The following is a 144179-nucleotide window of genomic DNA, read 5'->3' as shown; positions in this document are numbered from 1 at the left end:
TGAATTATCTAATAGATGGTACTTACAGATAATAAATAAATAAATAAAAAATTAATATCGATACTCCCAAGATAACAAAAAAAAATGTCTAAACACAATCCTATGTCTTACGTTAAACATGCTGTTAAAAATCTAAACATTAAAATCATTTTTGATGTTGAAATTTATTTACTCCCTCTGTTTCATAATAAGTGTCATTCTATCTTTTTTTTTTGTTACAAAAAAGTGTCACTTTACAATTCCAATGCAAATTATACTTACTTTCATCTGAAAATTAATTGCAAATTGCATTGGTTTCATAAATAATTTTATTTATCTCAAATACTATTGGTCAGAAAAATATAATTAATAACAACTTACATATATTTCTACTATTTTTTTAGTCTGTGTGAAAAGTGTCAAAGTGACACTTATTCAGAAACGGATAGAGTATCCCATATATATTATTTGAAAGCATTGCAACATTTGTTTGTAACCAAATGTCAACACTATAATGATTCTTAGAATCCTTAGAGAAATAGGTTGATCCATCTAAATATATAATAAGCTTTTTATTAAACCACAATAAATAAATTATTAAATATGCTTCATTATTTCCTTAAATAAGATTACGGAATTGCCTAATGTGGCTAAAGTATATATGACAATTAATGATTTTGAATAATAAAGATTTGATAAAAATAAGTGTGTATTATAATTATATTTGTTTAATTTTAATCTATTAAAATAAATTAAACAATCATAGTAACTATATAATAAAAATTTAAAAAATTATTTATGTATTATATTTTGAATTTTTAAAAACGAGTATAAATTATTAAAACTGTTAAAAGTTTCACATTCAAATTTTGTGATCTATGATTTAAAACTTTTGTTATGACATGATACAAATAATTAAAAAATAATATAAGTTGAAAGTCTCATTTAATAAATATCAAAAATAAAAGATATATAAATATATGTATCATTTTAAATTAAACTATATGCCATATAAAAATATATAAATATCTTAATTTTGAAATTTACTGTGAACATTTTTTTGATAAACAATCTGAAAAAAATATTGACAACTTAATTTTTTAAATATTATAAATTACTTAAACCATTAATCCCACAGTGAAAATTTTGTTATCACTAATTTAGACTTTTTGTTATAACAGATACAAATAATAAAAAAAAATATGAGTAAAAAGCATCATCTAATAAATATTTATATTAAAATATACCATATATATGTTACTATCATTTAAATTTAATTATATATCATATCAAATAGAAAAAATATTTTTTCGATTTATAAAATTTATTTATATGTTTGCACCAATTTAATTATATAAGTAGTAGATAATGACTTTTTAATTATTCAATATATATTTATTATTTCAAAATATGTTATAAACATATAATATATAAAACAATTTATATATATAATGTTTTGCGCGGGTCTTAGCCTAGTTTGATAATAAAAGTGACAGTAGCATAACTTCTAGCCAGGTCTAAAGAGATGCAAAACATCAATAAATATGTCATATATGCGGTGGCAGAACAATCGGTTATGAAGAAGTTTAATGTGCTAAAATATTTTTGGAGGTGTACTACTAAAACTTAAAGAGGTTGATCCTCAGAAATAATATCTTCTATAGATTCTACTTTTAAGAAGAAAGAAAAACACATTTGCGTATTCAAAAAGATGGAATATAGTGAGATTTATTCATTTCATTTTGTATATAATATTTTTAATTCATTAGAAAGTAGAGAAGTATTACTACTACAAATAATAATTGTCTAAAAACAAAATAAACTGCCTTTAAGAAAAAATATAAAAGAGAAAAGTAAGGGTCAAATCGAATAGCTTTTTATTGGAATCGACTCCTGGGGAACGCATTTGGCAATTGGAAATGTATAGAGTTTTGAACTTTTTTGAGTCTCGTTCACATTTCTTACTCTCTGCTTACGTACATATATATCTTCCATCCATTATGTGCTATATCTCGCCGTTTACATGTGTGCTTAAAATCGTAATGTTTGAGTTTACACTAATTACAAGTTCGATACCCCTACTTGTTTTGTTTGGTAACTGTGAGATATATTATTATCATCTAGGAAAAGCACATTTCCTAACTCTTGGTGTTAGGACTATAATAGCGAATAAACAGACCCACTAAATGGTGGACTGGGTCCTTAAAGTTAGAACGCTAACCTTATCTCTTTGGATTCTTAGTTATAAACCACCAGCATACGACATATATGAATTTCCATCACCAGAGAAGGTCCCTCCTTCAAACATCACTTTATGATAATCCACTCGCCGTAGACGTTGGAGAACTTTCGAAAAATACATTTTCCCTTCTCAAAAGTTTTGTTTTGATTAAACATTGTAGGAGATGGATGTCCCTCCACAAGGCCCATCGAATAACAGGACCTAGCCTAGAAAGCTGGCCTAATTCATCCGGCTCGGCGAGTAGAGTCGTCAGCTCGGCCCTAGAGTGCTTTTAACCGTTGGGAAAGCCGACCAAAAGCACCCGGTTCGGAGGAATTCCTCCCAGGCCCGTATACTCGGCTCCCCGAACTAAGGCCCAGAGATGACCGAAATTAGGGCATCAAGGAGAGAAAGCCTATAAAGGAGGAGAAGGGAACATAAAGAAGGGAGGACTGGACACACACATATACTGAGCGGCTAGATCTAGGGTTTTTAGTCTCTATTCATTCCTAATCGCTCTGTATCTCTTCCGGTTTGCTCCTCGAAGCTCCGGCTTGTTTCCTTGATCTCCTGTCACCCTTGTAACCCATTTAATCGGTCTAATAAAACGTCTTTAGTCATCCCATTTCGAGTTCTTTCAACCTAGTCGACTGAATTCCGTACAAACAATCCCTTGTAATAACACCAAAGTCAAAACCTTGTTCTTTGATTCAATCTCAATCGAGTAAAATGACGATCGATGAACCCCGCCCGTCGTAGGACGGTCATCGCATCAGACGATTCCCGTACCGCCAACAGGAGGTATGCAGACACTCACATTCCACTACTCAGCTATGCCCTGATCAGACACTTAGCTGAAGGACCCAACGGTCGCGAGTCATCTATGCCCCAGTAGCATTGACCGACCAAAAAGAGCGAAATCTTTACATTTTTTCGACTGTCGAGTAACGGACTAGCTACCCAAATACCCGACTGTCACTGGAAAAACAGATAAAAGAACCTTCCACTCTTAGAATCAGTCTCTTGTCTTCGAAATAGAATGGTGCACTTAGACGTTATCTCGACCGTAACGCGACAAGAACTGACCAAAGTCCCTTAGCGGCTTGTTTTGCTATCTATTTGCGAAAGTCAAAGATCAAGCACCCATCGTTTCTAAGCGAACACGCTGCGAAACTTTTAGGCGAGTTGAGATTTACTTAAAAACATCGCTGATACGGATAAAAAACAACAAACGCACGAACTTAAAGTTTGCTTAAAACAACAACTCGCCGACAAGGTAAAAATGTATTTAACCATACAACAAAAGGGTCTATCAAGACCACAAACGCGTTTCAACAGAAAACACAAAAAGTTAAATAATACAACATCAGCGGTGGAGGGTCAAGCAGCAGGGTCCTCGTCGTCCCCGTTCAGCACACTCGAAGCAGGAGGGTCCATAGGGTCTTCGCTAACGGAAGCACTCGGGCCCTCCACTTGAGAAGAAGTAGGAACGAGAAGGTCTGCATTAGAAGACGGGACGCTTGAGATGCTTCTTTTCTCGACTTTGTTGTTCGTCTCTTCCTCATTGAATTTTGGCGAGGACGTCTTCTCAGCTCGATCACCCTCTCCCTCATCATCCTCTCCTTCCTCGGAGGAAGTATCCGAGACTAGAACAGGACCTTCAGTGCCTTCTTCTCGGACTACGATACCATCTGTTTTGGGGTTGTCCTTCTCAGGCCTCCCCTCGAGGTTATCCTTCTCTGGGCACTCCACGAATGTATCCTCCCCCGGAACCTCAGCGTGTTCTGTCGGGGCCAACGCGATATCAACCATCGGCTCTTAAGACGGTTCCCCGGTGATCTCACGGGAGGCAATGAGTTGAGAAGCCATCTCCGGTCTGATCAGATCAGCGTTCGATCCGTACGGGTCAAACGGTGCTCGAAACCTGTCCTCAACGAAGCGAGAAGGAAAAAATAGCGGAGAAAGAGTAAGATCGCTGTCAGACAGCGGATCCACGCGAAGTTCTATAGCCGCGGCCATATGGAGCTTCTCCTGCTCGGCAAAGACATCGATCATCTCTTGCGGGATCTCCGTCCCGCTGTCCCTTATCATCTCGAGGCATTTCCTCGTTACCGAGGCTTGCCCGTATAAATTCTTCGCCTTTCCAAAGGCGTCTAAACGAGTAAAGTAGTCGCGCACGCGACCAAAGCAACGATCCGCCTTATCGGTCATAGCGGCCTGAACCCTTTCCCTTTCATGAGTAACCTCCAAGTTTCGCGAGTCCTTCAGGCGCTGCCTCTCTTTGATCAGCTTTGACACCGCGGCGTCCCTCTCTTCGAGAAGCTCAGCCTTTTCCTTCTCGAGAGTCGCGGCGGCCTGCTCCAGACAAGTTTCTCTCGGGCAAGCTCTTTCTTCGCTGCCCTATCAGATTTGAGCTTACCTTTGAGCTCTTCGAAATTTACTCGGAGAACCTCTTTCTCCTTAACAGTTTCCTCGTTGTCTTTCTTATGCTCATCCCTCACTCTCTCGATGGCTTTCAGCCTCGCCTGAGCAAGTTTCTTCGAAGATCCCAACTGGATCATCGTCTGCTTCAGTGTACTGTCGTACTTATCTACGAGGAAGTTCATGCTCCCGTCACTCTGCAAAACGACAAAATAAGGATTATTCGAGGTGGCTCGACCCAATCGTTCAATAAGGAGAAAAGGATAAAGGATAGCACCGTTACCCGTGCTCTGGTGAAGGCGGCATCAACGTATTCATATTTGAAGTAGAGATCTCCTATCTGTTGCATTTCCCTCGTCCCACCACGGATCTGTCGCGTCAACTCCGCGCATCGAAGGGGGTTAAAAATCAATGGATTCTTCTCGTCGTAAGAAAACTGAACGCGGTCTGGAAATTTGCCCCCCCCCCCTGTCCTCGCAAGGGAACCTTCGGACCGAGCGCCTCTTCTCGTCGCCGAGTCAGGAGCAGACCTCTCGCTCGCTGCAGACTCGCTCCTAGAACCGCCTTCTGACGCTGCGACTCTTCTTCTCTTCTCTAGGGGAGCTCCGGGAGAAAGACTCTTTCTTCCCGCAGAGTCGACGGAAGTGGTTCCGTCAGCAATTGGCCGCGGTACCGCTTCAACCGACCTCTTCTTCATTTTTTTTAGGACGATCCTCAGGAACCGCTTCAATCGGATCTGCCCCGACGAGATCTTTTGGAGTGGCTTCTTTTCCTTCTTTTGGCATATCATCGTGATCAGCGAGAAAAGTGGCCTCTTCTTGGGGCCTTTTCTTCCTTTCCTTTTTCTTCTTCGCTTTTGAGCCCTTAGAAGCCTCGCCGAGAGAAACTGTTTCTCCAAGTGGAACGTCTGGACCAGGAGCCTCATCGGTGACTCTCCTCTTCGCTTTCTTGCTCTTCTTCTTCCTTTTAGGACTTGAAGCTGAGGGCTTTGCACCGACATCCTCGTCGACTGTGACGGAGTCTCTTCCCTTGGAAGCCCCGGCTTCCTCAGAATTGGTCGATTCCGGAACAACGTCTGGGGGAGTTTTCTTTGAAAGCAGCTGCAGTTTCCCTTTCAGCAGAGCGATCAAATCCGGAACTCCCTCCATTTCTCTGGCTTTGTCGAGAAGTTTCTGCTGCTTCCAAGTAAACAAGGAGAGACATGATTTGTGAGGACCGAGAACACAAGGAAGTCTCAACTCCCAATCAACTACGACGAGAAGAACAAGACAATGACTTAGTACGGAAACTATGATATTTCGACCTAAGGTATCCGAGAGAACTAACCTTTGGCGATCCTAGCTTGTTGACGACGTATCCACTCTCAACTCAGATCCGGCCAACGAAGATGGCTGTGCGTCGCGATCGCTTGAGCACTCTCGAAGAAATTGTCTGGGTAGGCGATCGTATTCGGATGACGAACTGCGAATACAAAAAAGGGGGGAGTTAGAATCATCGAATAAAACACGACCAAACAGATAAATCTCTACCAAGTTCTTTATTTCATAAGACGCGGTCGTCGTCCCCGGGTGGCTCTTTGAAGGCGTGCTCGTCGGACTTGATGTAAAAGTACGCACGCTGCCAATCTTGCGTCTTGTTTGGGTGGCCAGTCAAGACATTGTAGTTCGCACGCATCTTTACCGAGAAGATCCCGTTTGGCTCTGCTTTCGTGAAAGTCATCTCCTCAAACATCCTCACGCTCATCGAGATATCCATCTCCGCCCCCATAACCATCAACATAACGGCTATGCGCAATGATCCATTCAGCAGTTGAGAAATAGCAATATCTCGACGAAACGTGTACGACGTTACCAACCGAGGGATCAGAAACCAGAGCTTCGTGTGTTCACCAAAGTAGGACTCGTACACGCATTGGTAGCCAACCGGAGGCGACCAAGGGCGTTGCTCGGGAGACGGGATGATGTAGGTAACGCCGGCACCACCACTCTCTCTTAACAAATTCTTTACAGTGTGGCGAGATGAGCAGGAACCGAACATATTCCCCCACGACTGAGCTCGCGGATCACGCAGTAATTTAGGCGGGAGTGGAGAAAGCTCCTCGAAGATCCCGCCACGATGATAAATCGTGGGACGGCAGTCTATCTGGTCGAAACTAACCCTCCGACGAACTTGTCTCAAAGCTCTCGAGGCTTGGATAGATGCTTCAGAACCGCTACCGTTCATGTCGCTGCTCCCGACTTTGATGCGATCCGCGCCTTCTTCACGAATTTGCCTATGGGCATCGGCAACTAAAACACGCTGGGATAGACTCATGTTCTCCGTATCTCGTAGAGCATCGCGATGAATCAGGTCGAGCTCATCCAGCGGACTACCATTTGCTGTCACGTCTCTAGTCGGACTCGGAGAAGTAGCGATACCTTTTCCCTTCTTCTCGCACGATAATCGACTTCTCGAAGACATGCTTTCTAACCCTGGGGACGACTAAACCAGCGGGCTAGACTAACAACTCTACTCGACGAAAGACGTATCTAGAGAGAGAAAGTAAAAGTAGAGAGAAGGGAGAGAAAGCGGAATACTTGAGTCTGCAGAGAAGAATGACGAAAGTGAAAGGGAAAGATTTACTTATAGTAAAAACGAGGGCACGTTTCCCAAACGCAATCATTAGGTCTAGAAGGGCCTAAATGGGCCTCAAGGGCCGCCTACACGCTCATAAACCTACTTGCGATGGTTCGGTTTCGCGCTTAAACCGGCTTCCGATTGGATAGGCAAACCGGAATCAATCTCCAATTTTGATTTAAACCGATTCCCGACCGAACAGCGAAACCGGCCCCATCATTTCACCCGAAGTAATATGTCGCCCGAGTAAAACTTGCCCCCATCGCAAAGACAAAAGAAGCAAGCAAGTCATGATAGACTCTACTCGAGCGACTAAACGCGTCAAGCAATGACCAGAGAGATGAGAAAAGACACTCTTCATCGGTTCCGAGTAAAAACAACACGCGACCAACGGGGGGAGGACTGCTTCTCACGCTAAAACCTGTTATCCGAACGAACCTGACCCACAAATTCACTGAGACCGCTACGCCGCTCACAATTGAACTGGGGGGGACTTATTGTAGGAGATGGATTACATCCCTCCACAAGGCCCATCGAATAACATGACCTAACCCAGCAAACTGGCCTAATTCATCCGGCTCGGCGAGTAGAGTCGTCAGCTCGGCCCTAAAGTGCTTTTAGCCGTTGGGAAAGCCGACCAAAAGCACCCGGCTCGGAGGAATTCCACCCAGGCCCGTATACTCGGCTCCCCGAACTAAGGCCCAGAGAGGACCGAAATTAGGGTATCAAGGAGAGGAAGCCTATAAAAGAGGAGAAGGGAACATAAAGAAGGGAAGACTGGACACACACATATACTGAGCGGCTAGATCTAGGGTTTTTAGTCTCTATTCATTCCTAATCGCTTTGTATCTCTCCCGGTTTGCTCCTCAAAGCTCCGGCTTGTTTCCTTGATCTCCAGTCACCCTTGTAACCCATTTAATCGGTCTAATAAAACGTCTTTGGTCATTCCATTTCGAGTTCTTTCAACCTAGTCGACTGAATCCCGTACAAACAAACATGAGGAGTGTCCAAACCGAAGCCCGATTAATCATACTCATGTGGACAGGTACAACAATGACATGTAAGCCCGGGTGTTTTGCGTGAGAGTTAAAGATCCATGCCGCCTGATTACAAGTGAAACTAGCAACTTCGCATAAGAAAAAAAAAAACAATCTCTTACCTGGACCAATATAACAACTTTTCTTCCAATGAAAATCACTATACCACCACAACATAGTTTCTCAAAAACTTTTAAGATTGTATTATGTATATATATAGGTCTTTCTGAGTTGAGCACTGCACCTCATCCTGTTGAGAACTGAGAAGCTCTTTCTAGACGTGTGTTTCTATTTTCTCAATGAAAGAAATTTTTAACCTCTGTTTATCCACTATTCTACCAGAATCAAAACCCATATGATCTTCTACAAAGAGACCAGATTATTACATATCTGATTTAGATCACCAAAAAACATATAGGGCAAACATTCTTTTTTTTTTTCAGACAAAGTTTAATGAGATATTCTAGCTTGGTTTCTAAATATAAAAGAATTAAGTCCTCAAATTATCATAGAAATTTTTAAAATTATAATTCAATTTAAAATATGCGTGATCTCTTAAATTAAATCTCAGATTGATTTTTTAAAAAAATTCCTACTCACATGTCTACCATTGGTACTTACTTGCATAAACTTTTAGCCTTTATAAAGCCTGAATCGTATAGGCCGTCAATTTAGTTTTAAAACGAAATTTACTAACTTGTAGTACTTACTATTTTGCTAGTTGAAAACAAAATAATTGACATAAAAGCAGCCGATGTTCCGGTGATCGATGTTTGTTTGTCCTTAACTGGTGTGAAAATATCAAAAACTATTCCCTGGTAATAATTATTGCTCGTTGAGTAAATCTCCTTTTCCAAAAGGGGAAAGACAAAAGGAGGCCTTTGCGAGGGAGAATATAAAAAGTAGAACAAAAAGGAAGTTTTATTTTCTTCTTCATTATTATTAATAAAAGACTTTTGCAATGACAACGACACAAAAGTAGCATATAAATGGTGGTGGTGGTGGTGGTGGAATTTATAAAGGGGGTTGGGGCCTAATCACTTACTCCTGTTTTTATTCTTTACCATATCACATCCATCTAATCTCTTAAAAGTAAAATTATATCACTGTCTACCACTGAATATATGCTTAATTATAATTTAAGTTGACCTGTCTAATTAATCATTCTTATTATCTTTTTAAAATGCATAATAATTCAAAATCCTTTACATAAAGTATCAAATTTCTATTCAAATCAATCAAGTTTGGAACTTTTTTGAAGCAAACATTTTTTAACCATGATCATCATGTTTTGTTTTCTCTTTTTTAAAAAAAACTAATCGATAAGTACAACATCTATTGATCTTGACTGATCCCTTTATTTGACGTGAGAATTGTAATGAGTCTGAAATACTATAATGGCTTTTGTGCTTCCCTGTAACTCAATATGATCTTATGGTTAATGCTTTGTCGAATCATTTTTAGATGAGTGTTGTTGCTTTATATATTTGTCTTAGTTTATTACCTGATTTTAGTTGGTTAGCATGAATTAAGTCATTTTAATTATTTTCTCAAATATTCAAGAATAATGGTATAACAAAACTAAAAGAAAGCTTGCAAAAAAAGGAATAAAACTTGCATCTAGATTCAAGATATTTAAACCGAAGGACCAAAACTTATATTGAGTTGGTGTGGAAGTGTAATGTGTATAAATACGGATACAAAGTTGGAAAAGTAACGAAAAGAAGAAGAAGATATGCATGGATACTTATATTTAGATATTTTTATCAGCTGAATTAGGGGTGGGCGTTCGGATACACATTCGGGTTCGGTTCGGATCTATTCGGGTTTCGGGTTTCGGGTTTTTGGGTTCAAAGATTTCAGCCCCATTCGGGTATTTCTAAATTTTGGTTCGGGTTCGGTTCGGATCTTTGCGGGTTCGGTTCGGGTTCGGATAACCCATTTAAATTATTTTAAAATTTTTAAAATTCATTATATACTTTAAATTTCTCAAAATCTATAAACAAAACAATATATTACATATAAATTTGAATAGCATATGTCAAAGTACCTAAAATTAACATATAAATTGGTTTGGTTTGAATATTTGGATTGAGAATCAATAAGTATTGTTGGTGTTTTGAGTATACTTTAGCTATTTTAGACATGTTACTTTTGACTATTTGTATATATTTATAAGTATTTTGGATAAGTTAAAAGTATCTTATATATTTTGATGTTCTTAATATATATTAAATCTAAAAATAATTAATATATATAGGTATATAAATCAATTTCGGATATAATCGGGTATCCGAAATACTTCGGTTCGGATCGGGTTCGGTTTCGGTTCTCTAAATACCAAAATTTTGAACCCATTCGGATATTTAATCAATTTCGGTTCGGGTTTGATACTACTTTTTCGGATCGGGTTCGGTTCGGTTATTCGAATCCGGGTTTTTTGTCCAGTCCTAAGCTGAATGAACAGATTCTTAAAGATAAGAATAAAAGAAGAGGATATTAAAAAAATTAGAAAGAAAATTATGAAAGAGAATAATTGTGAAAAACTGTTGGGATCGTCAAATCTAAAATTAATTGAAATTTGAAAGAGTATAAGCCAATAGAAGTAAAAGGAGATCTTTCACTTGGGCCATAGAGAATCTATGCTCACTATACATGTGCCTTTGCTCCTTCAATATACACGAGGATTGATTGGGGGCAACAGCAAAAATACAAAAATATGATTATAAATTCAAAAAAAAATATTACATATTAGTGGGACCTATTCACAGTAGACCAGTTAAACAGCGACTCTTCTTTCTTACATATCTAAGCGTAAGCCTGAGGTCTGAAACCAAAGCAAAAGAAGCAAACAAAACATAAAAACATATAAATAAATAAAATAATTCTTTTTCAAAAAAGCGACTACTCGGTTTGATATCTTTGTCGTAAAATCCATTTCGAGAAATTTCACGCGCGATTTGTTTATACATTTCTCACCATCTCCTTCTTCTTTTACGATCTTTGTTGGTGGTTGGTGTAGTCTGAATCAAAGCGGCGACGATGCCGACACCGGTTAGCACGGCGAGGCAATGTTTAACGGAAGAAACAGCACGCGCACTAGACGACGCGGTAGCCGTCGCGCGTAGGAGAAGCCACGCGCAAACGACGTCTCTCCACGCCATTTCCGGTCTCTTAACCATGCCTTCTTCGATTCTCCGCGAAGTGTGCATTTCACGCGCCGCTCACAGCACGCCTTACTCCTCCCGCCTCCAGTTCCGCGCGCTCGAGCTCTGCGTCGGCGTATCGCTCGACAGGCTCCCTTCCTCGAAACCGCCTCCGACGACGGCGGAGAACGAGGCGGAGGAGGAGCCGCCGGTGTCTAACTCCCTCATGGCGGCGATCAAACGTTCTCAGGCGACTCAGAGAAGGCACCCGGAGACTTACCATCTCCATCAGCTCCACGGTGGGGTTACTCAAACGACGTCGGTTTTGAAGGTTGAGCTTAAGTACTTTATATTGTCGATACTCGATGACCCGATCGTGAGCCGGGTGTTCGGTGAAGCCGGGTTTCGGAGCACGGAAATAAAGCTCGACGTGCTTCATCCTCCGGTGACGCGGTTCCCGCGTTCTCGCTGTCCTCCTCTGTTTCTATGTAACGTAACTGAATCTGGCTCTGGTCGGGCGAGATTCGGGTATAGCGGTGACTTCGACGAGAACTGTCGGAGAATCGGGGAAGTGTTGGGTCGGAAAGACAAGAAGAATCCTCTTCTTGTCGGAACTTGCGGCGGTAAAGCGCTCAAAACGTTTAGTGGCTCGATCAACAGAGGAAAGGTAGGGTTTCTGCCTCTGGAGATTAGTGGGTTAAGCGTAGTTAGTGTAGAGAAAGAGATCGGTGAGATGAAACTCGATCAGTTGGGAAGAATCGTGGAGCAAAGCTGCTTGAAATCTAAAACGGGGACGGTTTTGAATCTAGGAGAGCTCAAGGTCTTAACCAGTGATGCTCTCGTGTCGAGGCTCTCGGAGCTGTTGAAGCTTCATTGTGAGAAGCTCTGGTTCGTCGGGAGTGTGTCGAGCAACGAGATGTATTTGAAACTGATCGAGAGGTTTCCGACGATTGACAAAGACTGGAACCTTCATCTTCTTCCTATTACATCTTCGAATCAAGGAGTTTATCCCAAGTCAAGGTAATGTCTTTTATAGTGGCTTTATTTTCGTTTTATTTAGTTTTTTCGAAACTAGAAATATCTAATACTGTTTTTGAAAAATTCTCCGATTTAATTTCGTTTGGTTAGATTTATATTTCTATATAATTATAGTCAATTCAGTAAAAAGTTTGGATAATTAAGATTTTTGGATTTATCGGATGATTTGAATTTTCCGGATAAATGCTTTTGCTTTTAGCAATGCTTAAAATATAGTTAAGATATAATTATGCATTTTACAAGAAACTGATGTTTAGAGGGGCGTCTAGACCAATTTTTTTACTGAGTTCTCCGGATGAATGTTTTTGTTTTTAGCAATGTTAAAAAATAGTTAAGCTATAATTATGCATTTTACAGGAAACTAAATGTTTAGACGGGCGTGTAGACCAATTTTTTTAACGAACGGACTGAATTTAAAAAAAAAACCGCTTTAGAGAAATAGCTTTATACATGATTTGCCGCATAGGCGCTTTCTGAGACCAACTTTGATAACACTGGTTTTTAGTGTTGGGAAAGTCTAAATATTTTTGAATGAAACGTGACGTTTTGTGGTTTCATCTACAGTTTGATGGGATCCTTTGTTCCATTTGGAGGCTTCTTCTCATCAACATCAGATTTCAGAGTGCCGTTTAGTAACTCAATGAACCAGTCTCGTCTTCCTCGGTGTCATCTCTGTAACGAGAAGTGTGAGCAAGAAGTCACAGCCTTAGGTAAGTCCGGTGAACAGTGTTCAGAGAAGTTGCCTTGTTGGTTACGTAATGTGGAATCTGAACAAGACAAAGGGATTCCGAGACAGGTGCTGCTTTTATGAACCAAATTCTTCTCTGAATTCAAATCTCTCAGTTACTATCTTGAGAGTGTTTAGTTCTCCTTCAGTGCAGGCTAAAGATGATCCAAACACATTAGCTTCTGTGCAGAAGAAATGGGACGACATTTGTCAACGAATCCACCAAACTCCGGCGTTTCCTAAACTCAGCTTCCAGCCTGTTAGACCACAGTTCCCACTTCAGCTTGTTTCAACCCTTCAAACTGAGAATCCGCCACACCAACCCGGTTTATCAGTAAAAATCTCGAAGCCAAAACATACAGAAGATCAGACAACTCGCACAACAACGAACTCGCCTTTGAGCTGTGTTACAACAGATTTAGGGCTAGGAACAATCTACCAAGAGTCAAGCCCACCGGTATCGCTTAACCGGAGAGGCTTTGAGCTGATCAAAGAGAAACCATTGTCGCGGTATTGCAAAGACTTCAAGTCTCTCAGAGAATTACTCTCTCGGAAAGTAGGGTTTCAGAACGAAGCTGTGAACGCCGTAAGCGAAATCATCTGCGGATACAGAGATGATAGAAGCCACTTAGCTTCAGCCACAAGTAATGTTTGGCTCGCTCTTCTTGGACCGGATCAAGTCGGGAAGAAGAAAGTAGCAACAGCTCTCGCTGAAGCCTTCTTCGGCGGGGGAGAAAACTGCGTTTGCGTGGATTTCAAGGCACAGGACGGGCTCGACGATAGATTCAGAGGGAAAACAGTTGTTGACTACATCGCCGGAGAAGTATCCAAGCGGGTGGAGTCTGTTGTTTTCATCGAAAACGTCGACAAAGCTGAGTTTCCTGATCAGGTAAGATTGTCTGATGCAGTGAGAACTGGGAAGCTCCGTGACTCGCACGGAAGAGAGATCAGTATGAAGAATGTTATGGTTTTAGCTACTACTTCGGGGTTTGATAATAAAGACAGTGATCGTCATGCTCTTGATAATGAGCATGTCAAATACTCCGAAGGAAGAGTTCTCAGCGCTAAAAACTGGAAAATTCAGATAAAACTTGCCGACAATGCTAACAAGAACTGTCTAAATAAGCGAAGACAGGAGTTAGGAACAGAGGCTACAGAGCTTCGAGCTGTTAAGTCTCAACGTTCGTTTCTCGATCTGAATCTTCCAGTGGATGAGACAGAAGCAAACGCAGATGAAGAAGCGCATGCAATGTCCGAGAACAGTAAATCTTGGCTTGAGGATTTTTTCGAGCAAGTTGACGGGAAAGTGACGTTCAAAACGATCGGCTTTGATGGGTTAGCGAAGAACATACAAAGAAGCATCTTGTCGCATTTTCATCGGTCGTTTGGACATGAAACACGTCTAGAGATCGAAAGCGATGCGATCCTTCAGATTCTAGCTGCCTTGAGATGGTCACCAGATGAAGAGAAAACGGTTGATCAGTGGATGCAAACCGTTCTTTCTTCAAGCTTCGCTGAAGCGAGACAAAAGTATAATTCCAATTCTTCTTTCGCTGTGAAACTTGTCGCCTCTGAAGATTCTACGGCTGAAGAGGAAACGACGGGAATACAGTTACCGGCGAGAGTTGAAGTGATCTAATCATTTCGGTTATTATTTTATCATATATATATATATATATATAGTGTGATGATAGTTATATATAGATCTCCTGAGAGTTTTTGTCATCGGCTTGGTTTGAGTTTGAACTTTGTCAACTAAATGTATATTATTATAAGCTTAAAGCTGAGCTAAACTGTGGTATATAGCTTTTGGCCAAATTGCCACATGGGCCAAATTGCCACATGTTTTGGTTTTTACCATAGTTGCTATTGATCTTTCTATCATTTTACGGTTTTCTGTATATTTTGTGTAACGATATTAGTTCTCATATGAGTATCAGTTTCATATTGGGTTTCTGCATTTTTCAGTGTGCTTAATTTGTGTATGAAGACCCATTCTGTTACTCTCTTTCAATTAATTAACAAGTAATTAAGGATTTTATTAAAGACGCAACTAATATGATATCACGAAGTCCATTCCAAAATTGTTTATTACGTTTCTACACGAAATGAATTTTTCCTTTTTAATAGTTCGAAGTTGAGTCTTGACCCTTTTTATAGTTCTAATGTGCAATGTGGATTCTGAAGAAATTTTGTTTAGATGGCGCACTAAGCTTTACATGGATGTTGACAGCATTACGAGATTATGAATTTGAATTTTCTATAGTGACTGGTTCACAATGTCAGTCCTTTGAAATTTTACTGTTATATTATAAGTGTTTTGGATTTGCATAACCACCGTTCTAGTTTTAAAGACCATGTTTCCTGTTTTGCAAAATAAATAACGGTTTATAGGAGGTACATAGCCAATTTGGGCCTAGACTCTTTATTTTCTCCTTACTAAACAAACAGACGATTTGAAAAAGGTGATGGCCAATTTGAGTCGATGCCTTGCTCCCTGTTTCATGATGGTTTGTCTTTAGGTGTTTATTGGTCATGTGTTGTCCGACTTCGCCTCATTCAGAAGTTTTATGAAGATCAATAGGTCTTGGCTTATCAGATTATGAAGCCAAGTATTCTTGGCGATGGATATGTGGTCTCTTTCGGGAGAGGTGATCCCTCATCCCTGTAAGAGAGGTTGATAAGCATTCATGTTGTTCTTGCTTTGTGAGTTTTGCTCTCTCCCCCAATCTCTTAATCCTTTCTGGATCTTTGTATTTACTTTTACCCACATTTGTATTGGTACAGATGTCTATTGGTGTTTTTTCGTTGAGTTTTTGTTGCTAACTAGTTTGGCTTAGAATTGTAAAAATGCTTTTAAGTTTTAACTGAATAACAAGTGTTAAAAAAGAAGTTATTTTTGTTATTTTGTTTGCTTCTATCTTCTTTTTGGCAAAGAAAATAGAGTGCGAGCGTTTTGGTATAAAACATCTATAAATTACACAAATTTTTATCGCTTATTTTAAACATACTCAGAATTTTTTTTTTATACAAAATATACAAACTGAACCAAAACCATACGAACTGTAACAGAATAATAAAACTAAAACTTTGTCTCTTAAATTTCTTATATGATGAGAGCTATTAGACATACATCAACTGAATTGGGCGGATAGGCCGGCCAGTGGGCAAGCCTGACCACTGGTTGATGGACGGGTGAGCTTGGCCGCCTGAGACGGACGCTGGTGGGCCGCAAAGTTGGGCGAGGCAGCTGGTCGATGTGCAGCGGGTGAGGTCAGCCGCTGGACTTGGACGCTGGGAAGCTGGCGGTCGAGGGTCGGACACTGAAACCGGACGCTGGCGAGCCGTAGTCGAGTTGGGAAGCTGTCTGGTCGCCAAGCGGGTGAGTATGGCCGCTGGGATCATGGGCGGGCGGACTCGACGTCTGGTCCCAAACACTGGGCGAGAGAGGATATATAGACGCTAGTGGTCGGATGCGCCTGTCTGACTTGGACGCTTGTTCGGTCCGGGATTCGCCAAGTACTTCATTTCTACTTCTAAACCGCTCCAAGTCTTCCAATATTTCATTGTAATCACTCCAAGTCCTATATCACACAAATGCTGGTGCAAATGCACTATAGACATCTAGATGCTACCTAAATGGACTCCAAATGAATGAAAAACAATGTAAACCATAAAAATGCAATACATCAGATTGTTAATGTATTAGAAGGTTTTATCAACTTTTCATGTGTTGATTATGTTTTATTTTTCTACACTATTAATGTTCAGAGTTTAATGTAGTTGTGCAGTGCTGACGTGTACTAAAACAAATGAAAATGAGAGGATAATATTTTTGATGTAGAATTTTCAGTTAATTTCATTTGTTGAGTTAAATTATTGTTTTAATTGATTTGAGTTATTTCCTCTTAATTTATCATTTAATCATGATAATGCTTTTCTCTTTTCATCAATTATTGATATTTCATTGTTGAACTCTTTAACCTGGAGTGATTATGACACAATGTTTTAATGTTTTGCTCTTTTCTTTTGTCGTAGAATTTGTTGACTATTAACTTATGCACATTTTCCATGGACAAGAATCTGATAAATGCTAGAGCGGAAAAGAACAAGATCTTTCAATTACAATGTGGTTGCATGTTTCAACCTAGCAACATCAATTTTTTTAGTTGAATAACAATTTAAGATGCATTTCTTAAAAATATTGCACAAGACAAACGATTATTTCAGCTTTTTCTCTCTAATGGATACGCGATTGATAAGTTCTAAATACCATCCAAAAGCATTAATTAAACAAACAGTAGGTTTAGGGCTAGACAAATAAACCGAACCCGAAAACCTGAACCGAATCCGATCCGATAAAAATAAATCTGAACCGAACCGATCCGAACTCGACGTAAATACCGAATAGATCTTGTTTTATGGTATTACGGGTTATGGGTATTATCCGATAGAACACGAAAGATTTCAAAATTCCAAAAATAACTTGTACGAAACATGTTCTCAATTCCTAATATGTATCTAAGATATATTAATATATTATTGAACATCTAAAATAATTATCTATTACATGAAGATTGATGGTTGAAGGTGGCGGTTGAAGCTTGAAGTTTTTAGATTTTGGTTTTGTTTTCATTGAATAATGTTTCTTATTTCATGAGAACTTGGTTTTCGATTTATGCTCTCATTTATTTGGTTTTCTTTTTATCAATAACTATGTTTACTTTCCGTTTGATTTTGAATGATCACGTTTGATGTTTCTTTCTTATTTTTGAATTGATTTTACTTATGTTTTGATTACAAAATAAGTATAAATCAAGTACTTTTAAACCGAAAAACTGATTGGAACCCGAATCCGAAAGTATAATGGGTTGTAGCGGTTCTTTTAAGATTTACTAACCCCGACCCGGACAGGATAGAACCCGAACCGGTTCCGAAACGAATTTTCATATAATCCGAATGGGACTGATTTTGATAAACCTAAAAAACCGAAATCCGATTGGATAAAACCGAAACTCGATTAGGACCCCGAATGCCCATGCCTAAGTAGGTTTATTGTTATAAGCTAGACTTGCCAGATTAGGGGATTACCAATAACTAGGGATGTTAACTACATGGTTAGGGTCTAATCCTCTTTTGTTTATTATAAGCTCAACCATATTTTAGCCCAGCCCTATTTTAACCTTATTATAATCAAGGGTTAGGGCTGGTACCAGGGTTACCCCATTTAACTGAAAAAAAATATTTCATTTATTTTTGTTCTTAAATTTTAAAGATAAAATTAGAAAATTAAGATATGATATGATTATTTTCTCCAATTTGTTGAGTATCAAAATCAAGTTTTCGTGCCAAAATCGCAAAATCGAGTTTTTGCCCCACAACTAAAAATAAAGTTTTTCCTCTTGCTAGTTTTACACTGTCATGAGCATACAAATGTGATGGACACGAGCATACATATATGGTGAATCTGAATTCCAGCAACAAGTGGAGGTTCTTGAATATGTTTCAATAAAATCAATCGTCCTTGGTCCTGGACCAGCTGACACGAATTCGTGGTCCTACTGTGATTGCGTGTAGTGTTTACTCGCGCTCAACATATTCAGTCATACAGTGCTAAATATGGCTAATGTTTCTTGAATGAGGAAACTACGTACAGCCTGAAGTAAAGATACCATGGAGTTCGATCCGATTGAACCAAATTTTTTGGGTTGTTTCTTCTCCTAAGATGATCAAGTTACTTTTTGAGCATTCTTACATCACCTACGGGTGAGTACAAGGATCTAATGCTTGTTCTTCTTCTCATGAGAGTGTTTCTCTCTTTTTTTACATGTTAAGTTATGGAATCTCTATGTTTTTTTTTTTTTTTTTTTTTTTTTTTTTTTTGAGAAAAGGAATCTCTATGTTTTCATTTTTTTTTTGGTTCATCGTTTTTATTTGTTTTTTCCATTCACTTGTGATACTCAGATCATTGTATTGCTACCTTGATATTAAATGAGATTGTTCAAGTGTTAAAAAAAAGACTTGCCGGATTAGTTATTTAATCTTTTCTAATGCATTTTATTATTAAAAGATTCAACTAGAAAAGAGACGTTCATTGTAAGAATTTGCTTGCATTTGAAACTCTTTATAACTTTCACGTCTTTAGTGACACATATGGCGATTAAAGTTCATCAAACTCTTTATAAAAGTATATATTTTTTATTTTAATAAAAGCGATTAAACTGTGTGATTGTTATACAAATATATATATATATATATATGTAATAGTATAATATTTAGATTTAACATTTAATCGCAACAAATATTTTGATGAACTTTAATTAATATTAAATAATCTTTGTAAGATAATATAAATTTAAATTAATTATAATGAATTAAAAAAATGTTAAGTAACATTTTATTTATTTAATTAATAATATAGAGAACCTAAAGTAAAATATTTATCTATTACTTGATCTAATTATTTAGTTGTATGGTAGTGAAGTTTGTATGATTGTATAATGCATTACAATATATCTTAATTTACTTTTTTTTATATGAAAAATATTATTTTGGTACGATAGATAATATATGTTTGTTTCGTAGTTTCCATGAATATTTTAAGATACTTTAAAAACTATTATATAATTTGATAAAAAATATTTCTAGTTGCTAAATGCTGGCAATAAGATAATGAACGTCTTAAATAGCGTACTCATTGTAATCTTGAATTTTTTTTAATTGTTATAAGTTTGTAAATTTGTATGTTTTTAGTTTGTTGATGATAAATTCATATTGATTATTTTTTCTATCATTCTTTTATGTTATCTTTCGTGCTAATTTATTGCTGGTCGTCCTTATAATTTTATTAAAAATCTTAACTAACTTATTTGACATGTTTTCTTAAATTTTTTATTTTTTTCTAACTTGTAAATAAAACTTATTAGACATGTTTTCTTCAACATAACTCGACAGGGAGCATCTTAAACTTTATATGTTATATGAGGTGAATCAGACTAATGATTATAAGAATTCATCATTTAGTTTGCTTTAATAATAATAATTTTTAAAAATCTTGTGGATCACATCATGTTAGATTTATTTCAGTATAGCTTATTGGTTTAGTTTCTATGAAAATTTTGACTGTAACTAACTAAAAAAATATTTGTACAAACATAAAATAATAGTGTTGATTAATATTTAAAATTTTAATGGATAAATTATTTCGTTAGTTTTTATTGATTAAATTAATTTGAAACTCATAAATAAATTGTGTCTTGCGTCTCTATCTCTGTTCTCTAACTTAAAATCTTTCAGAAAGAGCGAATGTAAATTTCAAATCTTTTTTTATATTGAAATTATTCTCTACTCTATCCGATTTTTTGGTATGATTTATTTTTTGTCTATTGGATTTTGTCTTCGGCTTTGTATGTATACATTCTGTCGCGAATGTTTTATATTTTTCTTTGTACTATTTCTCATTCACCGTTATTGTTCATTCACTTCAAATCCTATATTCTTGACGCGTTCCTTGTTCATGAAGATTATATTTAGTTTTTCGATTTGGATATTATTAAAGAAAACACATTTGATATTGATTTATAATTTATTTTGAAAATACACCTTTTGAAATTTTATTTTGAAGAGTATATTTTTATTTTGTGTTCTTGGAATGAAAAATATTGTATCTTTATATTTTATATTATTTTGGTTAATTTGTTTGCTAAATTTCGAAATATTTAGTATATATATATATCTATATCTATGAATCAATTGAATTTAAATGATTTATTTATTAGTTTACCTTATTTGATGTTGAATTCCATTTTGTATTATCAATTTTGGAAATTTTAACATTTTAAAAATAGTAAACTATAATTATGATTTTTCATAGTTTGATTTTTTTTTTAATCCTATGTGACTTATAGCCTCATATATAGTTTATGTTATTTTTGAATATTTTCAATATTATATAGTCTAATATTTGAAAACAATGAGTTAAATTAATTTACTTATAATTGTTTGAAAGTCTTGTATTCTTAATAATAATTTTTATTTTGTATTTTATTTTAATGTTACATTTCGAGAGACGTTATATATTAAGTAAATTTATTTATAATGTTTTACTTTTGTTAACTTACCTTGTTTGATATTGGTTTCTATTTTATTTTAAATAATTTTATGGAATTTTTTAAATCCTAATCAAAATATAATGAATTGTTTCTCATTGATTTATAGTTTTAGCTTATATGTAAAGGAAAATTGCTAAATATGACTCACAACTTGATTTCAAATGCAAAAGTAAACCCAAACTTGAATCAAATGCAAAAGTAACATAAAAGACTATTGAAATTACAACCAGCCCCTTGTGAACAAACAAAAAAACCAAAAAATTTTTACGTTTTCAACCCTTGTAAGTCGTCTGTCCACGCGACTTTACAGTAAGTCGTCCAGACGATTTACTGGAAAGTCGTCTAGTCTAGTTCTACTTAGAAATAATTTAAAATTTTTGTAAAAAATATTTTGATAAGTGAAAAATTGAAATCATTTAATTAACATATGTTTTAAGAGATATAAATTAAGATATAACAAAAGTTAATTGTTTTCAACATAGATTAGTGAAAGTAGTGAGTCATGATATTCTTAGGGTTAGCTTTTGGAATGCATAAATGTTTTTTTGAAAACTTTAAAATTTACCTAAGTGTGTTTATTTCTGTGTATAGTAAACACTATTTAAGTATAACTACAGCTTTATAACGTGGTTACTTAGTTAATTTAGTCAATTTAGTTTAGGAGTTAAATTTAGGGTCTGGGATGACTTACTAGTAAGTCGTCTGATATACAGTATTCAACAAACGACTTACTAGTAAGTCGTCCAAACCGGAGCGAACCTTTAATTTTACAATGTACTTTTAAACCTAACCGGATTATTAACCGGCCACATATAAGGCTTTTTTTATTCACTATTTTGCGAAATTCAGAAAATCCTAACGCCGTTTCTCTCAAAGGCAATTTTGAAGGCGATTTCCGTCAATTCTCTCTAATTCATCGTTCTCACTGCCGGTTATCTCTCCGCTGTTATCACCGTCGTTCTCACCACCGTTCTCACAGCCGCTTCCTCTATTTAAGATCTGAGAGGAAACCCTAGTGCGCATTCTCTCAGAGGCGTCTCGTTGAACTCCGCCGCCGGTAAGTTATATCTCTTACCGTCGAATGATTGATTGAGGAAAAGATGAACATAAAACGTTGTCTCTATCAATTTATACACTCGTTCTTTTTTTCACGTCTATTTTTGCAGATATATAACCGATGTGTCAAAGGCGACTATATCTTCTCCGAATTTTCAGGTCGGCTTTAAAATGTTCTACTGGAAGTCTTGAAAGATTTATAATTAAGTCGTCTGGAAAGTCTTCTAGCTGGAAGACTTTCCAGACGACTTAATTATAAGTCTTTCAGCTGGAAAACTTGCCAGACGACTTAATTATAAGTCTTTGATTGTTTTGAGATGGTTGTCTTTTATTGTTTTGTAGGAAAAAAAATGGATATTCCAGAACTCCCCCGTAGGATACATACATTAGGGGAAGAGCCCCCCGCAGTGCATAGCATTTCGTATCATACTTGTTGGACGTTAAATACTGCTTTAAAGAAAGCTCTTCATGATGACGAATATGAAGAGCTGAAGGAGTCGAAGTTGGGAGTTTTCATCAAGTTCCAAGAGCTGGGATTTGATTGGGCTTCAAGGCTGGTTCACTACATGCTCGGTTTCCAACTGGACATAAAGAAGAAGTATGAGTTGTGGAGTCTCGTTGGTCCACAACCTGTGAGGTTTTCACTGTTAGTATTTGAAAACCTCACTGGTCTAAACTGTGAGTACATCGAGGACCTTGAGAGACCTCACTGTGTTGTTACAAAAGAGTTGACTTCTTTCTGGGAGATGTTGGGAGTTCTTGTCGAAGTTACGCCATCTACTCAGAACATAATAGCAGCATTTGAAAGATGCGAAGGGTGGTCTCAGGATGATCGCAAGCGGCTCGCGTACCTTGCCATCTTCACTGGATACATTGAAGGGAGAAAGTATCCAACCCCTACACGGTTTAGTCTGGCAAAGCTAGTGAAGGAGCTAGAACGGTTTGAGAATTATCCATGGGGGAGAGTCGTGTTTAAGGTGCTGATGGACTCTATGAAGGGCAGAGATATTTCGGGTTGTTACACTATTAATGGGTTTGCGCAAGCTCTCCAGGTCTGGGTGTACACAGCTCTGCCGGAATTGGGTGCTAATTATGGTAATCCTCTCCCAAACAATACGTCTCCACCGATACTGACTTACAAGGGTCACAAAGGACGCAGACAGTTTAAAGAGGCTATCCTCAGTCAGGTATTTACTTCAATCTGGACGACTTCGCAGAAAACTTATAATTAAGTCGTCTGATAAGTCTTCCAACTAGACGACTTAGTAGAAGACTTATAGTTAAGTCGTCTAGAAAGTCTTCCAGCTGGATGACTTAGTAGAAGACTTATAATTAAGTCGTTTGGGAAGACTATCCAGACTACTTAATTATAAGTCTTCTACTAAGTCTTCCAGCTGGAAGACTTTCCAGATGACTTAATTATAAGTCGTCTACTAAGTCGTCCAGCTGGAAGACTTTCCAGACGACTTATAATTAAGTCGTCTGCGAAGTCTTTTCTTTCTATCTTTCTTAATCCATCAAATATCTAAGTTCATATCTTCTATTTACTGCAGACTAGGGTGATCAACTTTGTTCATAAGGACATTAGTGAAATGTTTCCTAAATGGGAGTTTGATGTTGAGGACACCCCCGCAGAGAACATAATTAAACTCATGTTTGTGAAGAGACCGTGGAAGTGGACCATGGATTGCTGGGAAGTCACCGGTACTTGGGTCAATACAAAGCCGGCGGTTGTGAGTCCAGCGAAGAAAAATGTAGTGAAGGAAGACAGTCCAAGACCTCGGAAGAAAGCTCGTAAAGAGGCACCTGCAGAGGCTAGTGAAGAGGTTCATACAGTGGCTCGTTCAGAGGTGACTACGACTGTTGGTGGGTTGACCAAAGAGGATATTAAAACCATGTTCAAGGACATTGTTGATGCCATGAGGGAAGGGTTTGGGACGTGCCTTAAAGAGATCAAGTATCTGTTGGAAAGGGTGGAAGTTGTGGAGAAAAAAGTTGGTATCACCACAAAACGGAAAGGGACATCATCTCAAAACACTACCTCTCCACCTAAACCGACGCTCGAACCCGAGGTTAGTAACGAATCCTCTCCCAACAAGAGATTGACTAGACAAAGTCTTAAGAATAAGAACTGAAAAGTTGCATTTGTTTTTTTTCTTGTATGTCAGAACATGTGTGCTTTGTTTATAGTGTATGGATTTTGTATATGTATTTTGTTTCATGTTTGAAGACACTCATTGGTTATTATTGTTTGAAATGGATCTTTGGTTATTATTGTATAAACCCATCTTGTATATTGCAGAGTGAAAGTGTTAATGGGACGAACGCAGGAAGAAAGAGCTTACCGGAGGATAAAGGTCCAGATGTGCCCGTAGATGATAGTTCCTCGAAAGATAAAGCTCCAGAACCGAGCCTTGCTCTATTGGACAAAAATCAACCCACTGTTTCGGATTTACAGAAGGAGGATGCTAGATATCAGGAAAAGAGGGATGCTGCTTTGGCATTTTGCCGTGCAAAGAGTGATCGAACAAGGAAACTTGCTGCCTCACAGCAATCACCTTATACGGCAAACAGCACGGCCAAAGTGATCATTCCAAGCAAAAAAATTTATTCAGGCTATAATCCTTTTGCACCAATTGACAAGAAGAAGTTGAAGGAGCTCGCTGATTGGTTGAAAACTTGTCCGTAAGTGTTTGATTTTCCCATAATAGCTTGCTTTAGTCTATAAAAACTTATTGCTTTTCAACATTTTGTGTTTACAGTCATTATAGAATACCTCTCGATAAAAAATCACGTACAAGTAGAACTTGGTGGTATCACATCCTCCGGACCTTCTTAGAGTGGCTGGAGGACTGTGTAAGTCTTCTGCTATGACTTAGATGACTTACTGATAAGTCTTCTTTGTAGACGACTTAATTCGTCTATAAATTACTTGTAAGTCATCTGGTAAGTCTTCTACGTAGACGACTTACCAGTAATTCATCTGATATCTTCTGACTTGTACTCTATTTTATATGCAGCATATTGATGCTTGGATTAATGTGCTGATGAAGAGGTACAACGCTAACCTACAACAATTCAGGAGCGAGAGAATGTGCTTCCTTGATCATCTCTTTGCTCAGCAATGGAGATTCAACTATAAGGATTTTAAGGACTCGGAGCCCGATCAGAACGGTTTAGGAAGAAGACTCCCTGGTGGGGCATGAAATTATTATGCATGCACTATACCATCATTTTGCCAATCGAACAAGGTTTGGGGGACGAATATTGATGATGTCTATGAGACAGTGAACTACAACGACACTCATTGGATTGCTATGTGGATATCGATCCTTAAGAGGCACATAGTCATCTGGGACATCATTTGTTCCAGTATTTCCCCAGAAGAACTCGATGTGGTAATGGAACCTTTTCTCTACATGGTCCCTTATCTGCGCCTCCTCAGACGAACAACGTGCCCAATACAGCCTGGAACCATTCACATATGAGAGACTGACCAATATACCTCAGGTGATTGTGGCGTGTACGATCTAAAGTACATTGAATGTCATGCTCTTGGGATGCAATTTAGTAAAAAAGACTGTGCTAAGCCCAACGGGAAGACTATGAGGGATAAGATGGCGGTGGATATATTTAAAGAGCTTCCTGACGCGCATGAGTTCGAAAACAAGGACAATGATGCCAACCTGGGTGCGTATGAGGGGTGATAAACATGCTACGTTAGATTATTTTGTATCATAGATTAGACTGATGTGTGTATTTGAACTTGATTATTTTGTAACATATCTTCTGCGTAGAAGACTTACAGTTAAGTCGTCTGGAATGTTGGACGACTTCACTATAAGTAGTCTGGAAAGTCTTCTGTGCGGAGACCTTTTGTAACCTTTCGGATAATATAAAGGGCAAGACCTTCTTAAATTTGTTTGGTAGTGCAATTTGACAAAGAAGTTGACACAGATAAGTTCATAACACAAATTTTTAATACATAGACTAAACATTGGACGACTAACTTGAAGGTCTTCTGGAAGAATAAACACTGGACGACTAATTGGACGACCTTCTGGACGACTTACCTGAAGGTCTTCTGGAAGACTAAACACTGGACTACTAACTTGAATGTCTTCTGGAAGAAAAAATCTTGGACGACTAACTGGACGACTTACTTGAAGGTCTTCTGGAAGACTAAACACTGGACGACTAACTTGAAGGTCTTCTGGAAGAAAAAACCCTGGACGACTAACTTTAAGGTCTTCTGGACGACTTACTTGAAGGTCTTCTGGAAGACTAAACACTGGACGACTAACTTGAAGGTCTTCTGGAAGAAAAAACCCGGGACGACTAACGGGACGACCTTCAGGACGATTTACTTGAAGGTCATCCACGTCATTTCTTACATTGTGGTTTCGTATGGCCAGTTTCCTTGCATTTTGAGCATCTATAAACCTTGTGTTGCTTCCGGGGTTTGCGTCCTCTCATCCTGGATAGCTCCAACCAAGATTGCCATCTTGATTTCTTCAGTCTTCCCGGACCACGCTTTACATCCGGAGAAAAGCATGTGCGTTCCTCAGCTTGTTGTCCAACACAAGGATATATATTCTCTGAGTATCCTGCAAACAGAAAATCCTTTGAGTACACTGGACATACAAGTGTGGAGATATGCAAACCAGCAGATGTTCCAGTAGCTATAGCATGAGATCAAGGTATTTTCTCCACTGCATAGACACCACATTCACACTTTCCATGTTCCAAATCAACCACACATTCCATTTTCCCACCTTTCACAAAGAATCGCCATCCATCAATTGGTTATACCGTCATCGTATCCGCTATCTCCGATCAAACAACAAGCAAGTATTCAACACCTCGACTATGTTGAGTTGGGAGACTCAAATCATCTTCTCTCCTTTTCCAAAACCACTTTCCTAGCTTCTCCCTTATGAACTCCAACAGGAACTGAATCGGAAATCCTCTAGCTCGCTTCAGAGCGGAATTAATAGATTCAGCGATGTTGCTTGTCTTTATGTTGTACCTGTCTTCCTGACAATAAACCCTTGACCATAGGCTGACGTCGGCATTCTCCAAATACGTTGAAAGGTCCGGGTTTGCACTCCGTATCTCAGTCATGTACCTGTCAAAATCTGAAACCGTATGAGCATAAGTAGCACCTCTCACCAAGTACAAGAGATGTTTCCCTTTATAATTTTGGACAATGTTATCTTGAAGGTGATAATAACATATTCCTCGGGTTGTCCAAGGAAACACCTTATCACACGCACTTTTAATGGTCGTGTGCCGGTCGGAGACTATCACCAGACGCTGCTCATCAGATACACAACTAGCCAATTTTCTGAAAAACCATTCCCAAGAAGGTTCATCTTCAGCATCTACGATCCTAAAAGCCAATGGAAATATCTGAAAATTCTCATCTTGTGCGGCTGCAACTAACATAACACCTCCATACTTCCCACTTAGGTGAGTCTCATCCACCACAATGACCTTTCTCTGATACTTAAAACCTTTGATAGAAGCTTCAAAAGAGAGAAATAGATACTTAAATTTATTGATAGAATCAAGTTTTATAGCCGTGATAGAATCGGGATTTGCTAAGGAGATTTGCTCAAGATATGATGGCAGACGCGAATACTCATCTTATGCTGATCCTCTCACCAATGTTTGTGCATATAAAAGTGCTCTGTATGAAGTGGTGTAATCAAGCTTCATTCCAAACATGTTCTTCATTGCATCAGTGATATGCTGCGGATTCAACCCATCAATGATTCCAACACGATCAGTGAAAAGCCTACCAATATACTTCGGAGTACAGTGTCTCCGCTTAGCGATTCGGTCTTCCACTGAGCATGTATGTTTTTCCAGATACTTTGTTACCCAAAACGTGTTTGTCCCATATTTCATACTCACTCTGATCTTCCATTCACAACCACTTACCGAACATGTTGTCACAAGGAGAGTTTTAGTTGACTTGTATATTGTGAAGGAGAACCTAAGCCTCACTGCTGTCAACCGCAGCTCTGAAAGCAGTGCATCCTTGCTAACAAAACTCTGGTTGACATAGATAATCTTACCATTCAATCTTCCTCCTTCAATCTTTTTGAAATCTTCAAAACACATATCATCATCTTCCTTATCCTCATCTTCAACCTTTCCATAAACACTGTAATCCTCATCATTCTCGTCCGCTTCAGCAACAATAGAAATATCAGCATCCTCCTCCCTATCATCCTCCTCCCCATTATGATTTTCATCTTCAACCAAATTATCATCATCATCTTCAAAACATTCACCAGCTTCATCAGCTTCATCATCTTCTTCCCTGAACTCTGAAACCGTTTCCACCTTGCTACGGCTTGATACACAAAGCCATACTCCATGCGTTTTGGTTATCTCGAGCAAGTTTTGAACTTTTCTATCACTTGTAACATGGATAGGAGGGGTGTCTGGAGCCAGCATCATTTCTGCTGGTAATGAGTAGGTTATCTCCACAGATTCTGTGCTCATTTCCAGGTTATAATCTTCTTGAGCCATTGCAAGAAGTTTAGCATGTGTCGAACCTTCACTCAAAAAAAAACATTCTCCCACCTTTGACATTATCAACCACAAAATCCCAACATCAATCTTTCAACAACCATTCTCCATACACTGCATGTAACTGACGCATCATCTGCAAAAATTCAAAATAAAACACATTAGTAAACATAGAGAAAATGAAAGTTTACTAAACATTGACGCAGACGACATACCAGTAAGTCGTTTGGACGACATAGCAGTAAGTCGTTCAAACATGTCATTTTTGCAATTGAATTTTAAATAGGACGACTTACAAGTAAGTCATCCAGCTTTGTTGTTAAAAAAAAACTCTAGACGACTTACTAGTATATCGTTTGGGATAAAACGGGTTAGTTTTGCATTTGACCGAATTGTGTCAGATATTTGACTTTTCCTGGACGACTTACTAGTAAGTCGTCTCTGGGTAAACAAAAATTTCAATATTTTATTAAAGTTAGACGACTTATTTGTAAGTCTTCTCAGGTTAGTTTGCAATTCAAAAAAAAAAACTTAAATATTTAACTTTACCCAGACGACTTACTTGAAAGTCGTCCAGGTAGGCGACTTACGAGAAAGTCGTCCGAGATAAGCAAGGTTTGACCATAATCTAGGAAATAAATCTGGACGACTTTGCTTATCCTGGACGACTTTCAAGTAAGTCGTCTTACTTGACGACTTCCGCGTAAGTCGTCTTACTTGGCGACTTCCGCGTAAGTCGTCTTACTTGACGACTTCCGCGTAAGTCGTATGGGAAAAGTTAAATATTTAAGTTTTATTTTCCAATTGCAAAAGTAACAGATAAGTCGTCTAGCTTTAATAAAATATTAAAATTTTTGTTTTTCCGGAGACGACTCAGGAAAAGTCAAATATCTGACACAATTCGGTCAAATGCAAAACTAACCCGTTTATCCTAGACGACTTAGTGGTATAAACGACTTACTGGTATCCTAGACGACTTACCCGTTTATCCTAGATGACTAAGTCGTCCGTTTGACCAGAAGACTTACCCGTAAGTCTTCTACAGCCAGACTACTTACGGGTAAGTCTTCTACGCGAACATATTTGGAAAAAAATTCAATTTTATACCTTAAACTAGTGAGATGACTTCCTTAGCACACAGAGTCTTTTCCAACCACCCAGAACCTCAAACGAAAGTAACCCACCAAGAATAGTATGCTTGAATGGCACTATCAACCATAAAAAATTTTGAATCAAAATCTTGAGTTTTTTGGATGAATATGGAGGCAAAGTGAAATAGATGTTGTTTTTAGTTCATTACAAGTGAGAAAGAGAGTGTAAATCGATTTTAGGTGCATTAAGAGCTTCAAATTGGTTGTTCATGGTGGTTGGGGTATTGATGACAATGTCAATCTTGTAATTACTTGAAAATGATGAGGGTGAGAGAATAAAAATGTCATTTTTGGAAAGAAAAAAAAAATTTGATGGCATTTTCGTGAATTATATGAACTTGTGGGGTGAATAGGGCAAAACCAATTTCCAAAACAAAAGGAAGTTAGTTTTGTGTTTGACTTTGAATTCTAGGTCAATTTTGCAAAAATCTCTATATATAATGCATGTTATTTATGAATATTTTCAAAAGCATATAGCCTAAATTTGAAAATCATAAAGTTAAATTTATAGTTATAATTGTTTGAATAATTGCATTTAAAATTTAATTATTATTTTTATTTAATTTATGTTAAATTTCTAAATTATTAATATATATATATATATTAAGTTAATATATTTATAATGTTTTTACTTTTGTTAGTTTGCCTTTATTCGATATGGATTCCTTTTTATATTATGAAATAAGCAGTTTTTTTTGGAAATTGACATATTTAAAAATAAGAAATAAAAAATTTTATTTGTCATAATATGATTGGCTGTTTAAAATCCTGCGTGGACGTTCTCAATGGCTTATAACCTCAGCTTTTATTTAATAGTTTACCTTATTTGTTGTTTAATTCTATTTTATATTATCAATTTTGGAATTTTTTATATTTTAAAAATAGTAAACTATAATAATGATTTTTCATATTTTGATTGTTTTTTTCTAATCCTATCTGTATACTCTCAATTACTTATAGCCTCATATATAATATATCTAATTTTTTAATATTTTTAATAGCATATAGCCTAAACTTTGAAAATCATGAGTTGAATTAATTTACTTATAATTGTTTGAAAGTCTTGTATTTTTAATATTAATTCTTATTTTGTAATTTATTTTAATGTTACATTTCGAAAAATATTATATATATTAAGTAAATTTATTTATAATGTTTTACATTTGTAAACTTACCTTGTTTGATATTAGTTTTTATTTTATTTTAAATGATTTTATAAATTTTCTAAATCCTAATCATAATATAATGAATTGTTTCTCACTCATTTATATTCTTAACTTATATATCATGTATGTTATTTTTGAATATTTTCAATAGCATATAATCTAAATTTTGAAAAATCATGAGTTAAATTTATAGTTCTAATGTTTGACTTATTGCATTTTAAAATTAATTATTATTTTTAGTTAATTTATGTTAATTTCGAAATTATTAATATATATATACATTAAGTTAATATATGTTTAATATTTTTACTTTTCTTAGTTTGCCTTATTTGATATTGATTTTTTTATTATGAAATAAACAGTTTTTAGAAGCATTGACATATTTAAAAATAATAAATTAAAATGTTTATTTGTCATAATATGATTGGTCGTTTAAAATCCTACGTGAATGAATTCAGTGGTTTATAGCCTCAATTTTTTATTCAGTATACTCTTTGGAACACCTTTTTACTTTTTATTACATCTGTCACTTATCGCTGGAGACATACTTTATGGTTTGACAAAGACCTTAGTGCCCTCTAACTAAAAAAATAACCAACTTCCAGCGATGAGTAACCCAAACTAGAGTTACACAGGGCCTATTTTTTTTTAACCCACATGGTGTCTATCTTTCTTCTCTATTTTCACTTTACATTTTCAAAATTAATGGGACCCATCTCTTTTCTATCTATTCGCTTTACCTTTTCAAAATCAACTTCCAAACCCTAATCCTTAATTCATCTTTTCTCTCAGCCACCAAACTCATCTCTCTCAAAAACTTTCCTAATTTCTCGTTTGCGGCGTGCCTTAGAGGAGTAGAAGATACCAACAATCTCTTTCGGAACTCTAATTACCAAATTCCCAAATTGATAAAACCTAATAAACGCTTCTTTGATTCTCTTCTTCTCTCTTAATCACAAATTCGCTTTGCTTCAGAGAGGGGATGAGCTCGGGATTCGACGTCGGTGAGCTCGGGGATCCACCGTGGATGAGCTCGGGGTAGCTGCGGTGGTGTTTCAGAGAGTGGATGAGCATGGGATTCGGTGTGGATGAGCTCGAGATATACCGTGGGTGAGCTCATGGTAGTTGTGATGGAGTTTCAGAGAGTGGATGAGCTTGGAACTCACCGTGGGTGAGATCGAGATCGGATATGGTTGAGTTCGGGATCTGCTGTGGCTGGAGTTTCAGAAAGTGGATGAGCTCCAAGGTTGTTATCTCCATTTTGATTTGTCCATGAATCTTTGTTCACACAACCTTGATGACAGCTGTGGCGACGAAGCTGTTTTCTCTGTCGTTGTCTTGTCTGTCCATGGATGATTTCAGGAGATGTAGTAATCAAAGGGTGAAGACGAGACTGTGTGGCGAAACGAAACAAAGTCTCCCCTGTCACCGCCATGGTTGTGGATCCCCTCAATGCTGCGATTCAGATTCACCAATGGTGGGAACAAAACCCGAGTTCATTACTGATAATGGCAAAGAGCCAGAGACTTGTGGTGGTTACTCGTTGGCTAGCTACTACATGTCATTGGGTTTGTTCATTTTTCAGTTCCAGATCTGTGGTCTCTTATCCAACGCCCCATTAAATCAAAGGTTTGAACTTTGGCCTCTTTCTCTAACTTCACCATCAAACTCTCTCAACCAATGTTTAGATTTTTTTTTTCCAGATAGTGAAGAAGACCTTTGTTGTTAGCGAAGGATAAGGAGTCAAGAAGGAGCCAAAACAAGTTGCTGGAGAGATTCTCTCTTCACAAGGAAGAACTTCAACATCTCTAATTGTAGAAACCCGTAAAAAAAATGGTCGAGTATCTTTGTGGTGGTCGAGTTGCGGGCGATCAGATTGTTCTTGTTTGAACCATGAGTCAAGAATGCCACTAGGCCATGGTTTGACAATTCCTTAGATTGATCAGATGGATGTTTTGGAACCAAGCACGACGGGATAGAAGCACGACGAGAAAACTCAAAATTGGACGAAAACCCTAATTTCGGTATTATGGAAGTTTATGATCAAGCCGAAGAATCAGGAAATATTTACCACCAAGGTCAGAGTTGAGATTGGATTTTATTAAAAATATTCAGCTCATCAAAATGGGAGTAGAAAAATATTTGGGATTGATCGCGGGTCAGAAATTTACCGGAAGGACCGAAATCAGGCCAATGGACCGAGAAGCTCGAGGTGGCTCGTTGCATGGGTTCAGAACGTGGTGTCAACCATCTAACAAGCTGAGTGTCAACAGAAGCTCGAGGTGTCATCGTGCATGGAATCTGTACATGCAGCCTGACATGTAGAAGCACGAGGTGGATCGACCAAGCACGAGGTGTCTCCGCGCATGCAACCGAAGCATGTTGATCGACATGTGTGTGCTGCTGTGGCGCCTTGCATGAGTTATAGTCATGCAGCCTGACATCAGGGAGGAGTGGTGGCGTCCTGCATGTGTCCTGGACATGCAGCCAGCCATGTGGATCACGAGGTGCCGCCGTGCATGCGTCCGGAGCCATGCGAAGCGACACACTGGCTGCCACCAAACTGAAGCTGATTGGTTGCTGTCTTCTATAAATAGCCCACGACCCCAGCTCATTTCATCACATCCATACCTGTCCAAACCACCTTAAAAACGTGAGAGAAAAGTAGAAAAAGAAAGCAAGAGTTTCCGATCTATTTCGAGAATTTAAAGAGATTGCGAAGTCAGTTCTCTACTGATTTCGATTCAGTGCCTAGGGACGGTTCTGTCCAACTGAATTCGTCCAGGCCACTCAGTTCCTTTGATGATCAACTAGAGATGCTGTCCGGAGTTAGTTCAGTTCTACAGGTTCAGATCAGTCGAAGTTCTGCTCGACAACCCGCCGGAAAGTCCGAAGAACTGTCCAGAAGCTAGAGAAGGTTCTGTCCGAGTCCAGATCAGCCTGTCGAGGCCTGTCAGTTTCTTCATGGTGAAGCCGAGGTTGTCTCCAAGACAAGATCAGTCCAGTCCACTCCAGTCATGTCGTCAATTGGGTTTTGGCCAAGTCTTCTCCGATCAACCAGCTGCTTATCGACGAAGAACACTGTGAGTTATGATCAATTGATTGCTGACTTGTTTTCATGCAGGTTCCCGTTACTTAGAAGTTGGATCATGGCAGGAGGCCGGCTATAACTGAGTAACGGTTTGACTAGTTAATAATTGAGGTTATGTTGATTGAGTTGATATAGCATGCTTGTTATTGCTTGAGAACCGTAGTAGCATGCTAATGGTTAGGTTGATTGGTTAGTTAGCGAATGCGGAAGGCTTAGATGATATCGCTAAGTTATGGATAGTTAGGTATTCTGGAATTAGTCTTTATGCTAGATTCTGGAATATGATTGATTGTGTTAATTTGCAATTAATACTAGGAACCTTGTGTTATTTTACTGGGTTTAGTATTAGTCATGTATTGGCTATATAACATTTGTGTAAACCACAATGCTAGGCATGTTTGAGGTGGATTAGTGTTTCCTCGACCTCGTACTCAGCGGGTTTAAGGAAACCCCTTATTCGCTGGATCGAAAGCACTTAGAGAGACCGGGTCATGGCCCATGGCTGAGTGGTTACACGGACGGGGTAGTGACCGGCAGTGACCCGACTGTACTGGGGCTGTCCCGTGGGGACCCGACCGTACTGTGGGCCGCGATCGTCATGTAACAACCGGCAGTGGCCCGACTGTACTGGGCCTGTCGCGCGGTGACCCGACTGTACTGTGGGCCGCATTCGGTTGAAAGTTCCTTCTTCAGGCCTTTGTGGTAGGGAGATAGGATATTGCCGAGGATAGAAGAGGAACCTAATGTCACCGGGGCCCGGGTTTGTTATATATATTATATCGTGTTTCGGGTTGTTAAACCCTGGTTTAATTTGAGGTTGAGTTTGGTGATAAGCTTGTAATTAACATAATGCTAGTTATCTTGCTATCGTTTACCGCTGCGTATTTCTGAGATTGTTTATATTATTGAATTGTGCTATTAGGTGAACCTCTCGCTTTAGATTGTGTGGGGTGGGATAGCGAGGGGTTGTATTTGTTAGTTGGGGATTGTAACTTGCTGAGTAACATTAGGTTACTCATCCAACTCCGTTGTCATTTTTGCAGGTCGCTTTAGGTAAGGATGATCGGATAGCTTGGTGATGGACGTTAGGACCACCAGAGTAGATTTCATGCCTTTTGTAAACGGTATTGCGTTATGTGTTTTATTGGCTCGATTTGGCATTACGCCGGGCCCAGTCTTGAATTATTTCAATGTATGGATATTTCTTGAATCAATAAAGTAAATTTTTTATATGCGCTTCATGAGTACTCTGATATTTGACTAGTCCGGTCTAACACAACGTTAGGTCGTGGTACGGGTTGAAAAGCCTTAGGCCTCGATAACGGAAAACACTAACTCTAGGTACGGGTTGCAAAGGCTTGTGCCTTGACGCAGCGGGACGAGTTAGTGGAGGAACTGGTCGAGGAGTAAATTTTGTGACTCAGGCCGGATCGTCCATAACCCGTCACGTAGCGCTTCCGGACCATGGTGTTGAGTTGGACGGTCAGTCATGTTCTTGTTTGATTGTTGGCTGGCCGGTTGGTCTTTCATCTCCAACCCTTGGTGTGGGTCATTTGTCGGTCATGTTCTTGTTTGATTGTTGGCCAGTAGATCGACCTATGCCTAGGACGGTTCGGGGGTATTACACTAATCATGTAAGCTCATTCAGAAGAAAGTTTATAGTTTTTTATATAGATTTTAGTTTTAGCAGGCAATGTTCATACATTTTCTTGCAAAACCTTGTCCACAATACGTTTTATACTTCTTATCCACAATTTATTTTATTTTATTTTAAAATATTGATTTTTATAAAATCATCTCCAGTATTTCTTAGAAGTGCTTCGGAATCATCAGATCACTTTCCGATAAACAGTTCCGACAAAATTTGTTAATGGAACTTACCACCTAATTGTAGAATATAAAATCTTGTCCACAAAGTTAAATTAAGGGGGTGTATTCAATTTAACATTTGATGTGATTTGATTTTTAATGGGATTTTAGTTGATTTCAATAAGTTGCAGAGATTTATGTGAGTTTTGTTAAACTACTCTAGAATATCATCTAAAACCATGAGATTTGAGTTTTAATTTTTTTAACTAAAAAACTCTACCCAAACATCCTAAAACCATCTGAAAACTTTAAAACTCCACAACTTAAATTATTTTCAATAACAGTGGATTTAAAAGTAATTTACGAAATGTCAAATTCAATAACAGTGTATTTTAAATGAGTTTTTAAAATTCATGTTTGAATGACAGTGGATTTGTTATTTTAATACAAATCACCTAAAACTCTTAGTGGAATACGCCCCCCCCCCCCCCTTAAATATCCTTTTGTTCCCTTAATTGTGTTCTCGTCTAGGGCTGGGCAAATAAACCGAACCCGAAAATCCGACCCGATCCCGATCCGATAAAAATGAATCCGAACCGATCCGAACCTGACATAAATACCGAATGGATCTTTTTTTTGGTATTTTAGGTTATGGGTATTATCCGAACCGAACCCGAACCTAAACAGATATCCGATAGAACCCGAAACATTTAAAATCACAAAAAGAACTTCTACCAAATATGATCTTAATTCTTAATATGTATCCAAAATACTTTAAGATATTATTGAACTTCTAAAATAATTATTTGTTACATGAAGGTTGATGGTGGAATGTGGCGGTTGAAGCCTGAAGTTTTTAGATTTTGGTTTTGTTTTCATTGAATAATGTTTCTCATTTCATGAGAACTTAATTTTTGTTCTATGATTTCATTTATCTGGTTTTCTTTCTATCACTAACTATATTTATCTTTCGCTTGATTTTGAATAATCACGTTTGATTTTTTTCTTATTTTTGAATCGATTTTACTTATGTTTTGGCTATTAAAATATGTACAAATCATATATTTTAAATCCGAAAAACCGATTTCATTTATGTTTTAGTTACAAAATAGATACAAATCAGGTTTTTTTAAATCGAAGAACCGATTGGGACCCGAATCCGAAAGTACAATGGGTTATACCGGTTCTTTGAAGATTTACTAACCCCGATCCGAACCCGATAAAACCCGAACCGGTCCCGAACCGAACTTTTATATAACCCGAATGGAATTGATTTTGATAAACCCGAAAAACCAAAACCCGAATGGATCAAACCGAAACCCGATTGGGACCCCGAATGCCCATGCCTATTCTCGTCTATAACTCATTCTTGTAACATTTGTCTGTACACTACTTACATGTCCACTATTTTTTTATCCATAATGTTCGCCTGTCCACATAATGTTTGTCTATCCACGTAATGTTTATCCAACTGAGTAACCATAACATCCTTACATGGACACGAAAGCATCCACAACCAGCGAACATGTATTTGTGGACATGATAGCATCCACATCCATGAAATATGGATGACTGTAACTTGCTAAACTGTTCATTTTAACGTAATTGTTGGATTAACAGTTTTTTTTACGATCTTGTGGTCCTTATGGAAGTCCAACTATCAAAAAACTTAATCTAATAAATGTCTAAAAGCTAACTGAAAAACAACACAAACAATATTCCAACTTTCTGTTTCGTTTCAGTAAGAGCAAAATAATAAATAAAAACTCTCTCAATTTCCGTGAATGTATGCTACAAGTGGAAGGTAGTTTTGGGTGCAAAGAAAACAGCCTATTAAGTAATCAACTCTTTAATATATTGGGACGAATGAGATGTTTGTAAAATTATTTAGGTCCAGATACTTGGCGCAATTTAAGAAGGCTTTTATATATTTGGGCCGAAAAGGATCGCCCATTACTTAAAAAAGCGGCAACTCCGTGACATATTGTTGTTGTGCTGGGACCCAAAAACGGCGTGCATTTTGTCGACTTTCAGTGGAACTGTCTTTTTCTTTGTGGAACTGTCTTTTTCTTTCTGTCCAAATCAAAAAAGTTTTAAAGATCCTTTTGATTGCAACTAGAGAAAAAGATAACAAAACTTCCACTTTTTGTAACGTAAATACATTAATAAAAAAAAGGTTTCACGAGTACATTTTAAACTTAAAGCAGAAACAAATAAGTAAAAGAGAAGGAGTGTTTATTCCTAATAGAGCTAGGAAGAAAAGTTAATTGATTTTAGATTTGTCAGAAGCATAAACGTAGAGATCTGGATCTGTCTCGTAGAAGACAATATCACCAGTGTCACTGACGTAATGATCTTTTTTAATACTTGCGACCAAACTCTCCACCAAGTGAATCGGTATTGCTCCTGACGTCTTCGGCTCTCTGTAGTATCTTCCTAACACATGTTTAGCTGCTCTCGTCTGTCCACAATTCATTAATTAAATTAGTAATTAATCACCATTTAATCAAATGAAACTAGAGAGAGAGGAAGCTAGATCACTCACGGCATCGACCAAGTGATAGTGAGGGATTTGTGGGAAAAGATGATGGATCACGTGAGTTCCAATGTCGTGATGGATGTTGTTGAAGATTCCGTAATCTCTATCAATAGTTGTTAATCCTCCACGTAAATAACTCCATTCCTATTATTGTATGCAAAACATCAAAAATTAAGATTAATCAATACTAACCATTATTGCTTTCTGTACATTTCTTTTTAAAAATTGATTTAATTACCTTGCCTCTGTACCAAGGCAACTTCTCATCGTGACCATGATGATGCAAGTACGTGACAGCGTCCAACCACATCACAAAGATCTGAAAATTTTCCAAAACTTTATGTCAAAAAACAAATTTATTATTAATAATATATAAATTTCTTGTAATAATATGTGAAACTTACAATGTAAGGAACGCCATAGACTTTGAGAACTGTGACTGGATCAACGAGGAACGATAGATAAACAAGAGTGGCCAACATTATGGACCAGCAAGTAGTTGAAGTTGCAATAAGCTTCCTCTCGCTTGGAGCAAATAAACTACTGTATGGGTTAAAATGTGACCCTTCTTTTCCAGGACTTCTGTACCACTGTAGTTAAGGTCCAATCAAAATTAATTTATATATTGGCTTAAAACTCAAAATATAAAATCATTTGTAATTTTAAGAAAAAATAGAAATTGTATTTTTTTTTTACCAGATAGATCGGGTAAGCGAGCATGGGCAGAGGGACAGTGTATCTGAGCATCCGAGTACTATGGGGCAAGTTCTTGTACAACTTTTCTGGCAACTGAAATACATAATTATAATTAATATGACTATTACTATTACTATTACTAATTACTACTCCCTCTGTTTTTTAAAGATGAATGTTCTAGGATTTTCACATTTATTAAGAAATCATATTAAAATTTAGTTATTAATGCATAGTTTTTTGTAACTTTATATTTTTTATATTTTTAAACCAATTGGATTAAAAGAAATGTAATTAATATTTTTGAAATACACAATTTTTCATTATTAGTTGACAAAATATACTTTGAAAACATGAAAAATACATCATTTGGAAACAAAATATTTCTCTAGAACATTCATCTTTAAAAAACAGAGGGAGTATTACGGAGTAGTACTTACTAGTATTAAATATTCATTGAAAATTTGTCATTCTGGTTATGTATTCGTATTAATTCATGTGTTTATAAGTTTTATACTAATAGCTTTCAAGATTGCAGAGAAAAGTATTACGAAAACGCCAAAACTGAAAAGGAAAAAATAACGAAGAAAGTAAACGGATTTCGAGGAGAATCATTTTACGCTAAGGACTCGAATATAACACCATCATTAACACAGGGTTCTTAGTACATGGTTCTTAACAGAATATAAGAACCCGACTCTTAACTTTTAACTGAAAAAGTTATTTTAACTGAAAAAGTTAAGAGTCGGCTCTTAAGAACCCCGTCCTTAAAGTTAAGAGCCGACTCTTAGCATCATTAAAGTTAAGAGCCGACTCTTAGCATTTTCAGTTAAAAATTAAGAGTCAGGTTCTTATATTCCGCTAAGAACCCCGTCCTAAGAACCCCCGTTAATGATGCTCTAAGTGGTCCATCGTTAAAGTTCGGTACTATAAAAGTATAGATTTTTCATTTTCTGAGTTACTGCGTAACCTCTAAAAAAAACTCTCTATTTTAGAGTTCACGAAACTCTAAATTTAAAGTTTCAAAGTGGTTTTCTTCAAAAACAAACTTCAAACGTAATTTCAAAATTATTTGTATTTTACACAATGATCTTTATTTGTTATAACAAATATAAATCCATAAAAAAAATTATAAATAACTAGCACATATATAAAAATATTACAGTAATATTAATTAATAAAAAATTACATTAAATATATAAAATTATAAATAGAAATATATAATTAAATATTAAATTAGAAGCAAAATAACATATTATTTCATAAAATTATTTTCGTAATGTTCCATCTTCGGTTATATAAAATTTGTTTAGACAATAATTTTGGAGGTTCCAGAGCAAATTTACCAGATTATTAGTATAGTTATAATATTTAAAATTTTCTAATAGTTATGTCTTCATGTATCTTATTTTAAAGTTTTTTTATTACTTTTATGTGTAAAATTTGAATTTATAAAAACAAACTGGAAATATTTATAATATATAAAAAATTTAAGAATTAAAACGATAAATGAAAAAATACTTCAGAATTATAAATGTAACGTGTAATTAATTATAACGATCAAAATGCAAATAAAAAAAACTTCAAATTTGAAATTTTGAAATTTATTTTTTAAGAACAAAAAACTTTATATCTGAAGTTATAAAAAAAAAATTTGAGATAGATTCCAGAACATTAATTACCGCTGAACTATTACACTGGCAAATTGTTTTTTACTACAGCTAGAAAACAGATCTGACAAGTGGCCGGTCTGACCTCAGACTGAAAACATAAACTAATAAAATAAACATAGCATGATCAATGAGGGTTCTTATGACGAGGTTTTTAGAGAAATATAATAATTCGTTTTTTAACTTTTAACTAAAAAATTTAAAAAACCAGTTTTTAAAATTCTTATTTAAAAGCTGGTTCTTAACTTTTTAGTTAAAAATTAAGAGACATGTTTTTATATTCTAAGATAGAATTTCTACCTTAGAACCCCAATAATCATAAGAACTTAGACATAAGAATGAATTCCCCAAAAAGAACAAATCAATAAAAGACAAGAGAAACTATGAGAGTAGGAAAGATTACCGGAACCCAAGACTCGTCGTTTTCAACATGGCCATGGTTCTGGTGGTGTGTCCGATGGCTTATTCTCCTGCAAACCCCAATTACAAAAGTTATGTATTTATTTATTTTTGTGAAAATGAAATTGTCTCTATAATGATTTAACAATCTCACTCATTTTATATTTATTTTGTTTTTTTAGTTGATATATTTATTGAACAACTAACAATAGAGTGCTCTAACAATCCCATTCTTTTTTTTGAGCAAAAAAACATTTGATGCTTTTTACTAATAAACATTGTGTCAGAAATAAGTAAAAAAAACTATAAATCCTCAGGAAATTGATGCATGTAAGTCTTTTTCGAAGATATTTGAAGCTGATGTAAACAAATAACAATAAGTGAAAACCTAAAAAAAAATCAAAATCTAAATATACTTAAGAAACTAAGAAAACTCAGGACCATAGATAGGCGCATATCATTTAAGAAAAGGTTTGGATTCTTTTTCATTGGCTGCTAAAGATTTGATGCTTTTGAACAGAAAAAGCAACCTCATATAGTCACATGCATTGTTTAATAGGATTCTTATTTAATTATAAAATTGCTACTCTAGCAACAAAAAAACAGTCGGTAGTTTCCAGTTAATACTGATTACAGTTTCCTAGCATTGCACCCAAGAATAACAAACGAAAATGTAAGAAATACGAAAACAAGTACTAATAATTTACATGGAAATAGTTAATAAATGACTTACCAACCATGGTAAGGAACGAGGATGAATGAATGAAGAATGTGACCAACCACACTGTTCAGCAGAGGAATGTCTGAGAAACTCCCATGTCCACTGCCATTATTCAATTTTATTTTCACATCATTATTTAACATAAAAACGTATTTATCATTTATTGCACAATTTATTTTAACTTTTCTACATTTGTTTTAACTCAAGCTCTTTAACAAGGTAACAAATCCGGTATATGACGTGTCACTTGTCTAAATCACAAAATAGATTGGAACACAAAAAGAAGAAAAAATATATATATTTTTCTTGTCAAAAAACAATATATTTGTTGCCAAAAAAATAAACAGTATATTTTCTTGATATTATACTATACTATAATTATAATTAAAAGTTCCGGGGATCTAGAGAAAGAGAAACAAAAATTGAGAACATCAAAACGTAGATCCATAAAATGCGGAAATAATATTAATTATAGAAAAGAAGATATTTTGTTACGAGTCTTACGACTGATGAGTGATGATGCTTGAACATTGATGAAGAAAAAAAATCTTAGATCCTATATTTTCTTTTATTTTTTTAATAATTAAACATGAAAAAGTAACCTCAAAAGAATTAAATCTTGAAGTCAGTGACGATACTCATCGAACGTGCATTCAAGAAATTAATAAATTGAACAAAAAGAGACAAAATAATTAAAACTGAAAATTTAATTTACCAGTCGTGGCCAAGAACGAAGATGGCCCAGAAAAGGGTTCCTTGGGCAACCCAGTAGAGTGGCCAGAGGAACCAGCTATCAAAATACACGGCGGCCATGGCCAGAGCCGCGACGGCGAAAATGTCTCTGGCGACGTAGCTCATAGATCTCAAAGGACTCTTCACCCAGCAATGCTTAGGAATCGCCGCCCTTATATCTCCGATCTTAAACGGTGGTTGTGCGCTTGGATCAAACCCTTCTTCCTTCCGGGCACCGGAATCTCCGTTAACATTGCTGCGCTGGTACATAGCAACAACCATTGCTGGAGAGAGAGATTTGGACGAAGTTTCTCTCTCTAGATGTGTGGCCTTTCAGTGAAATGTGGTGGAGAAAGGTTTGATGGATTTTTTGGGTGTGTGAGGTTGGCTTATATAAAGGGAGAAGATGTATATATGGACATTGAGAAAATATTCCAAATTTTTTTTTAATGATTAATAATTTATTTTTGTATTTATCAAAAGAATAAAAATGGTAATTTAGCTGTAACTTTTGTACAATGGGTTGGGTGCATAATGTTCCAAAAAAAAGGGTTGGGTGTATTACTTTGTTACGTCGTTCAACGCAATGAAACCAAATTGGAGAAATGTGTTTTACGCAAAAGTAAAGTAAAAAAAAATTCTAAGAACAACATTTTGCCATTTCTGGTCGTATAAATTGTTTTTTTTTTTCGAACTGTGGTCGTATAAATTGTTTACGTTTAAAATTTACACTAGTTTCATATATATGATATTCGAAGATATTTTCTATTCAATACGTTATAGGACAATCATATATATTTAAAGTAGGGTATAAATAGAAGCTACCATAATCGTTTTTTTAAAAAAATATAAGCTACCATAATCTATAACTTCACTAAGATTTCTTTTCTATTTTTAGATTTTCCTTGGACGGGAGGATTGTACCAAATAAATTTATTTGTGTTTCTTACTCTAGAATCAATTCCATATGTAGATGCAGTGAAATGGAAGACAAACATAACGATCCTCTAGCATATATATTTTGTTCCCTAAAATTTTGTTGATTATTTATTGACTAGGATAAGATCACCTTGCGCGAGATAGACATCGTGATATAAAGTGGTTAAAAAAAAAAAGACATCGTGTATATAAATTATTTTTACATATTACCATTTATTTTACATTTTACATGAAATAATAAAATAATAAATATATATTAAATAAATTGAAAAGTCTATAATTACTATTATGTATATAATTAAGTTGGTGCAAACACATAAATCAAAACAAACACTCTTTTCTATTTAAAATAATATTGAGATTAAAAAATCTAAAAAATCAATTATTTCTATGGTATATAATTAAATTTAAATGATATTAACATATAGAAGTATATTTTAAAATATCTATCCGTTAAATAATGCTTCATACTCATTTAGTTTTATGACAATTTGTATTTTTTAAACTATTGAAAATAAAATTTTCAATTTGATACTTTTAATAGTTTTAATAATTTATAACTGTTTTTAAAAATTCAATAAAAAAGTTTGAAATTAAAATATTAAGTTCTCAATATTTCTTGAATGGAAATTTCAAATTAAACTATTATGTTCTTATATGGTATATAGTTTAATTTAAACGATAGTAAAAACATATTTTTAATATGAAAATATATTAAATAAGACATTTTATTCATATGATTTTATGATCATTTATATATTGTATAACAAAAAAATTTAAGCCACTGATCACAAAATTTTCAATGTAATATTTTTAACAGTTTTAGTAATTTATAGTTGTTTACAAAAATTCAAATTATAACTTATAAGAAAAAATCTAAATTTTTATTCTATGATTATTAAGATTGTTTAATTTATTTTTTAAATATAAAACAAAAAATAATAGAGGAAAAAAAAATTTATTATTCAAAATCACTAATTGTCATATATATGTTGATCACATTAACTAATTTTGTAGCTTTTATTCAAGGAACTAAATAAGAATTTTTTTGGTACATTAATAATTAGGTTTGTAGTTACTTTAATGAGAACTACTGTGTATATTTAGATTGACCAACTTATTTCTCTAAGTAATCCGAGAACCATTCTAGTGATTAGAGATGGCAATTATGGATCTGGACCGCGGGCCCTGCCCGTAAAGGACTGTCGCAGGACGGTATTGGGACGAGGTTTTCTAGGCCCGCAAATTTGCGGGCTTCGGGGGACAGGTCTTTACGGGACTGGGCCGTTTGCGGAATGTGCCGAAATGGGTCTTGCGAGATTACATGGACCTGCATTTTTTTCTTCATTTCTTATTTTACCTGAAAAAACGAAAAAGAAAGTGAGAAAAAAGCGATTTTTGTGATTTTTCCCCCAGAAAACATAAGGAGTTCCGGCGATGATGATTCGAGCTCCGGTGATGATGATTCGAGCTCCGGCGATGACGACCCCATCTCCAGCAATGATGATTCGAGTTCTTGTGGTGTGTTGATTTGGTTTTCTCTTTTTATTATACACAACTATGAATTGCATTATTACAATGTGATATTTCTTGTTTAAGTTGATTGGTTTTGTTTTCAATACCGTGAAGTGATATTTTTCTTAAATTAAAAAAAAATTGGTTACAAAATGTTGTTTAGGAGAAAAGTTAGTTGTATATCACGTCACTTGTATAATTTGGCAAAGTGATTCACAATTTTTTTTTGCAATCTAAATAATTAAAAAGAGAGATGGTCTGATGAAGATATATAACACTTGAGCAAAATTATTACAAAGACAACAACTCAATCAGATTCAAACTTAACAAAAGATTATGCTGATAACAAAAGAAGGCTTTTAACTCCAAAACGCAAGCACAAACGGAGCTTTGTGGCATTGATTTTGATAAGGCTTTAGTGAAACTTAATGAGCTCTCTTCAACTCTCTTACATAACTCTTTTACTTGAACATTTACGAAAGAAGATGTAGCAAACGGTTTGATAAGGAGGCGTCCCGTGGAACGGCCCGTGAATGTCTATATATTCTGCGGTACGGGTTTGGGCCGGCATTTTGACGACCGCAGTCCGCGCGAAACAGGCCCGCTGTGACCCGCTCGACGACTAACCCGCCGCGGTACGAGACAGAAAGAGATGGAAAAACTTGTTTGACATCTCTACTAGTGATGATACACTACACGTTTTAAATATTGTAATTTTTTTCAAATAATATATAAGAGATTAGTTCATCATAAAAATTGATTAATAAAATTTCCCAATAAATAAGAGAATCTAAAAAATGGAGTAGTTAATGGGTAGTAGCTTAGAATTGAATTGAGTAGAAACTGCTAGCAAATTAATTGAAGAAAGTTGAGGAAAAAACAGTTGCCACATCACTATGATTTGTTTTGACTTACTAAGCATGTATCCAGCGGTTTTATTTATTTGAGATGACTTGTTTTGATAGTGATTTTTTTTGTATTTGTTCCCCCCCCCACCAAAAAAAAAGAGTTCTATTTTGGCATAATGTAGTTGGTGGAACAATTTTTTTGTTTTTCATTCATCACGTAATATAAAACTACTTACTACTTAGATGCTTAGAAACCTATCATACGTAGAAGAATCAGTTGGATGGAACTACTATATCCGGAAATAACAACACAAAAACAGAACAAATTCATTGTGTGGTCAAGTGGGTTAAATGGTTGATCAAAAATAGCATAATTTCTAATATATATATATTGGATAGTTTTTATGAACCGAATTGTCTGGATCAGTCATATACTTACATGTAACTGTTTGTATTTTATTAAGAATATATAATAAGATTATAAATGGTGAATGAACTAAAATCAATTCATTTAATGTGGCTAGTGGTGGAGACTTGGGGTGATGGATTGTGTTATAGGAGCTGTTTTTAGTTTTAATTTTTATCTATAACCTTTAAAATTATCAAACATGCTTTAGAATAGTTCTAAAAACTACAACAGGAAGATTTAAAATAGATGTAAAAAACTATATTTTCTAAAACAACATTTTTTAGCACAACAGGAAGATTAAAAATAGATGTAAAAAACTATATTTTCTAAAACAACATTTTTTAGCTGTAGAAAAAATATTGCTACAGCAATAAAATTTTAAAATACATTCCTTACAGCTAAATAAAAAAAATCATACAAACTAAATTCTACAAATTTTTTACTTTACTTCTCACCTAATCACCCCATTGAATTTTAAAATTGAGGCGTTTCCTCTACCTCTTCTTCTCTCTTTGATTGTTTTCCAACACGCCTTTGCGATTCAATCATCAACGACTTAATATAATTGTATACATATTGGACTTAGTTGCATTAAGTACGTTTCGGACTATATGCAATTACTCATTAAAATTACTTGTAACAACTTTTCCTTGTTTGGAAACACATTTTCACATGGTTGTCGACACTCTATGACCAGAGTTGGCAACTTTTTTTTTTTTTCGTCAACTACCAGAGTTGGCAACCTAAAGCGCACCGTTTACAAGTAATTAGAAACATAGGATGTACTTTGTAAGTCATAGTATCTGCCAGGTAATATCTAAGTTAGATTGCTCACATCCACAAGCGTCTAGTCGTAGGCCGGCTTACTAGACTATCCTATTTTCCTATAAACTATGGAATTAATTGAGTGCACATTACAATTTTCTCTTAATGAAGGTGTGAAACGTGGGACTGGTGCTAATTAGAGGGAATTTTCCATAGTTTTTTCACATCAAAGATTGCCAAACTTAGAAAACTATAGTTAATTTTTCCTCACGAATGAAGCTCTTCAAGAATAAGAAACTAATGTAGGCGACTTGCTACGTACCATTTCTACTATTTATATATCTGTGTTTAGATATCAGAATAATAGTTTAAGAATAAATCCTAAAATGTAAAAAGAAGTATGTGTTTGTTATTTAGCATACGCACATGGTGGAGAACATCCTTCGATTTCCTCGTGATTTCCGAAGGGCCATTTTATTTTAAGTATCAACTTTAAACAATTAACGAATAAATCGTTACATATTTCGAGCTTTATTTGAAGGAGACAATATATATACACATTAGTTGATACAGTTATAACTTATGTTGAATTGAATTGATAGCGAGATGAAAATGATATTACGATTTCTTAGGTTATAATGACATTTTTATGATGTTTTTATGACAATTTTCATTCTGTTTATTTTTTTATAAACATGAAGGTTCATGCATATGGAAAAACCTAAACTAATTTATAACGGAAGGTAAAACCTATAGATGGACTGGTTTTCTATATTAGATCATTTCTATTAAAATAACAGTGTGACCCATTGATAAAAGTATGGTCCAACTATTATTTTTTTTATCTTTATCATTATTTAAAATATTATTTATTATGCTTTATGCCATTAGACCTATATTTAAATTACCAATTGAAAAGACCTAAAAAGATGTAAAACAAAAAATATACCCGCTTTTTTAAGGGCGGATCAGAATCTAGTTGAAGTTTAAAATATAGTTTCATATCCGTTTGACCACACAAATTTAATGTTGCGAATTTATTCAAATTTATGTTTTTTCCGAAGTCCGTTTACCACTAAACCACCTCCATATGGTTACAGTTTTATTCTATTCTAATAATGTTTTTTTTTTTTTTGAAAATAATTCTATTCTAATAATGTTATGTATATATGATATGTAGTTTCATATTTTCCCTAATTAACTACGAGTAAATGTACTTATCAATTATTATACGTGTTGACCTATCTTATATTAATTGTACCAACCATTCGTATTTGATGAAAAGTCGTGTACGTAGAAAGGAATCATTTCGTAGATACTCACGATGTTACCCAAGTTAGAGAATTATTTTCGTAAAAACCATTTATCATTAAGCTAATTACCAAAAAAAAAACAAAGAGTGGGGCCGCGAGAATATGCATCCGTAAGTTTTCTAAATTTTCAAAGGACAACATATGAAGCTTGCGTATTAGACCGAAATAACTCTAACGTGTGGGGTTATAAAGAAAAAATGGATTAGTGAAAGCTATTCGTTACTAATTTCTCATCTTTAATGAATTATTTTGGATTTCCAACTAATCATAGTAAAAATCGTAAAAATACAATTCTTAACTTGATTTAAACAATACAAGTGTTGAGGGAATGGACGGGGTATAGAACACGCCGTAAATAATGATGTCTTTTCGTGTATCGAACATGCACCTCGCATTTGTTTGTAACCCAACCCCACAAGGCCACAACACTTTCTCTCTCAGTCGGATGGAATATTCGAAAATATTAGCATAAATTTGCAACATGGAAGTATTCGAATTCACCTTTAATTTTTCTTTATCATATAAGTGCTATAGAGACCATTACACTGATAAGAATTACATGTTCATCGGCGTGCATGCAGACATACATTATCATTTTTATTTAGACCACAAAACCCGTAAGAAATGGATCGTCCAGCTCGGAAAAAAAAATGAAAGGGCCATTAACCATTCACAACCTAACCCAAATATACATTTTCACATTTAATATTAGAGGCTAAATATAAAATTTTATTTTAATAATTTGGGATTATATACTTTATATAACTAAAATATTTGGAGTTTTGTTGATTAACTCGAGTATCCCAAACCTATAGAAAAACCCAAACTAGTCTCTCAAGTGGAGATACATGGTCTAAATATAAATTTTTTTTCTGAATATTCAAATGGGACTCAAATAATAGTTTCATACCTGCGTGACTACACTATTTAATGTGGTGGGGTTGATTCGAATCCAGATTGTTTAGTTTCCCAAAATCCATCTACCATTAAATCACTCATAAGAACGGCCCTTGTTGCTTGAAAAAAAAAAAAAAAGAACGGCCTATCAATATTGATGCATTCACGTGGCTCATGCATAGTAACAAAGCACAATAATATAGTCCATGACCCTTGCTTGAAAAATAAAAAGATTTATTGTACTGCATGAACCTGGCAACCACATTTTGAGTCACCAATGGGTCCACTACAAGCAAAAAAAGGGTCCTGGACCACAATCGAGTTGCGCAAGCTAGTCTTGCATGAACCGTAGAGTATACTTTACTCAGGCCTTGTAGTGGACCATAGTTAAAGAATGTTTGAATTCATAGCCTTCAATGGGCTTGGGACTTTTATCCGAGATCCGGATTCGATCCGAGATTCGATCCGGATCCGATCCGAAAATCCGGATATCCGGAGGGGCCGAATCCGGATCCGGATCCGGATACCTTAATTTTTTAGTCTGGATATCCGGATCCGTATGTTTTATTAATAACTATTTCAAAAATAGTAATATCTATATATAAAAATTAATTTATTTAATATATTTTTATTTTTATAATAGTATATATAAATTTTATGTAAATTTTGTAATATTATACATAGAAATAATTAAAAACATTATATATTTTTTTTATTTTTAAATTATTTTTAATATTTTTTATATATTAATATTATTTTTTATTTATTTTAAGGATCCAAATCCGGATCCGGATATCCGCCGGATATTACAATTTTTAGAAGGATATCCGACATCCAGATATCCGAGAACCCCGGATCCTGATAAAAATAGTAAAATTATGGATCCGCCGGATAAGAATCCGAATTCGGATACCTTAAAATTGCCCGGATATCCGATCCGTCTCAGGCCTAGCCTTATGTTATCTAATCCCATAATAAACTGATAGCTTTTTTTTTTGTGACGAACTCGTGCCAATCCGAACCGTCATAAATGATTTTTTTTTTCAAAAATAAAATAAAATTATCTTTATTTTACTATAAGACATCTTAATACTAATGATGCTCTATGTCTAGTTTACCAATTTGTTTATTGTATGTGAGAAGATTAGTACATGATCCAACACAGCTGAAAAATTAACATGTTAAAGAAGTGGACTGATAGTGATACATATCCGGAATTAACCAATGGAAATTTACTCCTCTGACCATACAAAAAAAAACACAAATACACTATCTAACCAAAAACACCCTCTTTCTCCTCAATTCTCTTCTATCTCTCTCTAACTTCTCACTACAAATCTAATTATCTTTTTATTTTGGTTATTTGGCAAATAAGCCCTAATCCACGTATCGCTGAAAGGTTTTAGTGTCTTATGCAGTTTTTTTTTGAGACAATTTGCTCAATATACCTAATTGAAGCTGAAATTAGCAATCAACCCACATTGAAGTGAAAACCTGATTCACTATAGCTTTTTGTGTCAATACTGACCATTAAGCCCCTACCCACTGCCACGATGGTCATACACAATACAAGGAAGGATCTCTATTCTAGATATGGTCAAAGATTTAATAGGGTCTGTTCAGTTGTAGGACTGCAGAGTAGGTACCTTCCTAACCACACGTTTTTTCATGCCCATTATTTTACTCAATGCTTTAATATTCATAATATACGTGTGTATAGGTGTAACCTTGTCTACACATAAAAATGTAAATGTATGGGGTATATGTTTAAAACACTATTTTCATAATATTTACACTAATCGTTGCTACATAATTGGTTAATAACACAACTACTAACTTTCATGTTAGCAGGATATGTCCAATGGTAATAGTTATTAATAATGTTAATGGTGATTTGAGAACGAACTAAGAATTAAATTATAACTATTCTCTATAAGAGAGCATTGATATAATGGTTGATAAAAATAAGATAGTGGTTAACAAATATGTTATCTAATGTGTCTTAGCATGTAAATATAAACTTAATGGCCACCCTACCTGGTTAACCGTTAATAACACAACGAGAAACTTTCATGTTAACGGGATATGTCCAATGGTAATGGTTATTAATAATGTTAATGGTGATTTAACTGTAATTTGGAAAACAAATAATTAAATCACTACTCTCTATAAGAAATCATTACTCTAATGGTCGATAAAAAATAAATTAGTGGTTAACAAACATATTATCTAATGTGTCTTAGCATGTAAATATAAACTTAGCTACTAACCCTAAAGTTAACATATATTTTCAGTTGATATATTGATAAAATACAGTAACCGAAATCTATGTAATGTTCTAAATATTATGATGAAAATCTGAAAATTAACGTATGCCTAGGCTGTGTATACATACACTTAACGATCACCTTCAATTATTAACACACACACACATATATATATATAAGATTAAAAAGACATACGCTAATGTATGTTCCAGCAGGGGAGAACACATTTAACATCTAACATTATACTAAAACATATACATGTAGACGGAAAAAATTATATAGTTAGAAATTAAGTTACATGTTAACGAGATACATTTATAGGTAACGGTCTTCTGGTTAAGTTATCTGAAAATCTGAGAATTGGACGATCTCGAAGCACTACGCTCGACCAGAAAAATTGATCTAATGTACGCTATTAGTTAATAAGCAAGGGTTTTTCGTCTCTGACTTTCCTGCTGATTCCGTCTGAGTCTCACCTTCTTCCTCAGATCTCTCAAGTTGTGAAAAAGAATCTGGTGAAGGAAGTAACCTCTTCGGGTTTGAGACTATAAGAAGACATCTGATCAACTATTTGGCAAAATAGAATGAGCTACAGACAAATCATCATTTCAAACTTTATCTTCCAGCAAGTTTTCATTTCCAAAAAAATATCGACATGATGACATACCTAGAACATCATCAGTTGTTAACCTTTGTTAAGGGTTATTAACACATATAGCATCATGATGATCAAATCCTACGAAGTTATATTCTCCCATGACTATGCATAAAACTTCAAACCTGCAAACATCCTCTCTGGTGGCAGTGAATCATCCATCTGACACAATTATGTTATAGGAAAGAATGGATCGGAACATAAAAAACAAAATAAAACCAATGAGAAAGTGAAAAACAAAGTGATGTACCTTCATGAACATTAAAAATTTCACTTTAATGATATTACTTAATGAAGATGAACATAATATCGCTCAAATCTTATTGGAAAAAAGAGGGAACGCACCGATTAAGGAAAAATAATTGGTTGGAGTGAGTAGTGGACGCTCCAGATGCATAGCTCTGCTTTAGAATATGTATAGCTGTATCGTTTCATGTATGGATTTTCACACAATCGATGAAATTAATTGTTTAAATAATCAGATAAAAATTGCATCTCTGACAAAAATCTTAGATCACTGTTTGCACCCCACACCTACTCACGTAGGGGTATGTTCGGTATTATTCTAGTTACAAGATGCAATGGGCATTTACTTAATTAGTGTCTTATGTGGGTATATAGACCCCAATTTCTCTTTTTTTTTGAGTCAAATCCTCCTATAGTCAACAATAAAAACATACGTGATGTGAATATTTTTTGGATTGCCACTCGCCATGTTATGCATGAATAGAGCTTTGGGGTAATATATTTGTTATTATTAATTAAATTCATCAAACTTTTACTGACACATATATAAAAAGTATTACAAAAATATTAATTAGTAAAATTTTAAAGAGAAATAACATAATTAATATTAAATTTTTTAAAAAATACCATAATATTCCATAAAATTATTTTCGTAATGCATATATGATAATCTAGTGTATTTCGAAGTAAAAATGACTCTCTTTATTTGTAATTTGTAGAATACGAGCTAAAAATTATTTAAATCTAGTGAAACTAATATTATAAATACATTAGATCTAAAAAGAAAGTAAAAGAGGAAAATAAAATATTGCTAAAAGACTTAACTTCTATTGATGATATTAATACTCATGAATACATTCAATCTGAACAAGAAAGAATCGTACGAAAAACATCAAAAACAACAACAACCATTTTTGGTTAAACAAAATTTGTTTGGACAATATCTTGGAGATTTTGGAGGTTCCGAATCAAATTTACATGACTGTTGTAATATTTAAATTTGTGTAGTAGTTATGTCTTCAAGTAATTTTAAAGTTTTTTTAAAGTTTTTTTTATATATTGTTGTTGTCTAAATCTAGTTTTAAAATATTTTTAAATCTTATTTTAAAATTTTATTTAATTTTATATGTAAAACTTTAATTTATAAAAAAAAATCAAAATATTTATGAGATATATTTTTAAAAAGATTAAAATGATAAATAAGAATTTTAAAATGTGATGTATAATTGTAGGGAGTAAAATGCAAACAAAGATACGAAACTTCAAATTTGAAGTTATAGAATGTTTTTTTGAGATGTTTTTAAGTGGAATCAAGTTACTGCTTGATGACTAGTTGAAAACTAAAAGCATTCATTTTTTCAGTATTAAAAAAAAAACTAAAAACATTTAAATATTTAAAAGTTAGGTTTGTGGATTAACAATAGTGTTTAAATGGATGGCTTACAGGACAAGAAAAAGATGGGACGTACATGCACGTGTGAAGCACTGTCTCTCTACTATATAAAAACATCGAACTAAAAAAAAAATGGTAAATCATTCGGTGGAGAGAGAATGTGAAAGCCCCAGCGACCACACGCTGTAGAAATTTGATGTGGTGTGAATTCGAATTCAGGTCACTTGGGAATCCACGGAACGCCTTGACCATCCGACCACAGACGCGTGGTTAAAAACTTCGAACTATCTAATGAATTAGCGGACCCTTAAACCATGACATTTCTTTCCCGAAGCATGACACTTCGTTCGACCCCAACAAATTCTTGGCTTCCTACCTTTTTGTGTCAGGCTCATCAACCTTTTCTTAGGACAAAACATTACTGTTCTTGTCATTTAATAAGTTATCAAGTCGAGAATCAACTACAACCATAGAGCAACACATATTCCGATTGGTCACTATGAAATTTACATTATGGCTTCATAGATTTGGAGATTTGAGAAAACAGGTTTCAGTTTGGAAGCTGTAGAATTAGTTCTCTTGTTCTTAATTAGGACAGTCAAACATAATTTTAGAACACTAGGCGTGAAGCCAAAATAGAGTGAAACAGTTGTTCACGGTAAAAGTAACTTGACTAGTGGGTCCAATCACTTTAGTTTAATAGCATTCTTTAGAAATGATTTTGTTTGCCGGAGTTAGGAAATGATCAGTCACTTAATGAGTAATGTCACACAAAAGTAAACAAATGTTTCTTAGTTGGTTGGGGAAAAACATAAGCAAAAGGTAAACAGAGCTGAAAGCTAAAGTCATAGTTCTGCTTTTTGCCGGCATATTTATTTCACACATTTGATCACTTTTAGGAACTTTCATACTCGTATAAAATATCAACCAGTTAAATAAGAGGTAATGTTTTCTCTGTTAATATCATGAGGTGGAATCTTGAAATCCAATTTTGTTTTGCTGAAAAATAAGTTCTTACATATATATTCTGTGATTTGGATTTTAACACAGTTCAATTATTATTATTTTCAAGGTGAGATTAACCATGAGTAATACATTAATCACAATTTTTTTATGAATTTGAAATATAACCCCATTTCAACTTGCCCATATAGGAGGTGTGAAAGAGTTTTATAAAAATCAAACCTGGAGGAAAACTGAGTGAGTAGCATAATGTTTTAAGGTATTTTTACCACTAAACCACCATCACTTAGTTTTATTTAACCAAACTTAGCATCATGTCTTTAATTATATTCATTCTCACCTTTCATATTTGTTCTTACATACATAATTCATATAGTGGATTTGAGTTAATATAAAATAACGTTTGTTCCATAAATAATTAGAAAAATATATATAATTGGATCTAAACGAAATATCCTCCCAATAAATTCGATTTTGTATTTAAAAAAATTTATAATGAGGAGAGGAGAAGATATTTACGAAGACTATTATTAGTTGAGTTATTTTTGTGTTCACTCCCTAGAGAGGTTCACCAAACAATAAGATTTCTTTATTTCAAATTCGATATTTTTTAAAAAGAAAACAAAATATTATCAAGTTATATTATGTTTTTTTTTTTAAATAATAAAAATAGCATTTACAGAAAAAGAATTAAAAAAAAAATTTAACGTCGTCAGCAAAACACTAAACACTAAACCCTAAATCCTAATCCCTAAACCCTAAATCCTAAACCCTAAACTCCTGGGTAAACCTAAACCCTTGGGTAAACCCTAAACCCTTGGATAAACCCTAAACCCTTGGGTAAACCCTAAACCCTTGGATAAATCCTAAACTCTAAATAAAAACTCTAAACCCTAAAACTTTAAACCCTAAATCCTAAACCCTAAACCCTTGAGTGTTTTAGTGTTTATTGATTTTGATTTAGAGTTTAAGATTTATCCTAGAGTTTAAGATTTATCCTAGGGTTTAGGGTTTACCCAAGAGTTTAGGATTTAGGATTTAGGGTTTAGGGATTAGGATTTAGGGTTTAATGTTTTGCTGACGACGTTAAAAATATTTTTTTTTTGTAATTACTACTATTTTTTATTTATTTTTTTTTAACTTTTAATTTTAAAAAGATAAATAATTTGACAATATTTTGTTTCCTTTTTTAAAAGATATCAACTATGAAATAACACAATCTTATTGGTTGGTGAACCTAGAGTTTCACCCTAGGGGGTGAACCCAAGAATAAGTCTTATTAGTTATGAAGTTATTCTTGGGTTCATCCAGGTTCACCGGCCAATAGAATTTCATTATTTCAAATTGATATCTTTTAAAAAAGGAAACAAAATATTTTCAAGTTATATTATGTTTTTAAAATAAAAAAGTAAAAAAATAAATAGCAGTTAAGAAAAAAGAATTAAGAAAAATCTTTTTAACGTCGTCAGCAAAACACTAAACCCTAAATCCTAATCCCTAAACCCTAAACCCTTGAGTAAACCTAAACCCTTGGGTAAAACCTAAACCCTTGGGTAAATCCTAAACCCTTGGGTAAACTCTAAACCTTTGGGTAAACCCTAAATGCTTGGATAAATCCTAAACTCTAAATAAAAACAAACCCTAAATCCTAAACCCTAAACTCTTGAGTGTTTTAGTGTTTAGTGATTTTGATTTAGAGTTTAAGATTTATCCTAGTTTAAGATTTATCCTAGTTTAAGATTTATCCTACGGTTTAGGGTTTACCCAAGGGTTTAGGGTTTAGGATTTAGGGTTTAATGTTTTGCTGACGACGTTAAAAATATTTTTTTTTATAATTACTATTATTTTTTATTTATTTATTTTTGCCTTTTAATTTTAAAAATATAATATAATTTGACAATATTTTGTTTTCTTTTCTAAAACATATAGAATATGAAATAATACAATCCTATTGATTGGTGAACCCAAGAAAAAGTCTTATTTATGCATGTGAACGTAGATAAGAAATCGGAATCGGACATAAAGCCAAACAAAGAGAGATCATATATGAGTTTTAAAGACATAGCCACGACAATGTCACTTGTCCATTATTATATCTTAATCTTCTCACTTCACTTTGTTCCCTCTCTTATCCTTTCGCTAACTGTACATGACATTGCCTTTTCTTAAAATATCATTCTTTTGCATTGTGATTCTGTATTAAACGTACTAAAAAAGATTTTATGGTTTATTACCTAAAAAGCCAATAAATCTAATTCTAGAAAAAAAACCAGAAAGGCGAGAAAAAAAGAGAGAAAAGGTCGTGGGTTTCATCCTCTCCGGCGGCCTCCACGGCGCTGTGAGAGGAGTGTATAGCTCTAGGGTTTCCTTGTTTGCTGTGTGCAGTTTCTTCCGGACAAGTGTTTTACCATCGTGATTTAAGGTGAGGAGGGGTGAAAAGATTTGTTTTGAGCGCCGGTGATATCTCTTGTGGTCTTCAGAGTCGATTTGGAGTCTTGGTTCAGATCTAGTACGGCGAGGTTGTGATTTGGAGCTCTGGTCCCCTTCGATTCAGATCTGGGTTTGTTACCTAGGGTTTGGTCGTTTTGGTACTGTAGTAGTTTTTGGCTGCTGATTTGATCTTTTGACTTTCTTTTTGTTGTCTTCATCTCTTGTTCCTATTTCGTTGGAGGTCTATAGTGATGGCTTGTCCTTTTTTTCTTGTTGGCTTGGTAGTTCGTTTGAGCCTTGTTGGTTTAGGATTTGGGTGGGTTGTCTCTGTTATGGGCATGGGTTCGATGGCAAGACGGAGCTTGGACTTCAGGTGCAGTCTCCTTTTCCTATTGTGGTAGTAGCAGTGTTCTCTTGCCGGTCCAGGTTGGTGCGGATTGCATTTTTAATAGGAGCCGAGTGACTGACGAGGCTTGTGTGTTTGTTGGGTTATGATTTACTTCTATCTAGGTGTAAAGGAGCCTAAAAAAATGTGTTCCAGCCGTATTGAGAGTTATGTGGAGCGTGAAGCGCTCAGGCTTTTCGGGTTGTGAAGTCCTGGTTTTAGGTTTCTAGTTGGGGATGGTATCGTTTGGCCGGCTGTAAGCGGCAGCGATAGATCCGAGATGAGAAGACTTGGTGTCTTCGGTTCTAGAAGTGGAAGGTATCGTACGGCGGGCTAAGGGCAGCTACAATATATCCAGATCATTGATATCTATTACGTGGGAACATTGGTTATGCTGAATCGTCTTTTACCTTTGTGTAGCTCGTTTTTGTTGGTTATGTTTTAGTTGCGGTTCCTAGCTTAGGTTTCGTTCCGTGTTTATGTTGTATTTGAAAGTTGTTCCAGTGTGGTTCTAACTGTCTTTCTTTGGGTTTTTGTTTCTGAGGATTTTATGATATCCGCCAGCATCGCTAGCAAAACTTGTGTTCTAACGTTTAATGAATATCATCAATTCAGAGGGAAAAAAAAAAAATCTAATTCTAGACATTTTGTATTATGTACGATATGACACGAAAGATGCATTGGAAACTGGGTTGAAGATCTTGTCAGTTCTTCATCAATTTGATTTTAGGGTGGATAGATCAGCGACAGATATATTAACTCTTAAGTGCTGGGTAGAAGGATGTACATGGAGAGTAAGAACTACCCTAGTTGGTAAATCTACTCAGTTTACCATTCGTACACATGTTTCAGAACATTCATGTTCCATTATAGAACGTTCTGCCAGTGCTCGACAAGCGACTCCAGAAATTCTTGCAAGACTATATGTAGACTATGTTGGAGGGGTTGATTCAAAAGTTCTCCCGAAACTTGTTGGAGATGCCTTAAACATGAGATTTGGTGTCAAGGTGTGTCATCTGAAATGAAATGTTTATTATAATTATATTTCGTTTATAACAAAAAATAATGTGTATAACTAATATGATATTGTAAAACATTTTGTAACTAGATGGATTACTGGAAATCTCATCGGACACTTTTACGCGCAAGAATATTGTTAAAGGTTCTGCGGAGAGTGGATACTCAGAGTTGCCCATGTATCTATATCATATAAGAAAAGCAAATCCTGGAACTTTCACACGTTTGGAAGTTGATGAGGTTAACAGATTCAAGTATTTGTTCCTTGCATTAGGTGCAAGTATAACTGGATTTCCCTACATGAGAAAAGTAATTGTCGTGGATGGTACATACCTTCTGTTGGGGTCAAAAACGGTTACGACGAAGTTAACATTCAAAACGTCCGAAGAAGAAAATGAGGACTTTCTTCGACAAATACTTTTTCGAAATAGATTCGTTCTTACGAAAAGCTTTGCGGAGCAAACACGAGACATCAGACAAGAGCTCGAAAAAGGTCGCCACGCAACGACCGAACGCGTGTTCCGCTCGGTCGCTACGTAGCAACCGAGCTCTTCCGAAACGTCGATGCGACATTAGTCCATGCATTCTCGTCTACCCTTCGATGCTATCTCCCGAAGACCGTAGCGAACCCATTTCATGTTTCCCGCCATTCTAAGTCATCGATCAAACTTTACGGTAAAAACCACGGAAAGTTCGTTCTTTATCGAAAAAAACCGTAATAAACGCTTCGAGTCAGAAGACGGCCCAATGGGACCTAAGACATGACTCGAGGCCCAACTTACGATTTCTTAACCAACAGCCCGTAAGCCGCATGACTGTTTACGCTTGGTTCGCAAGAAAAGATAAATGTCAAGTTTCCGCGAATAAATACAAAATTTTGAAGATAATTATGAAGATCGGAAAAAATGGAATATCTCCATTTTTATGCTATGACAGCTTAAGAGCAGAAGAGGAAAAGCGTAAACCAACCTAGGAGCCAGTATATAAGGAGTCCTAGGCGAGAGGCATAAGGGGAGACTTTTTCACAGCAAATTTAGCACTTGGAGCAATTAGGCAACTTTCCGTTTTTGTTATTTCGAGCTGCGACTCAATTAGGTTTAGCCGTCTTAGGGTTTTTAGAACTAGGAATCTCGCCGACAGCGCTCGAGTCCAGGCTTATACCTTGTTTTAAACGCTCATACGCAAATTCGGAATAAGACTTCTCTTTGCTCTCTTTTTACGATTTCTTATACTTTTTCGTTGTTATCTCGTGTTATGATTGCTTGGTGTGTGGTATTAACAGATCTCAGGGACCTCTGGGAAACTAGGGTTTTCCTGGTTTCCTAATTTAAACGGAAATTGACAGTGCAAATTTCGGTTCCCACAGTTTGGCGCTAGAAGGAGGGGGCTCTACGGATCAATCTAACCCGCAAAAGCCACTCAACGATCAGGAACGATATGCAAGACTCGACATGCGCGAACGTCATCTCTCCTCTATCACATCGCCCTATCCCTTTATGCGCTGGGCCATGGATATCGTCGGACCCCTTCATAATTCAAAGCAAAAGCGTTTCCTTTTAGTCCTCACCGATTTCTTTTCAAAATAGGTAGAGGCAGATTCGTACGCGAGTATAAAAGATGTCCAAGTCGAAAGTTTCATATGGAGAAACATCAACTGTAGCCATGGAGTTCCTTACGAAATCATAACCGATAACGGATCTCAGTTTATCTCCACCCGGTTCGAGACGTTCTGCGAAAAATGGAAGATACGACTTAACAAGTCAACGCCCAGGTATCCGTAGTGTAACAGACAAGCTGAAACGATTAATTAAACTATTCTCGACGGACTGAAGAAACGCTTAGAGGCCAAAAAAGGAAGGTGGGCTGACGAACTCGAGGGAATCCTCTAGTCCCACCGTACCACCCCGAGGCGAGCAATGGGAGAAACCCCTTTCGCTCTGGTGTACGGAACGGAATGCATGATTCCCGCATAAGTAAAGTTCCCCGGTGTTTGAAGAAGATTACTTTCCGCACGAGAGGAGCTTAATAACGCCATGCTCCTGGATGATCTCGATCTCATTAACGAGCGCCGAGATCGAGCGCTCATCCGAATCCAAAATTACCAACATGCAGCCGCGAAGTACTATAATTCCAACGTACGGAATCGCAGATTTAATCAAGGAGATCTGGTCCTCCGCAAAGTCTTCCAAAACACTGCTGAACGAAACGCGGGAAAATTTGGAGCAAACTGGGAAGGACCCTATAAAATCGAAAAAGTCATCCAACCGGGCTCCTACGACATAGCCAACATGCAAGGCATAAAAATTCCAAGGACCTGGAACGCGATGCATCTCAAAAAATACTATCACTAAACAAACCAACTCGCAATGACCGAACTAAGAGACAGCTTGATCTCCATAAGGAGTACGTAGGCAGTTTGTCGAAAGGCAAATTCAGCTGTCCCCCCTCATTAAAAAGAGGGGGGGGGGAGTGGATACGTATACTCGTATACTCTCAAATTCGAAAACATCCGACCACGCCTTCGATGTTTCCGACATATCTTAACCAAGCAAATTATTTTTTATCTGCAAAATATTTTCAATATTCGGAAATAAATCAGTCGTTAGGGAGAAGCAACCTTTGGCATCGCGAGACGTCACAAGAGATGTCTCGAGAGTTACTTCTTCCGAACGACGAAAACAGACACTCCGTAAAAAAAATGATGAATATTTTAACACATATTTTGCGCAAAAACTCCAAACGAGGGCATCTGCCGCCAAGTCCGGTGCTGATCACATCGAACTCTCGAACGTCCTAAACAAACATAGCCATCTCACGAAGATGACTCCCGTACATCCGACACAAGGATAATAGCGCTATAAAAGAAACCCAAAATTTTGGTCCAGCACTTCCGGTTGACTTAAAAATTGTCTCTGGAAAGATGCTCGATTCATATCTAACAAGTCATGTAAGCCGAGAACCTATCGCAGAATTTAAATCGGTACGAATCTGGTTAAAATCGCGACAGATAAATCGATAGCCGGCTAGTCACTGCATAAAATCTTAAAACCGAAAGTAAACCTAGGTCTTGCCCTAAACCCAGCGCACTAGTCTCTAACATCTCAAGGCATGATATCCAAAAGATACGAGATCCAAAACCATGCCTCTATGTTTATATTCGACATCTTCAGATATCTCGCGAAGTCTATATCTCGCGGAAAAACTCTCGAAACGGATCTCGAACAAAACATTTCACATCGAAGAAGGATATGCGACGACAACTCATCACCCTCCTTCCACGCCATACGTAAACTTAAGAAAAATGCAACTCGGTCATCTTGTCATAAAAAGAAAGCCGCAGAGCGGCAGGGATTCAAAGCCACATACGGCCAGTCCCGAAATATTAATTAAAGCCATTTAAGGCCGAAACATCAAACATAAAAAAAATCTCTCGCAAGAGATCTAACCAAAGTCATCCTCAGAACTCACGCTCCCTCTGGAGCCGCATCCCCTCCGCTTTCTCTGAGCACCGGATCTTTCTCCTATGGGCCTTCTGACCACATTGGAAGAAAGCACGCGGATTTCAGGTCAGCTAGGATGAGATCGAAATCTCCATCCACGACTGCCAAATTTCCCTTACAGCCGGACAGTCGGGCCTCTTTGGCCTCTAAGGTCGGAGGAGTCTCACTCTGGAAAGACTGAACCATGACCACCCCGCCCTCAATCGTCGGCAAGGCTAACTCCCTGTTCTGGATGCACTCGAGGGAGCCCAGAAAGGAAGAGATCTTCGCCAAGCGAGCCGGAAACTCAGAACAAAGAGCATCCGTGGCCTCTCGGATCCCGCGGCTCGCTAATCTTGCATCGCCCTCGATCTGGCGCAGAAGCCGACGCACCTCCGAAGATTTGGCCTTCCTGGCTTTCTTCTCCTTAAGCAGTGAACTCGCCGTCTTCCCGAGGTCCCTCTCGAGCTTCCCTATCGCGACCTCGAGTTTCGACACTTTCACGGAGTGAGAATCCTTGACCGCCGTCAGCATGGCCTCGGTTTCAGACCATCTACCCTGCAGCTCCAAAAACTCCTCGGCAAGACGACTGGTCTCAGAACCGCACTCGCTGATCATCCCATCGATCAAGGACATGAACTGCGAAACGAGAAGAAAGTTAGGGATTTTTTGTCTTTTAGAAAAATATATAACAATCAAGAGATTAAGTGAGCGACAAACCTTTCCGCGAAGCCCCGACGCTATGCTCGAGCCTCCATGCTGCGAATATTCCCCGTCACCACCCTTTGTAAACTTCCTCTTCCGGCTCTTAGGCTGAGCAACCAGAACAACACTAGGAGCGCGCAGCGCTAGAACGATCTCTTTCCTGGCTGGAGGAGGAGGCATAGAGTCAGCAGCCCTCTCCTTATCCTCGATGAGAATCGGAGTCGTGGACGATCCGGCAGGTAGAGCCAAAGAATCCGGAGCACCCGAGCCTGCGAGAGTTCCCGCGTCTCGCAGAGTTACGACCTTGGTCCCGTGACCCGGAGCAATGGCCAGTGCAAAAGAGGATGGGAACTCAGCGCCAGCTCAAACCTGTTCCTTCTCGGCTTGGCGACGAACTAGTCTCTCTCGAAAGGAGAGATGGCCAGCAACGCAAGCCAGCGCTTCAACCGGAGAAGTCGGAATCAGAACCGGAGAAGTGGCCTCGCCCATCTAAACATCGGAACTTCTCTTGTCACCGTGGGAAGAAGACATGTTGAAGGCAAAAGATTTGGAGCTAGAGAGGTTTTGGAGGTTTGAAGAAGGGAAGGTGTGAAGCAAATGAATGACAAGAGCTCACTACTTATAGAAGTATGGGCTCGGAATTTTATATTTTTAATATATACTTTCTCAAGAATTTTCTTTCGTGGAGTTTAAAGTAAACTTCGTCCAATACGCCTAAGTTTCCCAAAATCGTCAAACCGCGCGCTAGAGTCTTGACTCTAACGAGCTAGGGGGCTAACTGTTGGGGTCAAAAACGGTTACGACGAAGTTAACATTCAAAACGTCCGAAGAAGAAAATGAGGACTTTCTTCGACAAATACTTTTTCGAAATAGATTCTTTCTTACGAAAAGCTTTGCGGAGGAAACACGATACACCGGACAAGAGATCGAAAAAGGTCTCCACGGAACGACCGAACGCGTGTTCCGCTCGGTCGCTACATAGCGACCGAGCGTCCGTTCTCGATCGCTACATAGCGACCGAGCTCAAGCCAAGCTCGGTCGCTACGTACCGAGCAACCAAGCGTCCGTTCCGCTCGGTTGCTACGTAGCGACCGAGCTCTTCCGAAACGTCTATACGACATTTGTCCATGCATTCTCGTCTACCCTTCGATGCTATCTCCCGAAGACCGTAGCGAACCCATTTCATGTTTCCCGCCATTCTAAGTCATCAATCAAACTTTACCGTAAAACCCGTAGAAATTTCGTTCTTTATCGAAAGAAGCCGTAATAAACGCTTCAAGTCAGAAGACGGCCCAATGGGACCTAAGACATGACTCGAGGCCCAACTTACGATTTCTTCACCAACAGCCCGTAAGCCGCATGACGGTTTACGCCTGGTTCGCAAGGAAAGGTAAATGTCAAGTTTCCGCGGATAAATACGAAATTTTTAAGATAATTACGAAGATCGGAAAAAATGGAATATCTCCATTTTTATGCTATGACGGCTTAAGGGCAGAAGAGGAAAAGCGTAAACCGACCTAGGAGCCAGTATATAAGGAGTCCTAGGCGAGAGGCATAAGGGGAGACTTTTTCACATCAAACTTAGCACTTAGAGCAATTAGGCAACTTTCCGTTTTTGTTATTTCGAGCTGCGACTCAATTAGGTTTAGCCGTCTTAGGGTTTTTAGAACTAGGAATCTCGCCGACAGCTCTCGAGCCCAGGCTTATACCTTGTTGTAAACGCTCATACGCAAATTCGGAATAAGACTTCCCTTTGCTCTCTTTTTATGATTTCTTATACTTTTTCGTTGTTATCTCGTGTTCTGATTGATTGGTGTGTGGTATTAACAGATTTCCGGGACCTCTGGGAAACTAGGGTTTTCCTGGTTTCCTAATTTAAACGGAAATCGACAGTGCGAATTTAGGTTCCCACACATTCAGGGAAAATATAAAGGAACACTACTGACCGCAACAACTCAAGATGGGAATTTCCAGATATTTCCTATTGCTTTTGCAGTTGTTGATACCGAAAATGATGATTCTTGGGGATGGTTCTTTCAACAACTAAGCAAGGCAATTCCCGATGACGAAGAACTTGCAATAATTTCTGATAGGCATAAAGCTATAGGTAATGCTATTGGAAAAGTGTATCCTAAGTCTAGTCGCGGAATTTGCACGTACCATCTTTTCAAAAATATATTGCTACGGTTCCAAGGTCGTGATGCATTTAGATTGGTTAAAAAAGCTGCAAGTGCTTTTACATTGGCTGATTTTAATACAACATTTGAAGAGATCCAAGCGATGAATCCAGGATTACATAAATATTTGGAAACTGCTGGTATACAAAATTGGGCTCGTGTGCATTTTCCTGGGGATAGATACAACTTATTGACGACAAAAATTGATGAGTTCATCAGCAAAGTCATCTCAAGCTCAAGAACTTTGCCCATTGTAAAACTCTTGGATGTGTTACGGTTAATGATGACAAGATGGTTTACAAGTAGGAGGACAGCTGCAGGAACAACGAAGACAACCTTGACTTGTGCATTGGAGATACTTTTGGAGGTAAAAATAACACATTTTCTCTTTTAGTTAGTTACTTGTTTTAAAGTCATTTATAACACTGTTTTTTTCTTAGAAACGTGTACCAAATGCCAAGATGCTTACAGTTCAATCAATCGATTTGCATCATTCACAAGTTACAACTGGTTCGTCTCTGCATATCGTTAATTTAGCAGGAAGACAATGTACTTTTCGTCGTTTTGATAAGGAGAAGTTACCATGTGTTCATGCCATCGCGGCGGAAGAAGCACGTAAGCAAAGCAGCATATCACTTTGTCACCCTTATTATCACAGCTCATACTTGTGGAACGCTTATTCCACTTCCATAATGCCAAGAGATGCTGCATCACCAGTTCCAGAAAATATCGAAACAAAGATTTGCTTGCCTCCGGTTATACATACACAACCTGAAAGACCCAAAAATTCAAGGATGAAGTCGGCTTTGGAGAATGCCACTGAGAAAAAACGACCTAGAAAACAACATTTATGTTCAAAGTGTCATCAATCTGGACATAACAGTAAGACCTGCAAGGTTCAGGTTTAGCTTATGGTTAGTCATTTTCTATGCTTTCTAAATTCTTAGTAGAACACAAAGTTTGCTTTTGGTTTTTCTGATTATGAACAAATTTTGTCGAAATTACAGGGTGTTGTGTTGTACCCAGGTGGCTGAGCTTTCTCCTGTTCTTTCGTGTTCTGTGTGTTGAGAGTTACCTTATTTCATTTCTTTTGTATTTGTAATTTTGTTTTCTTTGAACCAGCCATGATGCAAACTCATTATCTTATATTATTTTAACTAAACTTGTTTTCTGATCGGCAGTTTGATCCTTGTAAAAACTGTATGTGCTAGCAGCAATGTCAAGCTATTAAACATGGTAACATGAAGCCACTTAACGTAAATAAAGAAATAAAGTTGAAAAATTGTAGGAAATTAAACTAAATAAAAACTGCAAACTGTAGCTGTAAAACAAAGTTGAAACACTAACAATCAGTAATCGGAGGTTCTCCAACGGCATCATAAATCTCAGCAGCACGCTTCCGTCGAACGTATTGAATGATCTCATCACTTAACCCTTCAAATGTACAACCAAGCGCCAAACACTCAATGAACTTTATGGTATAGACACCACAGTCTCCAGGGTTGTCATTACGTGGAACGCTTTTCAACCTTTGTACAGTGAACTGTCTACCACTCTTCGTCCGAACAGCAGTAGGGACCATAGCATTCATGATTGCTGGAATCATCTTCGCAAACGGCCTACAGTTGTTCCGCATTTCATTATCATCTATCACAGTCAGAATGCTGTTATAAACAGTGACTGTCGTGTTCTTCAAGTCTATGTCCAAAGCAACCAAGTGATCTTTGTGTACAAAATGACATGTGTAAAGATGGTCAATATCGTGAAACCACTTTTTGTTCGTGACTCGATCAGCTGGATACGTACCGTTGAAGATTCTCTTATATGTATCTGTCACTTTCCAGGTTTCTGGGTTGAACTGTTTGAAATCTTCAACAATTTTGATGACGACCCACTGATCCAAAAATGCAAGGCACTAAGAATGGTATGGTGAAGGATCAGAAAGTGATCTCATATAGAACATCTTCATGGCAGACCACATATGCTGGAAAAAAAACAGAAAGTGAAACATATGTTAGCAAGCACACTCACACAACAAGCACACACAGTAAATGGATACTAAACGAATCCTAACTAGAGAGTAAGGGAAAGAGGAGTTACCATGTTAGTCAACCAGCCATAATTATGAGAAGACCACTGATTTCTTAGAGTTATAATCACTCTATAGAATTCAGTACTAAAAGTGAAGCTTTTGTCCAAATCATTCCTGACAAAATACATGAATTAGAACACGTAATACATAAGACAATTTTAATTATAATATAAGAAAACTAGGAATGCATACTCTTTATCCAGTAGAAAATTCAGTAACTTCCTCATTTTCTCATCATCAAGAGCAGAAAACAGATCATATGCTCAGACGGACGGTGTTACACTTGTGATGATGCGCTTCACGGTAGAATTTCCTACGAACGGAAATAGCTGCGACAATGCTAGCTTTGTTTGGAGCTTGTGCTGGGGTGAGGAAGGTGTAGGAGATGTAGACTTGTTCAACTTTCTAGCAAAGTCTGCAAAGGCATCTAAACGATCACCGAGTTCTTTGGACTTCTCACGCTGCACTGGATCAGACCACGTGTCTTCCCCTGATGCATTGTCAAGTAAGTGTGGCACTTTAATTTTGTTTTTCAACTTCTTCTCAGCCATTTTTTTCCCACTTTTTTTGCTTGCATTCCTCGGTTTCTTGACAACACGTTGAGTGGGTAATCCATCATTCGATGTGGAATTAATCTCCACCATCCAAGACTACCAAACAAAATATTAAAGTAAAAAACCAGAGAAACAATCAAATGAAACTGAAGTGACATATTCTTAATGGGCAAAGATAAAACTTACCATTTCCTTTCTATTCACTTCAGCATTTTCATTAGCAATGGAATTTGCATCTTCTTTTCTATCATTAGCACAATCTTTTTCTTTCATATTTTGAAGATCCTTCTCCATTGTTTCCAGCTTCTCGTTCATAGGAGTAAGAATAGCACAAACCTTATCTTCGATCAATGTATCCATTTTATCAAGTTTTCCTGACAATGTCTCCAACAAAGTGTAAAGCTGTCTCACAGGAATGTCTTCCTTCTACATTAAATTAAAAAAAATGTTCTTTAAAATAAAATTATACAGTGAGCCGTATTGCATTTTACTAAAAACAAATGAGTAGAAGTATTATAATTCACCTTTGAACCATTACTCTCAACACCTGTTGCAGGGCGCTTTATATTGGTCGTAGTTGGCGGTTCTTCAGTTATATCCCAAAATCCATGAATTACACAATCATGACTAATGTCATGCACCAATTCGTTTACATCAGGATCATCCATTTCATCACTCCACTTTGGCGTAAACAATCCGTCTGGCTGTGTAAAAAAATGCCTAACGCGCACCTATAAAAAAAACTGACATTAGTTATTCAAGTCATTAATTAAAATGACTAACATAAAAACATAAATAAAGAAAACAATACCTTAGCTTCATGATGTTTTTTCTCTTCTCTAATGAAGTCCTCAAACTTGAAGCGCCGGGAGCCACTCCATGAAAGAAGAGGCACATTTTCACCAACAATTTTGTTTCCGTAAAGCTCTCCTAGGCCAGTAACCGACTCATATGCCCATATTTGCAAGATAAAAATGAACCCTTCAATGGTATAAGATTCCTTTTTGGTGTAGTCGGCACACTTTACGGAATGTACCAAACTTTGACAAGCTACACGACCCCACGAATATCTCTGGAAAGCTGAAAAATCAAGAACTCTCTTCGCACTGCAATGGAATTCGACGGGTGGGAGCTATTCCCTAGACGGAAAGATGAAGAACACAAAGCAATCCAACCATTGTCCTCTTCTCAACACTCCAATCTTTGCATCTTTCCAAAACAGACCGCAGCTCAACCAGATTAGGACCAACAGCTGTGGAAACCCCCATTTCTGTCCAAAACTCTCTATGATCAACATCAAAATTCTCCTCATTTTGAAAAAGATCACAATTCATCCTAGTGATCACTCCAAATTCTTCTATCAAAGAGAGACGGATGGGAAGACAGTCAATCAACGACCACAACTCATAATTCTTCTTAACTCACAGCTGGTGCATTAATAGGTGATGGACAACCTTAGCACACCATATGAATTTGCGCTCATAAAACCGAGGAAATACACCAACTGCAGAATTCTTTACTGCATCCCATGCATCAATTCCCAGTCCAACTTTAACAATCTGAAATTTTGACAAATAGCTATAATAGCACATACTTTTCTGTTGACTAGGAGCTTTGTTTTTTTTATAGAGTAGATGTGGATAGTTTTTCTTGCAGCTAGGAGATGCCATATCTATCAAAGAAAAAAAAAATTACCATGAAACCAAGAATATTAGTCTTACAAACTCTAGTATAATCATAGAGCAAACCAGAAATCAGTTTGTAATTTTGGTGGAGAATACGACGGATCTCACGGGTGCAGCAACGGAGGTTCGAGAGCGGATTAAACAAGAAACGAAATCGAGCCTTGTCGGAGTAGGGTCGATTAAGTTGCGGGTGAATCGAAACTCCCCTCCACGACGAACTCGATCTTAGCCGGCAACGCGAATCAATTAGCAACTGGCAGGAACCCTAGATTTTTGGTTTTGGGGATTTTTCTTCTTCGTCGACACACGACTAAAGAAGAAATAAAATTATTTTTTTAACCTAATTAATGTTATGAACCAGATTGTGAATGGCTCATAACCAAGAGATTATGATTTGTAATCTTTCCATTTATCTATGACGGTGTAATCTCCTATATAAGGAACCTCTATGTTATGAATAAATATAGACTTTTCCATTACTTTTACAACACGTTATCAGCACGAAACTCTAAATCCCTAAGCTAATACCCAAATCGAAAAACCCTAAAACCCTAACCCTAGCCAGCGATCCGACGAACCCTAAACCCCGATCGCGTCTCTTGTTCCCGCATCTGTTCCAGCTCGCGTCCCCGATCAGCTTCAGCCCAAGGCGTTCCTGATCCTAGCTCAGACGTTCGTGACCCGAGAGCAGCTCCAGCACGCGACCTCTTCCTCGTTCGTGACAGCATCAGACAGTTCGCGTCCGACAATCAAGGCGTTCCTGATCAAGCAACAAAGGACGTCCGCGACCCGATAGAAGCGACTCGATCCATTCCAGCTCGTGTCCCGTTCGTATCCAGCTCGTGGCTCAACTCCTTTGGTGGTCCGATTCAACAATCATCTAAGGTTAAAAGGTAATTCAAAACCTAAGAACCCATAATCGAACATGGAATGATTGATAAAGAATGAAACCCTAAAACCCAATATTTATGAATCAAAACCATAGGGTAATATATCAAAAATCCTAATTGAGTAAATCGAAGCTCTAAAAGTTCGATACCTTAAACCCTAAATTATGTTCATACATGATTAAAACCCCAAATCGGTTTTTACAAGTTAAAATCCGATAAACCCTAACCTTATATCTATAAACCCTAAATAATATAAGTATCATAATTAATTACACTATAATTATCAAATCACATATTAAAACCCTAATCGAATATTTTTGAAATCAAAACTGTTTCCGGTTTTGATCATTGAGGTTTTAAATCTGATTGAATATGATGCTATGTTGCTAGAATTGTTTGACCGTTAAGTTTCTAGATTTATTATTCTCATCCTGCTAGTTTAATAATTCTGATCTGTTTAAGTCTTGATTAAATCTGACCTGCTTGTTTTTATTAATGCTTTAATCACAGTTAAGATTAATAGATTTATTTTCTCATCCTGCTTGGTTAATTGTTCATCTGATTTGATTTAAAATTGTTTAAACCGACCATCCTGTTAAAACATTGATTGAATCCGATAGGTTGCTAGCTTGCTTTGCTTATATAATCCGATAGGTTGATAGATTGATTGAGGTTTACTTGTTTAAAATCTGAATGATCTGATTGCATGATTCTTGAGGTTTAATATCATCTGCTAGGATTGATAGTTTTGTAATCTGATCTGTTTTAAATAGAAACCCTAAATAATCCGTATGATAGGTTATATTGATCTGATTTGGATGTCTTTGAGAATTGAGAATCCGTATGCTAGGTTGATAGATTCAAGATAAAATCTAATGTCTTGAGGTTTAAGATTGTATGCTAAGTTCGATTAAATTAATTGATCTGATTATATGTTTTTGAGGTTTGATAAATTCAGATACTAGATAAATTATTTACACATGGTTTATGCTAAATACCAATCAGCCTTGAAACTAATTCATTGAAATTCATGCTTGAAATCTATATTCTAGTTTTGCTAAAATCAACATTGAAACTGATACATTGAATTTCATGCTTGAAATCTATATTATAGTATTGCTAAAATCAGCCTTGAAACTGATTGAGTGATTAATAAATCTTTTTACTAGTCTTGCTAAAATCCATTGATTGTTAAACCCTAATTGCATGATTTGCTAGTCTTGATAAACCATAATATTATGAGCACATAGAAATAGTATTGATGAGACTTGCTAGAAATTGACTGATTGATTAAATGCCTTTAAGATTGATAGTCTCATTGTCCTCACAAGATTGAAATCCGAATTGATTGTTTTTAAGAGTAAGGCCACATGAAAATTCTACCTAAATATTGAGTGATATATAATTTGAGATGTCGAAAATCAACCTGGATTTTGCTGCCCTAAATCTCTCTGGAGATAATTATTTACGGTGGGCATTGGATACAAAGATTATCCTAAAGTCAAAAAGACTTGGTGAATGTATCATAGAAGGCAATAATGCCAATGAGAAAGATTGATACAGAGCAATATTAATTATTAACCATCATCTTATTAAGAGTCCCAGAGATCAGTATCTGACTATAGAGAATCCTCTAGACCTTTGAACAGAGTTAAAAATCGAGATATGATCACCAAAGAACGGTGTTATTACCAAAGGCCCTATTTGATTTGAAGATTCCCAGGATCCAGGACTATAAGTCCGTGGATGAGTCTATTGCTAGCTGGGCAAAAATAATGGATTACTGATGAGAAACATTGAATTGGAACCTCCTGGATTAACCCCATTACATGATACCAATAAGGCCGCAGAGAAAAAAAAAAGAGGTAACCACGTCCAGAATGATAGACCACACGGTCATGGCCGTGGAGGGTGGAAAGGACGTGGCCATGACCACTATAACACTTTTAGCCGTGGGAATCACTATGGCAGAGGCCGTGGGTATCAACCCAATTTGAGCCATGGTCAAGCCAGTGGCCATGGTATATCCTTTAAACCACAAAGCTCGACCAAATCAGTGTGCCATAGATGTGGAATGGGGAACCATTGGGCTAAAATATGAAGGACTCCCAAACATTTTTGTGACCTCTATCAAAGAGAGTCTAAAAGGGAAGAATCATGAAACCCACTTTGTCTATCAAGATGGTGAAAATAATTTCGAATATGATCAAGATGATCTTATGGAATATGAGACTTATGATTGCCTAAAAGAATCAAGTTGATAATCTGATTTCGACATCAAACTTGTGTGATTGCTTTGCTTGTATGCTTTCTCTGATTTTTATCTCCTTGAATTTATTTCTATTACATTGTCTGCTTAGATTAAATGAATGAATGATTTTTCTATATGAATACACTGAAAAACGCCAATATAAGTACTAAAGCAGATATTGCCAGTCTGAAAGAAGACTATGGCTAGGCTAATATATTATTGCCTAAGGGTATGCATCTAGAAATCAGTGATGCCTTATATTCATATAAGAATGAATTGTTTCCATATTGAAACAATGGGCGAAGAAAATAAAGAGTTCCTTCTGATATATGTATAAAATCGCTCAAGGCCATAATAAGTCCTTAAGACTATACATGCATTCTCAACTGACCTAGACTATGCATAGATCAGTATGATAGAGACTAAAAACCTGCAAAAATATACACTTTATGGCACGACCGTATTGGCCATCCTGGTCCAAACATGATGCGAAAATTGATATTCAAAAGACACACATTAAAAGATAAGAAGAGTTATCCCGAAGAATCTCACGTGTGTATCATGTACACAAGGGAAACTCATTAGGCCATCACCAGTAAAACGGCTACGAGCCCCTTTTTCATAAATAAAGACTATATGTCTAGTTAATACTGGTGAATACATGTCCCAAGCGTTTAATTGATTATGGTATGTCCATGGGGGTAAGTGTGGACAATTCTGTGATACATGTCCATACCAAGAACGGCTTGGCCAAAATCTTTTTAAACGCAAATAGCTGATTGATAGAGCATAACTTATGAGGTCAAAACTCCTATTCACAGCTTGGGCCACACGAAATTTACATGCACCTAAGTTAATTCGCATCAGACCATTTAGTGAGCATAGATATCCCCTATCACAATTATTAACGGGTCAAGAACCAGACATACCCCATCATAAGACATTTAGATGTGCTGTCTATGTACTAATTGCTCCACCGCAGAGAACTAAGATGAGACCTTAAAAGAAGGATGGGGATATATGTTGAATATGATTCTCCCACTATAATAAAGTACCTTGAGCCAACTATGGGTGATTATATTTGAGGCCAGAAGGAGAAAAATAATAAAGGTGGTAAAAGAATGGTAAAAGAAATAGAATGTAATCAACCATCAATGTCTTGACAAGATCTTCGGAATAAAGAATGTGAAATAGACGTCCAAAGATTATACATTTACAAAGCTAGCTAATCAAATGCCAGACACATTTGTTGACCCGAAAAAGAATGACTAAGTCATATATAAACCAGCTTGTAAAGCACCAACGAATTTGATGTCCAAGACGAGACACAGTCAAGTTGCTACAGAGTCTAGACAACGTATGAAACGTGGTAGACCAAATAGGTTCCAAAAGATAAGAATCCTCGGAAACAAAAGAAAGGTGCAGAGAATGATAATCAAAATCCAAATCCGAGGTTACTAAGGAAACCATCCCAGACATGGAGATAAGGCCGGCCGCCTCTAAGGTATAGGTACCAAACAATGTAGCTTGGAACGCCAAGCTGCAAAGTATTAAAGGTCCTGATAATAATGAATCTCAATCGATTATATTATGTTTGGAATATAATGGAACCAATAAGGAATGTCGACATAAGATGATTTATTTGCATACAAGGTAGCACTTGAATTTATGAATATAAGCGAGGATCATGAACCCACGTCAATATATGAGTGCGCACTCGTAGAACAGATTGGATTGAATGGAAACGTGGGGTTAAATAGTTTAAGGAAGAAAGGCGTATTTGGCCATATGATTAAGACGCCATATGATGTTAAAACCAGTGGATATAAGTGGGTCTTGTAAGGAATAGAAATCGTGAGATATAAAGCTGATGTTGCACAAGGATTCTCACAAAGACCAAAAAAAAAAATAGATTATGAGGAGACATACTCCCATGTGGTGGATGCAACTACTTTTAGATTTCTCATAAGTCTGGCTATATACGAGAGAAAATTAGACTTGCAGCAAGTTGATGTAGTGACTGCATATTTATATGGTCCACTGGATAATGAAAGTACTAGAGGGTATTGAGCTGAAAGTACAACAAGTTCTCGAGGACAATATTGATAATCATCAAAGTATATGATCTAAATATCCTAGGAACCTCTTGATACAATTTCCCAAACAGTTGAATATCTCAAGAAAGAATTTGGGATGAAAGATCTTGGAAAACAAAGTTTTGTTTGGGATTACAGCTTGAGTACATTAACAATGAAATCCTTGTGCATCAAATAGTATATACAGAAAAGGATACTCAAGAAATTTAATATGGACCAGTGTCACCCATTATCTAGTACATGGGCGTGAGATCACTTGTTTTGGACACTGATCCATTCAGTCCAAAGGTGGACGATAAAAAGTCCATTTAGTCCTGAGATACACGATGCATAAGTCTTGTTTTAGATACTGATCTGTTTGGTCCATAAGAAGGGCGACGAAGAAGCCTTTGATTTTGGTTTATTTTATACTAACCAGCCCAAAGAGGGGTTATTTGGTTTTGTTGATTTGTTTTTCAGACATGTTATGTTTTACACATGGTGGTACATGCATATCACAGCAACATCATCCAAGATTTCGTGTGTGTATTTGAGGTCGATGACTCAATATGTTCGATCAGATTGTGGCATGACCTATGGTAAAGAAGAACCAACTATCATGTTCGAGGACGAAGCATATTCTGCACAAGATCTTCATCACCCACGGATTGCAGAAAATTGGAGAGGTCCAATGGACCTTCATTAATGTCCAAATCAGCGGGAGTAATGTGTGTTGTACTCTTTTTCCTTCACCATGGTTTTGTCCCAATTGGGTTTTTCTGGTAAGGTTTTAATGAGCCAACATTAAAGCACATTACAAAATTAAAGCACATTACAAGCTCTAAATGGTTATGGCATCCAAGGGGAGTGTTATGAATCAGATTGTGGATGTCTCGTAACCAAGAGATTATGATTTGTAATCGTTCTATTTATCTATGACGGTGTAATCTTCTATATAAGGAACCTCTATGTTATGAATAAAAATAGTCTTTTCCGTTACTTTTACAACAATTAAAAGGTTTCTTTATGAATTAATGTTTTTGCAATATATGAATAGAATTACTAAAATTAATAATAAAGAATTTATTTTAAAAATCAACCCTAGGGGTTATTCAGTCTTTATATACATGTTTTAACATATGTCTATGGCTTGGAGTTAGTCCAGTAATTAGTCAAAAAATAAAAGTTAGTCTGGGTAATTTTCTCTATAATCAATGTTATTTTGCTCATTTTATACGATTTTCATTTAAACTAATTTCATATAGTAATAAATACTTAATATATTAATTATAAGTCAATTACATATACAAACTTCACGATCTACTATTTTGTAACATAAGTAAGAAAAAAATAGGAAAGCCTCAGTTACAAAAAAAGTAAGAAAACAAATACATATTACGAAGTCTCGTTTTAATAACTTCCTGATAAAAAGAAAACAGAAAATATTTTCAAAATAAAGTCGGTATATTTTTGTCATGTAAACACAATTTTTTTTTTTTTTTTCTAGTTCGACGTGCAGAAAGTGAATGTCAAGCCCGGTTTGATGCTAATGAAGCGGTACAACCAGTGGTACAGGAAAATAATCCTGAGGAACCCCAAGCCATAAGCTTGGGTAATATTTGCTTGATAGATGGATCTTGGACATCATCGGCTCACTTTAGTGGATGTGGATGGGTATAGATGGACAGTGCTGCGAACTTTCAACTTATGGCGACAAAAAAATTCCGCGACGCGAATCAGCTTTGCATTCGGAAGTAGAAGCACTGCGATGGGCGATGGAGAACATGCTTCAACATTTAACATGTCAGAGGTTCGGGACAGACTGTAAGGAACTGATTGCAATGATAAAAGACCTACAAGCTTGGCCAAACTTTGCGACGGAATTGGAGAGGATAGAAACGTTACAAATATGCTTTCCGGACTTCAAAATCACTCATGTTCCACGGGCGCGCAATCAGACTTCTGATTGTTTAGCTAAGACTGCTAGATCTTTCCATAGGGAGTTGCATTTTATTGGTTGTTCTATTCCGGTTTGGTTACCCAGACCACCTCAAGTTTGAATAATAGAATGACCTTTTAACGTCAAAAAAAAAAAAAACACAATTTTTTTTGTAACAGTCATGTAAACACATTACTGGTCAGAATTACATTGGGTTTTTGTCATGATTGTGCTTGGACTTGATATCACAAGAATGAGTTTTTGGAAAATTGTGCAAATTTTAATTGTCGTTATTCTAAAGATGATCTTTCTTTTTTTTCCCTAAATGTAAAGATGATCTTAGTTTAGACGATCATAATTTCTTTTAAACATTTACAACTAAAACAAAAATAACTGTATATAAATTAATATGCATTTGCTCTACACATGCATACTCAGGCCTGATCAATATGTGTATTAATCTAAAGCAAAATATAAATTTTATGTCTATTAACAAACATGTTTTTGAGCCCATCCTCTACTCTGCTATAGAGTGTTTTTTGCTTATTACTACTACCTTCTACTCTGTTATAGAGTGTGTTGTCTATCACTTCTTGGTTTCAAATCTTTTTAACTTTCTATAGAGTAGAGTACTCAATGTTAAATTGCAAATTTTTAGCTTTGTTGTGGTTTCAGATCTTGATTATAAACACTCTTTTAAAACCAACTTCAACTTTTCTATTATCATGGCTTTTTTTATCGTTGCTGCTCATGTGTTGCAAGGTCAGCCTTTAGTTTGGAAGATTGCTCTACAGATGATTTACTCTATGTACTGTTCAAAGGCTCAGCATTTTGGTGTTACATGCCTCTGCTATTGTAGCCAGTGGTAAGATTGTTATTCCTGCACTAGTTGCGGAACCAATCAAAAGCATTAGATCATTGATTGTGTTCTTTGTTTTCCATGGCGTCATTCCACTGCTTAAGTCTAGTGTTGTCGAGATACGAGGACGTCTCTGCAATGTTAGTTGTTTATATATAATGATTGATTCTATCTTTGTGTTTTTGCTTATTTTTTGTTGCAGCAAAGTTGTTAGTCAGTATGGCTTTGTTATCATCTTTGTAAATAATTTCTCCTCTGATGGAGACTAGTTATCTATAAAATCTTGTTTGACCAAAATGATATCTTATGTATTTGCATAGTTTTAGCAATCATTTTAGTTCTCAATTTGTCCATTTAGATGCATTTAGAGTAGATTTAGATGCATTGCATATACATTTGTCTCTATTAGGTGATGGAGATGCTATTTGGTGAGTTTGGAACCTTTGGAGATGGTTTAGAGACAAGAATGGTGATTTTGGTTCACAAGACGAGGTCCCAACTGTCCCAGCGGCCAACTGCAGCGGCCAAGCCAAACCGCTGGGAAAATGCACACGCCCCTGCCCCATATGTACTTGTTGCAGCGGCCAAATGACATGTCGAAAGCCAGCTGCGACACTTAGAAAAATTTGCACTTCTGTTTTTACCAACTTTTTACCCAAATTATCTTGGGTCAACCCAAGGTTGTTGGGTCGACCCAGCTCGTTTTTAGACCACTATAAATACTTTTTAGACTGAATTTTAGAGGTTATCTTGTTTTCTATCTAATCAAAAGCCACTTTTGGGTGAAAGATTTAATCTTGATCATAATTTCTTATATTTGCTTGATTATCTTGCTCTCTAATCATGTTTAACCTTGAATCATCCATGGTTTTGGGGTTATTCATGTCTATTAGTGAGTAGTCTAATCTTGGATTCATTGGCTAGGGTGATTAAGGGTGATTAGAGAAGATCTAGGGTGTTTAGTGTTAGATCCACTTGTTTCCTTGCTTGTTGAGGGTTCTCAATGCTATTTTAGTCTTGATCATACTAAAATAGATCTCTAGGCATTTTCTACCCACAAGGTGTATGATGAAATGTCTAAACCAACTCTTCAATGCTTTTAGCTTGCTTTACCTAAGGGATTAGTTGCTAAAGGAGTTAAGATTGCTATTATACTTGTTCTCCATGTTTGCTTTAGTAACATTCAACCTAAGGGATTAGATGCTTGAGTTGCTTTAGCAAAAGAACATTCATCTAGGGATAGAGCTTGTTTAGCTTAGTGTCTAGGCATAAGAAAAGTGTTTGATTGCTAGCTTGCCACCCTTAGATTGGATCTACATCACCCAAGATCAAATGCCTAGTCCCATGAGTCCTCTTGTTTCATATTGAGAAAAGAAATATCATTACTTTATTTCATTTTAGGTATTAATCTAGTTTCAAATCATCTCAAAAACTGGTAGCACTTAGATTAAGCATGGTCTTGCATTCCCTTTGCATCATAATCACATAGGACTGATTTGACATCTTATATATTACAACATTTGATTAGGGGCCTTGAAACCCCTATCATCAAATTGGCGCCGTTGCCAAATTCTAAGTTGATTGTGACATTGGGACTTAGTCATTTGCTTGAGACTAAGTCAATTTTTATTTAATTGTGTTATTGCTTTTCTTTCTTTTTTCTCCCTTTGCATTTCAGGTGTATGAACACAAGGAGTAGAGGTCCAACAAACCTAGTTCCAAGAGTTGAAGACATTAGAGCACTTGAGAGGGAGATTGCAAGATAGAGAAGAGAAGTAGAGCAACAAGCTCACTTGCAAAGGTTGGGGTTTTATATGGAGAATCTGCCTCAAGATGGTGATGCCCAAGGAGGCATTGATCCAAGAGCTGATCACCTTCGACCACAGCGCCAGCCACAACACCCACACCGCCAAGCTCACGCCATTGGAGCCTATGATCAACCTCACATTAATGGTCATAGGTTGGGAATCAGAGCACCACCAGTGGAGAACAACAACTTCGAGATTAAGTCAGGGCTGTTCAACACCATAGAGAACAACAAGTATCATGGTCTTGCTACTGAAGACCCTTTTGATCACTTGTACAAGTTTGATAAGTATTGTGGCTTGTCCAAGACAAATGGTGTTTCTGAAGATGCTTTCAAGTTGAAGCTATTCTCTTTCTCTTTGGGAGACAAGGCACACCAATGGGAGAAGACTCTTCCAAGTGACACTGTCACCACTTGGGAAGAGTGTAAGAGAGCTTTCCTAGACAAGTTCTTCTCTACTTCAAGGACAGCTAAGATCAGGAACGAAATCTCTGGGTTTCAACAGAAAGGTCTAGAGAGCTTCAGTGAAGCATGGGAGAGGTTCAAGGGCTATTGGGCTCAATGCACTCATCATGGTTTCAGCAAGGAGAGTTTGCTTAGCACCTTCTATAGAGGAGCTCTACCATAGTGCAGAAACAGGCTTGATACTGCCAGCAATGGTTTCTTCTTGGGAAGAACTGAGGAAGAAGTAGAGGAACTGGTAGAGAACATGGCCAAGAGTGACTCAGTCTACAGTGAGGAGCATGATAGGGTCAACAGAAGTGATGATCAGCATACAAAGAAAGAGCTGAAGTCTCTCCAAGCTAAGTTGGATCTACTTCTTGCAGAAAAGGCTAAGCAGGAGAAGGTGAACTTTGTTAGTGACCAGAAAAAAGAGGCACCTCCAGTGATCAATGAGGTTGATGGTTTAGAAGGCCAGGAGGAGTTGTGCTTCATTAATGCCAATGGCACATGGTACAGGAAAGAGCCTAATTTTCAGTACCAAAACAACTCTCAGCAAAGACCTTACTACAACAATCAACAAGGAGGTTACCAAGCCAAGCAGAACTATCCTCAAGCCAACCAATCTCCTCAGACTCAAGGAAGTTCTTCTCAAGCTCAAGCTCCAGATTCAAGTGTGGATTCTATGTTCAAGCAACTCTTGGAATTTCAGGCCAGAAATGAGAAGACCATGATTTATGAGTTCAAGAACATCCATGCAAAGATTGATGGGAACTATGCTGACCTCAACAACAAGTACATGCAACTTGCTTCTCATCTCAAGGCTTTGGAGAATCAAGTTGCTTCTATGCCTTCATCCTCCAAGCAGCCAATAGGGTCTCTACCAGAGAAACCAGAAAAGAACCCCAAGGAGTCTTGCAATGTTGTCTTCTCCACTACTTCTCCAGAGATTTAGCTGAGTGATCATGAGAAAGAGGAGGATGAGATTGAAAGACTGGTATTTGGAACTGAATTTGGGGAAGTTGAGAGATTTGTTGTGGCCACAGCTGAAGCACAAATTGTGAAGGACGCTGCTAGGAAGGTTGAAGCAACGAATCTGCAAAGAGTTGAGCACAAGGCTGCGAAACAAGTTGAGAAGAGAGCTGACAACAAACTGAAAAAGGTTAAGCTAGAGGAAGCCACTGAGGTTGAGCCATCACCCTATGATAAGCTCCCTTTCCCCCACAGAGTTCTCACCAAAGCACAGAAGAAGGTGCTCTCCAAGTTCAGGAAAGATCTTAGTGATGTTGGGATCAGACTTCCAGAAATCTCGGGTATGCGTGAAGCTCATGTCCAGATGATGCTCATCAAGGAAATTATAGACCACCAAGCTGAAGTGGCTGAGCTTTTGGACATCTCCATTCTGAAGATTGATCCACCAATCCCTCCAAAGTCCCTCCCTAAGCTTGAGTTTCAAGGGATGTTCACCTTACCTTGCTACCTTGGTAAGCTCACTTTTGATGATGTTCTTGTTGATTCTGGTCAATGGAGATGATGAAGAGTCTAGGGATTGATAGCATGGAGCCAAACACATCTTCCCTACAGTTTGGAGATTCCTCTTCTACAACTCCCATTGGTCTCATCAAGGACTTCCCTTTAAAGATTGGAGCATGCACCATTCCTATGGACCTCACTGTTCTGAAGATGACAACTGAGAAAAGAGTTCCATTGATCCTTGGCACTCCATTCCTTACAAAAGTGGGAGCTTTCATAGACTTTGCCAACAAGAAAGTCACACTCCTAAATGTGAACAAAGCTGTCTCCTATCCACTTCAATCCTCAAAGATGAATGCTGAATATTGTGGAACAATCACTTGTGGAGCATCCTCCATTGAGAAGACCAAGGCTGAAGGGGTTGGTATTGAGAAAGAAGGTCTTGCTGGAGAGTCCTCTAAAGAGCTGTGTGATGAGCACTTGGAAAGTGCTAAAAAAAAGGAGGTGAGTAGAGCCACAAAGGCTGCTCATGACAAGAAGAAGATTGTGAAAGAACCTCATCCTCCACCTCTTGATAAGATTACTCACACTCTTACTCTCAACCCAATGAAGCTTAAGGATGGGGTCGTTGAGTACAAAATCAAGTGCAAGGGAAGGTCTAAGCCATCCTCAAGTGCAAGGGCCATCATCACTCCTCAGCTCCAAAATGATCCAATCAAGCTTCAAGAGCTTCTCTCTCAAATCCTCACCATCACTCTTGATAGTGGGAAGGATCCTCCTCCTCCACTCTCCGGTTGAGGTACCACTCCAACCTTTCCATTGTATATACCAGTTTTTCTTTGCATTTATTTTTTCTTTTGGGTATCTCTTTCAACTTACTAACACAGAGACTGTGTGAACTAAGTTTGGGGGAGGTACCAAGTATTTGATCATATTTCCTTTGATGATATTGCATTGAGTCTTGCATTGTACATACATATTTGCATAGAAAATCCACAAAAATTGAAAAATTTCAAAAATCACAAAAATAAGCATTTAGTTGAATCATTTGCATCTTTAGAATTGAGTCTATAAGCATTTAGATTGCATTCATGCATTAGGAGAAACCTCGTAAAGAACACATGTCTAGAACTCAATTTGACATCCTAGCTAAACATATCAAGTAGCTTAAGCATCTCTTGAAAGCTTGCATGCTTTGAGCCTTGAAAACTCTTCTTAAACTTGTTTGCTTGCTTGATATTGACATTGCTCTTAAAATCAGCTCCAAACTGAACTTGGCTTGAATGAACTTAATCTCTTTTGCATATGGGCATTTGCATACTTGATCATGGATCTCATACACATTTGGGTTATCTTATTCCTTCATACCTATCTTTGTTAACCCAAATGACACTCCTTACCCTAAAACCCTAAACATTCTTTGAGACCAAACATTGAATTGTATGAGTGAGGCCTCTTTTGATAGCTTGTCATGTGCAAAATCTTGAGAGTATTGGAGGCGACATAGGTTGATTCTCATCTCTTGCTAGCACAATGAGTTAGCATTTAGGGATGGTGAGAGGAGTTTGTGTGTTCTAAATTTCATATCTTGGGTTTGGAGAGTGAGAAAGATTAGAGATGAGCAAAAGAGTATGAATAGAAAAGAATACTCTAGGGATAAAAAGAAAATAAAAAGCTCTTAATTTTGCAACAAAAGACCTTCCCCTTAAAAAAAAAAGAGAAAAGAAAAGAAAAAGAATCAAAGAGAAGTTGGGGAAGGAAATGAAAAAGAGTTAGAGCTTGTAGAAAGTGAATCAAAATCCCTAGCAGTTGAGTCAAAAGAAAAAGAGAGTTGTTCATTGGGTGAGTGATGTGAGGGGTTTAGATTGATTGTGAGATGATGATAAAGAGGGTAGAACTTGTGATCACTTATAACAAAAAGGGGTAGAATGATGAGAATGAATCTATGTATGCATGAGTTGCTTCTAATCTTAGATAAATTTTGCATAATGGTCAAGCTCCTTGTTTTGAGTGATAACCACCCTTAAATGAAAACATTTGAACCCATCTCTTCATTCATATTAGACCATTGCTTACCTAGCCAAATGATTGAGATCATGTGCCCATTTGTGAGATTTCACCTTGTGTGTGTGTGTGTGTGTGTGTGAATCAATGTGAGAGCTGATTGAAGGAACTTGTTGGTAAAGAGTATTGCAACTTGAGTAGAGGCAAAAGAGTATGGATAGGCCTAGAGAAGCTAGAGTATAATAAGGAAGATGCTCATGCTATTTGCTATGTTTTCTTTGGGATGTTACATTGAAGGTTAGAAAGTGTGTCTTTTGGTTATGAACTCCCATTTTCAAACATTTCTTCTAATTGACCTTGAAAGTTTACTTGTGGACAAGTAAAGTTCTAGTTTGGGGGAGTTGATATCTTATGTATTTGCATAGTTTTAGCAATCATTTTAGTTCTCAATTTGTCCATTTAGATGCATTTAGAGTAGATTTAGATGCATTGCATATACATTTGTCTCTATTAGGTGATGGAGATGCTATTTGGTGAGTTTGGAACCTTTGGAGATGGTTTAGAGACAAGAATGGTGATTTTGGTTCACAAGACGAGGTCCCAACTGTCCCAGCGGCCAACTGCAGCGGCCAAGCCAAACCGCTGGGAAAATGCACACGCCCCTGCCCCATATGTACTTGTTACAGCGGCCAAATGACATGTCGAAAGCCAGCTACGACACTTAGAAAAGTTTGCACTTCTGTTTTTACCAAATTTTTACCCAAATTATCTTGGGTCAACCCAACCTTCTTGGGTCGACTCAGCTCGTTTTTAGACCACTATAAATACTTTTTAGACTGAATTTTAGAGGTTATCTTGTTTTCTATCTAATCAAAAGCCACTTTTGGGTGAAAGATTTAATCTTGATAATAATTTCTTATCTTTGCTTGATTATCTTGCTCTCTAATCATGTTTAACCTTGAATCATCCATGGTTTTGGGGTTATTCATGTCTATTAGTGAGTAGACTAATCTTGGATTCATGGGCTAGGGTGATTAAGGGTGATTAGAGAAGATCTAGGTGTTTTGTGTTAGATCCACTTGTTTCCTTGCTTGTTGAGGGTTCTCAATGCTATTTTAGTCTTGATCATACTAAAATAGATCTCTAGGCATTTCCTACCCACAAGGTGTATGATGAAATGTCTAAACCAACTCTTCAATGCTTTTAGCTTGCTTTACCTAAGGGATTAGTTGCTAAAGGAGTTAAGATTGCTATTAGACTTGTTCTCCATGTTTGCTTTAGTAACATTCAACCTAAGGGATTAGATGCTTGAGTTGCTTTAGCAAAAGAACATTTATCTAGGGATAGAGCTTGTTTAGCTTAGTGTCTAGGCATAAGGAAAGTGTTTGATTGCTAGCTTGCCACCCTTAGATTGGATCTACATCACCCAAGATCAAATGTCTAGTCCCATGAGTCCTCTTGCTTCATATTGAGAAAAGAAAGATCATTACTTTATTGCATTTTAGGTAGTAATCTAGTTTCAAATCATCTCAAAAACTGGTAGCACTTAGATTAATCATGGTCTTGCATTCCCTTTGCATCATAATCACTTAGGACTAGTTTGACATCTTATATATTACAACATTTGATTAGGGGCCTTAAAACCCCTATCATCACAAAAAAAAAAGAAATAAACAAATATTACATGTATCAGGAGTCAAATATTGTCCCAAATATTATTTGCACAGTGTTGTTTCCCAAATATTTTTAATATAATTTGACACATAAAACACATGTTTATTGTGTTTTACTCCAAGGCTACCCTTGTGTATACTAATCCAGACATTTTGTATTATGTATTATGTATGTGTGCAGTCACTGGATAACACAAAATTATATGGTCTAACTATATGAATTTACTAGCGGTCTGCCCGGCGCTACGCGCCGATTTTTCTAATATTATTTAATTACTTTGATACATAATGTAGTTTTATATATTTAGAAAAATTTAAACAATTTTATTATGTTGTATATAATTTTTACACATAATATCAACAATGAGATATGATAGCAAACATACCTAAAATTTTTTTTTTAACCTAAAATCTTAAATTAGATAAATTATTGTTAATCAGATAAAATGTCTTCTGCTTTATTTATCGTTTATTTTGCATTATTATTTGAAATCAGATGAAAGTTTTAGTTGTCATTTTTAGGTTATTAACCTGTTTTTGTTTATAGCCAGTGACCATTTTCTCTCTCCCTCTAATCTTCTTTTTATATCAAGATTTTCGTACAATATATTAGTAACATATTATTGGTTCAAATTTTGTTGTGGCATTAATAGATGTTCCAACGCCATATAGCAAACCGTAACACATTGCATAATCAGTGAATATAATCTAGTAATGTGGTAAAAATAATATAAAATGGATGTTCCTTGTTTTTGTTAATCTTAACGTAAGAAACTTATTTTATTATTGTTGGTGCGGTAAACTTTTTTACTCTGCTTTAGCAAAAAAAATAACTCTTTTACTATTCACAACACTATTTACTTCTGCTACAAAAGGAAAACATTTGGACTTTAATAGTTTTGAAAATGATTATTATATGTGTGAGTGTAGGTTTGATTTCAATTCTCATCGTTTAATCTGGTTTCCAAAGAGTTTGTTGGTAAAGGTCAACTCTGCTTATATCTTTAATCTACCGAAGAAGAGGCACATAAATATGTATATTAAGTACAATAACAACACTTTAAGGTCACTTCAAAAGAAGTCAATCAAATCCGGGCTAGTGTTGGTGGCATGAAAAGAGAAGGAACACGTTGGGTAGAACCTCTGTTCTAAAACGTGCCGCCGAAAGCCGTAAAGTCGTCGGAAAAACGCTATTCAGCTATCAACCGTGGCGAGTTGAAGAAAATCGGTGAAAAATTTGGATTTCTACAAAAACCTCAAGTTTTGGTTTGTTTTGCTCAAAGAATTGATTATTATACATGAGATTTATGAAATTTTTAAGAAAACAACAAAATATATGAATAAAGTTGATCTAAAGTTCGTCCAAATGGAGGAGCCGTAAACTGGAAAATTGCAGAAAACCTAAATTTGTAAAGAGGAAGACAACATGTAAATGACAAAATTGCCCTTCATTTAACTTAAATAGTAAAAAACTTATTAAAACGCCTTTTCCCAAGCTCGAACCCGAGTTCTTATCCGGACAAGACTAGTTTTAACCACCACACTACATAATCTTTCTTGTATTTCATCACAAACGTATCATATTTAATCAAAACAAATCGCCGATTAATCCCCGCATAATTTTCGATTTTTTCATTCGGCGCTAGGCGTTAACCAAATGTACGCGTAACGCCTAGCGAGTTTCCGAACAGTGGGTAGAACCTAAGCTATATGTGTTCTTAAGGTAATGGAGTACATACAATTGTTGTTTTAAAAATATTATGAAGAAATTAATATGATATCACAGATTTAGTGCCGCCGTGGTCGAAATTACTGATTTTTTTGTTCTCTTGTCATATTGTAATTACAATCTATACGATCAAAAAGAATTCCTTTGTCAAAAATGATCCTGATGTTTTAAGATAAAAAAAAAGATCAAAATGAATAGTGTTATAAATCATGGAGTGGATTGCCATTAACCAGGCCCGGTCCAAGACTGGCCCAATACCTAGAAGATGGAGAGACGGCCGAAACCCTAGAGAGAGGAGAGAGAGAGCCGACTTCAAGAGAGAAAAAGACGACCACAAAGCTTGGAGAAAAGGAAACCCTTTCCTTTTCCTAGTAGATGTAATCTTTCCATTATTATGTATTAGTAGTTTTCCTAATCCTAATTTGTTTAGGTTTTGGATACTTTCCATTTATCTTCATCTTGTAATCCTTATATAAAGGAACCCCCTTGATCATTAATAATAACACAGAAATATTCAGTCTCTAAACACTCTATTTACAACACGTTATCAGCATGATAGACTCCAAAATCCTGAGACAAAACCTAACCTAAAATCCGTCACACATAAACCCTAATCTAGGCGCAACTTAAAATCGATCTATCTCTCAAACCCCGAGGAACCAGATGACGAGCCACATATCAAATTGAAGCTCTTGACGAGACGAATCCACCAGCGAAAACCGTTCGTCGATCCAATCTCAGACACGCTCACACTCGCAGAAAAAATACTTGGCGCCGTCTTGATCTTTTGGAACCCTAATCCCGAAGAACCCTAATTCGTTCTTGATTGCGTTCCGGCTTGCAAGCATCCGTTCATCTCAGCTTGGAGTTTCATCCGTTCCTGTTCTCCTTCTCTTTGGTGGTCCGGTTCTAAACCTCTACAAAGCAAAGGTATACCGCAATCTAAGAACCTAGACATAACAAAACCATAATCCATTATTATGGAAACTTTGTTCTTGATGAAACCCTAGAAATTACATAATTAAAATCTACAAATCTCATAACTAGTAACCAGAATCGATTCCATTAGAATATGTTTGATTGATTATTTGTTTCTGATTTGAATTTGAGAAACCCTAATTTTGGAATCGAAAACCCTAAACCTATAAGCTTGAAATCGATTTTACTTGTTCTTGCTTGATTGATTGTTTTGATAAAATCTGAGGTTTAGGATTGTTAGATTGATTGAAATAATCTGACCTAGAGTTTAAATCTTAAAGGCCTTGAAACCTTAAAATCGAATCCTACTAATGTTTTAAACCGAAACCCTAGAATTGATTAAAGTTACTTGCATGCATATGAATCTGAATATGGATTGCATTCATACTGTTTAAAAGGAACGACCAGCATGTAGTTTATAAAGTCTTGAAACCGTTTGCATTAAGTAGAACTACATGGCCGTGTGGCTTGATAATTGTTCGCGCCATGGTCGTTTTAGATTGCTTGTTTTTCATAAATGCGTATGACATGTTTGTGGCCGAGCTTGTTGATTATCTTGCGGCCACATGATCACATTATGAAACTTAATGATGATGTGATTCAGATGTCAAAAATCTCAAACAGAAACTGTGCAGCCCTTAATCTCTCCGGAGACAACTACTTGCAGTAGGCGCTAGATACAAAGATCAGTCTAAGGTCAAAGGGACTTGGTGATACAATCATCAAGGGCAACAATGAGACCGATAAAGATCGGTACATGGCTATAAGTATTATACGCCATCACCTCATTGAAGGTCTAAAAGATCAGTACATCACGATGGAAAATCCACTAGAACTTTGGGATGCTTTACAGCATAGATATGATCACCAGAAAACGGTGTTACTTCCAAAGGCTAGAAACGACTGGAAGAATCTTAGATTCTTGGATTATAAGTCGGTGGATGAGTACAATTCAGTCTTATCTAAGACGGTCTCGATGTTGAGACTTTGTGGTGAAGTAGCAACCGAAGAAGAGTTACTTGAGAAGACTTACTCTACATTCCATTCATCGAATGTGATACTGCAACAGCAGTACAGAATGAAAGGCTTCGCCACATATACTGATCTGATCTCGTGCCTGCTTCTGGCCGAGACAAACAATGAGCTCCTGATGAAGAACAGTGAAGCTAGACCTGTTGGAACAGCACAATTACCGGAAGCTAATGAGGTTGAAAAGAAAGAACCCAACGAGTGCAATTACGTCCAAAACAATAAGAGATCACACGGCAATGGCCGTGGTGGTTACAAGGGGCGTGGCAGTGACAATTACTCGAACAGCCGAGACAACTACTCGACCGGCCGGAAAGGAAACCACAATAACCGTGGTCGTGGTTCCAATTATGGCCGTAGCCGAGGTAGTTATGGCCGTGGTCGAGGCAGCATATCCAAACCGTCTTACTCGACCAAATCCGTTTGTCACAGATGTGGAATGGGAAACCATTGGGCCAAGAACTGTAGAACCCCTAAGCACTTATGTGAGCTCTACCAAGAAAGTCTGAAGAACAAGAACCCGGAGGCTCACATGGTTCACGATTCCGGATATGAGGCCGATAATGATTCCGACATTGCTAAAGATGACCAGATGGACTTTGAGACTTCTGATTGTCTCAAGGACTAAATTTCTATACGACTTGTGTTATTGCTTTATGTTTTGCTTTGATGTTTCACAATTTTATATATATAATAAGAATTTATTTTGAATTCATTATCTTGTCTGATCTTACTTGAACATATAAATGATTTTAAAGAGTTGCCTAAAGGGCATAAAACCAAGTAAGAAATCATGAATGGGTATAGTAAGCATAGTAAAGAACTATGGCTAAGGCATTGCCTTAAAAGGCATTATACACACCCAAAAGAACATGTGACCCATTGAAGTTATAATGTATGGTTTTCAAGTATAAACAATGGGTAAGGAAGGAAACAAGTTCCTTTAGATTTTAAGAAGAAAAACGCCTAAGACCTTGAAAGAAAGTGGTCGAGACTATACCGATGATCTCTACTGATCAAAACTATGCTACAAATCAGTATGATAAAGAGGCAAGAGATGTGGTAACCATATTGAGATAACACCACAAAATTTTACACTATATGGCATGATAGGATTAGCCATCCTAAAGTCTACACTTGATGCAAAGATTGAAAAAGCACAGAGTTATCCCGTAATAGATCTCATGTTGTGAAACATGTACACAAAGGAAAACTCATTAGGCTCAATTGTCCCAAGCACCACGAGCTTATAGTATGGTCATGAAGGGGAGAGAGGATAAACCCATGATCAATACTACAAGTTCGTGTACCACTATGGTCTAAGACCATGTTTTATGGCTCGGTCATTACTCGGCCATAAAGGACCATTCCTCGACCGTAGAGGCCATGGTACAAACGGCCAAACCGAAGAGACCATGTTATGGTCGGCTGAAAAGGACCATCACCTATACACGGCTTGGCCACGACTTGTATACGCATAATGCAGGCTTGGCCGCACACAAGCCATTACCTATAAAAGGTTCGGCCATGTAAGCCATTGTCTATAAGACTAAGATTCTAAAGTCTATAAGCTTGGAGACATTATGTTTTACATGTATAGAATGATAATATGCATCAGGCCATATAAGTGAGCATAGATATTCCCATCTCAGATTGAATACGGGTCATAAAACCAGACATACACCATCTTAAGAGATTTTGAATAAACCACCACATACATACATGTGCCGTCTAAGATGGAACCTCAGAAGAGGATTGAGAATATATAAATAAGATCTTCTCCACGAAATAAAAAGGACCGAGAGCCAAAACATGGGTGATCAAATAGTGGCCAGGTACGGATTGCATGAAACAAATAAATCCGAATATTAAAGGAGAAAGATTATAAGCTGGATAAAGAATGTTAAAAGTACGAATGGTTTTAACCATCATTGTCTTGGCAAAGATCCTCGGACTAGAGATTATGATTTAAGACGTCCAAAGAAATATTATATAAGCTAGCTAATTGAGAAGCTAATCGAAATGCCAGACACTAACCCGAGAAATGACTAACCAGCTTAGCACCAAATGAATGTCCTAGAAGAGACATAATCAAGTTGCTATAGAGTCTATACAAGATAGACCAAGTGTTCCATAAGATAAAGGAATCTCGGATAGAAAAAATGGTGCATAGAATACAGATCCGAGATTATAAGAGAAACCATACCAGACATTGAGAAAAGGCTGCGCAGCTACACATCTAAGGTACCAAACCATGTGGCTTGGGACGCCAAGCTACTAGGTAACAAAGGTCCTGGATAATAAGATCTCAAATCTATAGATCATGTCTGGAACATAATGGAACCACATGAAAGTGTCGACACACACACACATTTGTATAAAGATACATAAAGTTATAGCACTTGAACATAAAGAGATGAACGAGGATCATGAACCCACGAAAGAGTACTCATACAATCATAAAAGATCATAGAGATTAGAAAAGATAAACGTTGAGGTTCAAAGTATCTAAAGGAGAGATGAGCGTATTGGCCATATACATATACAGAAACGCTATCTGATAAACCAGTGAAATAGATGGATCTTGTGAGATAAAGAAACCGTGAGAGAAGGCACATGATCACGAGGTCTAAGAGTGTTCATGCCTTCTTACTTAACAGTATTAGATTATAGCTTGTTACACAAGGTACTCACAGAGATCAAAGGAACAAATTATAAGGAGATAAACTCCTATGTGGTGGTTGCTGCTACAGATTTTCGAAATTGACAATGGTCTGGTCATAAGAAAGAAATTAGATACAATGATGTAGTAAGAAGCATATGGATCACTGGATAAGATGATAGAACAGCTTCGTTCCTAAGATGATTCATGGACTGAAACATAAAGCAGCTGCATACAGTATGTAAAAGAAATTGATCACGCATGATCATTGATCTTGGAGTTGTATAAAAGACAATCCAATACAGTCCATATATTTGAAATTCCTTGTGATTATACTAAACCTAAAAAGAGGTTAGTAGGCATAGAATAAATCTATGTGGGTGTCCGACCAAAAGCGTCCGGCTCCGGCCCTTCAAACTAAAGATGTCCGACTCTGTCCGTCTAAGCTCGTCCGGCTCTTCAGCAAAGAACGTCTGGCTCTTCTACTAGACGCGTCCGTCTTTTAAGTCTAAAAGGCGTCTAGACCTTCTTCTTGATCACGGGCTAGTAAAGACAAAAGATCAACAGGATACAAATGTATTGTAGTCCATAAACTTGTGAGAGCCGAGATCTATGACCTAATAATATATATTTCAGTGTGTGATATAATCCACAGCAACATAGGTCATGAGACACCATCAAGAGATAGATAAAAGACTACAATGTCCGAGATAGATATGGTACTGCCTAAGGCAAAGAAATCGATGTCCACATCCATGAGAGTGTTCGACCGCAGAGCCATAATAAGAGATTATAAATTCACAGCAATGATCATTGATCTTGAACACTCATGAGACAAGTAGTGGACACGTATAGAAGAGGTCTATGATCCAGACATGGATCGACCAGATCAAGACATAGGTTCATGATAACCATGTTTAGTACATTGTCCATGAGTACTTGGTTTATCCGACCATAGTAAAGAGTTAAGAGTAGACGATCATGTCTAGACTATGGACATATGCAAACACGATTTGCAAAGAACCAATAGTGATCTCCGAGGACAATGTGATTAACATTGCTTAGCACATATGCTTTACCGGGACACTCGATGTCAAAAGACATGAGAAACGACCTAAGAGGTCGAAGTGGTCTAGTTACGGCTTAGTAATGAAACTGGCCGATTACTTCCCATCATACAAGAAATATCACGCACAAGATGCGTAGAATGTAGAACCTACACTGAGGTTCACATCAGGGGGAGTAGTGTGTGTTGTACTCTTTTTCCTTCATCATGGTTTTGTCTCACTGGGTTTTCCTGATAAGGTTTTAATGAGGCAACATGAAGCGTACTACAAATCCTGTATGGTTATGGCATCCAAGGGGGAGTGTTATAAATCATGGAGTTGATTGCCATTAACCAGGCCCGGTCCAAGACCGGCCCAATACCTAGAAGATGGAGAGACGGCCGAAGCCCTAGAGAGAGGAGAGAGAGCCGATTTCAAGAGAGAGAAAGGCGGCCACAAAGCTTGGAGAAAAGGAAACCCTTTCCTTTTCCTAGTAGATGTAATTTTTCCATTATTATGTATTAGTAGTTTTCCTAATCCTAGTGAGTTTAGGTTTTGGATACTTTCCATTTATCTTCATCTTGTAATCCTTATATAAAGGAACCCCCTTGATCATTAATAATAACACAGAAATATTCAGTCTCTAAACACTCTATTTACAACAAATAGCATGTATGTCAATAAAGATAAAGAAAGTGTACGAATTACAGTCATGGAAAATCAAATTGCTGCAGGCAACTTACAAAAACGCATTGTAATCACATGCAGCACATATAATTCAGCCAAATCGAGAGCTAGGTCATCATTGGTGTTACATCATGCTCCCAGTGAATACTGTTCTGGAAATCCATAAGTTTTCTATTATATTTTCGCTTGAATCCAGAAATTAATGTTATATGATGTTTTATATGCTTTATTCAATCAGCAAATTCATCATCTCAACATAAGACTGAAGCAATCAGAGACTCATCACATCCAACTAAACAACCTGAGTTTTCATTCTCCATGACAAACGCTGAGCCAAAGATGTAGAGCAGCTCTTCAACTGCTTGCCTCAGTTTCTGTAGCAGTAACTCTAAAATGTCTACCCAACTGGTTAGATATCAATCCCTACAGGGCTGGAACCTGAGAACTAACATCCGTTTATGGTACCAAGCAAGCGTACTGCACCGATTTTATAGTTCTTGTGACGATACATGGAGACTGGTAAGCCAGTAGTTGCTGCTCTTCTCTCTTTATGCATCATGGAAAACGTTTTTTTCTTCTGCAACTTCTCAAACAGATCCGGCTTCTTCTTTTAAGTAAACAGAGGAAGAACGTTAAGCACTTGTTCTTGATCACTGCAAGAAAACTAAGAAAGGAAATTCATTATGTAGGTTTAAATATTTAGCTCGTACATGTTTAAGTATCTTAGGTCGTACCAATCCCTGTCTTTGTTCAATGCAATCACATAGATTGTACTTTCTCAAATATTTCTGGTCAGATACTTGAATTAACTCGAAACGAAAGTCGTGATGTACCGTTTGGAGAAGTTGGAATCGGTGGTGAGGTTAACGGTGATCTTTCCTTTTGTCTCACGTAATGGACGGTGTCACTAAGAGCTCCAGGTTTGCCGCCGACTTTGATTCGTTCCTGAAGAAACTTCTCAAGCGTGGAGATATCCATGTTCTTATCATCAACTGGTTTAGGTCAATCAATTACAAACAGCACTCACTTGACTTAACAGCCACTCCTCGAGCCATCTATATACACGACAAATTGTAAGTCTAGCTGAAACGCATAAAACTGTCAAGTTGGTGGAAGGTTACAGAAAATAGTATCCTAATTTCAACCCTGAAATAATCTTTATATCACCGTTTAGTAGCAAATTTAACTAAAAAAGTTACCAATTCTCTCGATGACCGTTTATTAGTTAAAAGTTTTCAATCCAATGTCAGACGTCAAATATGCTGGCTCACACTCAATCTACAAAACAAAGAGAGACAGATCCATATCATGATCTTGTTTCCTTTTTATTCACTATATTCATCCATTTCCATGCAAGGCCAAGAACATCCATTTCCATGCAAGGCCAAACAGCAAAAAAGAACTTTCTCCTGAAAGACCAAAAACCTCAGAGGTTGTTATAAATAAGAGAATCATGCATGCATACACTTGAACACTTCAAGGCCACCAGATCCATATCATGATCTTGTTTCCTTTTTATTCACTATATTCCTAATACTATTTGCATAAAAGTTTATAAGAAAAATCATCAGAGAACCAAAAGACATAAGCTTTACCATGAGATTAGCACCTAGGCATCATGATGAGCAGTAGAAGGCAAAGCTAAGAAAGCCTTTCGCAGAAACCCTCATAACCTCATTTAATCGGATTTGCGTAAAACTCAATTAATCGCTTAAATACCCAACTAATCGCCGCCTAAAAGCCGATTTTTATAGAAAATATTACTATGTTGACAAATTTTGAGTCTAATAATCAAGCCAATTCGTCTGGTTATACGTTGAAACCTTACCTGTGTATTTATAGGAGAGCTGAAGACTCATTTTTTCCTTAGCTAGCCGATGTGGGACAAATGCAAGTTATTTTTAATTTTTTTTTTATAACTCGCGCTTGTTAAAACTAGTAAAAAATTGCAACAGCCGTCCATCTAACCCTGCAACATGTACTTCGACAAACGCATGACACGCAAAAATGACTATGACATTTCTACGTCCAATGTTCACATGTGTTAATACATATATATATACTAGGGTCGGTCCGGGCTACGTCCAGGTTTTTATTTAAATTTTAATATTATTATATATTTTGTATATTTATTTTGATATATATAAATATTATAATCTATTATAAAATATAAGTAGCTATAAAATTATAATTTTTTAAAAATATTTGTTTTTAATCATATGAATCTCATAAATTTTAGTATCCAAATTTTTAATATTTTGTTTTGGAAATTATATTTAAGGTGATGAGCAAAATAAACCAAAATTGGTTAAATTTTAATTATGTGTTTGATTGGTTGCATTGTAGAAATGCTTCAATTCACTTGACTTTTTTTTAATAAATGTTGTTTTCACATTAGTTTCTGAATAATTTGATTGATCATGCACTTTAAATTTACAACTCTATATATATATATATATCAGCGGTTTAAAAATTGTAATATTTTATATATTAAAAAAAAATTGTAACTATGTCACTAAAAACTACAAACTAAATTATTACAACAAAATTTATGCACTTACAACTCAACTAATCAGACCCATGATCTAAATATTTTTTTATCTTACATATATAATTTTTGATGTAAAACTTTGTTAAATGTACAACCAATCATAAATAGTTGAACAATGGTGTTTCTGCAATGTATTATGTTAACGTATCTTTTGATGTATTAATTAATTTTGTGTTGTGTGTATTTTGTAGTTGTTAGCCTCTAAATAATTGATGTTCTTTTATCTTTTGAATGATATATTAATGGGATGTGAGTTTGAACTTAATTGGTGTGATTTGGGTGTACTATCATACAATGGTTTCATAACTTTACTTGTTTACAATAGTTAATTTTTTTATGCTAATATTTTCTTAAGTTTTTTTAAACTTGTAGGCTATCTATAGTTAGTTTTTATTTGTTTGTGTCTAAGTGCTCATTTTATTTTAGTTTAAAATGTTGGCCTATTGAACTCATAAGGTGAGATTTTTGTAATTTGTTTGACAAACAGTTTGAAACAAACAATTAGGGGATGTATTCAATTTAACATTTGATGTGATTTGATTTTTAATGGGTTTTAGATGATTTCAATAAGTTGCAGAGATGTAAGTGATTTTTGTTAAACTACTCTAGAATATCACCTAAAACTATGAGATTTGAGTTTTAATTTTTCTTTTAACTAAGAAATCCTATCCAAACACCCTAAAATCACCTGAAAACTTTAAAACTCCACAACTTAAAATATTTTCAATAACAGTGGATTTCAGAGTACTTTAAGAAATGTCAAATTCAATAACAGTGGATTTTAAATGAATTTTTAAAATTCATGTTTCAATAACAGTGGATTTGTCATTTTAATACAAATCACATGAAACTCTCAGTTGAATACATTCCCCTTAATCCAGTTTTAACAAAAAAAAAGAAGTTTAGGGTTAACTCCAAAGAGATTATAATTTTGGGAAATTCTTAATTCACTTTTGAGAATTATAAATTTTCAATTGTCTATATTTAATTATGAATTTGTAAATATTGAGTTAGTCACTAAATTTATATAAATGATTAATTTTTTTTTTGTGTTCGTACTATTGGCCAAGTCTACTGAAAACAGTTAAAGATAGAAACTGAAATCATACGTACAGTCGAGAGAGACAGTGTGGGGAACATAATTATTTGGTTTGAAATGAAAACAAACGGTTTTATAGAAATTGCACAGCTCGTCTCTTTCTTCATTCTCTCTTCATTGCTGATCCTTACTGCTCCAGTTCCCAACCTTTTAGTAGTCGTAGCTTCTGTTGTCATTATTCTTTCCTGTTTTGAAACTGTTGTCCTTTCTCTTACGATCCAAGATCCTGTTTGCATGAAAATGCTGGTCATAATCCCATGATTTCTCCAGTGTCAACTTCAGTCTTCAGCACCCCAATTAACATCATCAACTTAGACATCAAGACCAGAAATATGTACACATGAAGTTCTATTTATCTCTGCCCAATACACGATTTAGCGTTCTTGAATGTGTTTTCTCACACACTGGACCACTCAAACGTATAGAAGCACATACCACTCTTCTTCTACAACTTTGGACAATGGTACTGAACACATAAATAATTTTCCCAAGCATGAACAGACTGTTTGCAGCATAAGAATATTAGTGAGAAAAAAAACTTTGTTTTCAGGCAAGATTCAACTCTGTCCAAAAAAAATTGATTGTTTTCTTTTTTTAACTAACCTGACCAAATGATAATATGGTAAGATAAGGTGATTGTACCACACCTTACGGTAAACTGGGCCAGTTGGAGCATTAGCAGCAGAAACAGTAGTAACAGGAGGAAAGGGCTACATTGAATATAGAACTACAGATTTACTCAAATGTTAATATTTTTACAATTCAGAAACTTGAATAAAGCAGTCAAACGTTGAGGTTTCTTAAACCATGAGCTCCAAGTAACGGAAAAGCTGTTGGCTTTGTCAAAGTTGTAACGGGCTGATTGACTGATGAAAGTGCCAGAGGACCATTCGGAACTGCGAAATGTGTGGTCTGTGAATAACTGGGTTTGGCCTAGGATTTCTGCACAGCTGGTGCTGCCAGTTAAGACTGCAAGAGAACATGTGCACAATGAATCCAGAAACATGTTCTATCATCGTGAGGAAAAAAGAAACACACCTTTGATTAATGAGAGTCCGCAGTCTCGAAGATCTTAATGTAGGGAACTACGTCAATTTGTTACGAAAAGGAGGATTTACTTCTGCTAGCATTACGGTCCGGGCTGTTTTAGTGTCTCCGTATTTGGAAAGCTGATCATTTTCCCTGCATTTGATAGATAATTAAGTTCTTGAATACCGGTTAAGAACATATTCCACATATCTACTCATCAATAACATAAACTCGTTAAATACCAACAACAAAGAAACACTATTGCTACTGAGCTTACAAAAATGTTTAATAGAAAAAAAAACAGATTGTACTCACCTCACTCGCTGCACTTTCACTCGCTAACCATAATCTTGGCGCTGGTGGAGGTCCAAGAGGAGGAGCCGCTACTGAAAGATTCAGTGAATGAATCCACAACTTTCTGGCTAATCTCCGTCGCAAGCCTTACATGAGAGCTTTCCACCTTTTATGGTTTTAGTTCCTATGTTGCTTCGATTCCTCTTTTGTTGCTTCACCTGTCCTTCCAGTTATCCGAGATAATCTTAATGTCACCGCCGCAGACATTGGAATCACCTCCATGTTTGGCTCGGTCTTTGCTTGTCTTGCCATAAGGACATCCTGCAATCTATTTAGGCCGCATCTCCACTGCTCCCGCAGTCCAGTTCACCTCCGAGATAAAATAACCACTCTAGAAACAGAGATGATTAAAAGGATTAGGATTTGCGCGGATGATGTTTTAGGGGATAAAGATTCACCTTTTTATAGCTGAAGATCCACAGCTTGGAGAGAGAGGAGATTCATTTAATGATAAATTGTGCGTGGAGTCGGTCAACGGATTTAAGAAAGTTGTTAATGGCTATAAATCAATGTATCTGATACATAACATCTCGGAGGAGAAGAACATGAGGCAAAACGACACGAACAGAGCTAGCCTGACCCAGAGTTTCTTCACGAAGATTCATATCACACAACCCTTCCATAAACTCCGCCGTGTCACTGCACCGCCGCCGTAGAACGGAGAGAGGATCAGAACTCCATGGCTTCACGTCTTCAGAATTAGGGCTGCAGACAAAATCCATTTGTCAAGCCACATACACAATTTTCACGCGAAGCCCACATCTAAGCCCGTCACAATTTTGATTAAATGAACCGATGCGTTTTGGTCGACGGTGACACGTGTCATGCCCAAACCTTTTGACTTTCTGACCTGCATCCTAGATGGCATCACAGGAGATAAACAACATTTCTTTATATATAAAAATTTATAATTAAAAACTATAAAAACTAATCTTCGCGTATACTCCGCTTACTCCCCGATTTTTCGGTAACTCGCAAGGTCCGAGACTACCGCCCGACTAGCGCCTAGCGTAGTTCCGAACAGGAGATCAAAGTAGATGAAGATGTCAATCGGAGAAGATATTTTTTTGCATGAAGGGACAAGTGTCGCGCTCTAGTTGACTCATTTTCTGACGTGGTGGCTTATAAAGAGAGAATTCTCTTCTTTATATAGATAGATTTCACCATAATTATAAAATGGATAGTTTTCTTCCTTTTTTGTTTTTATTTTACAGATAATAAACATCATTATTTTTGCTATAATTCTTGTTCATTTAAAATAATTTCATATAGTCGTAAATACTTATCTATATTAATAAAATAGACTTGTCTCTCTCCTCGTACGTCCACATCAGCAAGAAGAGGTGGGCAAAAGATGACACGTAAGCACCTTCTTTTGCGTATGAAAGTTACTTTGATCTTTATGTGGGCCACTCAGTTATTGGTTTAGAAGAGGCTAGGCCTAATCTCACACTCGATAAAACAGATTTATTTCCCAAAAATTATTTATCTGATAGGCCTAATATTATACACTTGAACCAAGCCCAAATATCCATCTCGAGTATTCTTCTTCAATCGTCTTTTCCTCCTCACATCCTCTTCATTCAATGGCGATAACAATTCAGAGTTGTAACAGTTTTCGTTGTCATTGAATCCTTCTCATAAATTTCTCCATTAAGTCTCTCATTCAAGCTTCAAGCTCTCCCACGACGTTTCAATTTTTTCTTACCTCAACAGCTCAACCCCATCTCAAATCCCTAATTTCAACCACTATAAATAAGGATGCAGAATACTGCAGATTTCCTGCTTCACTTGATTCAACCATTCTGCTTCCTTGCACATACATCCTGCATGTGTCATCCCATTCTTTCTTTCCGATTTGAAGCACGGTTGTTGTCCTCAGACGGTGGGGACGCGTCTCCTGCATTTGCCTCTGGGAAGCAAGCAATTTCCAGAAAAGAGGAGAGCTCATGGGAGTCGACATTGCTCTTGCTTGATGAAAAATTCTCTTTAGCCAAAACTTCATCTCCTGTAAGAGTTTGTAATGCTGAGATTAATGTCAACGCAAGTTCCCAACCTGCACTGTTTCGCTTGAGTCTCAGTTTTATAATTGAAAAAATGTAGGAATCATCTACATCTGATATGGTAGAAGAAATATATGTGACAGCTGAGGGTAGTGAATGATGTTGATCCTGAAAGAAAAATTATGAAAGCCCCAAAAGCTGGAGACAAAGCTTCTAAAGAAGCAATAGAAATTTGTACAAAAGTTTTTTGTAGGTAAATACTATATAACTGTTTCTTGATAATTAAAGTTTGATTTCATATATATTGGCACTTAGGTCGTATGATTTACGATTTAATTATGGCTGCACAAGACCAAACCCCATGGAATTTAGTTACATATTATTTCTTCCACTGCTCTCCTACTCTGCCCCTTTTGCAATATATCATCAATAATAAAAGGTATGTGTCATAAGAGAAACTTTTCAGTATGTTTTGGTTGTAGTTTTGCAAAAACTTTTGGTGTTTGATATTTATTTCAAAGGGAATTTGTATTTTGTTTACTGTTGAGATATATATACGGTCCCACAATCATGTTTATTTCAAGTTGACAGATTCTTCCGTCATCATTCGCAAATTAGTGAGTAGTGACACAAAGGACGGTCCAAACCAAACATGATTACTACGCAAAAGAAAATTAAGAGACTTTTTTTAAGTGCACCAGAAAATTAAGAGACTAAACCACAAAATAAATTACAACAAAAAATCATACTGTAACTAAATTATTTGGAGCTAAAATCATTAAGACTATATTTATCTTTTACAATATGATAAAACAAAATATAGAAAAGCTTTTATATAAAAATGTTGCATTTAAAAAATAAAAATAAATTACAGTTTTTAAATAAATTAATATTTTTTTACTGAAAATAAAAATAAAATAAAACATCATACATTAATTTCAAACATTAATTTTAGTATCTATTAAATCACTCTTTTTTTTTCTTCGCAACAAATAATGACGACAAGTAAAAATACAATCTATATACTTACCCGCATAAGTCTCACTGCTATCATATTTCATTGGGCGAGAGGTCCGTAGAAACGCCGAAGGATGCCGCCAAAAAGAATGAAACGCAGTAAATTAACAAAGCACAAAGTTTATTTTTTCGAACCAATGAAAATATTTAATTTTAATTTTATTGAAAACAAGTACTCTTTCCGTTTCCAAAAGTATGATTTCTAGAATTTATTTTTGTTCCATAAAAATAGATTTCTATATTTTAAAGGTACTTTTGTATACTTTTGAGAAACATTAACTGTAAATATTTGAATTGATTAAATTTTATTGGTGGATAGTTATTGGAAAGTGTGTTGAAAAATAAATTGTAAATTAAATTGTAAACATTTATTATATTCTTCATAAACGTGTAAACTCTATAAAATCTTACTTTCGAGAACGGAAGAAGTAGTTTAAAACAATTAAAAATATTGCAATAGAAAAATAAAATTAATTTAAAAGTACATCTAACGCTTTAATAAAACTTATAAGAACAATAATCCAATGTTTAATTATTTTAAAAATATAAATCAACAACATATAATTTTGAAGTCATATAATATCTATTTCAATATTATTAGCGTTTGCACTCTAATCATTTAAACTTAATTTTATAATATATATTTTCTAAAAATCAATAGATATACATTATATATATTCAAAAAGTAATATAATAGATTAAATTAAACTAAAATTTATATAAGAAAACCCGGGCGTAGCCCGGTAAAACTACTAGTATTAAATACAAGTCAATTACATATACAAGCTGTGCGTAGTATTTTCTTTTGAACGTAGATGTTACATATCAATTTGTTTGGGGGTTTTGCCAAAACTAACCCACAACTTGATTTTAACCCCAAACTTATACCCAAACTTGAATCAAATGCAAAACTAACCTAAAATCCTAGTGAAATTACAGTTCAGCCTCTTGTGACCAAACAAAAAAACAGAAGCCATTTTTACGAATATAGCCCTAGTAAATCGTCTGAGTCGTCTGAGATGTTGGAAGTCGTCTGGACGACTGAAGTGTAAGTCGTCTGGTACCGGTTTATTTTAAAAATAATTTATAAATCTTGTAAAAAATTATTTTGATGCGTGAAAAATAAAAATCAAGTAATTATAAACAGTTTTAAGTGATATAAATTAAGATATAATAAAATTGATTTGTTTTGAAGATAGATGAGTGGAAGTAGTGAATCATGAAATACTTTGGTTTAGGAGTTTGGCAAACATATGTTGTAGTATTGTATGTATTGTTAGGGTTAGATTTTGGAAAACTAAAATGTTTTTTTCGAAAATTAGTTTTCACATATATGTGTTTATTTATGTGTATAGTAAACACTTTTCAAGTTTGATTTGATTTTATGAAGTCTTTAATTAGATAATTAAGTTTAGAGGTTATGTTTAGGGTGTGGACGACTTATATTTCAGTCGTCTGTTGAATAATTTACTCGGACGACGTATATTTTAGTCGTCTGTTGAATAATTTACTCGGACGACTTACATTTCAGTCGTCTGGTGAAGAAATTAAAACAGATGACTTACATGTAAGCCGTCCAAATATTCCCGCCTAAAATTTTTTAAAAAAATTATTTTCCCGCTTAAATAATTTAAACCAGACGACTTACTTGTAAGTCGTTTGGAAAGTCTTCTATTTTAGTTTTCCGCTAAAAATATTTAATTTCCCGCTAAAAATATTAAACTCTTCTGGACGACTTACATGTAAGTCGTCTGTTTTAATTTCGTCACCAGACGACTGAAATGTAAGTCGTCCAGGAAGTCGTCTGAGTAAAAAATATTTAATCTAATTGGATTTTTTGTCTCCCTATATAAAGAAAAATTTACACATTCTCTCTTCTCCTCTCAAATGGCTGCAACAAAAATGTAATGTTCATCATTCTAAAACTCTCCAACCTCTCTCTAATCTCTTTGACTTGAAAACACCAAACTTTATATGAATTTTTCAGTTTTGTCTCATGTATTTCTTACTAATCTATTTTTTTTTACAGGTTTTTAATCAAATGGTACTCATATTCCATTAATTTAAAGGTAAATCTATTAATTTTAGATATGTATTTTTGTGTGTTCTATAAATGTAGATTTATCTAATCTTCCACTCATTTTCTCTATTTTTAAGTCATTTGAACGTTTTTGGATATGCAGGTTTTTCAGATCTAGATTTGATATGCAGGTTTTTCAGATCTGGAAGACTTCTTGGACGACTCGTCTGGAAGTCGTCTGGAAGTCGTCTGGACTTCTTGGAAGTCTTCTGACAAAGTCGTCTGGACTTCCAGGAGTCGTTTGGACTTCCAGGAAGTCGTCTGGACTTCCAGGAAGTCGTCTGGACTTCAGGGAAGTCGTCTGGACTTCCAGGAAGTCGTCTGAACTTCATGGAAGTCTTCTGACGAAGTCTCCCTTTCATAATAGATCTGAGCGTTTTGGTAAGTTCTTATGTCTGATTTTTCTTCATTTGGGAACTTCTTGTTGTATAAAGTTCTTACTTATTTCCCAAACTAAAACTCTCCAAACCCACTCTAATCTCTTTGACTTGAAAACACCAAACTTTATATGAATTTTCCAGTTTTGTCTCATGTCTTTCTTACTAATCTATCTTTTTTACAGGTTTTTAATTAGATGGTACTCATCTTCCACTAATTTAAAGGTAGATCTATTATTTTTAGATATGTATTTTTGTGTGTTCTGTAAAGGTAGATTTATCTAATCTTTCACTCATTTTTTCTGTTTTTAAGCCATTTGAACGCTTTTGGATATGCATGTTTTTCAGATCTGGATTTAATATGCAGGTTTTTCAGATCTGGAAGACTTCTGGGACGACTTACCTGTTAGTCGTCTGGAAGTCGTCTGGACTTCTTGGAAGTCTTCTGACAAAGTCGTCTGGACTTCCTGTAAAGTCGTCTGGACATCCTGTAAAGTCGTCTGGAAGTCGTCTGAACTTCCTAAAAGTCTTCTGACAAAGTCGTCTGAACTTCTTGGAAGTCGTCTGGACTTCTTAGAAGTCGTCTGGACTTCTTAAAAGTCGTGTGGTCTTGTCTACTCAAGTGGAATCCAAGCTTGTCTTTGTAGAGGAATGATCTATAATAGTTTTGTTTGTGGTCTGTTTTGTGAATTGCATGTCTACTCTTTTAGTTGTGATTTTTTTGTAAAATCAGTAATAATGTTTTCCAAGATGTATTAAATGTGCTAACAATGTGTTTACACATTTACAAATCAATGAAATAATAGACTTCAGTAGCCTTTTTCTTATCTTTGGATCTCTCATATGCAATAATAAACTCCAATGGCCTTTTTCTCATCTTAATAAACAAGAATGTTGGTAGCTTTATATTGATACAACATTTTAAGAAGTATTTTAACCCTTCTTCCAACTCATAACAATAGTCATCATTATTGTCTATAACAATAATACTTAAGAGATGGAAACAAACAATAGTAACTAGTCAAAGCATATCATATTTTATTATAAGTTTGCGTTGAAAAACTTAGTCAAATTTAGTAAAACTAAGGGAGAGAACATATTTTGTAAATATGAGTTTTACATATCTTGAAGTTACTTATCACTCTTAAAAATACAAGTTATTCAAAAACTAACGTAGAAGACTTAAAAACTAGCGGAGAAGACGCGGACAACTTCAATCTAAGTTCTCCAGACGACTAAACTATACGTCGTCTGGTCAACACAGAGGTTATTTTTGCAATTGACTTTGAAATCTGTTATTTCGGACGACTGAAAAATAAGTCGTCTACTATTGTTTGGCTAAAAAAAAACTCCTAAAAAGCTAGACGACTTACATTTCAGTCGTCATAGGTTAGTTTTGCATTTGACAGGATAATTTCAGAAGTTTGACTTTTCTGGACGACTTACATTTCAGTCGTCTAGTGAAAATTAAAATAATAATATTTTTTTAAAAGTAGACGACTTACAGTTAAGTCGTCATAGGTTAGTTTTGCAATTGAAAAAAAAAACTTCAAGATTTAATTATATACAGACGACTTATAATTCAGTCGTCCACGAGACGACTGAAATGTAAGTCGTCCAGGATTTACGAGGTTTGACCAGAATCTCAGAAAAAAATCCTGGACGACTTACAAGTAAGTCGTCTCGTGGACGACTGAAGTATAAGTCGTCTGTGTATAATTAAATTTTGAAGTTTTTTTTTTCAATTGCAAAACTAACCTATGACGACTTAACTGTAAGTCGTCTACTTTTTAAAAAATATTATTATTTTAATTTTCGCCAGACGACTGAAATGTAAGTCGTCTGGGGAAGTCAAACTTCTGAAATTATCCAGTCAAATGCAAAACTAACCTATGACGACTGAAATGTAAGTCGTCTAGGTTCTTTGGAAATTTTTTTGAAACCAAACAAAAACAGACGACTTAACTTTCAGTCGTCTCAGGTTACAGATTTCAAAGTCAATTGCAAAAATAACCTCTGCGTTGACCAGACGACTTCCAGGTAAGTTGTCTACAGCCAGACGACTTCCCAAGTAAGTCGTCTGACGAACAGATCTGGAAAAAAACTCGATGTCATACCTTAAATTGGTGAGATAAGTTCCTTAGCATACATAAGGCTTCTCCAAGCACACAGAATCACAAACGAAAGTAACCCACCCAGAATCGTTAGCTTCTATGACTCTATGAACCATAAAAAAATTTAGAATCAAAATCTTGGGTTTTTTTAGCTCATTGTGGAGAGAAAGTGAGAGATATGTTGTGTTTAGTTCACAAGAATGGAAAAAGAAGAAGGGTAAATCGATTTTGGGAGCATTAAGAGCTTCAAATTGGTTGTTCACGGTGGTTGTGGTATTGATGACAATGACAATCTTGTAATTACTTGAAGATGATGAGGGTGAGAGAATAAAAATGTCATTTTCGAAAAAAAAAGAAAAAAAAAATTGATGGCATTTTCGTAAATTATATGAACTTGTGGGGTGAATAGGGCAAAACCAATTTAAAAAAAAAAAGAGGTTAGTTTTGTGTTTGACTTTAAGTTATAGGTCAATTCTGCAAAAAGCCCAATTTGTTTTTGGATGCAAAAACCCTCGCTTCTCCTCTTTACTTTTTCTTACTTTGTGTATTTAAATGTAACTTGATTCAATTTTACAATCATGCTGAAAATATATATTATTTTATTTTATTTTATTTACTAGACACTCTTAAAATTAATAAAACCTGACATGAGATTTTGGATTAAGAACTTGCTAAATTTTGTAATTTTGTCACCATTCAGTGTTCCTCAATATCTTTGAGTTTTATTCAAATTTTCGATACTATTAATGTTCCATGCTTGTGTTATAGTTTTCTGTCATTAGCATTGAAATAAATAAATCTGAATGTATCACAAAATAAATATACAGTAGAACCTTTAAAAATTAATATTCGATAAATTAATATTCGCTATGGATTAATAAATTTTGCCGGTCCCAACTTGGACCGGTTTAAAATTTGATACAAATCGATAAAATAATAAGATAATATTTTTTTTTAGAAAATTCTATGTAAATACATGGTCCCAATAAAATTATAAATTAATAATTTATATGTATACATATTTTCTATAAGTAAGAATCTATTATTATATTGTTTGTTTTATATTCACAAGGAATTATTTTTATATTTTCTTAACATTTAATATATTTTTGATGAGTTTTAATAATATTATATCTAAACCCACGTTTAAGTTATATGCAATATATCTTATATACACCAAATAATATAGTAAAATTAATATAAATATCAAATTTCAAAAAAATAACAATTAATGTCTATACACTAAAATCAAATATTTTTTTATGTTAGAATAAATATATCTTAAAATAAAAAAATCTAAATAAAGAAACTTTTATAAATTAATCTCTATAAATTAATAAAATATCAAGTTCCAACGTTATTAATTTATAGAAGTTATACTGTATTATCTTGTTTTTGTTAAATCAAGTAATCCAATATATATTCATTCGAGACCATAAGTATAGGCCATAAGTAGTACCAGAAAGGTTACAAAGGGTCATTTAAAGTTAATTACGGTGACATTAAGGTTTATTGAAAACTATTACAAGAATGCTTTGGAGATACGTATGCATATGCACTACTCCTTCCGTTTCTAAATAAGTATCACTTTGTCATTTTTCACACAGATAAAGAAAGTGAATGAAATGTAATTAAATTTCTATTAATTATACATGTTTGACCAATAGTATTTAAGATAAATATAACTATTTATAAGATCAATGCACTTTGTAATTAATTTTAAACTGAAAATAATTAAAATTTGCATTAAAATTCTAAAATAACATTTTTTATGTAACAAAAAAAATGGTAGGATGACACTTAATACGAAACAGAATGAGTATTACACTCGGAGAGAGTATACATGCATGCGTTACAACTGACATGAACATGTGAGTATATAAGATCCACACTTCAATATTTTATAGTTCAATAAAAATAGAAACTTTAAATACCCTCAGGGGTTATGTTGTTGTGCTTCTGTATAAACCACGCCGTGTAAAGTAAACTAAGAAGAAAACACTTGGAATCAGACACAATCAGATACGGATAATGTCACGGCCAAAGACGAAAGTAGTGAACCAGTTGATAGCGACATAGAACTTGTTTGTCTAGCTAATGGCTCGAGGAGTGGCAGATCTAGAAATATGTTTTACTGGGGTTATAGTGTATCACAGTGGCCGTATTTTTAAAGAATAAGTAGTGTTTTCACTATATAAAAATGTAATAAGCTTTAAAAATGTTACATGGGCTTTGATTCCTCTTAATAATATGTTACGTGGACTGTAGATGTCACTAAATAAATAAAAAATCTGCAAAAATATACTGAAAAAGTGTCAATTAGGGAATTGAATCCTAATTTATAGAGGTCGGAACTAGAAGTAACAACAATTGAGCTGAAGATTCTTTAGTATTTCTTATACAAAACAAACTATTTGTTCATTTTAGTGGGGTCAGACCCCACTACTCCCTTAGTAGATCTGCCCCAGCTGGGCTCGAGTAAGATACGCCAATTTCCATATGAACCAGCTCCGGAAATATCCTTTGCTCATGTCCAAGTAATATCTCTCAGTCACGATGTTTTAAGATTGAATTTCAAAATGCTCAGAAAGAGATCAAGATACCGAGAACACCCATGTGGTTTCAAATGCTTAGTTAGACAGTTATGCAATTCTATCAAACTGTCTAATTTGAAAAATGAGATACTCATTTTAGTGGTTGGAACCGGTGGTGGCGGTTTTGCTTATTTTTGTTCGTTAAGGATTTTCTGCTCGTACTGCAACTGTTGCCAGAAAATTGAACCATGAGCTAAAGTTAATCTAGCATTGTAGATATGTTTCGCTATATTTTTCAAGAATCACAAAAAAAAAACTTATTTGGAAACTACAAACCGTTCTTTATTGCTAACTGGGGTTGTACGCGCTTCGTGCGGAATATTTTTTATTGTTTTTAAATATGATTTCTAATGATGTGATTATGTGGCCAGTATTTATTTGTGAAGAGCATTATTTGATGTTTTATTATGTTATGTAGTAGTAGGTAATAAGTTAATATATTATGTGTTTGTCTTTTTAATAATGTATTGTTGTATGTATAACTAGTGGTTTGCCGGCGCTACGCGCCAGATTTTTTATAATAATTCTAATAGATAGTTTAGACATTAAAATGTATTTTAGTGAATTTATTAAATTTTATTATCATTTTAAAAACTAATTGTCAAAATTATAAAACTACTATTATTTTAGATTTAATTCTTACATCATTAATTATATGAGGTTCAGAGAAATGAAATAGTTAGTAAAATTTAAATACATGCATGAAAGTCGTATTAATCTTCACCTAAAATATTTTATAACTTTAGGTATTAGTTTTATTTGTTTTGCTAAGACTTTGTAATAACCGATCTTATGTTTTGGAAGTGGTCAATCAAAAAAAAATTTCCAAATCACCAATACTCTAAAATTGTGTATTATAAAATATTTTAGATTTTAAAAGGATGTATTAACCCTTTTTATGATAAAGCATCTAAAATTTAAAAATCAGTGTGAGACATGTTTAATAGATGAATTATCCTATTTTGACTATTATATAATTATATATTACAAATTTTTGACTTTAATTATATAAATATAAAAACCAAATTAATTCCATATTTGAGTATTTGTTATTTCACTAAGATAATTAATTTAAATCAATGGAAAACTTGATTACCATAAATTACATAATATTTACTTAACGGATGATTTCATAAACATAATTTTTAACTTAAAACATTATATTAAACTATAGAAAAAACTAATAAACTCATGAATGAACATTAATAGTGTGTACTGGATAATTTTATGGATCCAAATATAAATATATTTGATGTCCTAAGTAGAATTTGAACTTCTATTCAAAAATGTGTCAGTAAAAATCTAAATATCTACAAAGAAATATACAGATACTGAAATGACCTTTTAACATATACTTTATCTTCAAAGTTTTATAAACAGGCTGAATATATAATTGGTTATTGTATTAACAACTGCATCAATCTATTGAGGTAGTGGATTGTCATTATAATATTTCATTTTTTGTATGACGTAGAGCTCTTGTTTATTTATCTGATTTATGGTGTTTCTAGCATGCTTTATTTTTCTGGCTGAAATAGTTTATCGCATCTGTTAAAATCTTAATAACATACTATTTGATGGACCCATATACATGTCATGGTTATAAATCATTCTCAAACTCTCAACATATCTAATACATTGATAGCTTCCTACGTTATAACAAACAGTCGTATTGAAAAGAAAAGAAAAAAAACAAAAAATAATATGGGCTAAGATATGTTTGCATGGATTGATGTATTCTGTTTTATTATATCAGATCAGAAAAGAGTCTACACTTGCGGTGGTCAAGTATATCCCGTTTAACCATGGTTGTTCATCAAACTCTGTTTATGATTATTGTTAGGGATTAACATTTAAGTTCTGAACGCTTGTGTTGCAAGATAGCTCCACTTAGGTACCTTGTTGCGTTTTCGTGGATAGGGACGCTGTTTGATGGTTGTTCGACGGTCCTCTCGAAGCTCGAGACTTGAGTCTCTCAGACGGCCCCATCTTTGGTCCAGCAGTATGTGGGGGTTTCTTGTTAACCATTTGGTAAGGTATACATGAAAAGTCGAGAATAAAGTACTTGTGCGAATCATTACGCTGATAGGCCCCAATATGTGAGTTTGTGAGAGAGTAGGTGCTGAAAATTTGTAGCCTGCTTGAATAGTTTCTTTTGAAGTCTCTCTGCCGCATGTGTTTACCTGTTTTTCTTTTATTATTTGAAACATCAGTTGCAATTATTAGTGGGTAGAGATATTAGGAATATTTACTTTGCATTTCGAACTGAAGATTTAGTTTTTATTTACTTGACTGGTAAAAGACCTACGAACTTGTTTTGTAATTATGAAACATTATATTAGAATGATCAGAATAGTATAACAGAGGATTACAAAAATAAAATTTGACTGCATAGCTACTAAGTAATTGAAAGTTTGTATAGGAGTTGTGCAAATATTAATTTACCCGGACGAGCTAGCTCAACTGGTAACACCTCAGACTCCGGTCTGAGAGGTCACGAGTTCGAGTTTCGGGCGGGGAGGAGTGTCCAGGGCCGTAATGGTACAGGCGCAGGCTGGCTCCGGGCCTAGGAGGGGATTAGGGCCGAAGGCCCGAACCCCGCCTGGTAAACAAAAAAAAAAAAAAAGTTTGTATAGGAGTGTTATGTGATTGTTTCTCGTAATGTGGCTCCTTCTAACTGCTCCAGCACCTGACATATCATCTCCTGATTGTGATTCCCACCCTGTCAAAGTGCATCCCTAATCAGTAATTATCATAGTGTAAGTTGTAAACAAATATGTATCAGATACGTCTTCACCTACTCAGGTTTATTCTTTGGTACAACATGTAGGCAAGACACTACACTAAGCTCCCTGAAATATTCATCAGACTCTAATAAACTTTTCTAATAGTTTACCTAGGAACAAAAAAATATTTTACTCAAACAGAGAGCATCATCTTATAAAGTTAATTTTGTCACATGTGCAACCATATCGTCACTTACAACCAAAACAACTAAAGTAAAACAATAGCACAACATTTGATTTTTCAACAAACAACAGCAAGTTTGGATAAGGCATAAAGAGAACTAAAATATGGAGACTCCAAACATCAGAATCTAATATTGATTAAGAGAGACCGAGATTGACGTAGCAAGATATATAAAATACAGGGCTTTTTGCAAAATTGACCTACAACTTAAAGTCAAACACAAAACTAACCTCTTTTTTTTTTGAAAATTGGTTTTGCCCTATTCACCCCACAAGTTCATATAATTTACAAAAATGCCATCAATTTTTTTTTTTTTCGAAAATGACATCTTTACTCTCTCACCCTCATCATCTTCAAGTAATTACAAGATTGCCATTGTCATCAATACCACAACCAACATGAACAACCAGTTTGAAGCTCTTAATGCTCCCAAAATCGATTTACCCTTCTTCTTTTTCCATTCTTGTGAACTAAACACAACATATCTCTCACTTTCTCTCCACAATGAGCTAAAAAAACTCAAGATTTTGATTCTAAAATTTTTATGGTTCATAGAGTCATAGAAGCTAACGATTCTGGGTGGGTGACTTTCGTTTGTGATTCTGTGTGCTTGGGGAAGCCTTATGTATGCTAAGGAACTTATCTCACCAATTTAAGGTATGACATCGAGTTTTTTTCCAGATCTGTTCGTCAGACGACTTACTTGGGAAGTCGTCTGGCTGTAGACGACTTACCTGGAAGTCGTCTGGCTGTAGACGACTTACCTGGAAGTCATCTGGTCAACGCAAAGGTTATTTTTGCAATTGACTTTGAAATCTGTAACCTGAGACGACTGAAAGTTAAGTCGTCTACTATTGTTTAGTTTCAAAAAAATTTCCAAAGAACCTAGACGACTTACATTTCAGTCGTCATAGGTTAGTTTTGCATTTGACTAGATAATTACAGAAGTTTGACTTCCCCAGACGACTTACATTTCAGTCGTCTGTCGAAAATTAAAATAATAACATTTTTTTAAAGTAAACGACTTACAATTAAGTAGTCATAGGTTAGTTTTGCAATTGAAAAAAAAACTTCAAGATTTAATTATACACAGACGACTTATAATTCAGTCGTCCACCAGACGACTTACTTGTAAGTCGTCGAGGATTTTTTTCCGAGATTCTGGTCAAACCTCGTAAATCCTGGACGACTGAATTATAAGTCGTCTGTATATAATTAAATCTTGAAGTTTTTTTTTTCAATTGCAAAACTAATCTATGACGACTTAACTGTAAGTCGTCTACTTTTAAAAAAATATTATTATTTTAATTTTCACTAGACGACTGAAATGTAAGTCGTCCAGAAAAGTCAAACTTCTGAAATGATCCAGTCAAATGCAAAACTAACCTATGACGTCTTAAATGTAAGTCGTCTAGCTTTTTTGGAGTTTTTTTAACCAAACAATAGTAGACGACTTATTTTTCAGTCGTCCGAAATAACAGATTTCAAAGTCTATTGCAAAAATAACCTCTGCGTTGACCAGACGACGTATAGTTTAGTCGTCTGGACAACTTAGATTGAAGTCGCCCGCGTCTTCTCCGCTAGTTTTTAAGTCTTCTACGTTAGGTTTTGAATAACTTGTATTTTTAAGAGTGATAAGTAACTTCAAGATATGTAAAACTCATATTTACAAAATATGTTATCTCCCTTAGTTTTACTAAATTTGACTAAGTTTTACAACGCAAACTTATAAAAAAATATGATATGCTTTGACAAGTTACTATTGTTTGTTTCCATCTCTTAAGTATTATTGTTATAGACAATAATGATGACTAGTGTTATGAGTTGGAAGAAGAGTTAAATGCTTCTTAAAATGTTGTATCAATATGAAGCTACCAACATTCTTGTTTATTAAGATGAGAAAAGGCCATTGGAGTTTATTATTTCATATGAGAGATCTAAAGATAAGAAAAAGGCTAATGAAGTCTATTATTTCATTGATTTGTAAATGTGTAAACACATTGTTAGCACATTTAATACATCTTGGAAAACATTATTACTGATTTTACAAAAAATTCACAACTAAAAGAGTAGACATGCAATTCACAAAACAGACCACAAACAAAACTATTATAGATCATTCCTCTACAGAGACAAGCTTGGATTCCACTTGAGTAGACAAGACCAGACGACTTTTAAGAAGTCCAGACGACTTCTAAGAAGTCCAGACGGCTTCCAGGAAGTTCAGACGACTTTGTCAGAAGACTTTTAGGAAGTTCAGACGACTTTATAGGAAGTCCCGACGACTTTCAGACGACTTCCAGACGACTTCCAGACGACTAACAAGTAAGTCATCCTAGAAGTCTTCCAGATATGAAAAACCTGCATATTAAATCCAGATCCGAAAAACTTGCATATTCAAAAACGTTCAAATGGCTTAAAAACAGAAAAAATGAGTGGAAGATTAGATAAATCTACCTTTACAGAACACACAAAATAACATATCTAAAAATAATAGATTTACCTTTAAATTAGTGGAAGATGAGTACCATCTAATTAAAAACCTGCAAAAAAGATAGATTAGTAAGAAATACATGAGACAAAACTGAAAAATTCATATAAAGTTTGGTGTTTTCAAGTCAAAGAGATTAGAGTGGGTTTGGAGAGTTTTAGTTTGGGAAAAAAGTAAGAACTTTATACAACAAGAAGTTACCAAATGAAGAAAAATCAGACATAAGAACTTACCAAAACGCTCAAAAAAATCCAGACGACTTCCTGGAAGTCCAGACGACTTTGTCAGAAGACTTCAAAGAAGTCCAGACGACTTCCAGACGACTAACAAGTAAGTCGTCTCAGAAGTCTTCCAGATCTGAAAAACCTGCATATCAAATCCAGATCTAAAAAACCTGCATATCCAAAAACGTTCAAATGACTTAAAAATAGAGAAAATGAGTGGAAGATAAGATAAATCTACATTTATAGAACACACAAAAATATATATCTAAAATTAATAGATCTACCTTTAAATTAGTGGAAGATGAGTACCATTTGATTAAAAACCTGCAAAAGAGATAGATTAGTAAGAAATACATGAGACAAAACTGAAAAATTCATATAAGGTTTGGTGTTTTCAAGTCAAAGAGATTAGAGAGAGGTTGGAGAGTTTTAGAATGATGAACATTACATTTTTGTTGCAGCCATTTGAGAGGAGAAGAGAGAATGTGTAAATTTTTCTTTATATAGGGAGACAAAAAATCCAATTAGGTTAAATATTTTTGACTTTGATGACTTCCTAGACGACTTACATTTCAATCGTCTGTTGAAGAAATTAAAACAGATGACTTACATGTAAGTCGTCCAGAAGAGTTTAATATTTTTAGTGGGAAATTAAATATTTTTAGCGGGAAACTAAAATAGAAGACTTTCCAGACGACTTACAAGTAAGTCGTCTGGTTTAAATTATTTCAGCGGGAAAATAATTTTTTAAAAAAAAATTAGGCGGGAATATTTGGACGACTTACATGTAAGTCGTCTGTTTTAATTTCTTCACCAGACGACTAAAATGTAAGTCGTCCGAGTAAAATGATCCGGTTAGGTTAAAACGTACATTGGTAAAATTAAAGGTTCGGTACGATTTGGACGACTGAAATATACGTCGTCCGGGTAAATTATTCAACAGACGACTGAAATATAAGTCGTCCACACCCTAAACATAACCCCTAAACTTAATTATCTAATTAAACACTTCATAAAACCAAATCAAACTTGAAAAGTGTTTACTATACACAGAAATAAACACATATAGGTGAAAACTAATTTTTGAAAAAAACATTTTAGTTTTCCAAAATCTAACTCTAACAATACATACAATACTACAACATATGTTTGCCAAACTCCTAAACCAAAGTATTTCATGATTCACTACTTCCCCTCATCTATCTTCAAAACAAATCAATTTTATCATATCTTAATTTATATCACTTAAAACTGTTTATAATTACTTGATTTTTATTTTTTCACGCATCAAAATATTTTTTTACAAGATTTATAAATTTTTTTAAAAATAAACTGGTACCAGACGACTTACACTTCAGTCGTCCAGACGACTTCCAACATCTCAGACGACTCAGACGATTTACTGGGGCTATATTCGTAAAAATGGCTTCTTTTTTTTTGTTTGGTCACAAGGTGTTGAGCTGTAACTTCACTAAGCTTTTAGGTTAGTTTTGCATTTGATTCAAGTTTGGGTATAGGTTTGGGATTAAAATCAAGTTGTGGGTTAGTTTTGGCAAAACCCCCTAAAATACATGACATATAATACAAACCTTCGTTTGTTTGGGAGCTGGAGACGACAATGTCAATGTCTTCACCACTGTCCTAATACTTAGCTCAGAATTTTGTTCACTGGTTGATTATTATATCCATAAACGCTCGTTGATATTTTAATCTCATAAAAGGAAAAATAGGATTACCATCCCAGAAGAGGAAATACGTCATCGTTAGTACCAAATCTATAACAATCTATTAAGATCTCAATCGCCAGTGTCAATAGGCCCAAGATCTCTTGGCCTATTATGTGACACTAACAACCTAATATAAGAATATAATATGTTAAGTAGGCTCAAAAATAATCACCTTCAGAAGTGCAGACATGGACCGGAGCTACCTCCTAAACTAACTCACTTGCTCATGGAGTTAAGAACCAACTTTCACTTCTTCAAAAACACGGGTTATCAATTTGGGAGTAATCGAAATCTGAAGCCGTGTCTGAAGCTTAATTAAACTTATGAAAGCAATTTACCTTGGCATCAATGAGGAGCATATCGATGGCCATCAACTGACCTCCGGAGTCTGGTCTAAACGCGGGCCGGCCTTCAAGTCGGAGAAGTGAATCTGTGAATTTGACACTATTGGAAAGCTTCTGTGAGAGTTTCAGAGATTTTCGAACGGCTAAAAGTAAAGGAACAGGAGAGGACAATCTGAAGGTTCATATATACTCACTGTGAATAAAGATGGATCGTGGGGTTAGTGGGTTTTCGTCAATTAATGACATCTCCGGTGCGTTACTCGGCCGTGGAAATGGAATCAGGATCGTTAGGTTTTTGTTTTCTTAATCTCGACGGCTGAAGAAGTAAGCACACTACAACTTTATGGAAAAATAAAGAAAATACTAATGGCATGTGAGCTGACACACAAACACACAAAAGCCCATCAAAACCCCAGTTTTTAAAACTCCACGAGAAGCGATTTCGGAAAGTTATGCATATAACGCCACGTGTTACAATTTGCCCATCTTTCCCTGATGACGTGGCGCAAGGAGAAGGAAGAAAAATCTCCTTTATTATATATATATATATATATATATATACACTACTTATTAGTGGTGAAATGAGTTTCTGATGTAAAACATATTGAATTTCAATAACTTTGTCTTTAAGCATTTGTTGATTCTAAGATTAACGACGTCAAAATTATATTTTAAATTTTCACATTTTTAAACATTACTATTTTTAGGTATTTTTTGCACTCTCCCCTATCTTTTGACCTTGAGCCATCACCATCTATGTATTTTGTTTACCTCTCCGGAGTGCAGTGCTTCTCACCATCATTGGGAAAATACTCACCTCCATGCTCTTGTTTTTCCTCACCTTCTTTTTCTGTGAGATTATCTTGTATTTTTTATAGATTAGACATATTAGTTCCATGTTTTGCGGTTATTTCTTACGTCGTTCTATGTTATTTGGGTCAATATTGGTCCTTTTCTCCTTAGGTTTTGGCTAAGGTTAGAAACTACATCTCGTTGGGTTAGGTCAGAGTTTAGTTGTCATTGATGTTGTTTTCTTCGTCGCTGGCTTGCCGTCAATAGTCTCTGCTCATCTTGGTTTTCAAGATCGGGTTTTTGGCGATCTGGCTTCTATGTTCTTTTTCATAGCTCGAGGATGGCTCCACGGTTTGTTGATTTCATTTTGTCTCTTTTTCTTTATTTGTTCTCTCATCTCGTTGCACCTTTAATCGCTGATCACGCCTATTGTGGCTCTCCCTTTCGCAATATTTGCTACTCCAAGTTTGGATAGTGTTTTTCTCTGTGTGCGCTTTGTACGCTTGGAAGGTTGTTTATGGTCTCAAGCTTAAGCTTTGGTTTCTTGGTGGTTGGCTTCCATTCTTCCCCACTCATGTTGTTTATCTTCTTCTCATGCATCCCTTGGTGTAGGTGTGTGGAGTTAGTGTTTTGGAGCTTTGGTTTCTTCTATTCAGAGTTTTTTGGTTCTTCGCTGGCATGAGCGCTTTGTATATGCTTGTTTAGTTTGCGAGGTGCTTCTTATCTCTTAGCTGATGGTTGTGTTTCCAGTGCTTTAGACATACGTCCTTTTGTTTCGTTGTGACTTTATTTTTCCGAAGATTACTCTTTCTCTGACCCGTTTTTTTGGTTTTTTGCGCTGGTGCTTGATTTGCGATCCTTTGTGTTGGGGATTGCTTTGTCTCATATTTTATCTTTTTACCTTTTTCTGACATCTGCTTGTTCTAGCCAAGACAAGTCTATGGTAAGATGAGATAAGTTAGTCTTCTTTTTTGATCTTTTTTCAACCTTAAACCTTTATTGAGTTAGTGTTACTATGGTATTTTACTTTTTTCTCTCTGACTGTGGAAGTTTTATGTTTAGATTATGTATTGCACTCTAGTTTTTTTTTATTAATTTGGTCATTTTATATTTTGAATAGTAAAATAAATAATTTGTAAATTAAATAATAGAAAATGTTAAAAAATAATAAAATAACAAAAGTTTATGTTATGTTTAGTTGTGAATAAATTAAATATGTAAATTATATTTCTATTATTTTATTTATTTTTTATTCATCTTGAATTTTAGTGAACAATAAAATAGATTATCAAATTTCGTACGATAATAGTTATTGCGAAAATGATTAGATAGTTCACGAGTATAAAGTACTTGGCCATATTACAATAATCTAAAAGAAGAAGAATATAAAATGTTAAAAATATACATGGATGACACGTGTCACAAAAACCCTCTACCACTTGTTAGAAGAATAGAAAAAGCCAACTTTATATATATATATACTAGGGAGTGTCCGCGCTGCGCGCAGAATATTGTTTTATTATTGCTAAGAACATGATTTTTTGGATAATGTAATTATGTTGTCGTTTTTATTTGTTAAGAACATTTTTTGGTGTTTTTTATGTGTTATGTAGTAGTAGGCGATAGGTTAATATATTTTGTGTTTTTTTTTTTGAATAATGTGTTATTGTGTGTACAGTATTTGTTAATAGTGAAGTGAACCTCTAACGTAAAAGATTTAAAAAGAATATTGAATTTCAATAACTTTGCATCTACGCATTTGTTGATTAATTCTAAGATTAACGGTTTCAATGTCAAAATTGTATTATATTTTTTCATATTTTTGAAAATTAAAACTTTTAAGATATTTTTTGTCCTCTTCCCATATTTTGACTTGAGCCGTCACCGTCAATGTAGTTCGTTACCTTTCTGGTGTGCGGTGCTTCTCACCATCACCGGAAAAAGACTCACTTCTTTCTCTTGTTTTTCTTTGGATTCTTCACCTGTGAGATTATATGGTATTTATTGTAGATCAGATTTCTGAGTTTTCTGTTATTCGGTTGATTCTCATGGTATTGTAGGCTGTTCCAGTCAATATTGATTGCTCATCTTTTTCTTTAGATTTCAGCTGATGTTAGGAATTGCATCTCCTTGGTTGGGTCAGAGTTTTGTCGTCTTCGATGTTTTATTCCTCGTCGTTGGCTTACCGTCAATAGTCTTTGCTCGTCTTGGTTTTGAAGATCTAGTTTTTGGTGTTCTGACTTCTATGCTCTCTTTCATAGCTCGAGGGCGGCTCCATAGTTTGCTGATTTCGTTTCGTCTCTCTTTCCCTCTCTATTCTCGCATCTCTTTGCAGCTTTCATCACATCTCTGGTGGCTCTCCCTTTCACCATGTTTGCTAGTCGAGGTTTATATAATGTTTTCGTTCGTGTATGCTATGTGGACTTGGAAGGTAATTTTTGGTCTCAAGTTTAGTTTCTGATTTTTTGGTAGTTGTCTTCCATTCTCCCTTCCTCAAGTTGTTTCTTTTCTTTTCATGTTTCCTTTGGTACAGGTGTGCGAAGTTAGTCTCTTGGAGCTTTGGTCTTTTCTATCCAGAGCTTTGTGTTTTTTCACTTGCATGGTCGTCTTGTATGTTCGTGTTTAGTTTATGAGATGTTTCTTACCTTTTAGCTACTGGTTGTTATTCTGGTGCTTTAATCATATATCTTCCTGCTTCTTGGTGGCTTTGGCCTTTCGATTATTATTTTCCATCTGGCTCGTTTTCTTGGTTATTTGTGTTGGTGCTCTAATTTCTTATTCTTAGTTTGATTATCTTATGATATTAATAGTGAAATAAATATATAATTTGTAAATAAAATAAGAAAAATTAGTAAAAAAATAATAAAATGGTGAAAGTTTATGAATTCTTAGTTATTAATAAATTTAAAATTTAAAATATATAGATATTATTTTATTTATTTCGGACCAATAAGTGCGAGAATGATTATATAGTACACAATTAGAAATTTATGGAGTAAATTGTAATAATTTAAAAGAAGAAGGATTTAAAATACAAAAAAAAAAACATGAAGACACATGTCAACGAACCCCCTTTCCACATGTCATAAGAAGAGAAAAATCGAACTTTATATATATAGATATTACCATTCATATTCTTTCTTTCACTATAAAAATGAAATGAAGCTGATAATCACATTCTTACATTGCTAAATTGTCAAGCTAACAAGCTCTCACGTATATCAATTCATCAATGTTTTCGAGAAAATTTTCATTCTCATTCAGAGCTCGAGAGTGGCTATGCTACCATGAATAAGATACACATTTGTCATACTATTATACACTTCAGGATAAATAGAACAACTTAAATCAAAAGTTCGCGCTTGCACGGGGGCTTGGCACTGGTATATAACAAATAATAAAACTTAGGTTCATCCTATAAAGTGAACGTTTAAATTCACCATAACTTCTATCACTAATCAAAATGCCATCTAAATTAATTAAAAAATATTAATATTTTTTTTTAAAATTGAAACAATAATAAAAAATAATGACCTCCAATTTTAGTAACGTTAACACTACTAACAAAACCCTAAATCATAAATTCTAAACCTAAACCTTAAACCATAAATCTAAACCCTAACCCCTAAACCCAAATCTTATACCCTAAATCTTAAACACAAACTCTAGACCCGAAACCCAAATCATATACCCTAAACCTAAATCCTAGACCCTAAACCCCAACCGTAAACCCTAAACCTAAATCATAGACCCTAAACCCAAATCTTAGACTCTAAATCCAAACCTTAAACCCTAAAGGAACAACATCAACATTAACCCAAATCTTTAGGGTATATGGTTTGGTTTTACGATTTACGATTTGAGTTTAGGATCCAGGGTTTGGGTTTAGCACTACAAGAAAACACCGGTATTCCGACGACAAATATCGTCGGTATGTCCTCGGAATAATGGTATTCCGAGGACATACGGACGAGAATGGTCGTCGGAAATTTCTCGTCGGGAAGTAAAATTTCCTCGGAATTTCCTCGGAAAATTACGAGGGAATACCGAAAATTAAAGATTCCGAGGACATTCCGAAGAAATATTTCCTAGGACTGTTCGTCGGTATCTCCTCGGATATTTCCGATGGAACGGTCCTCGGAAACATTCCGAGAGAAAAGAGGTATCGGAATATTCCGACGGCCGAGCCGGAATATTCCGACGAACCTCGGCCGTCGGAATATTCCGAGAAACCTTTGCCGTCGGAATATTCCAAGGAAGTGTATCCGTCGGGATATTCTGAGGAGATATGCCCTCGGAATATTCCGAGGAAGTTGTCGTCGGAATATCCCGAGGGATACGCTTCCTCGGAATATTCCCAAAAATAATTTTCTTTAAAAAAATTAAAAATTTATTTATTTTAATTGAAATTTGAAAATATAAAATTAAAATTGAAATAGAAAACATATTAGATAATATTCAAAGTTGTACATACCAGAGTTTTTGAAAAAAAAAAAGAAACTAAAGGAACTGCTCGTTCGGGTACATCCTCTTCATCATCTCCATCATTTGCTCGTTCTGCTTCCTCGTTGCCTCCCATCCCGCCTCTTGATCCGCCATCTTTTGCTCCAACGCAGCTATGCGGTCATCTTTGTCCTTCAACTGGTCCATAAGCACTTCTGGATCAACATAGGGCTGTGGTGCAGAAGGAGGAACCGACCGGGCTCGACGACCCAAACCGACCAAACATCCCTTCTTCTTTGGAACCGACTGAAATAGAAAATAAACAAATTTCAATAATAGAAAAATGATAAAATGAAAATAAAGAAATAAATGAATTGAACTTTTTTATAAAGAACATACCGATTCAACGATTTTGTTGATTCGAATCCGGGACAAGTTGGTCAAAGCCATCGAAGTGGCGTCCAGGTCGGTTTGAAGCTGAGATAGACGAGTCTCTTCGTCTTCCTTCTGAGTTTCGTTCAGGCTGAGCACATCCCTCACAACACCATCATCAATCTCCCCGGTGTGCCTGTTGGTATGCGCCGTCTTCATTAGGACGAAATCATCAACCGGCTCGCCATCATTTTCATCCGCCTTGAAAAAAACAAAAGTTAAACAAACATTAGAAATTATAAGAAATGCATAAAAAATAAAATAAAAATACTTAAATAATTAAAAAAAAAGAGAGATTGAACTTACCAAGCGATCTCCCAGAGTGGCAATAGTCTGGGCACCCAAATTGTGCCTTGTACATGCCCTTTCTGCCACGATCGCTCTTGCGGTTGGCGGAGTTGGTAACGGAGGTAGCCTTCGTCTCGTCCTTATCCCAATGCACACACAACTCCTCCCAGACTGTGTTGTTGATCGACTTCGGGACCTTTTAATAAAAAAAAATATTTTAATAAATCCAAAAATAGTTTAATAAATTCAAAAAAATTGTTTAATAAATTAAAAAAAACCTGGTTGATGAGCCACTTCTGCTTCCACTCATAGATCTGCTTCCCATAGTTGTCCATAACTTTATGGACGAAGGCGTCACGAATAAAGTTCGTGTGACCGGGATTCCAGGTGAACTCTTGCTGAAAAAAAAAAACACAATTTGTAGAAATTTTATATTAAAGATTAAAAATATAAGTAAAAAATTAGAATACTCACCGCAAAGTGACGAAACCACATCTCCTGGTCCTCGGCAGGGAAGTGAGTGAAAGTCAGATATCCCTTGCTGAGGTTCGAGTACATCATATTGTTGATCCATGCGCTGATCCCGTTCCTGGATCGGTTGAACCTAATATAAGAAACAAATTATTAATAATGAATCAAATTTTAATGAAAGGAAAAAAAAGACTTTTAATTACAATGTTTGACGTCGTCCCTTTGGACACGGAGTGAGATAGGGAAGATGCTCACGACTGGGCTGTTGAACCAACTGGGCAACAGTCATCACTCCCGGAACGACTGGAGGAGCGGGAGGGGGCGCAACAACGGGAGGGGGTGTAGCAGCGGGAGCAAAAACCGGAGCGGGAAATGAAGAATCCCGACAGTGGCTGCTCGACCCGCGAGAGTGGCTGGACGAACCCTGAGAGTGGCTCCCCGTACCACTACGACCTCGTGGTGAGGCACGACGAGATCGAGACCGGGTCTGATCACCAGTAAACCTGTAAATTAAAAAAAACATATTTAAAAATAGTTTTAATAGATATTAATTAAAAAAATATTTAAAATTAGTTATAATAAATATATAAATTAAAATAACATATTTAAAAATAGTTTTAAAAAATATTAATTGAAAAACATATTTAAAAATAATTTTTATAAATACAAAAAATAATAAAATAGTGTTTATAAATCAAAAAAATGTTTTATAAATACAAAATTAGTTTTAATAAATATAAATATTTTTATAAATAAGAAATCATCTTTTATAAATCCAAAAATCAAATTTATATACAAAAAGCGTTTTGTAAAATCCAAAATCGATTTAATAAATACAAAAATAATAAAAAATTTATAAAAAAGTTCTAAATCAATTCAACACAAAAAATTATCCAATCAAATCACAATTCTAAACCTATTACACAACCAAATCACAATCCTAACCAATCACCCTAACAAAAATCTATAAAAAAAACTTCTAAAATCATCAAATCTACATAAAAACCTAACAAATGGAACCTACGAGAGTGGGATAGGGTCCTTACATGATTTGTGTAGGAATAGAGAGGATTCGCCGGAGAGATCGTCGGGAGAGAAGGGGGAGATCGCCGGAAGATGAGAGAGATCGCCGGAGGAAGAAGAGAGAAATGGGGAAGAAGAAGTGTTTCGTCTATAAAACCTAGGGTCCGACGGAAACTATCCGTCGGAATTTCCTCGGTATTTTCAATTTCAATTTTCGCGAAATATTTGGGGCTGGTTTGCCCGGTTAAATGAAAATATTCCGAAGAAATTCCGACGGACACTTAAATATCCGTCGGAATTTCCTCGGTATGTTCATTAATTCGAGGAAAAAGAATATTCTATACATGCATTTCTATTGGTTTATATTGTTCCTCGGAATTTCCTCGGACTATTCCGAGAAAATTCCGAGGAACACATGTTTGGGGTTTCAAAACATCAAATTTTTTTGCCCTATATCATTTCTTATACAAATGCAATGCATACCATTGAGGAATCTTTATATAGATGATCATAAACTATGAAATAACAAAATTTCAAAACGAATTGTAAGTATTCCCTTTACCGTTCATTAAAGTGTATAAGTGTTTCTCTTATGTTGTGGGGATTTCGTTCATACAATCGGAAAAGTGTTTATTATAGGGTAAGGAACAAATTTTTGACTTCATAATCAGTCTAAGACACTTAATAAGGGTTATATAAGTGTTATTCAAACCGTAAAACGTTGTTTTCGGTTTAAAAACCCTATTTTCTCGGAAAAGCCTCGGAATATTCCAAGGAAATTCCGAGGAACACTTGGATTTCCTCGGAATTTCCTCGGAATATTCCGAGGCTTTTCCGAGGAAACAGGAACCCTAAAAGAAAAGCCCTAAATCGTCGGAAAAGTCTCGGACTATTCCGAGGAAATTCCGAGGAAATCCCTAAATCCTATTATCCCTCGGAATTTCCTCTTATATTAAAAAAAAGGCAATGCTACTCTGTTTCCGAGTCATCATCACCAGATGAATCTAAATCTGGATCTTGGTGAAACTCTCCAATCTGTGGTTCATCCTCTACGTGAACGACGACTTCCTCTCCAAAGTCGGTTAAATCGACTACAAGGCCAACTGCAGCTAAATCTTCTGCTGCACTTAAGTTACCGAATGTGCTTGGTTGTAGTGGGTCTTCCAGCTCAGAACTTCCCTGAACTCGGCCTCTCGGGTTGAGTGATGTAACAGTGACCCATGGATCATCTATGTTCCTAACCCGAGGGTACTTGATATAAAAAATTATTTAATTTTTAAATAAGTGTTATTAATACACATGATGATGAATCATTATGAATAATTGATATATGTATATTTAATTACCTGATCGGCCTGAGAAGCAAGAATGAAAGGATCATAATATTGCAACTTTCGCCTCGAATGTACTGATGTAACACCAAATGCATCTGTTCTCACACCTCGATCTGGAGTGTTGTCGTACCAATCACAATAGAAAATAGTACAGCGCAATCCAACCATGCCCGGATACATGATTTCCATAATCTCCCGTATGTTTCCGTAGTATACATCATCTCCATATGCAGAACAAACGCCAGCATCATAAGTCGTACTCGGACGTCTCCTCTTTTGAGTTGTGAATGCATATCCTCGTGTACAAAATCTCGGATATGACTTCACAACATACTCTGGTCCACGCACCATCTCGCGTATCCAATCGTCAAATGTTTCACCTCTGGTCATACCAGCAGACACCTATTAATAGCACATATATATATGTTATATCAATATATGTGAATTAGTATAAATATGTGATAAATAATATTTTAGTTTGTTTAAAGCACTCACATAAGTAAACATCCATCTAGAAAATTCTCTCTGTTTCAGTTCTTTAAGTTCCTCCTCTGTGGCATATCTATATTCGAACCGCTTTTCTGCCATGAAAATCCTGTACATATGTTGACAATAATATAATTAATTAAGATTTAAATTTCAACTTGTTAAAATAAAAATTTGTAAGCTAATTTATTTACCTCTCATATTGAAGAACATCTTCGCAGTTGGTGAGCAAATATGTTTGCAAATGACTGCGCTCCTGCTCAGTAAGTCGACAGTCCTTTGGTTTTCCGCTAAGTCGCCCAACATCTGTGAAGATGTCTGGAACGTAACATGATATGTTGCCCGTTCGCCTCTATCATCATCCCGAGCAGGTCTTCTGGTTTTGGTCTGCACTTCTGCTGGAAAGTAGAACTCGGCAAATTTTGACGTTTCTTCATTGATCATCTGTGCGATTATAGAACCTTCCACCCTACTTAAATTTTTCACCATCTTCTTCAAATGGAACATATACCGCTCATACAGATACATCCATCTATACTGCACAGGACCACTAAGTTCCAATTCTCTTGCCAGGTGAATAACAAGATGCTCTATAACATCAAAAAATGAGGGAGGAAATATCTTCTAAAGGTTGCACTGAATCACGGCTATGTTAGTCTTCAAATTTTCAATACCTTCAAGAGTCACTGATCTCGTGCATAAATCGCGGAAGAAACCACTTATCCCTGCAATTGCTTCATGAACATTTCGTGGTAATAGTTCCTTGAAGGCGAACGGAAGGAGGCGCTGCATCATTACATGGCAATCGTGGCTTTTCAAGCCAGTAAACTTTCCTTCCTTTCTGTCGATACAGTTACGCAAATTAGATGCGTAACCGTCTGGAAATTCCACATCGTTTGAAATCCAATCAAAGAACGCATCTTTTCCCTCTGCATCAAGTCGGTATATGGGAAAAGGAGCCCTACCATTCTCATCAACATGAAGTTCTGAACGAGCACATATATCGACTAAATCCAGTCTTGACTTCAAATTATCCTTTGTTTTACCTTGAACGTTAAGGATCGTGTTCATGAGATTGTCAAAAAATTTCTTCTCAATATGCATGACATCTAAATTATGCTTCAGCAGATGATCCTTCCAGTATGGTAGATCCCAGAAAATACTCTTTTTGTGCTAGTTATGTAGTTTTCCAACAGCATCTACCAGATAATGCACATGTCCACCTTGGTCTTGCGTCCTTTCTGCACCAAAATCTCTTAGTTGTGTCGACAAATCTGCCCCACAAATTTCCGGAGGTAGACTGTCAAACACCCTCTTGTTCTTCATAAACAAATTCATATTCCTACGATATAGATGATCAGGTGGTAGGAATCTCCTGTGACAGTCAAACCAACACGTTTTCCTTCCGTGTTTTAGTTGGAAAGCATCAATGTTATCTTGACAATATGGACATGATAGCCTTCCATGCGTTGTCCATCCAGATAACATACCATATGCTGGAAAATCACTTATTGTCCACATAAGTACTGGCCGCATTTGAAAGTTTTCTTTACATGAAACATCGTATGTTTCAGCACCTTGAGCCCATAGTTGTTGCAACTCATATATTAGTGGCTGAAGAAACACATCAAGTGATCTCTTAGGATGCTCTGGTCCGGGAACGAGAATGGAGAGAAACAAAAACTCTCGTCGCAAGCACAAGTTTGGCGGTAAGTTGTATGGTGTAAGAATGACTGGCCATAGAGAATACTGTCTTCCACTCTTGCCAAACGGGCTGAAACCATCAGTACATAATCCTAGGTAGACATTTCTTCTCTCATACGCAAAGTCGGGATATTTTGATTGGAAATGCTTCCACGCTTTTGCATCTGAAGGATGTCTAATCTCACCATTTGTTGAATGCTCTGCATGCCATCTCATTGGTTGCGCTGTGCGTTCAGACTGATACAACCTCTGCAACCTTTTCGTCAAAGGCAAATACCACATCCTTTTAAATGGCACTGGAACTCTTCCACTCGTATCTTTATAACGAGCATTTCCACAAAATTTGCATGTAACCCGCTGTTCATCCGCCCTCCAATAAATCATGCAGTTATCGCTGCATACATCTATTACCTGATACGATAAACCAAGACCAGCTACCAGTTTCTGAACCTCGTAGTATGAACCAGGGGCTACATTATCCTAAGGTAGAATACCTTTTACAAAATCAGCAATCGCATCCACACAGTCTTTAGCCAAATTATAATCTGTTTTAATGCCCATCAGTCTTGTTGCAGATGATAAAGCTGAATGATCATCTCTGCAACCTTCGTACAAGGGTTGCTTTCCAGCATCCAACATATCATAAAATCTCATAGCTTCTGCATTGGGTAAATCTTCCCCTCTAAAATGATCATTTACCATCTGCTCAGTACCTACACCATAATCTACACCCATTCTAATTGGTTCTTCTAACCTAACCGCAGGCTGAGGTTCGCTAGTACTACCATATTCATAATCAGTTTCTCCATGATGATACCAAATTTTGTAACTTCGTGTAAACCCATTCAAATATAGATGAGTCCAAACATCCCACTCTTTAATAATCTTTCTATTTTTACAATTAGAGCAAGGACATCTTAACATACCCGTTTTTGCTTCCGGTTGTCGTTGAACTAACCCCATGAATTCGGTTATACCTCGTTGGTATTATTCCGTAAGCAATCTCGTGTTCGGATCCAAATGAGGTCGATCGATCCAAGAACGATAATAATTTGAAGAAGACATGTTTTTTTCAATCAAATTCGTGTGTAAATATAGTATGTGAGAGGATGAAGAAATGGAGTGAATGAAGAGGTTGGGGGTGCGGGTATTTATAGATGAAATGATGCCGACAGTACCGAGGAAATTCCGACGGAATCCTGACGGCAACGGCTCTTTCCTTGGAATTTCCTCGGAATTTTTAAAATCACCCAACGGCTATAACATATCCTCGGATATTCGTCGGTGTTTTCCGAGGAATATGATTTCCTCGGTATTTCATCGGTATACTCGGAGGAAATTCCGAGGAAACTCAAATTTTGGGTTTTCTCGGAATTTCCTCGGAAATTCGTCGGAATATTCCGAGGATCTCATTTTCCGTCAGAATGTCCGTCAGAATTACGATGTTTTCGTGTAGTGTAGGGTATAGGATTTGGTTTTAGAGTTTAAGGTTTAGGGTTTAGATTTAGGTTTTAGGGTTTAAATTTAAGGTTTAAAGTTTAGGATTTATGGTTTATAGTTTAGATAACGGTGTTAACGTCGTTAAAATTGGCGTCATTATTTTTTTCTAAATAATATTTTTATTATTTATTTAGGTGGCAATTTGATTAGTGATAGGAGATGAGATGAATTTAAAGGTTTACCCTAAATGATGAATTTAAAGGTTTACTCTAAGGGGTGAACCGAGAATGACGGGCTCACCGCCGCAGTTTTTCCGAACATTTTTCTTAACATTTTACACCCAAAAGACGAGAAAGACCGATACCAGCGGAGACACTAAGAGTCCGTAAGGAATTTCTGTGCCATCGTCGAGGTTAGCTTTTAAGGTTTCACATATTTCACACAATACAACAAACAAACCGCACTCCAGACTAAGTAGATTAAAACCCGAATAGAAATTAGAGGAAGCAACATTCCATGGAAATAAGAACAAAAAACTTTTCACATAATCTAAATGCCTACCTTATTCAACTGCTTGATAGCATAACGTCTGAGATTGAACGATGAAAGTATATCATTCTCATATACATAATCAGACAAAAACAGGAATTGAACGAATCATCTTCTTAGACAAACCTCTATCAAAGTAACATGAATGTCAGTAATTCAATATGAACCATCGACGTATACAGTTCACTGCTGAACTCTACGTTGGTTGCCCACCAGGGCCGGCTTATTAAGTTAATGGGCCTTGTGCTCAAAACTTTTTTTTCCCAAAATTGATCTTGTCTTTTTATAAATCCAAAATTAGTACCCTAAATCTGTATGTTTTCGATGAAACAGGACCTTAGTTCTTTAAAGAAAATTACTGAAAAGTAAAGGACTTAGTGCAAAAGCATTCTCACCACGTGTAAAGCCGGTGACTGTGAGATCGGAGAAGAAGTTCCGGTTTACCAGAAATCACCTTCTCTCCCTTAAAAATTGGAGTCTGAGAAGAGAGAGAAGATAATAAACTTACATTAATAAGAAAAAGTCAAAAACCAAAGAAGCTTGGCTCATGCTAGATAGAAATTGAAGAAAAGATATTAGTCAAGAAGAATCCTTTATCTTAGGAAAGTCGTGACGGTATAATAGCATTTCCAAAATACACTCTATAACTTCGAATATGAAATTTTTTGCTTTCGAGAAAAGAACTTCAAGAGGAGTGAAACTCTATATTTGAAGTTTCACTTTTCAAAATTTCAAATTTGAAGTTTCATATTTTTATTTGCATTTTGGTCCCTACAATTACACATCACATTTATGATTCATAAATATTTTCTTGTTTATTGTTTAATCCTTATAAAAATTATATCTCATAAATATTTTAAGTTTTGTTTACAAAATTTATATTTACACATAAAATTAAATAAAACTTTAAAATAAGATTTAAAATATTTAAAACTAGATTTAGATAACAAAAGTATACAAAAGAAACTTAACAAAAAAAGCTTTTAAAAAATTACATGAAGACAAAATTACTATACAAATTTAAATATTACAACAACACTATAAGTTAGGTAAGTTTGATCCGGAACCTTCAAAATTTCCAAATATTGTCCAATTTTTTTTGTGTAACTGAAGATAGTTGTTGTTGTTGTTGTTATTGATGATGTATTTTCATACAATTCTTTCTTGTTCATATTGAATATATTCACGAGTATTAATATCATCGATAAAATTTAGTCTTTTAGCAATATTTTATGTTTCTCTTTTACTTTCTTGTTATAATCTAATGTATTTACAACTATTAATATCACTAGATTTCAACAATTTTTATCTTTAATCTATAAATTAAAAAGAGGAGAGCCATTTTTACTTCGAAATGCACTAGCATATTATATATGCATTACGAAAATCACTTTATGGAATAATATGATATTTTGCGTGAAGTTTAATATTAATTAAGTTATTTTGTTTAAAATTTTATATTTTAATATAATATTTTATTAATTAATATTGTTGTAATATGTTTATATATGTGCTAGTTATTTACAAAAGTTTTGTGAATTCAAATTAGTTATGACAAATATAAGGACCATATTACAAAATACAAATAGTTTTGAAGTTGAGTTAAAAGTTTTGCTTTTGGAGAAGAACACCTTTAATATTCAAACTAGACTCTGATCCGCGCGCCAGCGCGGAAATGAATTTTCTTATGGTTATTTATTTAACTAAATGATGTATTTGTAATATTTGATGTATTATTAACTAAATAGTTATTTATTTAACTAAATGATGTATTTGTAATTTTCTTAAACCATCTATTTATGATGAATATTCGATATCATATACAAAATTGAACAAATAGACGTAATTAAAGAATTGTAGACGATATATAAAAACAATGGTTATTAATGTAAAATATGAAGAAATAATATATCATGACTTAGTATGGCATAAAAGATTATAAATTAGTTATACATGTTTAAAGAAAATAAAATGATTTTTAAACTTCTATGAAAAATTTAACATATAAAAAAAGGTGATGAATTAGTCATCAAATTGTAAATAATTTCATACTTTTGTTAATAATAAATTATTTATAGTCTTTGTTTTTCGTCAAGATAATTATTAAATGTCCATAACATTAATATGTTAAAAGACCATATTATGAAAGCCCATGTTGTAACCGTTTTTTTCTGGGAAGTGTAACAAAAAAAAATTACCTTTAACTCTTCATTTTGTTTAAGTTCTGTGTCAGTAAAAGATTAAAAAAAATCTCTCAATCTTTTTCAATGTTCAATTTGAAGCTTATTATGCGAAAATCATACGCAAATATAGGCAATTAGTTGGAATCTCTATATCTTTATATTCTTATAAATTTTAAATTTATTGTTTCTTCTTCTGCAAGCAAATCAATTACCGAAGTAATAGATCAATTGGTTGGAATCAAATCTATTCTTATAATTAGTGTAATTATTGTTACAATTTCTATATTTAATAGGTACATTAAAGATACGACTTTGAAGATATTCTGTTTTGATTAATAGAAGATATTGGATTTTGAGTTTGTATTTATTGATTTGTTTTTTTATAAAGCTTAGAAAATCAGTGGGATGATTGGTTGGTTGATACATCCTATAAAGAAAACGAAAACTATTGGTGGTTTGACTATTGTACATCGATCGATGCATGATGTAAGTTGACTATATAAAACTTGAGCATGATCGTTTCAAACTAAAGTATAGGTAGGTTATATGCATTTGTTATATTGTAGTTAATATATTTTAAATATTATATAAGTCAAGTGATTCACGTTTTCGTAAAAATAAAATTCAACTTCATTATTGGGTCATACTCGTCCGTAATAAACTACGTTAAATATGATGTATTTTTAGGTTCATTTAATGACATTAGAATTAAATTTCATTAAGGAAAACTCATTAATTTAACTGGAAAAGACAAGCATTAAAATAGGTAGGTTCATTTAATAACATTAAATTTAAATTTGATTAAGGAAAACTGATTAATTAAACCGGTAAAGACAAGCATTAAAATAGGTAGTTTAATTTAATTCTCAGTGGCATGGAAGTGTAAATAAGTTAGAAAACTTAGAGGTATTTTTTAATGGATACTTATCTTTTAATAATATAGATATAGAGTTTTGGAAACTTCAAAATAGAGTTATTTTTAGGAGATGCTCTAAGAAAAGATGTTTACAAACTTGAAATTTTGTTTGCGACAACAATTCCAAGAGTCGTGACGTATATTATTAGATTGATATGAAATCAAATTAAACGGCATTAACAACACACACACACTCAAAATGAACTACACAAAACAAAAAATGAAATCTATTAAAAATAATAAGTTGAAATCGATATCAAATAACACAAATGCAAACAATTTGTTCTTTATGTGAGGTTACATATCTTAAAAAGTGTTTTTACTGCTCTCGCAGAGTATACATATTATTTGTAAGCTTGCAAGTGAAACATGGAAATGAAGAAGAAAGATAGATTGTTATATATCATCTCAACGTCTGCGGCGTCGACCGCCACCCGGTGGATCGTGTCTACTGTTAGCTGAAGGCTCTCCGTAGTCGTTGGTGCTCACCATCATTGACCGTTCTCTCACCACCGTCAGTTCATTTCCTATATACATTACGAGTTAATTAGAAAAGATTGATGACAAATTGATAACAAGTTTTGTACATAAGAACGTCTTAGTAACATATAGAGTATCTAGATAAAGAACAATATCCTCGTTTTCAGTATGTTTAAACTTTAAACTATTTATAGACATTTACTCATAATCTATATTTTCTCCTTCAAGGTTATCTATTGGTAGCATTTTTATTAACTTCTTGCGTTTTACACAAGTTACTCATAATCTATATTTTCAGAATGTTTAATATCTATACTCAAATCATTAATAACATGTAAAATATATAGTTTCCAAAAGTCAGCTTCTTTTCGTTGAGATATAATGGACTAATACAACTTGTTTTCAGTTGCTATCTAATTAGATCTCATATTCATTTCAACTTGCAATAAAAAAAGATGTCGACTTTGATAAAATAGTTGTAGTCTGATCTGTCCTTGTTCTTTTCTTTCTAAGGTCAACGCTTTTGAAATGTGAATATAAAATTGAACAGTAAGCCTTATATTACAGGGAATAGTTTTACATTACAAGAAAAAAACTCTCATATAATACTTGTTTTCATCATCAGATATTGTAGTTTATAATTTTAGTTTCATATGACGTACTTTCTAACTGGAATCGTCGGTACCACAATCGATGTTTTTCTTTACAAAGTAATATATATATAATTAGCTGTGTGAACAAGTCATCGGGTCAAGGTAAATTAAGGTGCAAACTTTTTTTTGTAACACTAAGATGCAAACAAGTTGGAAAGAGAGTACATAAAACTAAGATATATACAATTCTAAAAAGAGATATATGTAACTTGTTTTGTGAAAATACATATATGTCAAGTACTCTTATTTAGCATGATCAGTATTAGACTGCACCTCTTATTTATGATGTTTATTGCCAGTTGAAGTGAAATCTCGAAATTTTATTTGCGTGTAACTAAAACTAGCTGTGAAAATACTTGGCATGCAGATAGAAACAGGTAATGTTTATATAATTAACTTAAGGGGAGTATTACCGTATAGGAAAGTTAAAGTGCAAAGGTTCTCAGTTCCAGCAATTGCATTTTTGTTTCATATATTCTTTCTTAAATTAATACAATATAGTGGGCCAAATAAAATTTGTGTTATCAAAAACAAAAATATTTCCGTATATATATTGAAATCACGAGAAAAACAACATCAAAACGATAGTTTTAAGAAGGAAAAATTGAAATGTATTTTTTTCTTTTTAAACAATGTATGCCTGCGGAGCAAACACTTTCACGTATTAGTTATTTCACGTACGGGCTCATGTGTTATTCTTTTGTGAACCTGTGTATGCATCAAGGGATCATTTATATTATGTTTTATGTAAATACGAACGGTAAATATAACATTTTCTCTTTTGTTTGTCTAATTAAGTTTTCTTCTTTTCTCGATAAAAATATATATAATTGAGGTATTGTTGTTCTTTTTGATGATATTCTTGGACAATCTTTTAAGATATACACAGTTTCTTTTTGATATACACAGTTTATGATATTTTGATATACACAGTTCTTTTTTCTGATATACACAGTTTTTTTATACACAGTTTTAGATATGCATCATGTCAATACCCCTCATCATCAAGGAATAATTTTGGTTGGAAAACATTTGATTCTGAGATCTCCCATCCAATAACCTAAAGAATAGTAGGTTAAAGGTCATATGTAATGAAGAAATTATTATGAAATTTCAGTTCAAAAAAAAAGTATTATGAAATGTTTACCACATATACATACGATTGTGAATTAGTAGTAGATATTTTTGAAGAGTACTAGATAACGAAAGACATAATCTTTTACAGAAATATACACACTTGGAGAGGAAGAAAATGACCTGGAAATGAAAGACTGAGGCGAGCAGAAGAGACGAGAGCACATGTGAAGATGATCAGGAACAAACATAACACTGCTGATGAACAAGCCATACTTCCTCTCTGCATATATCATTCTCTCTCCTCCCTTCTATATTTATAGAAGCTAGAAAAAACCGGCCTTTCGGCGGCGGAAGCGCCGTTCGGACCGCCTTGAATTATAATTACCACCGAGCGGCGGGTAGAATCTTTTGCAGACGACTTAAATACGCGACGGGGTATTGTAAGTGGCAGAGTGGCCTTGCTGCCACGATCCACTGAGATTCAGCTCTTTGTCGCTAAGATTCGAAAAAAAAAAAAAAAATTCGACCAAAAAAAAAGAAGAAAAAACCGGCCTTTTGGTTTTAGAGACTTTATTACATTATATATATATATATATATATATTATCCCTTTTGATTTATTTATAACCATTCCCAAACAATAATTTATGTAAATAAAAATATTATTGTGTTATTTTTTTTTAACATGATTACATTTGACCGGGAATGTAGTTTAATAGTTTGTATTAGTACTATACAATATCATCATTATGTTATCATCCATATTCAAACCTGGTCGAATTCGTGTGTATATGTTTGGTATAGCAGAAAAAGAGGAAGAATATGTTTGCATTTAAATCTGGTAGGGTATTACTGATACATATTGAAATGATCTTTAAGAGAATATATTTAGATATGTTCATATCTTGTGTTATACTTATCTCTCATGTGATCTATCTAAATATATATGTATGTGCAAATTTTCTATTTAAAAGAAAACTAAATTTTCGACCCGCGTTAAAACGCGAATTATATTTTTAATATAAAATTAATAAATAAAATGATACAAATTATTATAATTTTTTTTATCAAAATTTTTAGAGTTTGATAAAATATCTGAATCTGATCAAAAAAAAATATATTGAATTTGAACCAAAATTGGTAAGAAATCCAAACAGATTCAAAATTTTGGTATATGAAAAATCGGATCTAAATCCGATTCATACATCGAGTATTCAAAATAACTCAATAATAATATATATTTAAATATATTAATTGTGTTTAGTCTAATGTACTAAAACTATCTAACATACTAAAAAATAATCGAAATTATCCAAAATATTTGAAAAATAATTAAAATATTCAAATATACTCAAAATGCCAAAATAGTGATTAGTTCTCTATCCAAGTAGCTAAAACTAACTCATTTCATGTTTATCTCATATACTTAATATAAGATATTCAAATTTATATACCATATATTATTTTTATTTTTATATTTAAGGTATATTGAATTCCTAATTTTTTTATATAATTTTAAATAGATATTCGAACTCAAGCTGAACCCGCAAAAATCTGAATCGAAACTGAACCAAATATTGAAATAGCCGAATGGAGCATATAGGGGTGGACACTTTACCTGATATCTGAAGCCGCACCCGAACCCAATCCGAAAAACCCGAACTGGAATCCAAACCAAAATAGCAAAATATCCAAACGGGTATTGAATTAGGAGATATTGGATATCCGAACCCGAACAGATAATATCCGAACCCGAATGGATATCCGAAGATAACCGAACATATGTATAATTAACCTTATATTTCTAGTTTATATCTCTCATTTTATATAAAATATTTATATTGATACTACACATACTTTAAGTTCATATGATGTACATATAATTACGGAGAAAATGATTTGCTACTCATTTAAAATGCATGTCAAACTTTTTATTTTAAGAATTAACAAAAAGTTACATCTAAAATTTAAAAACAATAACCAAATTAATTTTTTTTAGTTTCAAAATGTTATGTCCAACTCAGTTACCATTCAATCTATTTAAAAAAAGTTAAGTGAAAGTTATATTTTTAAATACAAGAACTTTGAGAAATGAAAATTTTAATTTTTTTTTCAAAATCTAAATATCCGAACCCGATCTGAAATAACCGAATCCGAACTAAAAATACCCGAACCCGACCCGAAGTACAGAAATAACCGAACAGATTCTACACCTCTATACCGAAATACCCAAAAATCCGAAATACCCGATCCGAACCCGAACGGGTACCCGAACGTCCACCCCTAGGAGCATACATATCTAACTCCATAAATCCAAAACCAAAATATCTGAATCTGATCCTAATAAATATATTGAATTTGAGCAAAAACTGGTAAGAAATTCAAATAGATTCAAAATTTTTGTATATGAAGAACCGGATATAAATCTGATCCATACCGAAATATTCCGGGTATTCAAAATAACTCAATAGAATTATATTTTTAAATATATTAATTATGTTTACTCGAATGTACTAAAACTATCCAACATTCTCAAAAATAATCAAAATTATCCAAAATATTTGAAAATAGTTAAAATATTCAAAAATACTCATAACGTCTCTATCCAAGTAGCTAAAAGTAACTCATTTTTATGTTTATCTCATATATTTACCATTATATATTCAAATGTAAATACTGAATGTTATTTTTATTTTTGGATTTAAGGTATATTGAGATTCTTGATTTTTATCTAATTTAAAAAAGATATTCAAACTCAAACTGAATCCGCAAAAATCTGAATCGAAGGTGAACCAAAATATTGAGATAGCTGAATGAAGCTTAAATATCTAATTCCATAAACCCAAAACCAAAATAGATCTGAACCAAACTCAAACAGATAGCTTAATCAAATAGATCTAAACCGAATTCGGATAGATATCTAAATGTCCACCCTAATTTTTTTAGTGATTATCGTTAATATTGTTTTAAATATATAGTTTAGATCCTATATTAATATTGAATATGTAGGCAAGAAGAATAAAAGTTACGGATATTGTCCGTGTCCAGCGCAATGCATCGTTTACTATAACCGATATCATGAGAAATATGTATAACTGGAGAACCGGTTTGTAAATTGGTTTTAACTGCATAACAGTTTGTAAAAATGATCAACTTTGGATTTTTCAAGTTACACTATGATATTTTATATATATTTTTTAGTTAATATTATACATTTACGAAATGCACGAAGCGTAAGATTCAAAATGATCTTTTGTGTTATGCAAAAATATGTAGTATTATATGATAACAGACTGTATATGGTATACGGTTGATATGTTAACAAACTGTAGATTGATTATATTGTTTGTAAGATAATCCGATTTGTAATTGTAGGTTATTATTGCTCAATATGATTTTCAGAACGATGAGTTTTGTGGGTCGTATGGATTCTATACACTACAAGAAAACAGCAGTATTCTGACGGATATTCCGACGGAAAATGAAATCCTCGGAATATACCGAGGAATTTCCGAGGAAACACAAAATTGGGGTTCCTCGGAATTTCCTCGGAATATACCGACGGAATTCCGAGGAAACCTCAATCCGTCGGAATATTCCGAGGAAATTCCGAGGAACAATGAGTTCCTCGGAAAAAACCGATGAATTTCGAGGAAATATTTTAGCCGTTGGAGAGCCGTTGGAGATTTTACAAAATTCCGAGGAAATTCCGACGAACTAGCCGTTGGCGTCGGAATTCCGTCGGAATTTCCTCGGTCTGTCGGCAGGATTTAATCTATATATACAAGCACTCCTCTTCCTCTTCATTCACTTCATATCTTCATCCTCCCTCTCACTCTATTTACACACGAATTTGATTCATAAAAAATATGTCTTCTTCAAATTATTTTCGTTCTTGGATCGATCGACCTCATTTGGATCCGAACACGAGATTGCTTACGGAAGAATACCAACGAGGTATAACCGAATTCATGGGGTTAGTTCACCGACAACCGGAAGCAAAAACAGGTAAGTTAAGATGTCCTTGCTCTAATTGTAAAAATAGAAAGGTTATTAAAGAGTGGGATGTTTGGACTCATCTATATTTGAGTGGTTTACAAGAAGTTACAAAATTTGGTATCATCATGGGGAAACTGATTATGAACATGGTAGTACTAGCGAGCCTCAGCCAGCGGTTAGATTAGAAGAACCAATTAGAACGGATGTAGATTATGGTGTAGGTACTGAGCAGATGGTAAATGATCATTTTAGAGGGGAAGATTTACCCAATGCAGAAGCTAGGAGATTTTATGATATGTTGGATGCTGGAAAGCAACCATTGTACGAAGGTTGCAGAGATGGTCATTCAGCTTTATCATCTGCTACAAGATTGATGGGCATTAAAACAAATTATAATTTGGCTGAAGACTGTGTGGATGCGATTGCTGATTTTGTAAAAGGTATTCTACCCGAGGATAATGTAGCTCCTGGTTCATACTACGAGGTTCAGAAACTCGTAGCTGGTCTTGGTTTATCGTATCAGGTAATAGATGTATGCAGCGACAACTGCATGATTTATTGGAGGGCGGATGAACAGCGGGTTACATGCAAATTTTGTGGAAAGCCTCGTTATAAAGATACGAGTGGAAGAGTTCCAGTGCCATATAAAAGGATGTGGTATTTACCTTTGACGGAAAGGTTGCAGAGGTTGTATCTGTCTGAACGCACAGCGCAACCAATGAGATGGCATGCGGAGCACTCAACAGATGGTGAGATCAGACATCCTTCAGATGCAAAAGCGTGGAAGCATTTCCAATCAAAGTATCCCGACTTTGCGTATGAGAGAAGAAATGTCTACCTTGGATTATGTACTGATGGTTTCAGTCCGTTTGGCAAGAGTGGAAGACAGTATTCTCTATGGCCCGTCATTCTTACACCATACAACCTCCCCCCAAACTTGTGCTTGCGACGAGAGTTTTTGTTTCTCTCGATTCTCGTTCCCGGACCAGAGCATCCTAAGAGATCACTTGATGTGTTTCTTCAGCCACTAATATATGAGTTGCAACAACTATGGGCTCAAGGTGCTGAAACATACGATGTTTCGTGTAAAGAAAACTTTCAAATGCGGGCAGTACTAATGTGGACAATAAGTGATTTTCCAGCATATGGTATGTTGTCTGGATGGACAACGCATGGAAGGCTATCATGTCCATATTGTCAAGATAACACTGATGCTTTCCAACTAAAACACGGAAGGAAAACGTGTTGGTTTGACTGTCACAGGAGATTCCTACCACCTGATCATCCATATCGTAGGAGTAGGAATTTGTTTACGAAGAACAAGAGGGTGTTTGACAGTCCACCTCCGGAAATTTGTGGGAAAGATTTGAAGATACAACTAAGAGATTTTGGTGCAGAAAGGACGCCAGAAGTCGGTGGACATGAGCGTTTTCCGGTAGATGCTGTTGGAGAACTACATAACTGGCACAAAAAAAGTATTTTCTGGGATCTGCCATACTGGGAGGATCATCTGCTAAGGCATAATTTAGATGTCATGCATATTGAGAAGAACTTTTTTGACAATCTCATGAACACGATCCTTAATGTTCAAGGTAAAACAAAGGATAATTTGAAGTCAAGACTGGATTTAGTCGATATATGTGCTCGTTCAGAACTTCATGTTGATGAAAATGGTAGGGCTCCTTTTCCCATATACCGACTTGATGCAGCGGGAAAAGATGCGTTCTTTGATTGGATTTCAAACGATGTGGAATTTCCAGACGGTTACGCATCAAATTTGCGTAACTGTATCGACAGAAAGGAAGGAAAGTTTACTGGCTTGAAAAGCCACGATTGCCATGTAATGATGCAGCGCCTCCTTCCGTTCGCCTTCAAGGAACTATTACCACGAAATGTTCATGAAGCAATTGCAGGGATAAGTGGTTTCTTCCGCGATTTATGCACGAGATCAGTGACTCTTGAAGGTATTGAAAATTTGAAGACTAACATAGCCGTGATTCAGTGCAACCTTGAGAAGATATTTCCTCCCTCATTTTTTGATGTTATGGAGCATCTTGTTATTCACCTGGCAAGAGAATTGGAACTTGGTGGTCCTGTGCAGTATAGATGGATGTATCTGTATGAGCGGTATATGTTCCATTTGAAGAAGATGGTGAAAAATTTAAGTAGGGTGGAAGGTTCTATAGTCGCACAGATGATCAATGAAGAAACTTCAAACTTTGCCGAGTACTACTTTCCAGCAGAAGTTCAGACCAAAAACAGAAGACCTGCTCGGCATGATGATAGAGGCGAACGGGCAGCATATCATGTTACGGTTCCAGACATTTTCACAGATGTTGGACGACTTAGCGGAAAACCAAAGGACCGTCGACTTACTGAGCAGGAGCGCAGTCATTTGCAAACATATTTGCTCACCAACTGCGAAGACGTTCTTCAATATGAGAGGTAAATAAATGAGCTTACAAATTTTTATTTTAACAAGTTGAAATTTAAATCTTAATTAATTACATTATTGTCATCATATACAGGATTTTCATGGCAGAAAAGCGGTTCGAGTATAGATACGCCACAGAGGACGAACTAGAAGAAATGAAGCAGAGAGAATTTAGTGGATGGATGTTTACTTATGTGAGTGCTTTAAACAAATTAAAATATATTTTATCACATATTTATACTAATTCACATTTATTGATATAATATATATATATGTGCTATTAATAGGTGTCTGCTGGTTTGGCCAGAGGTGAAACATTTGACGATTGGATACGTGAGATGGTCGTTGGACCAAACTTTGTTGTGAAGTCATATCCGAGATTTTGTACTCGAGGATATGCATTCACAACTCAGAAGAGGAGACGTTCGAGTACGACTTATGATGCTGGCGTTTGTTCTGCATCAGGAGATGATGTATACTACGGACACATACATGAGATTTTGGAAATTAAGTATTTGGGCATGGTTGGATTGCGCTGTACTGTTTTCTATTGTGATTGGCACGACAACACCCCAGATCGAGGTGTGAGAACAGATGCATTTGGTGTTACATCAGTAAATTCGAGGCGAAAGCTACAATATTATGATCCTTTCATTCTTGCTTCTCAAGCCGATCAGGTAATTAAATGTTAATTATTCAGAATGATTCATCATCATGTGTATTAATTTATAATTTTTCTAAATGTTACAGGTTTGTTATATCAAGTACCCCCGGGTAAGGAACAGAGATGATCCATGGGTTACTGTTACAAGACTCAACCCGAGAGGCCGAGTTCAGGGAAGTTCTGAGCTGGAAGACCCACTACAACCAAGCACATCCGGCAACTTAAGTGCAGCAGAAGATTTAGCTGGAGTTGGCCTTGTAGTCGATTTAACCGACTTTGGAGAGGAAGCCGTCGTTCACGTAGAGGATGAACCAGTGATTGGAGAGTTTCACCAAGATCCAGATTCAGATTCATCTGGTGATGATGACTCGGAAACAGACTACCGTTGAACTTATTATTAATTTTTTTTAAGAAATACCGAGGAAATTCCGAGGAACACTTGATATAACCTCTTTCCTCGGATAATAGTTATTTGGTTTATCTAGCAAGGCAAAGCTGAATACGAATTAAAAACTACTCAAAACACAACCAAATAAAACGAAGAAACCATGTAAAAGAAATACGAACTCATAATTAAGAAACCCAAAAAAAAACTCAGTTCAAAATTAACAGGAAATAAGACCATAAAATGTTAGAATAGAAAAGAAAATAAAATAGCCGGTGATAGCTCCTACTCCTTGTCTCCTGCTCCAGATGTTCCTGCATCGTTGGGTCTCTTGGACCTCTTTCTTACCCTGTGTGTACCACTCGAAACCGAACCAGAGCTGGATGGAGAGTTGTCCCGATGAACTACATCATCCTTTTGGCAACGACACGGCCTGATACGTGAAATGGCAGCCCAGATCTTGTGTAGCTTGTCGTTGTTTGTCTTTATGCTCTGATCTCTCCAATGTTGTTGCTGGCGCGAAGTGGCGTTCGGTGGAAGATCTTGCAGCTTGTACTGGCTGGAGTCTGATGGGAGTAGCTGATGGGGTTGTGAATCATCTGGAATGGCTTGTGCAGCCTCATCTTCTCCTTCTTCATCAACCACGCCCTTGCCTTTGGTCTGATATTTTGGCGTGAAGAAGGATGGCTTGTCTACTAGTGCGGTAGCAGGGGGTAGAAACTCAACTGCAGCCTCTGAAAGAAGAGAAGTCAGACCGATCTGAGGCAGGTGGCAGTAGAGTGTCTTCTTCGCTCGGTCCTGGAATACGTAGACGTAAGGACCATCCCGATGGATCTTCGAGTGGGGACCAGCTATGAACTCCTTACTTACTAGAGAAATGACATCCAGGTAGTTCCAAGCAATGTTGTTCGATCTGTCCAGTGCTACCTGCTGGTTCTTGCAGTCTACACCCACATGTCTAAGGATCCGAGTAATCACTGCACCAAATCCACATGCATTGCTCTTGGAATTGGTTACTTTCCCCTTGTATCCTGCTAAGTTTGCGGCCAGCACCGCTCCCATGTTGAAGGTAGTAGCAGGTGGGAATGTAGAGTTTCCAAATGCCGGTAGCAAATGCCTCACACCTTGGTACAGGAGGCACAACTCCCATTGCGTGACTGATGCGGCTGTGGTTGTCCCGTATAGCAATGAGCCAATGAGGCGTGTGGCATATCTCAGTACTGGGCTCCGGATAAGTGACTCCTTTGCCTGAGAAGATCTATAAACCCATGTGCCAATCGTTTCCCAGAAGTTCAACAGCTCTGAAGTCCAATAAAGACCAGATGTCCTCTCCCCTGCACTCAATCCAAATAGTCCGCAGAGGTCTGTGAAAGTTACCTCATAGTATACTTTCTGCACTACGAATGCCAGAAAACCTTCCTGATGCCTATCATCGGGACGGGTGACGTATGCGGATGCTATGAACTGGCGTACCAACTCCGGATAAGTGGGTTCGTTGAGGTTGCATAGTTGGCCTAGACCCATGTTCTGGAACAGTCCTTCAATGTCTGCTTGGATTCCCAATATTGTCATCGTCTCAGGACATGCTAGTTGTGTAGCCGGAACGGCTACCTTCTTCATGTTGTTGTAGTGGGTGGTATCAGACTTATCCCACTTCTTTGGCCTTTGCTTCTCCAGATGAGACGAACCCTCTTCTTGTGTGTTCTTCTTTGCTGACATTTTCGTGCGCTTCATTCTCTACAAAATAGAATCATTGCTCTCACCATGGTTATAATCAATTAAGAACTCAAAGCAACATGAAAATGAAAAGCGAAATCGAGTTGTGATAAAAAAAAACCAAATTCAAAAAAATTCTCAATCCGTAAATCATCTCAAATCCTGTTCCAAACTCGTTGATCACAGACAATTGTGTTCTATTCCATGTTTAAACATCTGTTTCATGCATATTTGATCAAGGAATCAACACGGAAATAAGAAATTCACAAAACCCAAAAAATTGCTCAAGAACACGATTTCAGAATGTGGAGATTCGCGGAGTATACCTGTCTTAGGGTGAAAATGAGTGTAGGAATCAGGTAGAGCTCGAAAAATTAAGGGGAATAGAGCCCAAAATTGTTCAAATCGGATGATTATAGAGAGAGAAAAAGGGGGGGGGGCGAATTATAGGGGAAATCAGAGGGGATGAGAGTTCTGAGGTTTAGATCCAAAAAGGTCGGGTTTTGCCTTATAATTCTGTTCGCACACGCATCGATCGATGCGTTTTTTCACATAAACGCATCGATCGATGCGTTTATAAAAAAACATACAAGAT

General features: G+C 35.6%; 5 protein-coding genes, 2 long non-coding RNA genes and 1 other non-coding gene across 9 annotated transcripts; 5 read left to right on the top strand and 3 right to left on the bottom strand.

Moving 5' to 3' along the window:
* The first annotated feature begins 10968 nt into the window (after positions 1–10968).
* LOC106377254 (protein SMAX1-LIKE 7) lies at positions 10969–15069 on the top strand. Its single transcript, XM_013817451.3, has 3 exons — positions 10969–12440; positions 13023–13254; positions 13340–15069. The coding sequence occupies exons 1-3, from the start codon at positions 11317–11319 to the stop codon at positions 14822–14824; spliced, it is 2841 nt and encodes a 946-aa protein (XP_013672905.1). The 5' UTR covers positions 10969–11316; the 3' UTR covers positions 14825–15069.
* Positions 15070–38236: 23167 nt separating this feature from the next.
* LOC106377255 (omega-3 fatty acid desaturase, endoplasmic reticulum-like) lies at positions 38237–43243 on the bottom strand. Of its 2 annotated transcripts, NM_001315711.1 has the most exon segments (8): positions 38261–38573; positions 38658–38795; positions 38890–38970; positions 39056–39241; positions 39348–39440; positions 41418–41484; positions 42147–42236; positions 42850–43234. In NM_001315711.1, coding segments are annotated over 8 exon segments (1152 nt in total). In that variant the 5' UTR covers positions 43149–43234; the 3' UTR covers positions 38261–38375.
* A 13673-nt stretch (positions 43244–56916) lies between these two features.
* LOC111205231 lies at positions 56917–58488 on the top strand. Its single transcript, XR_007322311.1, has 2 exons — positions 56917–57932; positions 58017–58488. It is a non-coding gene; the product is annotated as an uncharacterized LOC111205231 (long non-coding RNA).
* A 4948-nt stretch (positions 58489–63436) lies between these two features.
* Positions 63437–66303, top strand: LOC125585829. The gene is made up of 4 exons (XM_048755523.1): positions 63437–63623; positions 65089–65636; positions 65710–66171; positions 66277–66303. The coding sequence occupies exons 1-4, from the start codon at positions 63437–63439 to the stop codon at positions 66301–66303; spliced, it is 1224 nt and encodes a 407-aa protein (XP_048611480.1).
* Positions 66304–66611: 308 nt separating this feature from the next.
* On the bottom strand, positions 66612–69183 carry LOC106374034. The gene is made up of 6 exons (XM_013814138.2): positions 69140–69183; positions 68727–69021; positions 68440–68646; positions 68102–68341; positions 67643–68011; positions 66612–67163 (listed from the first exon to the last, which is right to left on the bottom strand). The coding sequence occupies exons 1-6, from the start codon at positions 69181–69183 to the stop codon at positions 66612–66614; spliced, it is 1707 nt and encodes a 568-aa protein (XP_013669592.2).
* Positions 69184–79893: 10710 nt separating this feature from the next.
* LOC125586525 lies at positions 79894–80000 on the bottom strand. The gene has a single exon (XR_007323059.1). It is a non-coding gene; the product is annotated as a small nucleolar RNA R71 (small nucleolar RNA).
* An 8695-nt stretch (positions 80001–88695) lies between these two features.
* On the top strand, positions 88696–93488 carry LOC125585828. The gene is made up of 2 exons (XM_048755522.1): positions 88696–89113; positions 93382–93488. The coding sequence occupies exons 1-2, from the start codon at positions 88696–88698 to the stop codon at positions 93486–93488; spliced, it is 525 nt and encodes a 174-aa protein (XP_048611479.1).
* Positions 93489–99125: 5637 nt separating this feature from the next.
* LOC111212926 lies at positions 99126–100747 on the top strand. The gene is made up of 2 exons (XR_002663171.2): positions 99126–100186; positions 100280–100747. It is a non-coding gene; the product is annotated as an uncharacterized LOC111212926 (long non-coding RNA).
* Positions 100748–144179: the final 43432 nt, after the last annotated feature.

Source organism: Brassica napus, chromosome C4 (genome assembly GCF_020379485.1).
Source record: "Brassica napus cultivar Da-Ae chromosome C4, Da-Ae, whole genome shotgun sequence".
NCBI lineage: Eukaryota > Viridiplantae > Streptophyta > Magnoliopsida > Brassicales > Brassicaceae > Brassica > Brassica napus.
This window is presented reverse-complemented; position numbering and strand designations above follow the sequence as displayed.

Coding starts and splice junctions, on each gene's coding strand:
- LOC106377254 (XM_013817451.3), top strand. CDS start 11,317: ATGCCGACACCGGTTAGCACGGCGAGGCAATGTTTAACGGAAGAAACA. Junction 12,441..13,022: donor GGAGTTTATCCCAAGTCAAG/GTAATGTCTTTT, acceptor TTTCATCTACAG/TTTGATGGGATCCTTTGTTC. Junction 13,255..13,339: donor ACAAAGGGATTCCGAGACAG/GTGCTGCTTTTA, acceptor CCTTCAGTGCAG/GCTAAAGATGATCCAAACAC.
- LOC106377255 (XM_022700305.2), bottom strand. CDS start 43,148: ATGGTTGTTGCTATGTACCAGCGCAGCAATGTTAACGGAGATTCCGGT. Junction 41,485..42,849: donor TTCGTTCTTGGCCACGACTG/GTAAATTAAATT, acceptor TGGGGTTTGCAG/GAGAATAAGCCATCGGACAC. Junction 38,971..39,055: donor TCTATGGCGTTCCTTACATT/GTAAGTTTCACA, acceptor GAAAATTTTCAG/ATCTTTGTGATGTGGTTGGA.
- LOC125585829 (XM_048755523.1), top strand. CDS start 63,437: ATGGGAACTCAGCGCCAGCTCAAACCTGTTCCTTCTCGGCTTGGCGAC. Junction 63,624..65,088: donor TCACCGTGGGAAGAAGACAT/GTTGAAGGCAAA, acceptor TTGCTTTTGCAG/TTGTTGATACCGAAAATGAT. Junction 65,637..65,709: donor CATTGGAGATACTTTTGGAG/GTAAAAATAACA, acceptor TTTTTTTCTTAG/AAACGTGTACCAAATGCCAA.
- LOC106374034 (XM_013814138.2), bottom strand. CDS start 69,183: ATGGGGGTTTCCACAGCTGTTGGTCCTAATCTGGTTGAGCTGCG. Junction 69,022..69,139: donor CCTAATCTGGTTGAGCTGCG/GTCTGTTTTGGA, acceptor ATTCCATTGCAG/TGCGAAGAGAGTTCTTGATT. Junction 68,342..68,439: donor TTGAGAGTAATGGTTCAAAG/GTGAATTATAAT, acceptor AATTTAATGTAG/AAGGAAGACATTCCTGTGAG.
- LOC125585828 (XM_048755522.1), top strand. CDS start 88,696: ATGTTGAGACTTTGTGGTGAAGTAGCAACCGAAGAAGAGTTACTTGAG. Junction 89,114..93,381: donor CAATTATGGCCGTAGCCGAG/GTAGTTATGGCC, acceptor TTATTCAATCAG/CAAATTCATCATCTCAACAT.